General features: G+C 40.7%; 1 protein-coding gene across 3 annotated transcripts; it reads right to left on the bottom strand.

The window, feature by feature from the left end:
- Nucleotides 1-918: 918 nt before the first annotated feature.
- On the bottom strand, nt 919-91,785 carry RAI14 (retinoic acid induced 14). 3 transcript variants are annotated; one of them, XM_059833605.1, is made up of 18 exons: nt 91,711-91,785; nt 81,208-81,299; nt 37,181-37,311; nt 20,599-20,687; nt 18,790-18,854; nt 16,089-16,146; nt 15,500-15,570; nt 13,964-14,070; nt 11,485-11,663; nt 10,776-10,804; nt 9,722-9,808; nt 9,005-9,091; nt 8,254-8,311; nt 7,788-7,906; nt 5,774-7,300; nt 4,819-4,968; nt 3,180-3,245; nt 919-2,921 (listed from the first exon to the last, which is right to left on the bottom strand). In XM_059833605.1, the coding sequence occupies exons 2-18, from the start codon at nt 81,241-81,243 to the stop codon at nt 2,844-2,846; spliced, it is 2,937 nt and encodes a 978-aa protein (XP_059689588.1). In that variant the 5' UTR covers nt 81,244-81,299; nt 91,711-91,785; the 3' UTR covers nt 919-2,843. The 3 variants fall into 3 exon arrangements, with proteins under 3 accessions (XP_059689588.1, XP_059689589.1, XP_059689590.1); XM_059833606.1 differs by lacking the exon at nt 9,722-9,808 and having other exon boundaries at nt 8,254-8,314; XM_059833607.1 differs by lacking the exon at nt 9,722-9,808.
- Nucleotides 91,786-105,736: the final 13,951 nt, after the last annotated feature.

Below are 105,736 nucleotides of genomic sequence, written 5' to 3'. Positions count from 1 at the left end.
AAAAAAATCTGTTACGCAACAGAGCTGGCATCCAACCATCCACAAGGAAAACAAACGGCAATTCAGATGGGAGATATTAGGCAGCAGTCCCATTGCTTGTGACGGCACAAAGCAGATGTGATCTTCCCTGACAGGTGACCTCACCATGAACACATTCTGCACACCAGTTTGTCAGCAGCCTTCTTCAAAGGAAACCCGGTATTGAGTAGCTTACAGAAATTTTCTACAAGAGGCTAAAGACCTACTTGACCCCCAGGATGTAAGCAAGAGAGGTGCAATTCCTGCCATCTGTGTGTTCCACCCTCAGATAGGAAGATATTTTTAGCAAAAAAGTTACCAAAAAACTAGTTTCTCAAGTAAAACTCAGGAGAGGGAGAGATGACTATAACTACTGGTAAGTTTAAAGAGAAGTATACATATCCATGTATCTATATGCATATACACATATATATACTTTCACTGTAGTTCTGTATGTGGAGAAGCATTAAGTGATAAGACAACCGCAGTTTTGAAAAACTGTCGGACCTCACCAATCTGTGCCAGTGCTCTAAGGTAGTTTCAAACTTAGTTGGAATGCATCCGGTGGCGAATGGGAAACCTGCATTACCTCTAGCAGGAAGCCCACGTGAAAAACTTAGCAATCAGATAGAAGGCATAATCTGCAAAACGATTTGCATGGGGTTTGGAGTGCATTCTATTCTACCTGACAGATCAAGGAAGCTAATAATCAAGTTGCAATTTCACGAAGGAAAACCCAGTATATCTGAAAGCTATCTAAACATGAGATACAGAACATATTTGCACTACGTTAAAACAGCATAGTAAGATTTCCCTCAATACAAAGAGTAAATGAAGGCACAAAAAGAACAAAGATGAAAAAATTGGAAATAGTTTATTTGCTGCATAAGGAAACTTCTTGTAAATTACATATAAAGAAACTTGCTATGCTGTAGTATATAATTTTCAATATTCCACAAAGATAATTGTAATAAATATAAAAACCAAAACAAAGTAGAAGACTAAATCCATCAGGCAACCTACAAAATGGTTCATCAAGTTTTATATTTTGTGGCATTAGCACGCTTAAAATCTTGTTGTTCATCCTGAAGTGCTGCAGCAAAATTCTTTTCACATTTCTTTGGAGCATTTTCAAAACCATCTAACCATAAAATACTGTTCAAAATGAGCAGGCATTAGTTAAACCACCCAAGAAAAGTAACACCAAGGTCTAACTGATGCAAAAGTGTGATTTTTCTTTTTGCTTTTAAAAATCCATTTTAGTTTTACCAGGGTTAGGAATTATCTGATATAAGTGCACTATGAGTCCAGTCAGCCTGAGGCACTGCTGACTCTTGTCATATTATGACTCTATATAAACTTCATAGATTATATAGCTCTGGAAGATTTCTCTATTAGAGACATATCCACTAACAGGAATAAAACAAATACCATAGTGAAGCTGCAAGCTACTTAGAATGGTTGTACCCTCAAGTGCAGTGTGTGCTTAGAAAATTTTTTCCATAGTTTCATACTATACCACATCAGGCATTTTTATTTGACTTTAAATTTAAAAGTGCTGATAAAGGCTTCACTGATGCCCCTAGCCTCTAGAAACAACATGTAGAAATTTTTGACACCTTTTGCTGTTCTCTACCCATCGTTTGTATGTTTTTTGAAACAGCAGGCTGAATTGCATTTTACACTTCACTGCTCTGGACCACGCTGACTGACAGGTCTATTATTCGTACAGATCTTTTACAAACTGAAAACACTTCACTATGCTTCATTATTACTGAATACTTGGGGGTATAAAAAGAAACTCTCTAAAACACGATTACCTAAAAATATTTGTTAATAAGCTTAATGCAAACATTATGTAGAAAAAATGGTTTAGTTACAAAAAAATTCATTAGAGGGCCAATAAAAATATACTGAAGAGACGATCTTTACAAAAGTGAGGTTAGGAAGTATGAGGCATTGACATTCACTGTAAACATCCTGTGTTCACTAGAATCCCTTGTCTAAAGTGTATGTTCTGGTTTTGTTCCTGAGCTTCATGGCCGACACTTGCATAGATAGCTAAACCTATCATAAAGGGTTGTTTATACAGACGTTTTCTGTACTGCTTTGTACAGAACTTCAATAAACTAATGATTTTACCTCTTGAAATAGTTTCATTCCACTACCAGGCAGTTCAAGGAAACTATGAAGCATGGTATGATTTTTGTGTACTCAGTGCATTGGATGGATTGGGACAGCTACCTTATGGTGCGTTAATCTTAAATAAAATTACACTAAGAAGTGTAGCTGTTTGATGTTCTGGCTTAGCATAAATATCTACTTCTGCTCAGTGCTGCAAGGCTCACTTCTGCTCTGCCAAAGACTGCATATGGCAAAATGTCAGGAATCTGAGTGCTACAACATCAAGCAACTAAGTTACGCCCCGGTAACAAGAAAGATGCAGCTTATAAACAGTACAGAAGACCTTATGGAGAATTTCACTTTTACCCAGGCAACATGAATGCTTTCCTCTAGATTAACCTCCCTCTATTGGAGGAAGCTAGAAAGCACTTTCAGGGTAAACATGACATGGAATAGCCTAAGTAAAAAGTCTGAAGAACATACTTGCATTTTGGATATGAAAAGTAGGCATGTGTTTTAAGTTACTGCACATGCAAATGCACATGGGAAGTGGTAGAGACAGACAAACAAATCCACCTCACAAACAGCACAATAACACAAAAGCAGCAAATTGCCAATTTTAAATCTTATGTTAAGGCAAATCTAGATAAACACCCACAACAGGATTAACAAAAATGGGGAGTTTTCCTTGGCTTTTTTGTTTACTTTTTCTGTGATTGGCTTTTACACATCGATAAAATTTGTTTAAGTACTTTCTGGACATCTTCATCCATTTGACCCTAGACAAGGAGAGAAAGAAGAAAAGATGAATGAATTCAAGCACCTCTCTACTCTTTAAGAAGATTTACAAACTATTTTTGAGGTATAGTAATTAGATCAATTTCCCAAAAGGAAGCAGTGTTAAATTTGCACTTAAACAGTCGTACATTTTGGGTAGGCTGTCTTAAATAAAACGTGCAAAGTTCTTACTAGATCTGCAGAAGAAACATCTTCCATTAAAATACCAACACTGCGTAACTGACAATATGCAACCATACCTGCACAGCATAGAGAAGATGCATCCTGTAAACTGAGACAATTTCCTGATGTTGTTTCTTTGTTTCCTAGAAAATAGTTAAGCAGAAAGTCACAGAGCATTCAGAACTGTTGAATTCAGAACTCCCCAACTAGATTTAGAGAGCTCTGGGGAATTACAAACCATAGTCTTATGCATGCATGGAAAACCAGCTCAGACAGTACTGTGCCACTATCCATCCAAAACATAACTTGCTCAGAAGCATGGTCTGCAGAAATGCTGTAATTCTACCCATCCCAGTAAAAAAGCTGGTGAGATGACACCAGTTGTAAGAAGTGCTGACCTGCAAAGATGTGGAATGAGCACATACTCTACTTCTGAGCTTATCAGCAACCAGAAGTGAGGAAAACCAACAATATTCTGACAAATCAACCCTCAACTGCAACTAAGCTCTTCCCTGAAGTCAGTGACCCATCTGTCAGCTAATGCCTTCCCAGGGAAGAGGAGGTGCTTAGAAAGGTCTTAACCCATGAAATCTTCAGTTAATTACTATACAAACAAGGAAAGCCAACCTCCTTTTTCATGAACACACACTGCCATATCCCAAAAGCCATCTTTCCAAATAAATGTGAAGCTATTAGGAAAGCTAGGCTACAAGAAGGAAAAAATGCTTCTGTCCTCTTTTAAGTCCTACCCACTTTCCTAACGTGTTGCGTATCTTTGCACCTTACAATACTTTGCTGGTCCTTAAGCAGTGGGAGATGAAAGGTCCTTTCAGACTTGGTGGAATGGGAGAAGAAACAGTCTGGGCCTGACAGGATGCAGTGTTTAACTGTCTGACTACTTATTTCTCCCCACTGCAAGGGAATTTTTCTGCCCCATATGCATATTGACTCTTCCTTCTGTCTGCTGGGGAAGGTAGGAAAGCGGACACCAGGTAAGCCATTTAGCATGTCAGGCTGGGAATTCTTTCAGAGTCACTCCAGGCTCTCAACAAAGGCCTCTGGTGGGCAGTACCTTCTTTTCGCCCTCAGCAGTGAATTAAAGTGTTCCTTTGGACAGGTAAGCTCTTGGAAATAGCAATTATGACTCAACCCAGCTTAGAAGACTGAACCTTTCATGCACAAATACCATAAAAAAAAAATCTTTAAGCAGTTCAGCAATTTCAGAGAATAAACTGTGCTCCCTATAAACAGATGGATTTGTTTGATTTGAAACTTCAGGCCTTCAGTGACTACTTTCTTCCAGGAACTCAAACTTATTTTAGCTTAAAAAACCCAAAAGACTTCAGCTGATGAAATGTTCTTGAGAAAACACAGATCCACTGCACACTGGCCATATTTTTCACAAATCAGGGTCTCAGCAGCAGGTCTAGTCACTACATTCCACTACAAGTACAGAAACTTTGCTCCACATTGATCTGACAAAATATATTGGGGAAAACAGCTTTCTTTAGTTAGACCGTTTCTAAAGAGCAATTCATGACTTGCAGATTCCTAAATGTTTCAGAGAAACAGAGAAATTATACAATTTCTGGATGAAAATTACTTTCCTTGTACTCATTGACTGTGCTCCATTTTAAATAAGGCAGAGTGAAGAACAGCATGCATTATCTTCAGAGAACTGGGAATAATGGTGGGTTTAAAAATTGTCACACTTACACTCAGTTGGTTTTGCAACTGCTTCACTTGTTGTTGTAATGCTTCCAGCTGCTGGCTTTGTCTTTTGGGGGCACTGGTCGAGTAGGAAAGCTGAGAAAGGCTGTTCAACGCTTCTTTTAATTTGCTAACTTCCTTGGACATGTCATTGATCTAGGGAGGCAAAGAATAGGTTTTCATGAAAAGCTGCAAGGCATACTGTATTCTTGTGGGTCTCGTCTTGGGGTTATTTGTGATTTAAATTTAAGAAGTGGGGAAAAACAAGATGTAAATAAACCCAATGGACAAACAGAGACATCATGTAAGCAAAGGGTTAGAATGCTTCTCTATCCCCCCTCCTAGCCCAGTCCCTTCAAAATGCATTCCTTGTTTTGAAAGCCAGCAATATTTACAAACAAGGATTGCATTTACCAGCTTTACAAATACTGCTGCTGAACACAAGACAGAAACATACCAAACATAAGCCAGCTATTCACAGCCAGCAAAATACATAGCTTTTTATAAAGAAATTTGTAGTGACAGATATGGTAGCTGCAGAGGAAAACTAGTCAAGTCATGCTAAGGTTGAGATCATATAGTAAAATCAGAATACTGAATTTTTTCTCCTTTCTGATCTTTTGTTTTCTTGTCTGCTCTGGAATCTCTTCCTGCTGTAAATCCCACTTCTTTGACTTCAGTTGCCTGAATAGCGTGAACCCAATCTAAGCAGAACTTAAAAGAGGTAAGTTGAAAGATCGTGCATATCTCCACAGGGAAGGGAAACCAACTGTAAAGTTAAACATACTGAAAACTTCTTTGACTTTGGTATTTGAATTTTCAGATGAGCAAATGCACTCAAAAAGTTACTCCACTCTGTAACACTTGACACAACATTGTCTGTTAGGTCACCCATGCACCAACCAACATGTTCTGCAGTCTGAACTCATGTACTACCCCTCCAGTGTAGTGATTCACTAACCTTTTTATCTTTATCCTCTTCCAGTTTTGATGAGCTTTCAGAATATCTTTTCATTTCAAGAAGATCTTCTTGAGCTTGATGGTACTTTTGGTGAAGACCAGTCACCTCCCGTTCCTTTGCTTCAAGCAGATTATGCATACCTTCTTTCTCTTCTTTCAAGTGCAAAACTTCGTTTCTCAGTTGCATAGCATCTAAGGACATATTTTCCTTCTCTTGGATTACATCCTTCAGTTTGGATGACAAAACACTAACTTCACCCTCTAGTGAAGACTGGAGCTTTTCATATGTAGCCTTGGGTACCATTGCTTCATTAATTGCAGCTTTTTCTTCGAGTAATTCCTTTTGTAAGTTTCTTACTTCGCCTTCCTTGTTGGTAAGCAGTCTTTTGAGCTCATTTATTTCTTCCTCCATTTCCTTTACAGTATTTCTGAGTGCATTCATCACCTGATGGTGTTCAGCAATTGGCAAAGAGTTTTGTTTCTGAGCGTCTAAAAGTTGCTTTAGTTCTTCTGCTTCATCTAATACTTTTGTGTACTGGGATTTCATTTCCGATAACTCATTCTCTGCTTTGTATTTCAAAGAATTTGTCACCTGCATCAGTTTCTCATGTTCATCTCTAGGAATGTAGTCCAAAGCTATATCATCTAGAGTTTTTCTCTTCCTATAGTCTTCAAGCTCTGTTTGTGCTTCTTTGTACAACTGAGACAATTCACTAAGTTGTCTGTTGAGCTCATCTATCATTCTATGCATTGCATCTTTCATTTCTCCAGCTTCAGCACTTGATTCCAACTGTGTCTGATTTGTCAGCTTGTCCTGTAGCCTTTTAATTTCCTCTTGCCCTTCTTTGTACCTCTCAATCAACAGTGCTTTCTCTTGATTAATGTTATCAATAACTGAACAATACGAATTCTTCATTTCCTCACACTCTTCCACAGACAATTTGCTTGCCACATTCTGCTCTCTTTCTTCAAACTTCTTCTGTAGCTCTCTCACTTTTTCTTTTTGTGTTTCACTTTCCTCCAACGCTCTTTTCAATTCTTGCTTAAGCATTTCAACTTCTCCACATGTAACCTTCAACCTACTCAGATCAGAACTGGTTTCTTCACCTTCAGAGGAAACAAGACCCAGCTTCATTTGCCTTTGTACATTCAAAACCTCTTTCACAGCTTCCTCATACTTGTTTTGAGTTTCTTGGAACTTCAGATTAAGATTAGAACCATTTTCTGAAATGTCTGTGCTATTTAAATGATCTTTTTCTGGGGCTCTAGACTGGACTTGAGCTTCTGTGTGCTTTCTTTTGGCTTCAGAATTCTCTAATTTCCTCTGCACATCCTTTAAGTCCTCCTGGAGATACTTAATTTTTACTTCAGTGGGACTTGTCAACTTTTCTTGAATTTGGGTGGCATTTAATGTAGACTTCAGCTCCTGAGCTGAGAACTCACTTTGTCTATCTGCTGTTTGCTCAAACTCTGTTTGGGTTGAATGATAGGATTCTACAGCTGAATCCACTTCTTTAGGTGTTCTTTCCTGTGCAAAAAGAAACCCAAACAATTGCAAAATAAAAATAAGTACATTGTTATATTTTTTAGAGTAGAATAAGCAAGGAAATCTTGCCACGTCCTATAGGCAGATAATTAAAGCACCATGGAAGAAAGTTTTAGAAAAATTCAAAACGCAGCTGCTCCCATTTAGTCATCTAGAGCAAGAGAAGGCAGTAAGTGCCAACTCCTCTGAAAGTCTGGGCTGATCTCCATAAGCTAATAATCAAAGCTATGCATATTAAAATTCTGCTAACACAACTGTTAACATCTTTTAGAATGTGTTTATCATAATAAACAAAGTTATTCAGTAATTTATGGGAAAAGCGAGAAGATCAAAACACTGATTTAATCCTTTGGGGCAGAGTGTTTCCATGATCTAACCACCAACAAGCTCGTTAAATTATCTTCACAGTACATCTCTTCAAAACAGTAAGCAGCTCTTTGTTCTGCTAACAGATTAAGGGAGCACCCACCTGTAATTTGTCCTGCAGCTCCTTATTGTGCAATGTCAAAGAAGCAATTTTTGCTTGCATCAGCAGAAGTAGATCTTGCTGGTCAGCTTCAGAACTCACATCCAATAAACTATCAGCACCTTTGGAAAACAAAAAGATTCAAAAGCTTTCAAAAAGCTGAAATGCTAGCTAGTTAATTATTCTAACTTTTCAAATTAAACAGTTTGTTCCTGTGACCACTAAGTGTAGTGAGCAAGCAAACTGTTCCTAGGAACTCTTTCCCCCAAAATGTATTCAATGACCCCGTAGAAGCCGGAGGAGCTGGTGGGGAGCTGCTAGTGAAATTACAAAACATTACTCCTAATACTTATTGTGTCTCATGTTCTAAGCAGAAAGGCACAGAGGATTTCTGACCAGATTTCAACATTTCACACCACCTAAAACACCTAACCAAATATGAAAATAAGAATTAAGTGTTATTACATACCTGTTGTGCTGTCACTCAGTCTGTCTTTATTATCTTGATGCAAGGAGCTGAATTCTTCCTGCTGAGACACCAAAAGAAAATGCCTTCACAGAAAGCAGATGTAAGGTTGGACATTTCACCAAAGAGAAGCATAGACAGTATAGATCTTGCTGGAGAAAGCCTGGCAAAGTGGGTTTCTCTTATTTCTGGCGTCTTGTTTAATAGTAGCATGTGGCCAGTATTTCAAAATCTGCTACAGCCATTCAAGTTCCATTGCCCAATTCTCATTAAATATTAATGAAATACAGGCAACTATCTCATAGATAGTTTGGAAGGCTCCAGCCCCTGTGATAAATAATAGCAATATATTGTCATGTATTTAAAAATAAATAATATTCAGTACCATAAGGTAAAGATCAGACAGAACACACTCAACCATTTCCCTGATGCCTTTTGGTGAAAGGGTCTCTACTTCTTGCATTGCGCAATGCCATGCACTTTGCTGGTACTAGGTAATGAGTTCTCACAGTGTTAATACTTTCATAACCATATTCCTAAATTCTAATTTATGACTATTCAATAAACATTAAAGCAAGCTACACTTGCTTTATAAATTACATTGAAATAGATTTGGATTCCTTTTTATTCCTAAAACTCAGCTAATTAATTCAGAGGAGACTCTGCAGTCAGCAAAATAGATTATTAAGCAAAATAGATTATTAAGATACTTTATTTTCCTTCCTTAAGCTTCATGAGAACAGAAAACTGATACCTTGCACACTTGCTCAGCAAAGAAAGCCTGCCCTTTTCCAGTCATGGGAGTTGAAGTTGATGAGTGTGGAGAGGACAAATCACTAAGCTGCAAAAGATTTTATATAAATAGGTATGTGTATACATATGTGTACATATAACTACCTCTCTAACACGTGTACATATAACTACCTCTCTAACACGTGCCCATATATATATATATACACACACACACATTAGAGAGTACTTTTCCCTGCACTAACATAAGTCACAACTCTAGGTTAGTTTCAAAGATCAGATCTATTTATTCAGTGCAGTGTACCTGTTATAGAGGTAACAGTCCAGTTTAACATTAAACCTAACTGTTAAACTGCATTTTGATACTATGTAAATCTATTTTTTCACTTTCATATGTATATATGCATATAATAATGTGTATATATATGTATAATTAAAATATATATAATTATTTGCTTACGGAGTCGGCAAAACCAGGAGACCTTCAACTTTAGATGGAAGAAGCAATTGTACAGTAAAATTAGTACAGTTGTATCTTAGGCCACGCTGTTATTTCAAGTAATTTTGCTCAGTTAACGTAACCAACGTATGCTTTCATGTGCACTCATGGTAAGACAGGCATATAAAATAACAGTGACAGAGCAAATCCAGACCACATCATTCATGTAATGTTCAAAACGCTTTTCACCCCCTCAAAGCATCTCAAAATTGGTCTTTTTACCTGGATAGGACTGATAGGAGGAGGTGGGGCTTTGCGTTTTTTTGGAGTTCCACTTCTTTCTGAACTTAATTTAGAGCCTTGATCATGCTGAAAGTTTCACCAGCCAGAAAAGGTAGGTTTGTTAGTTTGGTTAGTAAAGTCCGAGCAAGTTGTTTTATTTAAAAAAAAAAAAAATAATCCCAAATTAATATCAACTTTAGCAGCTCATGCAGTGCCTTATTTTTTTTCTATGTAAAGACATCTCTACTAACACAAAGCTATTAAACATGCCTGACAATAAGAATCTGCCCCCTTGTGATCCATGCTTCAGTGAAAACAAACAAGATATAGTGAAAAAGCAGAAGCCGACAATAGGTTTAGCACTAGTGATCTTAAATACTTCCATTCATACACAGTCCAGTCATGCCATTCTTAACAGCTACCATCTTTCCCCTCCACCAACTTCTGTCTGAGCTCCCTGAAAAACCCACCTCTCCACTCAGAGAAGGAATGAACCAATGCATTGCACCCTCGTCCACTTTCCAGCCACCAGCAGGTCTACAAGGTCTACCTGCACTCCAAGATATCATACTAAATAAAAAAATGTAAGAAACTAATTTAATTGCCTAAATCTGCTGGGATTCTCACTGGTGGGGGTCTCCAGTAAGACGTAACCAGGGATAACCTTCAATTATGTTTGGGAAGCAGGGAACTTTTCTAGATCATCTTCTCTACTGTTTAATGAGATAGGGAGCCCAAAAGTTAAGCTCCTGCATTACACATGAGAAAAGTGGTGTATCTTCCTGGCACACACATGCACATACACACACGCCCTCCCTTCCTTTTCTCACTGAGGGTACTGGCTGCTGTTACAGAGAGAAACTAAGTCTAAAAGCAATGTTCCTGAAACACATTTCTTAAATAAGCAACAAAAAACTTTCACATTACAGAGTAGTTAATGGCAGCACATCTCACAGTGACATTCACTAGTGCTTCTAGACGTGTCAATTACTGTTTTTTCTTATGTTCCAAGTCTATATAGCCCGAGTAGTTTTAAAACCAAAAGGACAAATACCTGCTTTGCTTTTGTTGGTGACTTAGTATCTGTGAAGCAGAAAAGAAGCGGAATTACAAACAACTATCAAAGCAAAAGTTATTCGCCATTCCTAACCCATCTCCCATCTCTACTTCCCACACCATAAATACTTTGTTTGGTTTTTGAATTCCTGTCTGAAATCTGAGAAAGATACTTTAATTTCCAAATTCCATTTAACCATATCCTTTCTCTGCTGCTTTTAGGGTTTCATATTGAGACAAAATTTGCAGGATTGTGACAATTCTTATTCTACTACAGTCTTGCACCACTGTTGCACATTAGCTTCCTACTTTAGAAATCCGTGTTAGTTTGACGGTAAAACCCTTTGTATTAGTTCCTTCTCCAACCCCTCTGCTGAGGATTTATATGTTACATTTACTCTTTCACATAATAAAAAAGGATCTATTACAAATTGTATGCAAGACTTTACAATGCTGCTACCTCAGCTTACCTCTTCTTTCTCCAAAACACCTCTTTTTGCCCTGCTCAGTGCTTTATCCCATGCTAAATATTACTATCTATGGCAAAGACCACATTTTCCTGCTCTTGGGAAACCTCAGCCAGACCATCTTGAAGATGGTTTTTGAAGCTTTTCAGGCTACCTTACGAAGTAAATTTGTTCATTGCTAAACCTACATGTAGTCAATTCAAGAAGTTGACAAACTGCAGATCGGCATCTCTTACTTACCCACATCCTGAGATAACTTTGATGATAGGAGATTCTGGATCCCTGTATTCTCAGAGAGCTTGGAGTAATGCAGGACATTCTGTCCAAAGACATCTACTAAACTGACATCTGCACCTTTCATAAGGAAGGCTTCCACCATGTTAAGGCTACCAGCTTCACAAGCCATCATCAAAGCAGTTCTGGACAAAACAAACAAAACACACAGAGAGTAAGTGTCAAGAGTGTACTCTTCAAGCAGCAGCTCATTTTTCAGGAAAAAAGTGTGACAGTTACTGTGCTATAAAGTCCAAGATTTTATCAACATGTGTATTGACACATACATGTAACTTGTTGTTTCTCCTTACAAACACCTGCCCGCCCCTCCTCCTCTTCCCAATACTCCCCAGCTGGACCTTCTGCAAAGACCTGGCATGCTTCCACAGGTCTCCAAACACTTCTAAAAATGGGTTCCTGGGGCTAAGAGGAGAGTCATGGATAGAAATGGCTGCAGGATAAAGTCAGACTATCAAATCTCACTGCCACACTCCAATTACAGCTCTGCAAGTGGTAGTACAACATGAAAGCATTTATTTCATTGCTGCTCTCTGTCACATGTTGCTTTTAAGACAAAATAGACAAACAGATTTCAACCAAAAAGCCAAACAAATCTCAAAGCTCTTCAGTGAGACTGGGAGATAGGTTTGTCCTCAAATCCTGATCCACTCTTGGTTTAAAAAAAAAAAGTCCATTAGAGCACAAATCAATTCCCTCTCCAGCACCGGGCAGCTAGACAGTCCCAGATCCTAGTGTAAGGGTAGTATACAGAAGGAATGTTTTCGTAACAGGTTGTATCTGTTTTTCTCAATTACTTGGAGGGGTCGTAAGAGATATACAGAATAATTACAAACACACAGAAAACCCCACCTTTCAAGCATACTCTAATATTGCTTTCCTGCTTGAGGATAATTCTCCCTTCTTAAAATGAAAGCATTCCTAATAGGTTGGCCGAATTCACTGGCAAACACATGTCCTCAGTGCAGATACGAAACTGAAAAGTTACTACTGTGCTAATATTTGCTAGATATTAAGACAATCATTCCACTGATGAATTAAACGTACTCCCTGTAATGGGTGAGCCCTGGAAAGTGATGGCTGTTGCACTGCTGTGCTAAAAAGTACTGCTGAGTGGCAACTTCGATAACATCTCCAGAGTCACAGGGATGGTTTCAGATTACCAAAATAATTCACTTAGTCTGGACAAGATAGGAAATTGGAGATGCCATTTTCAAAGGTTATCCCCTTCCTCTCCCAATAAGGCTTCTCCTTTTTCAGTAAAAACTTAACCACTTTTGTGAACACGAGATTCAAGAGTAGTCACTCTTCTTACCAGAAGGAAAGTAAGAAGTAAAATGGCATATTCTGTGTTACATAATTTCCCTGCTTCTACACACAGTACCTTCTTAAAAAAGATAAAAAAGTACCTTCTTAAAAAATACAAAAATGCAAGTCTGCCCTATTTATGACAGAAATGCCTTTATCCAATTAAACTAGAAACTCTTAACACTGTCTGTTGATTAAACAGTAAGAGAGTGAGGGGAAGGCAGATGTCCCAGAGGTTCAAAGCACCAATGAGGCTATTCAAACCAACCAAGACAACAAAGGGCTTTTCTTTAGACAACTTAAACCAAAGAGTGCACTAATAAGCTTTGGACTGATAAAAAACAAGTTAGAGCCCAGTGCTATCCTCCCAGGTGCTGCCAAAGAACAACATGAGCATTGTATCACATACAATAATCAAGATTGATATCAGCTGTAAGTGCCAAGCCTTCTCAGCATCCTGCTTTACCTTCACAGTTTAACCAACTGTTTATAAAAAGTCCATAATTTTCAAAGACTCTTGGTCTTCATCAGTATCATCAAAACAAGTGCATTTTTCACTACAAGGATGTTGCTTTTTAAAAACAGTTTTCTGACACACGCGTTATCTATTAATGCAGCAAATCTCTAAACGGCACCTTCTAAGATTGCAGCATCTCCATTATATAGCTTTACCATATTTTTCTGCTGCCGCTGTGGCTGTATTACGGTAGAAAAAAGAACCCTCCAGAGAGGTCGCTCCCAAGTAACAGTTTTAGGATTTAAGTTGGAGAAACTAACTCATGCCAAGAAGAGAGCAGCATTTAAAATTGAGACATGTACAAAATGATGTGTGGGTAAGTGCTACCAATCAGATGCTTGCATGAACTATTTAAAAATGGGATTTACCGCTCTGGTAGCCCAAGGGAAATCTTACAGCAACATCTAGTTTTATAGTTATACAGTTTCTGTTTCACCTTTCCCCTTAGGCAGAATTCTGTAAGCCTCATCAACAAGCAGGAGATGCTGTCTAGTACAGAAGGCATTATTTCACCTAACAACAACTATTTTGGGACGGATTTGAGAAGAAAGCTTCATTTGACAGTCAGCCTTGGGGAAGAATTAGCATGTTAACCTGCTGTACCTTCCATTTTTATCCCTGGTGTTGATGTCTGCTCCATGGTCCAGAAGGTATTTGCAGACTTCTGTATGACCATTTTGTACTGCAAGCAGCAGAGGTATGTTCCCATCCTAGGAATGCATTTAAAGAAACTATGAACAATAATCCATCCACTTACAAATATCACTCTGAGATTCAAAGGGCAGCTATGGACTTTACTTCTGTATAGCACAAATGAGGCGCTATCAGTACATTTTTCTCATGTACCGTAAATGTAGCTGGGTTTAATTCATTTCTTGACCACTGGGGATGCAAAGTATTAGGAGTAGGAATGCTTTTTGCTGTTTGTACTCCCCTTTGCTGTTTGCTTAATGCTATAACATGATGATTTTGGAACTACACAATACCTTTAAGTACTTCCACAACAAAAATAATAATTTTAACTAAGTACAAGGCAAAATTACAACATTTCATATAATCACAGAATACCTTAGTTGGAAGACACCTTTAGAGGTCATCTGGGGTTTCTCCCCCTTTGCTCTCAATCCAAAGCTAGGCAAACTTCAAGTCATAGTACATTGCTCAGAGACTTGTCCAGTCAAGTTTTAAGCATCTCCAAAGGCAGAGACACCATGATGTCTCTGGGTGCCATTTCCAGTGTTTGACCACCTTCAAGGTGAGATTATTTTTTTTCCTAGTACCTAACTGGAATTTCCCTATTACGTCCACTGCCCAAATTCTGACCATTGCTTGTCATCATTTTGTCACGCACCTCTGATGTTGGCCTGGCTCCCTCTTCCCTATGATCAGCCATGATGTAGCTGAGAACATTTTTAAGATACTCCTGCAGCCTTCTCTTCTTAAGACTGACCAAACCTTTTCTGCCTTTCAAAGGCACCTACTGAAATTTTAGGTCTAACCTCTGTGACACACTTTTTAATTAGAAAGACCAGATAAGAAGGAGAGAGATCCAAGTCAAAAACAACAAGTTTAAATATTTTTATGTTTGGGGTTTTTTTCTTTTGTGCCTCGTTTCTGTCGGGTCCCCTCCCTCTGTCATCAGAGGGTTTTCTATCAGGCAGTTGCATCATTCCCAAAACCAGACCTGGTTGGTTGTAGACATTTTGTAATAGTGAATGTAGTGTCCCTGAGACTTCAGACTACATGAAGTATATTTCTTCTGCTTAGGCTTACCATACTCTGGTTGGGCTTTGTGAGCATTTCACAGCACTTGGCCACATAATGGGCCTTTCCAAAGCATACTGGAGTCAATGGAAAGACTTTTAATCATGTTTTGAATGTATCAGAATTGATTCTAGCTACTTCTACCAATGCCTCAATTTAATGAGCAGCAAATACTGCCAATACTGTATTAGATTGTGAAGTAGTTCCCCACCTCTGCTGTGGCAAGCTGCAAAAGGAAATTCCTCCACCAGAGAAATCCAAGAAGAAATACAAGTATAGTATTGCTTTTAACTGCTGCACATGAGATTGACTGGAGTGGATGGTGGTAAAAGCTCTTAAGTATCTGAAGTACACAACGGGAGAAGAGGTACGTACCATATCTTTGATGTTAAGTGGACATTTGTGCTCACACAGAAGTTGAACTGCCTGAAGACAACCACATGCAGCTAAACAACAACAACAAAAAAAAAAAGACAAGCATGAAAGTCCATTAAACCCCATTTAAACCCCATTTCAAAATTTGTGTTCCGCGCTTCCACTTGCAATACTGCAGCATTACAATGGGGTCCAAGAAAAACAAATTAAATTGTATTTCTCCGTTTTAAGAAGGAAGGAAAGACTAAAAGCATGAACAGCAAGTTGTATGCAGAAATACAACCAATATTCATGGTCCAAATTAGCATAAGAAGATATAATCTTTAAAGACTGAAATCAAAATCAACCTAATTTTAAGTATTCCAGTGACTCTGCACTTGCAAGTGTGCAAGTTAAGCTTGTTAACCATAACTGACTGAAATTCAATATTCACGGTATTTATCAAAAAAGAAAACCCTGAAATTTGTAAACCATCCGGTAGAGTCACTAGATTTACGTAATTAGAACCTAAAAAGCTCCACCAGGCTGAAGAGCTAGGAATAGCAAGCATGACAAAACAAATAGTACAAGCTTTCAACAAAGTAGTTACCTGCATAATGTAAAGCTGTTTTCCCAGAACTGTCAGTGCTGTCTGCTGGACATTTACTCTGTACAGTTCAACAAGGAGAAGCAAAAAAAAGCAATTAGAGAAACACCAATAAAATAAAACGTATGTTTGATGCTAAGGACAGAGTGCTGAACGTCTCTGAGAAAAGTTTTATAAGCTACTCCAGAAAAGAATACTGAAGAAAGGCACAGCTTTCCTCTGTATCAGTCTGGTCTTTCCTTTCTTGGTACCAGCTTATACTGAAGCCATAGGAAATACTAATGGTGAGAGAGGTATCCCTAAAAAATGTTACAGTTTTAGAACATTTTAAATCAGGAAATAAAAAAGGAAAGAAAGACTCCCCCTTGCCTCAGAAAAGCTTCATATTTGTTTTACATTACAGTAAGAGCTAAAGCAACCACGTCCTAAGGCAATCAGTCTCGCATTATTTCTGAAGGCAATAAGGCTTCATTTGCATTTGTAAAAACTAAAGCATCAACAATCCAGTTATATTTTGTGGTAATTATAAGCCACCAGCTACTATTGATCAATCTAGACCTCAAAGTAATAAATAATAAAAAAAAAATTCACGTTTCAAATCTTTATCAAGGCTTGCTTTGGTACAGAAGATTTTAGTTTTAGTTTACAGCAAAGAATGAGGATCATAGAATCATAGAATCATTTAGGTTGGAAAAGACCTTCAAGATCATCAAGTGTAACCGTTAACCTAACACTGCCAAGTCCACCTCTAAACCATGTCCCTAAGCACCACCTGTCTACCTGTCTTTTAAATACCTCCAGGGATGGTGACTCAACCACTTCCCCGTTCCAATGCCTGACAACATTTCAGTTTCAGTGAAGAATTTTTTCCTGATAACCACTCTAAAGCTCCCCTAGCCCAACTTGAGTCTGTTTCCTCTCGTCCTGTCACTCGTTACTTGGGAGAAGAGACCAGCACCCACCTCGCTACAACCTCCTTTCAGGTAGTTGTAGAGAGTGATAAGGTCTCCCCTCAGCTTCCTTTTCTCCAGACTAAACAACCCCAGCCCAGTTCCCTCAGCCGCTCCTCATAGGACTTGCTCTCTAGACCCTTCACCAGCTTCATTGTTCTTTGGACACAAGAAGATACAACCCTGAAATAATGGGCTTCTAAAAAAACAAACATTAGAGCTTTTGACTTTCAAATGTAGCACTACCTCCAACACTTCTATGATTTTCTAGGAAAACAGGTTCATATAGATTACCACATTCTGTAACAAAAATGGCAAGATTTTGCCTGTGTAAAATAACTATTTAGCCTGGTTTAATTCAACTCCAGCATGTTAAAATTAGACATTCCTCACACGTACAGTTTGTATGTTCAAGCTGGTCCACAGAAGCAAGAAAGCAATCCAAAGAATATGAATTATTGAAGAATATTACCAATGGGTTTGCACTTATGAACATATTTAGAAATCTACATATTGTAATAAAATTAGAAAAATACCAACAAAAGCACTGTGTGATTGTAGCTGGTAAGTGAATGGGCAGCAGATATTTGGTATTAAACACACCTGGTTGCTGAGTTGATCATACTGCTGCATGCGATACCATCAGTGACAGCTTGATGTCACTGTTTATGCTGTAAATGGGTTTGCATTAGAAGCAGTAGACATCAGTAGACATTCGCAGTGAAATCTCGAACAGGGGAGCCTCAGTGGTTAATGATAACCCTTTCCAGGTGTGGACAAACAGGGAGGTCAGCTTGCAATGAGCATGGAGGTGGGAATCAGTGAAATTGAACCCAGTATTGTCAGAGACATTGACAGGGGTCAGTCACAGGACAGTTGGAGAGCCCTGAGGTAATCGGGGAAAAGCAATTTAGAGGTTGGGATATGGGATCCATTCTCTTTCTGTACCACTGCACTCCAGCGGGGTTATTCATTATTTCATCTGTAGTCTGAGCCACAGTCTTACTGGTAAGTCCAAACTCCTGAAAATCTGTGCCATTCCTCTTGATCACCTCCACCAAAACTCACCCAGCTTTCTGAAATGGAGCCGAGATAGACAATGTCTCTCCTTGCTTACTAACAAACACCTTCAGCCTTACCACAAGAATCTTTTTGTCTTCACTTTCGTTTTTCTTATTTTCTTTCCCCATTCCTTCTACTCCCTTTCTAACCCCTCACTGTCCTTTGCCTCATTTAACTGAGAATTCAAGTATTTCCGTATTTTAGCATCTAAACTACTTTGGTTTCTTCTCCCTTTGACTTTAAACTTGACAGACATTTCTATGGTCAACAACAGACAGAAAACATTCCAGTGGAACAATACGAAAATCCACCTAGAAGTGAAAAATCCTTTTCCCCTATACCTCTTAACTCATCTACTTCCAAGCTATCCAACCACACAGGCAAAACACAGGAAGTGAGACAGAAGCTGCAACCTGCTTGAAACCCAACCCTGCTATGTCAGATCAGCTGCACATAGAAAACTGTATTTGTGGACCAATCAGGGAAGATACCACACTGTTTTCTATGATCCATTCACAGTGCCTAAAAGGTCTTTGAACTCAAGCACCTCTCTTGATTGCAAGGAGATGGGACAACAGCACAGGAGTGTGATGCAGATTATTAGCAGGAAATGTGTCAATATCTAGCGGCACCATTCTAGGGGAAGAAAAGGAAAACTTCAAAAATCAAAATTAATTGAATTTTTACTTTACCTGAAGTAACCTCTTAATGCAATCAGGGTGGCTGTTCTTTGCTGCAAGATGTAAAGCGCTGTGCCCTAAATGAATAAAAGCAAAGCAAATTAAGTATTCAATCATGCCAAAGCACAGGAATAAACTCTTCCATGACAAAGGCAAAACTTTGAATTATCCATTTCGTTCCTATCACAAGACATTAAAAGTAAAGATAGAGAAAATACAATAAAAACCTACATCAAGCAGAATGTATTTACGACAGACTGTTGTTCAGGCAGGTAACAGAATAACCTTAACGTCTAGCTTCATATGAAGGAATGACACAAACATTGTCTCAGACTATACCTTGGCAGAAGTAAGTCTAAGATTGTGCAGTTATGTTTTGTTTCTCAAAAAACAATTTTCCTATATTACTCAGCCTCCCTTGCAGAGAGATGTCTGTCAAGTGTCTTAATGATTTCTTCCATTTGGCAATGAAAAAGGAACCCAGAACTAAGAGCAAAACCAGCCAAATTCGCCAGCTACCACTACAACAAATTTGTATCATCCATAGACTGCACATAGAAGAGGACTCAGAACACAGGCCTACTTTGGTTTGTCTCATAGATTCCCTTTTCTGTTAATTTATTTAGCATCTGTGAGCTCATATTTATCTATGCAATACAGTGATTTACTGGCTATGAATTTATGACGAAAGATTGCAGTCTCTCCTCTAGTTTCATCTTACAGAGCATCTGAAAAATTAAAGAGGCCAAGATAGCAAAAGAATAAATTATCCATGTAACTAAGAAAAGAAAGAACCAAGATTTAGTACTCAATGCAGACAGAGCCACTTGTGACAGTAGAATCTCGCTGTAAATAATGTGACCATTACAGACAAGGCTTTCCCTAATGAATACTAGGTCAACAGTCTCAGATGACAGCAGGCAACCTCTTATTATCCAAACAAGCAATAAATCCTGAGGCAAGATGATGTATGAATTCTGAATAACAGTCTGTATCAGGTACATATATTCTCTTATCATATGTATAATCTGAATGCTTCTTCCAGTATCACAGACATTTCCTTATAGAGGCAAATCATTTCCATGTGTGACAGAAATTCCCTCAGGCTGCAATCAGTGGCCAAACATTTACAGATCATTACTGGAGAGACAGAATGCTGACAGCTCATTCAGGTGACTCAGCTAGCCAGAGAAAATGCTGGCCACAGATTCCACAGATATGTCAACTGATATCTACACTAAGAAGAGTTTGCCAGTTTCAAATTCAGCTCCCATCATCCTCCTAGTGGAGTAGTAATTAAGGCATAGGACTTTTGAGGGCTGAAACAGCATACTTAATAGCGCTCAGCTCTGTTTTGGCCTGTATCAGCTCTTTTCACTATGTCATAATCCTGAGGAAATGTCTTACTGCAACTCCTCCTGTACAGTTAATGGGGTTAATAGCTTGAATACATATAAAAGCAACACCGAAGATCTTGATTTAACCTATAAAACAAGTTAACAAAAAGAGTTGGGGAAGGGGGATTTTTTAAAATTAAAAAATAAATAATTAAAAAAAAATCGAGGCACTATTTTGTATCTAGAGTACACTATAAATGCTGACATTTACAGTATTAGGGCAAAAGTTTTTAAAGGCTTTAGAATCTGAATTCTATGTGCAGAAAAGCAAGTATGCCTAAACATGCAAGCTAACAACTGCTTTTCCTACACAGTCTGCGTGGAAAAGCAGTGTTGTTGAATCTGTAGTTGCAGTCTGCACATCAAGAACTATATAGGCAAGTTGAGTGTATTATGCTACATGTGTGGGTTCACAGAGGCATACCTGCACCATCTTGGGCTGTCACATCTGCACCATGGGTCACCATGATCCTGAGGCATTCTGCATGCCCTTTCGTGGCTGCCAGGTGAAAACTGGAAGAGAGCATTTACATGTCACTTTTCTATCATTAAGACCTCCTTTCTCTTTCATTCACAAACCAAGTACTGGCAAGTTCTCCCTTCTTTGCCCTTAGATCTTTTGGCATCCCTCCACTGCCTCCCAAGAAGATAATAGCTCTGAAAGTGAGAAGGCACATCAAAAACTTTTTGTAGTCATACTTTTACAGAGGCTGCTGTCTCATTAACCCATGCCATACACCTTACGCGCATCTAGTCCCACGCAATTTCTAAACTAACTTCCCTAGCATTGTAATATATCCCCACAGAATGCCTGGGCTTGGGAAATTAATGAAGAAAACATTCACAATGACTGACTTTGCTCCAGTCATTCTAGTCAATCCTGATTTCCCCCTTTCAGTGGACAAAATTAGTTCCTATAAAAGGTTATTCAGCCCCTATATTAAGCTAAATCAAGTTGTGCTTCTACACTGTCCTTTACAGAGTTCATCTTCCTTCTGTGTAGAGGGGGAAAAAAACCCCTTAGTGTCTGTGGATATCACCTGAAGAAATCAAAGCTACTGAGTATTTGTGAGACTATGCTAGAGATGTATTTTTTCAATTTTTGGGTTTGCTTTTAACCTCAAGCACCTGCGTGTTTGAACAGTGGGAAACTGCAGAAGTTACCAACCATACCGTGGCAGGACACACTTAACAGCATCAATTACCAAAGATATGATTACAAAACAAACCAAAGGAGTTATATTGAATTCAAGCCTTTCCACAGCTGAAGGTTCATGTTTGGCATCCTTGGCACCTCAAGATTCACAGAAGCAGTCTTATACGCATGCTGCTGACTTAATTTTGCTGGGAAGGAAAAGTGAAGGAAAAGCTTCTGAAAACAGAGAAGTTAACATGGATGACTCTCAATATGTGGGCACAGTACAGGCAGACATACTGATTCCCCGTGGGTCCTACTAATATCAGCTTGATATACAGAGCTGTTTTCCAGTGGGACTAATGTAAAAAACAAATTCAGGACGAAACACTTTCAATTACTATTAAATTGCATGTGAAAAGTTGGGACCTTCAACAACATGCCCCAAACTGAAAAAAACAGTATTCCCAGGATGTTTTCTAATATCTTTTAAAGGAGACGTTCATTTTTAACATCATGCACCCCTGTGTTAAGGGGATTTTCCCTTGGAATCTAAAGCCAATGTCACAAATCATGTAGTTACACCAACTACTGTAGTTAAGAGTTTACATTTTGAACAACCGCTTCCTTCAAATGTTAAAACTAACACTGAAAGTTCAGCCCGCTAACCAGGTAAACAGGGAATAACAGCAGGAACAGAACAGGTATTTCCAGCACGTAGTATGTGAACTGCAACATTGTGTTTCTCTAAGCCATAGACTTCTTTGCAGCCTTCCTGAAAACTCAGCAGAGAAAGACCTACAGACAAGATCTGGCGAAGGGTGGAGAATTAATCAAAACAGGAGAGCTCCTAGAAGAGTCCTCTATCAAGTGCAGCAACTACCTCACTTCCTACAAGGAGTCCTTCCACACTGGCTGCTGCTGATTGCATACAGCAGACACGCAGCGATTAAGCTTTGAACCATTCTCTGCAAATATAAAAATACCATGTGTGCTCATCCGCATGCTTACCACTGCCATAAACAAACTGAAGAATTAACACTTCCAACAGCATAAAAAGCACTGCTGCTAGCTGTTTTCTAGTCATTCAAAATCAAAACTTCATGTACTTGGTGACAAATGCAAAGTTGCATTAACATTCTTCTTTAGAAGAAAAGGTTTCCCAGGCTCTGGGAAAATGGCTGGGGGAGGGACACAAAAGGAGCCTGACAAATTCCAATACCTCTAATTTAGCCGGCACAACATACCATCAAATACCAAAACGCTTTCAGATACATTTGTGTAGCCACACAATACAATCAAAGTAACTTAAATATTAGGAAGGCTGTGAAGCACGCACTTGGCTCACTTACATTTGACGATATTCATAGTAATAATAAATACCTGAATAGCAATAACTAGGCTAAATCTGGGACACTGAGGTTTTATGGACAGACTGTGTAGGATGGTGCCAAATGCAACATGAATACGCAAGTGCAAAAGAAGTTTTATTTAGGTAAAATCAAACTGCAAAGAAAGTATCAAAGAGAGAAGAAAAACTTAACCCCTTTCAGGCTATGGTCCTATGAACACATCAGTCCCACCAATGCAAACAATTCCCACGGCAGTTCTCAACAAGTTGTAACATACACAGATGCTTTGTTTCATGCAGCCAAAAATATTTTCAAGTAAGAAAGGCCTGATTAAAAATACTGCTTCTCCCAAATTGATGGGATGAAAGAAACATCATCTGTAAGTAGTACAGGTGGTGTGAAAGATGAGAGAATACGTATGAAGGATGTAAAGATCAAATGAGAGCAAAAATATAGCAGCTATGTGAAGAGTCCATGAAAAGAGAGGATGATAAGGTTTAACTCTCAGTCATTTACACAGTGACCCAAGCCAAATAACATTGGACTGCTATAGTTCCCTACCAATTGCTTGCTCTGTCCCCACTTTTACTGCTACCATCTCTCACGTAACCCTGTAGTGAGATGTTTTTTCTTAATAATCTAAAAGCAATTGGGAGAGGAATGGGGGACATGGTTAGTTCGCTGCTGGTTTAGTAAACTGAACTGGCTTACTAGGAAATCAGCCCTTCTCAAGATAGGGAGGAGAATGACTCCAGACTGGGATGAACCTATTACAGTCGTATTTAAGTCAGAGTATTTACAGAGCGCTAGGCAGAAAATTCCCCTTGAGGAGTAACTCTAACTGATTTTTAAGTTAATAGCCCCCACTTTTTTTTTTTTGCTTAAAACCAAAACAAAACAACAAAAAACCACCCAAAACCCGAACACTTTAGTGATAGATGCTGAGGTCTCCTGTGTAGCAAGGGAGGATCTTGAAACAAAGAAGCCTGTAGACATTCATTTCAGTACAGAGTAATTTTTTACAAACTACATAAACGTTCCTAAAATATTTGAGGCAAAAGCTGCAGGTTTCCAAACACTGGAGTTCTCACCATCTGGAAGCCTTAAGCAGTGGTACATTTTACTTGCATCTTTCATGAATAAACTTCCCTTCATATGAAAGCAAACAACTTCTCCGCCACTTCCTGGTTGTGCAATGACTGAGACAAACAGAAACAAACATGTAAGGCTTGATTTGGAGCAAGGGCCACACTGAGGGTTAGATCCTCATCAGCTTAAAATCCCATTACAACATAGTTAATTTTCCCTTCACAATAGATAAGCCTGTTACCAACACTTAGAGCCACATCTTGATACCCCAGCCTGAACTGATTTGAAATAGATTTCTTTTACTGATATAAAACATTTCTATTCTTCCTGAGGGGCAGGATGGTCTTTTATTATTGTCCCCAGACCTTTCAGTGCAGCAGAGGAGCAGCTACCCTTCCCAGTGGTGTTCTCACTGGATCCAGAAATGAAGCGAGTCAGCATTCGAGACCCACCTCTGCAGCAGCTGATAAAGATCAGTTGGTTCACACTGCTTTTTCCTACTGGGAACATACAGGTCTCATAAATACTCAGTCCTTAACAAGATAAAGTAAAAAATTATGTTCTTTGGGAGGAACACAAAGCCCAGCTGGAGTAGAGAGGCCTTGACAGTAAGAGTGAACACACAGCAAAATTTCATCAGAGTCAGGGTCAACTGGAGAACAGTGACAACACTATCACCTCAAAGTCCTGTCAGGACCTCAAACTTCCTGATCAGAAATGTTACTCAAATAACATTTTCAAATGCACTGATACAGAGATGCTTTCTATGAATGCTTGGTGACTGAACAGAGTGGACAGCTATGTATGACATCCCTGAACTAATTTAAACAGCAGATTTCTTACAGGTAGGACATGTCAGCTGGTGAAGCACTTACAACTGTCCTAAACAAGCCCATCCCTTATTCAGGGCAAAGGACCTTTGCCACATACTGGTTATAAAGTGAAGCTAGCAAGGTAATGAAGACTTGTTCAATCAGTGTCTGACAGAGCACAAGAGTTCAGATAAAGCTGGTCTTTGCTAAAAGGACGAGAATGAGTGTTTCCAGAAATTATTTAAATGCTGGACAGTCTAACTCAAACAGAAAAGGGCATAATTTTTACTACTTAGCTCACATTAAACATTTCTTTACAAATTATTTCACCACAGGTAGAAGAACAGAATTAATTCACATTCAGAGGTTAGACTTGTAAAAATGGAGCTAACTGAGCTTGCTAAGGTGGTGGTAGCAACATAACATGGGTCTGCCATATCCAGGTTCTCTGCTTAACCATTTGCACAGCTACATCCTGCAAAACTGAGCACAATCCTCTTAGTGAATGTTATTTTGACAGCTGGCTTAAAACAACCGGGTGGTCCATGTATCTAGGGAATACGCCACAAAAGTATAGAGTGGAACATGATAAAATAAGAAAAAATAAATATGAAGTCTAATTTTAAGACAGTAACCTTCTAACTAGGAAATTTTCATCTGTGAAAAGAAAGACAGGAAAAAAAAAGAGCAGAAAAATTACACCCAATCAGGGGGCTCCACCTCTGTTTGCCAAGGTCATGCTCCAGAGTTTTTTCTGGGGCAGAATTAGCATTCTCTGTAACACGGATTTTCTCCAGGGCCTGAAAGTAGTCTGACACATTACTTACCAAGATCCAAAGCAAATAAAGAACATGGTTGAATTATGGATGCTGAGTGAATATTGTATTTGCTATTTTCTATTATGACAAACATGGAACAAAGTCAAACTTATATGCAAGTGTATAATACTATTGTTCTCTACCATTTTAATCTGAGTGCTCTGAAAATATTTTAAGTGCAAGATTGTTTGAAATACACTATGAACTCACATACACTCATTGTCAAGGTTTATTTTGAGTAAAAACATCCCTGCCCAAGGCAGATCATTCTTCTTCATTTTCTAATGTACGTCAACTCTTTGTTGACTTTTAAAAAGTCTGACTTGTCTGCCAACAGTTTGATGATTTATAGTTTCCCAACCGACCGATACCTTCACACAAACAAACAAGATTGATAAAATAAAGATACAGAGCTGCTTGGAATCTTTGTAATGCTGACTAAAAAAAATACAGAAATGGAAGATACTCAAGCTTTACTGCTACCAGATCAGACAGGCAAGCAATTCACCAGCTCTCTTAGTCAGAAAGAGACCTACTGATAACCTGGCTGATTTTCTGCTCTGACTTGAGCTTTTACAGATTTTACAGGCAGCACCTAGCTTACAGTGTCTATTATCCCTCAAAGCCTCAATTCCCACTTAAATAACAACAGCAAAAATAAATACATTAGATGATATCTGGCTTTTGATTGTTCTCCACCACAGGCTGCGTGGCAGAAGTGCTAGAGTGCCTGAGACCTGACCTGGAGGGGAAAGGGCTGTGCATACTACTAGAGCAGCATATTCTGAGCGTGAATGAAGTGCCTGCTGTCACTCAGGAGGAAGTCCAGTGTGGTTTCCTCTCGCATGTAGCACGATGACCAGAAATTAGAGAAGAATACAGTTTACTTTTCTGTGAATGGTTTGAGATTTTATCAGAATAAAAACAATGATGAAAGTAAGCCTTTTAAACAAAACAAATTTTTGACACATCCTGAACCTAATTCATAGAAAAATTATCATCTTCAGATTTAAATATTGGCAAAGTCCCAGAATGGTCCTGAAACTGGAGGTGCTTTCTGCCTCCTTCTACCAACCCAGACTGGGCTCTCAGCAAAATAGCAACTGTCTGTTCCCTCAAGGATTATGCTTCTATGAGCAGCGCCTGCCCAGTTCTGCTTCTTCCTTGCACCAGCATATGGGCATAGGTACCTATGTGGCTGGTGAGCTGATACAAGGAACAAAACCAGCTGAAAACCAAAGCTGCCTTCCACTATTTCGTCACACAGTCACAGGTGCGTGCAGACTGTCAGTGCAAAGGAAGGAACGGGATGTAGAATTTCACCTTAAACCTAAAAACTAAGATTAAACCATTAATGTTTCCTCATGAAAGGCATGGAACCTTTATCTTTCCCTGACTGCATTATCAAGAGACAGTCACTCATTTGAGAAGACATGTGTCTTAGGAACAGCCAGTCATTTAATTATGGAGGAATCACCGAAATGTTTGACAAATCAGACTGCCTTAAAGGAAAGTCAGACATCTACAGGTACTACTATCAATACTTACTAGTTCTTTAGGTTTTTATGGTTGTTTTTAACAAATAAAAGCCATAGCTTCACACTGCACCTATTTCATGTCCTCCTAAGAATAAATGTAATAAATGTGGCTTTTCATTAAAGGCTGGCAGTCCGTTTCATGATCCTGTCACACACATGTATGCAGCCACAAGAGTACAAAAATCAGCTTAGGAAAAACAGTTTCAGGAAATACATTTTGTTTTCAAGCCAGAGTTGGCACCATTATAAACTGAGAAAATTAAGTATTCTGAGTTTTAAGACATTTAATCAATGAGTTGCTACTAACATCTTCTGGAGGGCAGGCAGGTTAAGGTTTTAAGACGATGACACAGGCAGGTATGGATTTACTAAGAGCTGCAGGAGATTTTTCCCTTCTCTCCCCCTTAGCACCAGCCACTGCAAAGTGGAGCGATGCACACAGCCTGTGTTCTCCTGTTTTCTATTTAAACATGAGATGGTATCTGCCCTCCCCCAATATACACAAAACCCTCTAGCAAAAACCCTACACGCCACCTCTGCGTTAGCACGTATTTTGGTACAGCTCTCAAAAAAAAACCAACCCCAAACCCCTCAAAAAACAAACAAAAAACCCCCACCAAACGCAGTTTTCATGTAAAGTTTCTAGCTTTGCCTCATAACATAAAAGGTCTTGTTTCAATCATACACACCTCAAGGTATAGGACATTAATAAAAGGCAAGCCTGCTGAACGGCTGTTTTCTTAATAGGAAAGAAGCAATTGCATCATGCAACACAGGAGCTGGCAAGCTACAGACTCCTGATTTTAGCCTTCAAACTCAGCAAAAATATCCACCCAGCTGCTCTTCAGAGAGATTTCTGGGATCCCCAGAAGCTTTATATTTTTCATTCTCAGGTTGTGTTCCAGCAGTTCCATTTTCATACACAGTTTTCTTTGGCAAACTCTGTTACCACATTGCCACAAACTCCCACTTCAAGTCTGAAATGTATAGACTTTTCTTCCATGTACCATTAACTGTACACATAAGTGCTCACAATTTAGATTTATCATATGAAGTTTCCTGCAGTGTCCATTTTTAAAGTCTCTCAATAACTAACGTCAGCAAATTGCAACAGAAATTCTGCCAAGGCCGAGCTTCAGGGCACTCCTAGGTGTTGACAGGAAGTCTGAAGTTTTGAAACGCTACTTTTATTTTTGGTGTTGTAGGGTAGGAAAATGGACGAAGTACAACAAACAGTGAAGTCTCGAAAAGCTTCAAGAGCCTAGAAATGAGAGCAGTGTCGCCTGTGCCTCTAAAGCCAAGTTCAGAGGGATGAAGGAAGGCAGAGGAGGAGTAGGGAAGATTTCTTCTGATAGTTTCTTTAAAAACACATCCCACCTCTAAAGCCCAAAGGTGTGCACAGTTAGCGTCTCTATGTATATGGCTTCCGGCAAAACGTCTTTTTAGCACAGGGTGAGATCCCTGAGGATGCCATGGATGTGCCCAGATCAACATAACTTCCTTCCTGAGTTAGGTAAAACCAGCTAGCCATCCGCTGCGCTTTCTTGCAAGGCCAGAATAGAGTTCAAAGTTAAAATTAAGCCCAACAATGACAGCAATGACTAGTGTCTCCCTTGACCTTCATCCTCCAACACAACTCATTTGGTATTGCTGCCTATGGGCCAGCAAATGCTAATAACCACCTTCGTACATGAGAAGTCATGAAATTAGAGCAAGGAAATCCCAAACCATGTTAGCATAACAAGAGGCCAGGGAAAGGCTGAGAACAGCTGAGTAAAAGTTAATCTAAAAAAAATATTTTTGTTGCATGAAAATCAAGCAAGGCTTAAGAACTGCATATAGTACTCCAAGAACCAAAGAGCATGGATATCCTTATACGACATGAGGGACGTTGACAAAGGATAGCTCAGGGTTATGTGCTGCGTTTGAAGTTTCTGTGCCTTTTACACTTACAATACTTCAGACCTCTTCCAATTTGAAACAACGGAACTATTCGGATTTTTTTTTTTAAATTAAACTGTATAAAGTAAACTCTTACTTCATAGGGGAATTACAAACCAAGTGTAATAATATGTACTTTTAGTAATTAATCTACTAGTAACACATTCTTCAGAGACCACTGGTTAAGATGACCTCTTAACATTTGTTTTTATAAATGCTTTAAATGATTATGGCAATATATTTTTATTTTGCATTTCAGAATAACTACACTACTAAGGCCTTTAAGATTCCACATTTCTGAAGAGAAGTAGGGACTGGAACACAGACATGCGCAGGAAAAGGCAACTTCAGAGCTTTCCTACATTTGCCAGTTAGTACTTTCCTAACACAGAATGCACCTGTAAAGCAGGTAGCAGAAAATGCAGTGTGATACATAAGCCCGATAAATAAGCAGCTACCAGCATAGTCTCTTGCCTGAGACCTCATTTTGAAGCTAAGAAAGTGAAATAACTCCAACACTTGCACATTGCTCTGTTTTGACTGTCTGTTCCCTTTCCCTTCCTAGATTAGACTACATTTTCAAGCCAGTAGGAGCCAGTTGGTGTAATTAAAATCTACATACACAGCTCATTTGGTTGCATAAGTCTTTGAAAAACATGTAAAACAACTGCAGCCCATTACGTAGATAGAAATCTGAAAAACAACTGCAGCCTTAGCCCTGTGGCCTCCAGCCTTAGAGAGCCTGGTTCTGGGTGACCCATGAGAGGCACGCTTCCCTTGTGCTCCCCTGCCAGCTCAGATAAGACAAGTGCAAGGAGTAGCCACAGCGTTCCTCATGCAGAAGTGGAGCACTGGGTTCTGCCTCCATGTGAGCCAAGCTGCAGCTGTTTCAAGCCAGGCACACAAAAACTTCCAACCATCTAGGCTATACTCTGATCCAAGCAACTGACAAACTTACTGAAATCTGGCCAGGTCTGGTAAAATCTGGGTATTTGGCAACTCTGCGAATGGAGCTGCTTTACAGGGAATTCCAGCAGCTGCCTGACGCTGGATTACAGGTTTGGCTGATACTACCCGTGTGCAGGAGTGGAACGGGTGGCTAACAGGCTATCCACACAGGGGCCCTTCAGAAGATGACTTGCTTTCTTCTGAGATGATGGCCCTACTAAAAGATAGTGAAATGCAATAGTTTATTATGAAAAGCCATCCTATCAGTCTGTGTGAAAAAGCAAGTATAAAACAGAAGACGCAAGGTGGCCCCTAGAAGAAATTACAGACTGATTGTTTCCCCTTTTAATTCTAGCTATCATCTGCTGGAAGTCCTCTGCAGGTAAAATGCAAAACCCGTTAGGATGTTTCTCAATGCTCAAAGAACTTTATATGAAATAGGGAGTTTGTTCTTTAAATAAGTGGAATTTTTTTTTTTTTTTTTTTTTTTAAATCTAGGAAATAACTAAAGAGAGAAAGCAAAAAGCTTCAGTTTTTCGTAAGAGAAGTTTGGGATCTTTGTAATTGAAATCAAACTAAAGAGCATTAATTTCTATCTCTTCAGAAGATGGCCTCTTCACCTTTTTTTTTAATAACAACATGAAGGTATAAAAATACTAAAATGTCTTGTAAAAAAATTGCTTCAAAAATGCGTATGACAGAACCAGAATACTGTTGATTTCAAGTCCTGTCAAAAGTATAGCTAAAGATCTAAAAATTGGATCATAACATCCCCAAGCCTAAGTGAGGGGTCATGTACTCAAAACCATCAGAAACCGTTTACACAGTTTCAATCAAGAGCCAGGAACAAACCACTAAGATGAATTCTACTCCATGGGTCTCATTTAAAAGCCTGCATGATTGTCAATAAAGTAATGGCTGTATGAAATGTGGATTTTGTAATGTATTGACAAACTATAAAATCAAAGTTAAGTATTGCTCCTCTGTTATGGTGAAAAAAGCATTTCCTCTCACTCTACATTAACAATTGGCTCATACTGAATGCAATGGAAAGTTAATTAGCCCAATTTAGTATCCTGGCAGAGGACAGCTTCGCCCAACCATGCCCAGATGTTTCATTAACATTTCTAAGTATTAGTCTAAAGTAGAAAGCAATTTTTCAGGAAACTTAATATCAACATCTTATTTGAATTATATTCATAACAATGCTGCAAGGGAGAGGGGGAACAAAAAGGAACAATCAGGATTTGAACCTGAAAAGAATGTCAGGAAAGTTTTGGAGAGACAAAAGCTTTTACACCCAAATCTCCCACAGAAATAAACTTTACAAGAAATTTTGGAATAAGAACCAGATTTCAGCTGCGTGTTGGCTAGAGATAAAACAGAGGTGGAGATCACTGTGGTCTTCCTTATTTTGTGCATGCTCTGAAACCTAGACATTATTGTGACCATCTGGATCATCGTAAATTAAGTATCATGATAAAAGAAAATTAAAAAATATTTTCTGTCAGGGATCCTATGAGGTCACTGGAACACCAATGAATTCCATTCCTGGAGTGATGACAATCCTCAGGCACTAGACCTTACTTGCAGCTCTTACCCCTGTACAATTTTCAAAAGACAGTATGCTAGTATGCTTTTCTACATAAGTGTTTAGGCAATTTTAAGAAATGGCACAGAGTCTGTACAAAAGAAACATCTTCTAGAGTGTGGTGTTAGACTGAGGACCCCCAACACGTGCACAAGAAAATAATGTAGAGACTGCCTGAATTTCAATGGTCTCCTAGAGGATTTATAGCAATTTGTAATCAAGAAAGGGAGGATAATACAATTATTCTTCCATTTCACAGGTATTGGGCTCACGTGACTTCCACAATTTTGAGTATCAGCTGTCTATACCATTTTCTATGGTTTGCTTTCTCAACTAGAACAGTATAACAACTGTAGTAAGTCTGTATTCTTCCAATAGCTTCCTTTAAGATAAATATTATTATGTACAAGGAAAGACTCCCTCTCAAAGGTAATTAAAACCTCATTTACTTTTCGAACAGTGATGTCCTTCATGCCACTCGCCCCATCCCCTTATACAATAAGATCCGAAACAAAGAAAAGAAAAAGGAATACTATGTACACGAGAAATATAAAGGACTTGGAGTTGGAATATGCTCCAAAATTTATTTCTGTTTCAGTCTCCAAGGCATGAATATTCTGGTTCAAATGAAAGTGTATCATTTCTACTAACTGCTACAGACAACAGTTTTGTGAAGAGTCACAGAATCACAGTATCATTAAGGTTGGAAAAGACCTGTAAGGTCATCAAGTCCAACCATCAACTAACACCACCATGTCCGGTAAACCATGTCCCACAATGCCTTGTCCACACGTTCCTTGAACACCTCCAGTGATGGTGACTCCACCACTTCCCTGGGCAGTTTATTCCAGTGTCTCACCACTCTCTCAGTAAAGAAATTTTTCCTAATATCCAGTCTCAACCTCCCCTGGCGCAACTTGAGACCATTTCCTCTAGTCCTGTCACTCATCACTTGGGAGCAGAGGCCAACACCCACCTCTCTGCAACCTCCTTTCAGGTAATTGTAGAGAGCGATGAGGTCTCCCCTCAGCCTCCTCTTCTCCAGACTGAACAACCCCCCAGTTCCCTCAGCTGCTCCTCATAAGACTTGTGCTCCAGACCCCTCACCAGCTTCGTCGCCCTTCTCTGGACACGCTCCAGCACCTCAATGTCCTTCTTGTAGTGAGGGGCCCAAAACTGAACACAGCATTCGAGGTGCAGCCTCACCAGAGCCGAGTACAGGGGCACGATCACCTCCCTACTCCTGCTGGCCACACTATTTCTGATACAGGCCAGGATGCCGTTGGCCTTCTTGGCCACCTGGGCACACTGCTGGCTCATATTCAGCCGGCTGTCGACCAACACCCCCAGGTCCTTTTCTGCGGGGGAGCTTTCCAGCCACTCATTCCCCAAGCCTGTAGCGTTGCATGGGGTTGTTGTGACCCAAGTGCAGGACCCAGTTGTTGACTGACCCCAGTTCACTTGTTGAACGTCATACAATTGGCCTTGGCCCATCGATCCAGCCTGTCCAGATCCCTCTGCAGAGCCTTCCTACCCTCGAGCAGATCAACACTCCCGCCCAACTTGGTGCCATCTGCAAACTTGCTGAGGGAGCACTCAATCCCCTCATCCAGATCATCGATAAAGATACTAAACAAGACTGGCCCCAAAACTGAGCCCTGGGGGACACCGCTTGTGACTGGCCGCCAGCTGGATTTCGCTCCATTCACCACAACTCTCTGGGCTCAGCCATCCAGCCAGTTTTTTTACACAGCAAAGAGGACACCTGTCTAAGCCACGAGCCGCCAGCTTCTCCAGGAGAATACTGTGGGAGACAGTGTAAAAGGCTTTGCTGAAGTCCAGGTGGACAACATCCACAGCCTTTCCCTCATCCACTAGATGGGTCACCTGGTCATAGAAGGAGATGAGGTTGGTCAAGCAGGACCTGCCTTTCCTGAACCCGTGCTGGCTGGGCCTGATCCCTTGGTTATCCTGCACATGCCTTGTAAGCGCCCTCAAGATGAACCACTCCATAATCTTCCCCGGTACCAAGGTCAGTCTGACAGGCCTATAGTTCCCTGGAGTCCTTAAAGAGTGCATTTGTGGAGATTTCTGAAGCTTTTTTGTCCCATTGTCAGACTCGTATTATTGAACAACAGCTAATTAAACTGCAGTTAAAAAAATTTGCAGAGACCTATTGTTTCATTTAATAGCCATAAGCATTGAATTCTAGTTCAGTACCTCGCAGAAACATGCAAACGGCAGTGATGGACTGGCACACAGAGAAAATAACTTTAGGACAAGGAAGTGCTGCCATTTATACATTGTGAATCCTTTCCAAAATTCTCCCCTCTCCACACTGCCCTTCAATAATAGCAGCAGCTTCTTTAAATAACAGCCCATTTGAACACTTGCTCTTGTGGAAAGTGCAGTACATGAATGAATCCTATCCCCTCCTGAAAAGGGTCTCCTTGAAAACCCTTTTTTGTTAGTTTAAGTGGGATTTAAATGATCAAATTCCAAACTGTAAAGCACTGTTCTGTTGTTTAAGGAAGCTGGTCAAAAAAAACCTATCTGGCAGAACAAGACTACAATGGCAGAGCCAGATTTCCAGATAGGTTCTATTACAAGTGTGCTTGGCAATAGCCTGTGCTGTGTAAGTGGGAGCAACAATGGGACTGTGTCAACTTCTGCCAAAGGTGGATTTGCTCCATGGCCTTAAAACTGATTTATTGTTTTTAGAAAGGACTGAATCAGAGGCAGGGTGGTGGTGTGGAAAGTCAGGCAAGTCTTAAAAAACTAATTTCATTACTCTGACGATATTTTTTTAATACTTTAAAGAGGTACTGCTGGAGAGTTAAACCTCCTGATGAAAATCTCCAAATACTACCTCTTAAGAATTTTACTGGTACCTAGACCTCATTAATTTAAGCATCTCTATTTTACTGCATGTAGGCAAGCCACAAAGAAACAGACCTATAGGACAGAAGCAAAAGAGGTCACAGGTGAAATCTAGGTGGTTATGTCCAAAACTGAGCAAGAGCTGGAGCACATCATAGTAGGACCCAGTGGAATGATGCACACAGTACTCAACAAGATAAGTAGAGAAAATCCTGGGTTCTGGTCTCTGTTCCTCTCAGTTTAAGGATTTTATATTAAGCCATTTGATTTTAAAACAAAAATTTAGAAGTACCTCTTTAAGCCTGAAAAATTAGAGTCCTCTCCACCTTCTGTTTAAAATAATGTACTGTATTACTATATTTCAAACAAAGATCTAGGCAGTATCAAGGATTTTGTTTGTAGGGTTATTAACAAAAAGAATGAAAAAGAAAAGAGCTTAAATGAAACGTGCCACACATTAAAGGAACAGATAATGACAGACCTAACAAACCTGTACTGCAACATGTAATTGTTTCTCCCTTTTTGCTTTCAAGCACATTTCAAAGTCTTTAATCACATTATGCATGTTGTTATATAATTTAATCCATCTTGTTCTTCTGGCTAGTCACCTTCAGCCTAATTATGTAAACAAATGCATCAATATATACTCACAGGGATCAACAGACCACTCATCCAAAGAGCTCCCTTCCCACATGGCACTGCAGACCCCTTTCTAAAATGTAACCAGCGACATCTGAGCATGATGGTGGCCAGTTGTCCCAAAAAGACCTCTCCAGATTGTGTTTTCCCAGCATGAGAGTCTCCCATGTTATAGATGAGGTAGGTGACAAACTATTACCATGCTTCTGCTGGACACTAACAGACCTCAGTGCTGGGCTGCAGCAGGGTCTATGCCTCTAAGCAGAGTTTCTGAGATAGGGCAAAACAGCTATGTTAGGCACCCAGAATCACTGTGCAGGAGTGAAGTCCTGGTGTCACACTGCAAACATTGGAGAGACAAGGCTACTTATAGAAAAATGATGGCTGTACTTCATTTTGCATACACTAAAAAAAGACTTTGAAGAAGAAAAAGTGCAATCAAAACACTGCCCATTATTAATAAGCAATGCTGGACCACATTTCTGGGTCATGATACTCGTTGGTAGCTATGTCGCTCCAGATCAGTGTCATTGTTTCTACATCTGTCAGTCTCTATCTTTCAAAACTGAGACAGAAATAACCTGAGCAGGTCTGCTAAGTTTCCCAAAGCCCTGGAAACAGAATGAGAGTTGACACACTGTATTTCTGTATCACACCAATACTATTTTTCTTCATTCTCTCTCAAGCTTTCTTTTAAACTACTACATAGAAATAACTAAAAAAGTGAATGACAATTAAATAAGCAGATGGAACAAGCACAAGCAGAGATTTCATAGCATTAATTCACATTTGTTCCAAGCAATTAAAAGAAGTACTTGTATCTGCATTATTAGTAACAACACCAGTAATACAAATATACAGTCAACAACTTCTTCGTAGATGCAAATAAAGAGGAAAGAAGGGGAATTTTGTAGTGTATCCCTGTAAAGCTGAAAATCATTGCACCAGATCCCCAGTTACAACAATCCTATTTCTTAGAGTTAAGAGGCCTGTAGGTACTCATTGATAATTTCTGTCTTGGTTAGTTCCCTAGAAAAACTCATAGTATCAAATTATATATGAAACTTGCAAACTAGGTGTTACACTGGATACAGTGCAGCTTAAGAATCTAGCTCTGAAGTTATGTTAACTGTAAGAACATGACATGCTAAACATAGCTGTAATTCAGAAGATTCAATGGAAGTCATGCTTTGATTATGTTCAAAACACATGTATGCAACTTTTTAAAATTAAAAACAAAGTGTGGAGAAAGCCCACTTGAAGGAATTAAGAGGACTTGGACTTCTGCAGGAAGAAGTTGCAGGTCATTATGAGTCACTGCCATCATTCAGTTTCCTCAGATGCAGAAGAGAAATAGAGCAGATGTAGGAAACTGAAACAGACCAAGCAAGAAGCAGAGCGTGACTCAATAAATGTAACCCAGAGGTAATTCATTAGAACTTACTATGTGGTATAAACTGCCTTGTGCAGCCTCTCCCAAGACTAGAAACTGTCTTCCTTTCTCCCCATCTATCCAGAATTTTATGAAGGCTTCGGTTCTGTCACGGGATGCCTATTTCTCATTTATCCATTTAATCATCTTTCTATGCCCTAAGAAAGAAAGTTTAAGGATAGCAATCTCTTAGCTGTAATTTTCTTACTGGAATCTTTTATATTCCAGAATTCAGAATGTTCACAGGACAACATGAGGAAGAACAGAAGAAGAAAATGCTTTGTATGAAATATATTGAGACTGCAAAAGGAATCTCATTCACACAAAACTTTCATTGCCAAGCTTCAATCAAAACAAGGAACAGTTGCACAAATTATTAGCATCTGCAAGATTTTACAACTCAGTCACCATAGTTTCAGTTCAAACTAACCCATTAGAAAGAAAATTCATCTTAATTTCTATGTCATTAAACTAATGTCCATGGGAAAAAACAGCCCCAAAGATCAGCGCCTTTTGGAGTGTGCAATCTGCAGTGTGCCATGAAATTCCTGAGTCCCAAAACACCCTGTCCTAAAATGGCCCCAATCTACCCAGCAATCCAGCTTCAAGTTACCTCAATGGGTTCGTGATTCTGAAGTGGCATTTGAAATGTAGAATTACAAATATAGACTACCAGAAAGGAGCTTTCCAGAATGTACTGTGTTTCAGATGAAAAAGAAAACTTCATTTCTAAGATGATCACTGGTTCTTAATTCATGTAAGTGGTATACTTATCCAAGGCTGTTTTTTCCCCTCCCTTGTGCTTAAATCCCAAGTTTAAGTTGGACTTACGCAGTTTTGCCCTCGCTGTCTTGTTTGGTGGCACTGGCTCCCTTTTTACCCAGCAATGAAGCCACTTTCTCAGCATCGCCATTCTCCACTGCCTGCAGCAGCCGATCATCATTCTTATTCCACTCATTGGTCTGGAGTAAAAGAAAAAGAAGGGAGAAATATTATTAGTACCAGCACTGTGTCCAGGCTCTCCTGAATGATCCTGCACACATATATCACCATTGAAAGCTGAAACAAAGGCCCAACCCAAAGAAATGGCACAGAGAAAGCCGCATAAATGTAATTTGCAAGCTGTGCAGCACAGGTTCCCAAGGACTTAATGGCTCAAGCCAGAGCCTAAGCAATCACTTGAGATGACCTCTAACATGAAAACTCTGTAGAATAGTAGTGCAGGAGAAAAATCCATTTGTTCTTACTGTATTTAAAAAAGTTCTCCTTCATTTGTCTAGTCCTGGTTTCTATTTTGGAGCTGCACTGGCCCCATCAGACCTTCATCACATACATCATGTGGATAAGCAATGAGGTACCTGAGCTGATTCACACCCCACCCTAACAACACAGGCCAGCCAAAACTTCCCATATTTAAGGTTTTTCCCAGCTTACACTTTGTAGAGAGTAACAAGTTAAGAGACTGCCCTTTGCAGACTGTAACTAGCTTTACTGAGCTTTTATCCTCCATGTTTGTCTTTAAAACAAGCAAATCAACCACACAGATAGATGGCATATCCTTAGTGCTGCTGAAAGAAAGGATGACCACCCTGTATTTAAATCTTTCCAAACTTAATCCACTAAGTCTTTTTGATCTTTCTTATCAGCTGAATCAGGGAAAGGGCACTACTTCCTAAGGTGATGACTCTCCCATCCCCTCTGAACTCTCAGGACATGGCCTGTTTCCTTACCAGACCTCCAAGCTGGATCTAGCAAGATACTAAGAAAACAGATGACATTTAACCTTCTGTATCCCATGTGATCACAGCAAAACAAGAGCTGGAAAAGGAGTGAAAGTTGCATCCATGCCTTCTAGTCTGGACCGACAACAGGGTTCAGTCTCCAGAAAGAGCACTCTGGTGCAATTAAAAACTGGATTTGAATTAGTGTTAGCACCCTGCTACACTCAGGAGAGTTATCTTCAACAGATTATGGCTTTCTCTTTGACATCAGTCAGCTCACCTCCAGCATGACATGATTAGCACGTGACTTCTAAACAACTTTTGGAATCATTAAATTCTTACTAATACACTCCTTGAGAAATACTCAACTTAAAAAAACCCACTTTGTCCTGATGCTCTATACAGACGTTTTTGCCCCCAGCTGAACAAAAAATTCGATGCTTCTCTGTCTGGACTTTTGAAGAAAAGTGTACGAGGTGCACACTGATATGATGAACTAACTCCACAGGCTGTGCACACAACCTGAAAACCAGAATAGGAGGAAAGTGTTCCAGGTTACTATTTATTTAAAAAACAAATCAAAAGAACATTAGGGATAGTGCAGTCTGAGCAGGAGAGCAGACAGGAGTTGAAAGAACAGCACCTGGAACCAAGAGTATGAATGGCAGCTCTGTCAAAGGAAGTGGCATGCAGAAGAAAAAGAGCAACTGCAGCCTGTTATGGCAGTGGTATGACTGGTGGGTAAATGCATATCAAGCAGGTTATATTCTTTATTCTTATAGCACCGGAATAAACCTCTGTAGACTCTAGTGCATTAATTACATCCGGAAAAAAAAGTTTCCCCTAGCAATATTTAGACTGCATGACAATGAGTGGCCAGCCAAGCAGCAGGCTCCACCCAAAATGAAACTCGTTGCATAGTCCTCATTTGAGGAATTTCATGCTTTAAAGAGAGCCTATTATCAAAAGCAGATGTTAAAAAAAAGTATTTTACTTGTAAATAAAGTCCTTTAAAGTTAACACTGTCTGACAGCATATTATGCCTTTTGTTTTGGAGTTTGTGCTGTTTATGTGTTTTTTATTATTCAGTCATATAAGATATTTAAATGTAGGATATTTGATGAATCACCCTTACCCACAAATCACCAAGATGACTGTAAAGCATTGGTAGCACCTAACTCGTGCACGTTTTGGGTTTTTTTTCCTGTTTTAAATTTTGGAAAAGAAACAAGGAGATGGCAGGTAACGTAGTAACTACACACCCCTCACACACACCCACACATCTAACCCAATATTAACGCATACTTTGAAAAAGAAATACAACACCTAATTTAGATTTTCTCATGACCTGAAATAAACAGTTTACTTCTGAAACATGAAACAGAATAAGCTACAAGAAAATGTTAAGATTAAGGCCTGCTGAAAATCCTTGGCAGAACAGCTTTCAGAAGAGCATTCAGCTTTTTAGTACAAAAATGGCCACATCTTCAAGAAGCAGTTTCATGAATATTCAATATTCAGCCATTAAATTGAAACATTATTGACATATAATCCAATATCCAGTGTTTTGGTATAAGCAAAGAAGCACACTAATCCCAAATTTAAGAAAGAACTGAGATCAAGAATCAATTTGCCTTTGAGAAGCTACTGTGATAACTCTATTCCCCTCTATAATTAAACTATCATTAATCAAGATTACCCAGACCCCAGAGAAACTAACACAGCGGGGTCCCAAATTACCCCTCAGTATTTACCTAGTGTGGAAGCTGCATTTAGGAGATATACAGGAATTGAATGGGGAAGCCTGGAGTGTTCTGAAAGTGATTCTGATGTTGCAGAATGATGCCATGTTCATGCTAATAGTAAACCATTTTACGACACATGGTCTTAGTCTCTTACAAGAACAGAGACTTGAATTCATCTTTACTATACTTTTCAACCACACCCTTTTTGATAACAGAAAATACACACACACACACAATTAAAGAAAGGTTCAACAATGCCTCATTTAAAAATTGTTTCCTACTTACCTGTACAGCTAAACAGATTCCCTCATATTTAGCAGCTTAACAGAACCAAACTTGGACAAACTGTTAAGTAACGAAGTCTCTCACAGGGACCCTGAAAACACTCAGTTCTATCAGATCCACCTCAGTGTCAAGGAAAGGCTATCAGTGTACATTTCCTTATTTTTTCACACAAAGCTGGTAATTCTTTTTCCTGCTTAGAGGAAAGTGGTAGGGCCTGAAGGCTAGGATAGGTAGATCTATATCTGGCAGTCATTTTAGACCCCTGTTTTCAGTTCTATAGCTAATTAGCGTCTCTTCTTCTAAGCACTGTGACTCAGAGTTGTCAAAGGAATGAATAATTTTAGAGACTGACATAAACCTAATCTGCTTATTAGTTCTTTCAATTGCATGTTTTCAGATTTCCTTACTGATGCTATAACATCTTTAACACTACTGTACCAACAATTTTGTTTTGCTTCTGGAAAACAAAAGAATACATGTAGTTTCCCTTCATCATTGTGCAGCAGAGTTATGCTCATTTATAAACTACAATAGCTGTGTTCTATGCAAGATGCTTAAAAGCCATCATGCTGTATTGCCCATATAAAAGTTACGCATCTTTTCACTAAAGCAATGAAGATTTCATTCTAGGGCATCAATAAACATGTCATTATTGTAGATGAAATGTCAATTTTATATTCAAGCTCTCTCAAAATTATACACATTTAACTACAATGCAAGTTATATAAATCTATTTACAGACCTAATTTTATTATCAAAATGAAATTAGGGATAAATCTGTCCACACAGAAGAAACAACTATGCAGGAATCAACTGTTGCTCGACTATTCCTCTGACAACATTGAACTGTTTTTTTCTTCCCCACTGTCCTCAAAACAGCAGCATTGTACAATGCATTCCAGAAGCTAAAAGGTACAGCTAATAAAATAAATGGCATGCAATGGACTCCATTCCAATACGGAATTGTAGCCCTACTACCTGTCCTCTTCAGGAAAAAAAAATCTGGAAGGAAAGAGAATACACATGACACCCAGAAGGACACTGTACCCAGAACCTGGCAACCAAGTAGGAGGCATTTAAGTCAGCAGGGCTCTCACAGTGCCTCATGTAATCAAAAATTCCACAGCCACTGCTGCCCAGAGCAGATCAGAAAAAACAGATCTCTGAACAGAGGCAGTGACTGTTGCATTACATACCATTTCTCAATCTCTTGAAGTATTAGCCTGTTTTTGACCCCAAAAGTCACACTTATCATCAAGTATCCACCAAAGATTTGTGAGGTAACTTCTGCTGGGACGATGCAAAACATGGGTACTCCCAGCTATGGTTAATATCATTCAGTGTAAAAGCCATGCACCCGCTGCATCAAGCTTCCTCCACCCCATTCACAGAATCACAGTACAACAGGGATTGGAAGGGACCTCTGGAGATCATCTAGTCCAACGCCCTCGCCAGGTTCACCTAGAGCAGATTGCACAGGAGTATCTCCAGAGAAGGAGACTTCACAACCTCTCTGGGCAGCTTGTTCCAGTGCTCTACCACCCTCAAAGCAAAGAAGTTCCTCCTCATGTTTAGATGGAACTTCCTATGACCAAGTTTGTGCCCGTTACCTCTTCTCCTGTCACTGGGCACCACTGAAAAAAGACTGGCCCCATCCTCCTGGCACCCGCCCCTTCAGTATTTATAAGCATTTATAAGATCCCTCCCTCAGTCTTCTCTTCTCCAGACTAAAAAGACCCAAGTCCCTCAGCCTTTCCTCACAAGAAAGATGTTCCAGTCCCCTAATCAGCTTTGTAGCCCTTTGCTGTACCCTCTCCAGCAGTTCCCTGTCCTTCATGAAGCGAGGAGCCCAGAAATGGACACAGTACTCCAGATGCGGCCTCACCACGGCAGAGGAGAGGGGGAGGATAACCTCCCTCGACCTGCTAGCCACACTCTTCTTGATGCACCCCAGGATGCCACTGGCCTTCTTGCCCACATGGGCACATTGCTGGCTCATGGTCATCCTGTTGTCCACCAGAACCCCAAGGTTGCTTTCCACAGAGCTGCTTTCCAGCAGGTCAGCCCCGAACCTGTACTGATGCATGGGGTTACTCCTCCCCAGGTGCAGTACCCTACATTTGCCTTTGTTGAATTTCATAAGGTTCCTCTCTGCCCAACTCTCCAGCCTGTCCAGGTCACGCTGAATGGCAGCGCAGCCTTCCAATGTGTCTGCCACTCCTCCCAGTTTTCTGCCATCAGCAAAGTTGCTGAGGGCACACTCTATCCCTTCACCCAGGTCATTGATGAATATATTGAACAGGACTGGACCCAGTACTGTCCCTTGGGGAACACCACTTGTTACAGACCTCCAGCTCGACTCTGTGCCACTAATCACAACCCTCTGAGCTCTATGTATCAGCCAGTTTTCAATCCAATTCCACCTATCCAGGCAGCCCAAACATTTCTGTAATGCCCCTTCTTCAGCTGCCGCAGTGCCACATCCTGCCCCCCTCTATCACAAGGCTCCTCAGCACTCACCCGTTGCTTTTATCTACACCCACTGACTAAACTTCCACATTTCATCCAAGTAGCACGGCACCATCCACCAAATAGCCTTTGGGAAGTTTCAGTCCTGTTACTACCACTCTTTCAGGTAGTATAAATGAATGTTTCCTCTTATGTCAGAGATGCCTAGACATGCACCATTCTGAGCAAACCCATGTAGGGCACATCAAACTGAAGGTTAACACAGAGTAGCAGTAGGGTCTTCAGGAAAATCTCTTTGGTATAGCACCAGAGCAACAAAACCATCAGACCTGAGCAGCTAAGCAGGTACTTTTCATTTTGGTTTTTTGCTTCTTGTGTTGCGTGTTGCAAATATGCTGAGTAGTACAGCATGACACATGGTGCTATACATGTAGCATGCAAATAAAAAAACCTGAGCAGCTCAGTGTAAAGGTAAACACACGTGTGTAATGAACTTGGAAGAATCTGATCCTGGGAAAGACTGCAGATGTGGGGCTTCTTTATCTCCATCCCCCTCCTTCTGTAGGCCACATGCCAAACAGTTATCAACAGCCTTCCTTCAAACAATTAACATTCTGCAATAACAATGGTTTCTGAACACATGCAAAACTCAGCTGATGAAACCTGTATTTCAGCTTCACATAACAGAATCAGTACTCCACTCAGTACTTCTTCAGGTTTGGGGTGATTTTTTTTTAGCAGGGGGAAGGGTTGGTTTGCTGCTTTTTTAAAAAAATATTTATATATACTGTTCAGTTTAGGTAGCGATAATGGGCATTACGTATGAAGAGACAAAGTAAAACTAATCAAAGCTCAAGAAGTGCAGGTTTTTGGATAAAATAAGAAATTTCCAGTCATGCTTAAAAAATAGTCAATCTCTTCCTATCAACAGTAGTGTAATTATGCAGAAGATCAGACAATTCATCATCCCTAATAAACCCTAACTGCAACAATCACCTGCCATGCTGAAGCAAAGAAACTAAAAACAACAGTGACAGCTGAAGGGATGGTAAGCCAAAATCCAAACATCAGGTGGCTTAGCAGAGCTGGGTTGAAATTTCTGACTGAAATGTAACATCCCTCTCAAGCATGCTCTTTAGTCTTAATTTTCATTTTTCAGATAGGAAACTGTGCTGTATGGCCTCATTCAGATGCAACTTTCTCGTAACAAGTGCTTTCCATATTTAAACATTTAGGGACCTGAGAAAGAAATTGGCAGGGAAGAGCTACCCATGCTGAGGCTAGAAAGCCACTCCTGCCCTATGCACCGTCTGGTCAAGGTTAATGGAGTAGGGCAGAGGGCAGGAGAGAACCGATTGACTTGATTTACACCATCAGTTTATTATTAGTGATTAAAAAGGGCACGATACTCAAGCCAAATGCAGAGTGCTCACAACACCTTCAATGAGCACCCTCAAGATAGGTTGAACTCCCAAAACTGCAGCTCCATCAGCCACACACTTCGGCAGCAGTTACTGACAGTAATTGTACTGACAGTTGTTGACTGTATGTCTCCTCTAAGCTTCCTCTATGCAGAGGTTATTTCCTTTGGAAACCTAGAGATAATTCTATGGTTGCACGATACTAATAAAGTAGTCACCATACTCTTGGGGCTGAAACTGCCCAGTAAAAATCCTTCATCACAGGGATCACACACAGTGTGCTGACGAGTTGACAGATAGTTTTGAGTCCAAAGAGAAAGCCTCATATCAAACCCTATTTTTTACAATTAAAGCTTGCACTACCTATTTTACACATCGTTTTCTCTGTCACAAAATGAACATTTTCCTTTCCAGAAGAAAAGCTCAAGAATTAAAAAACATGTTTAAAAAAGGTAGCCATTCTTTTTTCATCACGACCACATCAGGATATTAAGCCTCAGCTGTCTTTGAGATTACCTGTAAATGTCATGCAAGAAATAACAACATATAACAAGAGGTGATAGTTCTACTTAGCACTTGCACACAGTGTTTTTCATGTGCAAAGACCTGAGCAAACATTAACTGGACAACAGCTTTGTTCCTTTATCTTTGGCATGTAGCCTACAGGAGATGATTTAAGTGACCTTGCATTGTTGTAAACCTACTGGAGACAGAGTTATGTTATCTCCACTGAAATCAGAACTACAGGGAAGCTGAATAGCAAATTGAAATTCCTGATAATTTCAAACTCAGCAACTCACTGTCTGAAAAGGAAAGGAATACTTAAAGGCTGGCGTCAATACTTAAAGGCTGGCGTCACAAACAATCGCATGGCAAAGACATTGAACACCACTGCATCACAAGGTCATCCACGGAAGTCCGCATGTGATGGACTTCCCAAGAGAGTCTTAAAAACAAGAACAATCCTATTGTAGGTAATGGCTTTTCTCAAAAGAATGGCTTATCTGAAAACATTATAACCCAGGAGTGAGTGGTATGTGGGTAAGTAGCCTACACCTCTCCCTGCCCTCCATCCCCAATTTAGAGATCGTATTTGCCAGTGGCAAACTTCTGTGGTGGGAGTGGAAACCTCCCTTGCAGAGGGTTGGGATTGTTGTTGAGCTCATCAGCAACAGCTTATCCACATCTGTGGCAGCAGCTCCCAGGACATTCAGAGCTTAGCAGATGCCAGAAGCTGCTGCCTCCCATGCTCCTTTCAATTGCTGTGGCTCCAGCTCTTTTCCGTACCTTTCAAAGTCTGCCCATGGAGCATATATAGCACCAGCAGCATTGCAAGCTGACCTCTGTTGCACCACACGCCACTTAGGCAGCACCCTGAAGGCCATGCCAAAAGATGCTATGTTCATTAACTTCACCACAAGTAAGGTATTGACCTCTAATTAGTCAAAAAAGCAAAGCATGACAATGGCTTTGAAAGTAATTCATAGTGATATTATCTAAATGTCACAATTGCTACAACAGAAATAGTCTTTTCCAGATTCACTTGCCCATCCATGTTCCCTATTCTAGGGGGTTGACAGCTAATAATATTAATTATATTTGCATAAGGAGACAAAACATTTGCAGCTCACAGAGCTTACACATATTTTTTCAAAGGTGGAAACAACAGCAGCAATGTGAACACTTTACAACCAGAAGTACTAAGCCATTGTCCTCCTCTTGCTTCTTGAGCTACTGTGCCTAGTTGGGGTAACTGTCCATGCAAAGTGCATAAGGTCTGTTTGACACTGGCGACTGTATTTGTGTCAGACCATGAATTCCATTTGAACTGGAGATAAAAAACACCATGGGGAGGCAGGAAGCAGTTGGGGTGAATGAACAAGGAATGGCAACAAAAGACTAAGGGTAGATTGTCAGTAAACTTTATTACCCATTCATTGGGTAGGTTCTGTAGATAAAGAAGTGATTATTATCCAAGCAAGCCATTTTTCATGCTGAACCCCAGAATAATGCAACCGAACAGCAAGTCACTCAGCAGGGCACTTCTATCAGCCAGTGAGGCTGCCCAGAAACTTTCTTAGCAAAAGGGGACTACAAGCTGTAAAATGAAAGGGTCTTTCACCAGCAGAGAAGAGGAAAGATGACCTGACTGAAATGGTCATCTGAGACTGTCGGGGGCGGGGGGCGCGGGGGGAAGAGTTGTAGGCGGGGGGGGGGGGGGGGGGGGAGTGGGGGGGTGGGGGTGGCGGGAAGAGCTGCAGAGAAAAGTAGGGTCTTTGCTTAAATTATGACTGGAATTTGCATCAGGCTATGAGCTGTGCTCCAAGAACACTCGAGGGAAATGAAAATGGAAAGAAATTCATTTAAGAGTTTGCTGGTTTGCTAAGATACTTGTGTTTCTTGTTAGTAAGTTTCCTTTTTTTTTTTTTAACAAACCTGTGTTTGATTTCACAATTTCAGTCAGGCTTTAAATGTAGAGTACCCATAAGGTCAGCACAGAGAATCAGCATAGAGAATCTGCACAGTTAATAAAGCACAGATAAGCAGCCTCTTCATAACTCAACTGCAAGATTTAGTTTCTGTAAGAGTAAGAAAGTGAAGAAGCTGAGCCCAGAAGTCTGCAAGGGAAGCCAAGAGAGCGTGACACAGTCCACCCAGACCAAGGAATACAGTTGGCCCACATCTAGTTAGCTTAGAGGCACATGGTGCAGTTCTGTGTGGGTTGGGAGGCACACACACCTCCCACAGGCTGCTCATTTCACTTCCTAGTAAAGGCTGCGATGTATTTTTCCTTCAGATACTACTTTTAAGCCCTTTAACAAGATAAAAGAAATCAACCTTTGCATTTGAGGAACAGTGAGATTTCCTGTTAACATCACATCTAGGTGCATCAGTGCTTCTATTTTCTTTTAAGCAATTACTGATGTTTTCACATAACCAATTTCATTCCAGTGGAAATAAATGAAAAGTGATGAGCTCACAGCATGCGAGGCATTGGAACAAAATAAGAAAAACTACATCTAAATCATTAGTAACATATAGCCACAGCATTGGCAGTAAGTCCAGCTACTGCCCATAGTTTATCAGGGAGGATCTGGGAAACTACAGGCCTGTCAGCCTGACCTCAGTACTGGGGAAGATTATGGAGAGGTTCATCTTGAGGGCGCTCACAGAGCACATGCAGGACAACCAAGGAATCAGGCCCAGCCAGCACAGGTTCAGGAAAGGTAGGTCCTCCTTGATCAACCTGATCTCCTATGACCAGGTGACCCGCCTGGTGGATGAGGGAAAGGCTGTGGATGTTGTCCACCTGGACTTCAGCAAAGCCTTTGACACTGTCTCCCACAGTATTCTCCTGGAGAAGCTGGCGGCTCGTGGCTTAGACAGGTGTCCTCTTTGCTATGTAAAAAACTGGCTGGATGGCCGAGCCCAGAGAGTTGTGGTGAATGGAGTGAAATCCAGCTGGCGGCCGGTCACAAGCGGTGTCCCCCAGGGCTCAGTTTTGGGGCCGGTCTTGTTTAATATCTTTATCGATGATCTGGATGAGGGGATTGAGTGCTCCCTCAGCAAGTTTGCAGACAACACCAAGCTGGGCGGAAGTGTTGATCTGCTCGAGGGTAGGAAGGCTCTGCAGAGGGATCTGGACAGGCTGGATGGATGGGCCAAGGCCAATTGTATGACGTTCAATAAGGCCAAGTGCCGGGTCCTGCACTTGGGTCACAACAACCCCAGGAAATGCTACAGGCTTGGGGAATGAGTGGCTGGAAAGCTCCCCCGCAGAAAAGGACCTGGGGGTGTTGGTCGACAGCCGGCTGAATATGAGCCAGCAGTGTGCCCAGGTGGCCAAGAGGGCCAACGGCATCCTGGCCTGTATCAGAAATAGTGTGGCAGCAGGAGTAGGGAGGTGATCGTGCCCCTGTACTCGGTGCTGGTGAGGCCGCACCTCAAATCCTGTGTTCAGTTTTGGGCCCCTCACTACAAGAAGGACATTGAGGTGCTGGAGCGTGTCCAGAGAAGGGCGACGAAGCTGGTGAGGGGTCTGGAGCACAAGTCTGATGAGGAGCGGCTGAGGGAACTGGGGTTGTTCAGTCGAGAAGAGGAGGCTGAGGGGAGACCTCATCGCTCTCTACAACTACCTGAAAGGAGGTTGCAGAGAGGTGGGTGTTGGCCTCTGCTCCCAAGTGGCAAGTGAGAGGACAAGAGGAAATGGCCTCAAGTTGCGCCAGGGGAGGTTGAGACTGGATATTAGGAAAAATTTCTTTACTGAGAGAGTGGTGAGACACTGGAATAAACTGCCCAGGGAAGTGGTGGAGTCACCATCACTGGAGGTGTTCAAGGAACATGTGGACAAGGCATTGTGGGACATGGTTTACCGGACATGGTGGTGTTAGTTGATGGTTGGACTTGATGACCTTACAGGTCTTTTCCAACCTTAGTGATTCTGTGACTGTTCTTCTGATCTTGAAATTACTCAGTAAATGTTACTAAATCTAAAATACATCTAAGGGACTACTGTTTACTGCTGGACAATGGCAGCTCTTTCTTTCAAAAAAATCCACAGGGTGTCAAAACACAGACTTAAAAAAACCATCACACTTCTCAAATGGTTATCCAAGGACCATTGAGAATGCTCAGGTTTTCCTTACACTTAAAAATATATAAACAAGAAACTGATCATCAGCATGAGATGCATGGAAAAGATTGGTTTCTAACAACATTTTAAGACTGAATAACTACTGAATCAACAGATTTTAGCTATGTCTCAAGGTCAAATAGCAACTCACATAATGCCTTTCAAGTTTTCAGGATTTCTCCTGCACAACTGCTTCACAGTCAATTGGGGAAAAGAAATCATAAGACTTAAAGTGAAATTGGCTGGACAATCCAATCTCACCTTCTATCTAACAAGTATATTTCAGTGGTAAGCAGGCTATAAGATATGGGGACAATGCCAACTATGCAAGCAAAGTTTATTTATTTGGCCATTGTGTTGACTATCTCGCATTCTTGAATACTGTGTTAGACACAATGCTCTGTGAAGATCAGAGTGTGCCTAATGACCAGGGCATACATCTGAACTCTCTGGTTAGAGACAGTGACAGGAACAGCCTGTTAGCTTTCAACATTCAATGCCATACACATACCACTTCCTTAGTGGATTGTTTTTAAATTCAGCACCACTTATTTCTTGGTATGAGTATCTGAACTGACTACATCTACCTAGATTTTTTGTAACACCCTCCAGTTTCTGTTGACTAGTAAATTTAGTCAGAGAACAGAAGTACTTGATGGATCGTCTTGCTTCCAGATGGGCAGTTGGATATCCATCATGCTGGAACCCACTCAACTGCAACATTACCTCACTTACTAGGACTGGCACTTTAGACCCATGGCTCCATCTTTCCTCCTGTCTACTGCTAAACCTCTCAAAACATTGCCTATCCTGCCACTTCTACATAGTAAGCTGGTCTTCATTAAGTTTAGAGCTGCTGCCCTTTTTTCCTCCCCATTATTCTGCAAAGGGGAACAGAGACACACAAACTAATTATTAAGTCTGCAGACAAGAAAAAAAATTCAACACCAAGCAGAATTGCACACAGTTACATTAATTGATCAGTATTACTATTGCTGTAAGATGTACTTTTAAGTACCAGACACCATGGCACCTTATTTTTCTATTACAAACGTGTACATTACAAACAGCTCACAATGAAAGCTGTTTCCTTCTTTTTTCCTCTACTAGCAAGACTAAAGTAGATTATTTGACAAAGCTCCACCATCTCAATATTCTCCACAAGTGCTAGAAAAAAATCTTAGATGGTCGTTTTTAAAACCACTTCAAATTTTTTATACCTACTAGAATGTCATTGTAGGAAGCAATACAATTTCAAAATTTGTAACAAAATATGTATTAAAATCTCAAAACTATTCAGAGTAGAAAAACAGTCTATTTATAGCTGAATTTGTCATTCTTGTAAAGGACACTGTTACAGGGTTATAGCCTTCTATTCTGAAACCCATGACAAAGCCAAACAAAACACAGTGCATACATAGAGACAAATCCCTATTCCAAGAGATTATTTTGTTTGGAGTCTTCAAGGGCTCAACTCAATCTCCAAAAGTACTTCATGACTACAAAAGAAGGCAAAAAAGTTTCACTATCTGTCTGATCTTCATGAGGCCAGTGATAGATGTTTGTGCCATGGATTGACTTCTAGATCTAGTGTTTGTCAGTATCCAAAATCAAATATTAAAGCAGCAAGCTAAGCTTAGCTGCTTTTATTTCCATGGGTGCAATGAAGGATAATCCCAGAGTCATACGAAAGTTATACCTAAGATACATTCCCAGCTGGACTTAAGAAATTGGGAAAGCAAGCAATTGTTTTGCATGAAAATAAAATCCACCTTGGCAGCCAGAGAAGAGCATGTGAGATTTTACATCACCACATCTTCCCACGTTGTTTATCCTCCACATCACATGCACTGAGAATCAGACAAGTCTTTTATGCGTCAAATTCTATACAAGGAACATCAACTGCCCACACATGGCAGGCCTTAAGTAAAAGGAGAGAAAGAGCAAGCAGGCAATCACCCTGGTTCCTTCCCTTAGGCCTCGCCTGCAGAAAGAGGTCTGTTTCTCTACGGGGATGAATAATAGCATACACAGCCCTTATGCAGATTTTCTGTTCAGCAGGCATGGATGGCCTCACCTTTCATCTGATCAGGGCCACAGTGGCACACCATCCTCCAGGCAGCCTGTGGAAACTCACTTTTGGCTGCCCCAAGCTAGTGCAGGGGTTTAACTCTTGCCTGTTTGAACAGTGACTGAGCTATCAGCTGCCTGGTGCAACCACCCCAGCTCAGTAGTAATGGACCAGTATACACATAAGTAACCCTCCCATTCTCATCTGAATATTCTTATCCATGTTTGATTTAATAGAGCTCAAAGTGCTATCACTACAGTGCTCTTGCTAATCTGGACACCCTGCATCTCACCAAATGTGCTAGAATTAGTCACACAAGATGACTGAAGTCTCAAACAGACTTTTTTTTTTTAAATTAAAGATTCACTTGGCTCCTATTAGTTATATCGAGGCTGGATTGTATTTGCATGCCACAGTCACCAAGTTAACTCTTATCAGGGATAAGTGCTGCTAATGGTTTGCCTGTTGTAGTCTTGATCCCCCTCGGTGAGGAATACTGTTGCTGCTACATTGAGAAACCCTACTTCGGGTTGCCTGGCTTATATTCTGATTTCTTCACAAGATCCACGAACATTTTCTATAATAAGAGAGGTCAGCAGCTCAACAACCTAGAGATTTTTATCTTCCCAGTACAAAGCCACTGTGAATTAAACATCTACAATTAAAAGATACACAAAGCATAAAATCCTGAAGGGCAGTACAGTGCCCAGAGTTTCTCTGGAGACGAAGCACACAATCCCTTGTAAAGTAAGTGGGCCTGCTGTGTTACCAGCCCCTTTCCCATCATCAAAAACATTCCTGTTACAGCCATAACCTCTTTGTCAGGGTCCATGGAGGGGCTGACATGAGAGAGAAATGCCTAGTAATAATATCAATCTTACAAAACATTTCCCTAAAGTCACCCTCCCCATTTGGTGCTTCCAAGTAGAGTGACCTGACAAATATCCCTAGTCACACTCCCCGTCACGTTCTGTTTACTCTACATACGTTTCAAAGATTGAGACTGCACACCAAGGCTACGCTGGATTCTGTGGAGTGCATCTAATGCAACAACTATGAATGAATAACTGCTGAATTCAGACTGCTCCCAGGAGCAAATGGCCAGTCAGCAGCGAGGTAATTGTCATCCTTTTCAAAACATGCTTTTCAATAATTTATGTGAAAGGGTGGAGTGAGAGAGGGAGAGCAAGGATTTGTAACAGGTTTTAAGTCTTCCAGGAAGAAGAGATAACACCTAAGAGCTTTGTGAGTCATGACAAAAAGGCAAAGAATGTGTGTTTGTTGTTTTTTTGGTTTCTTTTAGGAATCCACATCACGTACCTTTGGGGTTCCCTTCCATCTCATGAGATAGGAAACCCAAAATAACATACAAGCATCTTTTTTGCATCTTCTAACAGCACGTTTAACAGATTCAGTTAATAACTGCAAAGGTTTATACAAATAAGCTGAAAATGGGGTAGTTTTCATTGCCAGAAACAGGTTTCCAAATTTTATGGGTTAAAAAAGCCAATAAATTTAACAGTCTTTTGAAGATGCTGGTATAATCCTTCCAAAACTGAAGAGAACAGATGACTCAACCATATGGCCAAGTTCCACTAAAATTCTGTCTTGTAATCATAAAATATGATGTAATGTAGTTGGGTCCCAGAAGGAAAGGCGTTAGACATATGTGACATGCACAAGCATTCCCCAGATCCATTTGGCTAGCTATTTTAAAAAGGTATTACACAAATAAGCAGGGTTTTTTAGAAGTCTCCAATATAAATATTCTTAAGCCTTCTCTTGGAAAAGAAATGGGTACTGCTCTTAAAATCTATTTTAATGCATCAATCATTGTTACAAACACTGCTCAGCTAAATAGGTATAATGAACTACTTACTTGTTACACCTTTCTGCAGCAAGGCAGCTTTAAAGAAGTTTGCCTTTATAAACTTTGAAAGCAATCTGTGGTTTATTACTACTTCACACTTAATAAACATTAAAATGCTAGAAAAAAAGCGTTTAAAGGACTATTTGCAAATCAAAAAAGCTTCTCTTAAAAATATCTAGGAAAAGAAAAGAATACACATGCACTAAGTGGCAAAGAATATTATTTTCTGCATTATATAAAGGTTGAATGAAAAAAACTGCTGAGAAGGAAATCAGAGCCATCAACTGTAAACAGGCAAAATACTCTTCAATTCATCAATTACCCAAATACGCACAACAGAAGTCATCAATACCTCCATTATTCAAATGTTTCACATAATCACTTGGAATTAATGGTAATCATTCAGTACATTTTTATCACTCTAGTCCTTATTATATTCAGGGCGCCATTTAAGAAGGTATGCACAGATGCCTTAACTAAGCATGTAATGTCTTAACAGTTCTATAAAAAAACCTCTACTTTTTACTGTAGGTAGTTTACATGCACCTACAACTTAAGTCAGGCTACCAGAAAAATATACTGATTCCACCAATAAATGAAAGGAAAAATGACAAGCAGTAATAGTTTAATTTCTCATAGTGACAAAACTGGCAAGGGAAAATTACTGGGGACTGAGATGTAACTACTCCAAAGCCTTTCTAAAAACATCATGTTACAATTCCCCTCCATATAATAATACCTTGCACTGAAACAGAGACAGGGCCCTGGCAGCCACTAAAAGAGCATACACTGAGTATCCTTTTCCATAAAAGCGTGCAACTTAACCACATCAACATAAAAGTTTAGAGAAGCAGCAGAAACCAAGAAGCCAAGTCACTACACAAGTGAGCCAGGAAAAGCACCCATGTTTCCTGACTCCCAGTCCAGCCCCTATGAAATCAAAGTGTTAGGAATCATCAGGTAAAGCACAAAGAAGAAAACAGAATAACTATGGACTGTACAGCAACTGTACATTCAAGCTGTTCACCAATATGCCACATTGGTCTCTTTGTCTAAAATGGCATTAGAGCTGGAAAAGTCTCAGGATTGCAAAGATGATCCAAAACAGCATCTGTATGAAGAACGAATAGGTTGCCTCAGCCTCAAAAGAGAGGCAAGTTAAGGTAGATACAAAGTCGATAAAAATCAGTAATACGGGGAAGGTGGCTGGGGATCAACTGTTCAGTGTCTTTTCCAGCACACTGGGGGACCATCACATGAAACTGCAACCAGGTCAAAACCAAACAATAGAAAGTCTACAGCAGACTTGGGGAACTCCTTTCAAAGGATGTTGCAGATGCAGTAAGTCTATTTGGGTTCAAGGAGGGACTGATCATATGTTATGTAGAAAGATTCACTACAGATTTGGAAGAGAGATTCATTCAAACCACTAGGAATGAGTTTCCATGTTCAGGAAATTGCTTGAGCTGAAAATAATCAGCAGCTAGTAAAGTATTATGTAGAAGTGTCATACATACTTGTTCAGTGCTTGCTCTTCCCTAGATGTGCACTGGCAGGCACTCCTGAGAGCAAAAGACTAGGAACCCTCAATCTGAACCAGTAATCGCTCTTCTGTTCTTAACAGAAATCTGGTCAGATTTCAGAAGGAACAGAAATCCGTTCCTTTTTACGCCACAGCTCCTATTCCCTCTCCTGCTCTGCAGAACAAAAATCAATGACATACTGGTGTCCACACAGCCTGATGGGCACCAGGACTCGGTCACGCTAGAAACGCTGCCCTAAAGAAGCAGCTAACCACACATGATGACACTGCTTTTCTGCAGTAATGAGATGGAAAGTAGAAACAAAAAAACAGCATTGCTACCCCTCATCTGTGCTTCACCTCACCAACAAGCATAATCCTAAGAAAGGAACCCCTGTGCTCAAGCAATCTGTATGCTATCTCTTAGTGATTTCTTAGCTCCTCAGGTATCCAAAGATAATTAAGAAAAGCAAGGCAGTAATGTTGAATTCAGCAGGCCAGCTCTATATCACCAGCCCAACATTTTTTAGATGACTGCAGAACAAAAATGGTTTAAAGACACCAGATTTGGCTATGCTGCCTTAACCACTCAGGCAGAAAGCTGGAATGCTTTTGATTGTATAGTCTTCTCATACCCAAGCACCGATTCCTATAATCTTCTGGCAAGAGCTTTTAATGATAACTAAGCCAAGGACAGGCTACAGCCACACTTTAATTCAGGGTTTGAATAAAAACCTAAGGATGAATAAAACAGTCATTCTGACTGACGCTGAGGACACATCTTTACTATGAAAAAACACAACTTGAGTGGACTACCATCTCTTACATTAAGTATATTTTATGTCATGCACATCCCACTATAGAAATATTGAACTATTTGTCGAACCAGCCATTTTGAAAGTTAAATATCTTATGTACCTAAATATGGATTTGAAAAGGAAGCTCTCAAGAACTTGGCCTGCATGTCAGCAAAAAAAATATTTTTTTAAAAAATGCTGAAGTATCAATTACCACATATCAGTTTTATCCTTCTAAAAAACTTCACTGCATTAAAAAGACACATCTAGGACTTCTATTTGCAAAACTCCACATAGTATTTCACAACAGCCCTGCAATTACTTCTGGGAAATCAAATTTTAAAGATTTTGGCTATGTATGCTGTTTGAATGTGAAGAGACTGACAAAGCTGAGACAATGAAATCAACCTTCTGTTACTTTTGCAAAAAAGGCTACAGTGAAGATACTGCTATTAGCAAAATATGGGAGTAATATTACTGTAGTGACTACAGAAATTACAGTGAAGTGTGAACAGACAAGTTCTCCATAATCTCACCACAGAACATCGCTATCTGCTTGAGAAAAAAAACCCAAAGTGCTCCTCAGTATCTCCAAAGAACTCTACAAGGCTGAATGATTATGCAGTGGAAAGTGTTTCCTTAGGAGTGAGGAAAGTTCTGGCACACACTCTGCAACGTCACTATAAATTAAACCCCCGTGCTGCAGCTGTCCAAGGCTTTGTATTCAGTCCCTGACACAACACGTTGCCTCAGGCTGCTTGCTGAATGCCTGCCCAGCCACTGAACTGGTTTTACTGTGCTCCCCTTTGTAAAACTGGGCTGTTATGCTCACTACAGGTTGGCCACCTCCAATGCCACTTTCTTTTAGTGTAAATGCTGTCGGTGGCACAAGACAGCAAATACTGGGCCAAGGCTTCACTGCTGCTGGAAGGCTACCTGCAGTAGATAGAAAGAATCAACACCAGGTACAAATGAGGGGAAGGAGAATTCTACCATTCCAGTTCAGTTTTGTTTTAGGGTTTTGTCTTGGTGTGTTTGGTGGTTTGGTCTTTTTTAATAAAGGCAACAAACATTTTGGCAAATGAAAAAAAAAATGTAGACTATTACATTATTTGGAAATAAATTACAAGTTTTAGATTAATATTGAGCTTCACGGGTAGCTAGCCACTTCCTTAGCTTTGTTTTATTTTAGAATGCGTCATTCTTTTATTTCTATGCCTATGCAAAAAGTTTTCCAAACATTTAATGTCAAACAGGAAAACTTAAGTGGAAAGTGGATGACAGCCAGTCTAACTGAGCTTTATCAACACACTCCATACATCCTGACACACTATACATGCTCTGAGTTAACACAAGCACTATAACCAGTCATGCCACTGATATTTTAAGAGACGTCATATTTGGCAAACAGAAACAACAGAATTTCAATGTAAAGTCCAAAATAACATACTGTGTTGTTTATGATCCATATGTTGTTTGCATGAGATGGCAACACACAATAAAAGGGCAATAAAAAAAAAAATCCATGCATGTCAGCAGACCTAGAAAAATCAGGTGTTGTAGTGTAACATTTTGGTTATTTTTAAGACATCAAAAATGATTATGTTTAAGAAGTATTTATTTAGTCTGACAAAAAAAAAAAACCACTTCAGTTTTCATTATATATTTCACTGGCTGCATATGCACCTCCCACCAGAGCAAGTCAATACTGTTTTTGAGTTGGCTGAAGAAGAAATCACTGGGGAGACGACCACAAAAAGATTTATTCTCAACCCCAGAAGTTGAGCATGCTTCAACACGTGGTCTCTTCCGACCCTGGGAGCTTGGGACTGAAGTCTGAACCCTTTCAGGAAAATGACAGAGCTTGTCTCACATGGATGATTTCTACATAAAACACCGGTCCATAAGCAGAGAGCTAATTACTTGTATCTAATAAAAAATTATGCGTTTCTTGCTATTGCACCAAGGCAGTCACTACCAGCACTTATTTTAGACAGAGCTATTGAGTTATGCCAGGAAAAGCCTGGTTACCTTGGAGACCACTCACAGACAGCTCTGGCAGAATTCACAAGATACATTTTACCAAAATATATCTCTCTGTTGGATACAGCCAGTCAATTTCTATGTGCTTGAGCAGAACACAAGGACACAAACGAAAACAACCATCAAAGTAGCTAGTACTTAAACTACCCTCCCAGCATAGCTAGAATTTCAACATCAAGGAGAAAATAATTGTGTTCAGATCCTAGTATATATAGGAGTATTACCACTACAGTGCAATAGGAGCCTGCTACACATAAAGGCTTTGTTTGTTTGCTTTTGTTAGGGATTGTACAGATAACAAGTACATATCATACTGAAAACATTCATCTAACTAGGCTTCCCCCCCACCAAATATAGAAAATATACCAACTATTTCATTGGTTAATACAATCTCTGGGACAAAGACAGAGCTGGTATTTACAGACACATGCTGGAACGAATACTCATGTTTATTTTTCAAAGAGTAGTACAGCAGACTCATCTTGAAATTGCTCCTTCTAAACCGAGCCTGAAATAATTTCTGTCTGAGAAATACACTGTGGAGCTCTGCAATAAACACAGTCACATGAAAACTGGAAAGACTTATGAAAAAGGAGCTCAACACATCTATGATGATGCACAGTATTCAAGAATACTTTTGTTCTGTTTCTGAAGACAGCACAAAAGGGGATTTCTTGCTCCAACAGCTGGAAAAAGGGCAAAGGATCCATTCAAAGAGTACAATAATATCTGATTTGCATGGTTAAAGCATTCCAGTTTTCTTAACTGTTTATGTGGGAGGATGGAGCATGTTATCATGGTGACCTGTTCCACAATCAGCTAGACTTAGCTGTATCATCTGTATTTACCTGTATTCCATACAGCTGGGTCAGCCAGCCACAAGTAGTCTTCAAAAAGGTAAAAAGATTAACTATTTTCAAAACATTCACTTCACAGTCACTCTATGAATACAAATAGGAGAAAGGGAAAATTTATAACCACTCAATTAAAAAGAAAAAGCACACACTTCCACATATGTATTTTGAAACTGCCACAGGGAGACTGAAAACAAATTTCACCCAGTATTAAGGTATGTGCATCCCTATACATTCCAGGGATCATCAATAAGCCAGAGTAACAGAGTAACAATGTCAACAGAAGCTACAGGCTAGTAAGGACAAGAAAAGCATAATTTGTTTAGAACTCATTGAACTGATTTTACAATTTCCTCCTATTTCTGTGTCTGCTTAACAGACACAAACACTGATCCAAATTTAGGTTTCTTCCTTTTCTTGCTGCATCTGTGCAGCTCACCTACTCACAAATCAAAACATATGAGATACCCGCATTTTTTTTTTTTTAAAGCAAAGGAATCTTTACCACCAAATTCTGTCAGAAGTGAATTCCTGCATAAATCAGGCTCTAGCAAAACAGACAGCTCCACTGCCTCACTTTAATTCTGTACACAGCGTTGTCAAACAGGACTTCTAGATCCTTTCAACAGAGATGTGTTCCCTGTTATGTTAGTGTACCTAACCCCCTCCTTCTTCGTAAGACTGCCTTGAGGATGTACAAGTAGTGATACATGCCATTTCTACTGCCCTAATGACACATAGCAATATTCCGGCAACATGTATATCAAGGTGGATATGCTTTTGCAAAAAATGGATGCTCCTCTTCCTTGGGGAAGTCAAGTAGAGGTTTCTAGCACTCTACGTGAGTCAATCCATCACCACAATTTCAGCTCTTTAGTTACTTGAACCCGACCTCCCTCCCTTAAGTTTTTTCAGAAGTACAGCACAATTTGTACTTTTATTACTATAGCAGCTACCTCTTAGCCTGCTCAGTCCCTGAGCTACAGAAAGCTGCAACCAGAAGGCACCAGCAAGAACTCCATATCCCATTAGGCAAAAGGCTCAGCGTCTGCTTGGAATGGAGCCAGAGGAGTAGTGAACAACAGATAGAGCAGGAACCGAAATTAACCAGCTCAACAACATGCACACAACTTGCAGACAACATGCTTTACAAGGCCTGAAGACTTTTAGTGTTTTCAATGGAAAGCACTGATTGCAGAAGGCTCCCGTTCTGCTAAACCGAAATGCCAAAGCTAAGCAAGACAATCAGTTATCTTTGCCCATTATACATAATTACAGACCTATTTCTAGCCTTCAGACAACGGTGTATTTTTCCCCCCACCATCTAAATACTGTGAAGTTGTACACAAACATAATTCATTACTTACATTCCAAAACCTCAAACAGGCATCAAGTTCTTCTCAAGATAAAAATAATTTTAAAATTCTTTCTGGTTTTAATTTCTTCTAGTGAGAATGCTCTAAAGAACAGAGGGTTGGGAAAGCAGCATATTTCTGTTCATATTTTCTGAGCTAGCCTCCCCCCTCCCCCCGAACTTTCACCCCTTGCAGAAGTACATGCCTGTTGAAAATTGAAATGTCTGCATTGCAGGATGGGCCATTATAATTCAACACATGCTGCTTTGGTGGAGAAAAAGCATGTTTTTGGAATAGCTCTGTTATGGGTCAGGAATGTAAAGCAGAGTTCATATTTCAGATGAAAATGGGAAACAGGGCTTTTTCTTGCAAACCCAACTCAGCTTTCCAGTAATGAAGGAAAAAGAAGTCTGTGCAGTAAGCTCTTTGTAGTTTCCTGCATCAGTCGTTTAAGCATACTAATGAAGAGGTCGCTGACTGCTTATGTTTTACAAATGGCAGCTTTGCAAAGTCTTGTTTTTACCACTGAATGTAAGTTTTCAATATTTGCTTTAGAACATACTTTCCTGCTCCAGCCTTTGCACTGCCACAGATGACTCAATGGGCAATCACGTGCTCTATTTCATTCCAGAGAGCATCCCAGGCTCAGAAAACAACTGCACTATTGAAAACACCACAAGTAGAAACAGTACAGCTCAAATGAGATGGTATCACAACTACGCATTCTATCCTTCAAAGCTACGCAGACTGTGGTTTGATGCATTTTGCTACAAGTCCCAACACCTCCCCGTAGAAGAGTGCAAAATCTCTGCACCTAGTCCCACAACTGTTCCGGATTGTCTACTCTAAACAATCCTTTTTCGCACTTCAATTCATATGCATGCTTAAGAGAAAGATTACGAAAGTCACTACATCTGTACAATGCTTAAGAGAAAGATTACGAAAGTCACTACATCTGTACAATATCAATACTCTGTAGCAGAGCATCTTGCTTGCTGGTCTTTCTCAGATGATGTATGGGAAGCCAAGGGAAGGGACACAAGACCAATAAGAGTTCATTCTCACAGAAAGAGCATCTCCCAAGCTATCCAACAGAATTTATGTTGCAGAATTTGTCCATCCCTCGCTTGTATTTATCCAAGATGCAGGAATCAGACTGATAGACTTGCTAATAGAGTAGCACATCTTGACTGTTCACTAGATTACAGCATCTTGTTGATGTAACAGGCTCATGGGAAAAGCTCCTGAAGAACCCAGCAATAATGCTATACATATCTCCCATGCAGAACATCCACGTTTTGCATGTAAGCTATTTAATTACTGCCTGTTTTCAGACAAAGTTTCCTGAGACAAGGCACCTCAATACATTTTTCCCCTAAAACCTCTCCTGCTCTAACAGGTTTGAAGAAGCAGCAACCTGGACAGGGGAGACACCAGGCAGCCAGCGTTCCTGAAAGCTGCCCAGACTGATGCATATGTGAGACACTTACGTCTTCAGATCTAAGAGTCAATAATCTCCATCTCTGAAGGGTGAAGCAGGAAAATTTACATCATACAATGAAGCAGGATTATGATAATGACAAAATACCCTATTCTAATTCTTTCATTTCTTGTCTGCATCAACAGTGTAAATGTAGCAAGAAAGAGGATGCAGTAACAGAGACAGAATATGACTATACCTTTTGGGCAGAGGTTACGCCCATCAACACAACATGCACTACGTCAGGTAGGAAAAAAATACTGTAATGCAGCAAAAGGTTAAAATCTATTTATTTTACAAGAAATTGCGCAGTTAGACTCATGTCTCTTTTCCCAAGTAACAAGCAATAGGATGAGAGGAAACAGCCTCAAGTTGTACCAGGGGAGGTTTAGAATGGATGTTACAAAAAATGTCTTCACCGAAAGGGTTAGTCAAGCATTGGAACAGGCTGCCCAGCAAAGCAGTTGTCACCATACCTGGAAGTATTTAAAAGACATGTAGATGTGGTGCTTAGGGATTTGGATTAGTGGGACTTGGCAGTGTTAGGTTTGCAGTTGGACTTGATGGTCTTAAAGGTCTTTTCCAACCTAAGTGATTTTATGATTCTGTGTCAGAGTCCAAGTTATCCTCACATTTCAGGGCCCCAGTTATGGTTGAAAGTGCCATTGCACAAAGCACTAGAGAAAACAATCAACCCTTGATGATTCTCAAATCGCAAGTGTAGCCAGACGCTTGCGGACATAAAGACAGTCTCCAGAACAGCCATGTTAAGTAGCTTTATTAAACAAGTTCAATGCAACAGTACTTGTAGAGTTCCATCTATTTTACAGAGTGGAATCAGATCTCCTAACAAGTTTATTTAGAATAGGCAGAAACCACATCCCTATTCTTGAACATAAATTGTCCACTTTAAAAACTGGTCCCAGCTGGTAGCTTTCTGTTAGCACTGCTGTCATTCAGTGCCAAGTGTCAGAGAAACCTACAGCCTTTGGTAAGGCTAGTTTTAGCAAACTCAGCAATACAGGTTTGAGAGTCCTGTTCTTGTTCCAGAACTATTTCTTTTGAAATAGCTTTTAATTTGGTGTCAGTTCCTCTCCCCGCTCCCCACCAAGAGTTTTATGCAATCATTCTATACCAGTACCACCTACTCTAAGATTACTGAAAGCTAGGAAGCAGTCTCCAAGACAAAAAAAGCTCAGGCAAGTTTCATGAACAACATCAATTATGTCGACAAGAATAATACAGTGCTTCCACCAAAGGCTGCAGCACAAGTTTCACCGTTTCATTTGATCTGTCAAATGCCAAACAGCTAAGTGCACTACCTGCTTTAGCAATTTGGAACAGCCCCAGCAGACTGTGCCTGATGCTTGGCAGGCATATGGGTGACAGGGGACAGAGCTGCCTCTATACCTGTGTCAGAGAAAGAGCAGAAAAGGCAGACATGGAAGACCAGACTAGGAAAACTACAGGTACTGTGGTGAGGTGGAGAAGGAATACAAAGCAATCATGCAGGGAGGCCAGGATTCACTAGTTCTGCTGCTCACAAAGGATCTTGTGAAGTCTAAGAAATCTAAGACTGAGTCTGCCCAATCTCAAGAAACATTGCAAAATTTTTTTTATGATGTTTCTGAAAAGGGTCACTTTATTTTCTTACAACTTTTACAGAGTATGTAGTCATATTTAGAACATAAATCAGGTAGAGTTTTTACTAGGAAAGGAGGTTTAAATTTGGGGATCAAGGAGGAAGGTAAGGGAGATCTCAAAAGGAATGTGTTTGGGACCTTTAATACCAAAATCGGCAACTCCACCCCATCATCCTGCATACAAAAAAAAATCAGTTGATTCACTCCCTTAAAAACACTCTCTCTATTGAGTCACTGAAAACGGAGAGCTGCATGAACACTACAGAGTTAATCACACTGCTTTCCAGTACTGGAAATAAGATTCTCTCCCTGTCATTCTCATCAGCAGAAATTATGTTCTCCCCAGCAACTGCAGTACATGGCTGGTCTGGCAAGCTTACATACTAGAAGACTGAGACAGTTAAGCATTAAGCAACAGAATGCAAATTAACATCAACTGCTCATTTTCCTCACCACTAGGCTTTCCTGTAACAAAGACCAAGAACATTGTAATTAACTTTGCTCATGAAATGCTATGTTCTGAAGTTGGGCCTAATTAGGTACAATATAATTCTTGCCAGAAACAGATAATGTGTGTCTTTCATCAACTTGGGTGATTGGCATTTATTAATATTCGGCAAGTCTGCATAGCACAGATTACCATTTACCCGCTGCTCCACAAACAAGCACGGCCTCTCTTTTAGGTATGACCAACTGTATTTTGTATTTTATGAGAGAGAAATGTGGCTTTCATTTTAGAATGAAACTTTGTAAGAGAACCCCTCAAACTGCAAGGGCTGCTACTAGCTTTTGGTGGTACAGATACGCAATAAGCTTGCAGGGAACAGCAAAGGGATATGGAAAGAGGGAAGAAGGCACGGCTTAGCAATGATGCTTTTCATTATAGCAGTAACAACAATTAAGATCTATTGCTAAGCATAATGCCTCAAGGGCAGTGTGAAAAAGCCACATGAAGAAATGCCAAAAACATCCTCAAAGCTGCAGTAGGACAATGGAGGCCCAGGCTGATGGTAACTCTCTCCCAAGTTAGCGCCTTCTGAAGTTAGTTTAGCTTGAAATACTTCAGAACTCCACCCACTACCAGCTCAAGAGAAAACAAGGAACAGAACATGGATGATGATTCTTGTCAGTGAAAGCTCCTATTTTTCTATTTCAAATAAAACTCAGGATTCATGTCAATATACATATTTTCTTTTCCTTTGTTTTTCTGTTTGTTTTGCTTCCAACCAAAAACTTTTCTCCAGGGTTCAGCAGTGGTAGACTATCTCAAATGTCCCAACCCTTTTCCGACAAAGAGAGTCTGAAGTGACCTCGCCGCCTCTGCCAAAGGCAAGCAGTGTTAAAGATCCAGCTAAGGTCTCAAGCAGACTTTGCCAGAGTAGTCCTGAAGAAAGAAAAAGGGTAGGCTGTCTGTCTCTTAATGTCTTCCCCCACCAAAACAGCCCAGGAACAAACAGAAAACCTGAACAGAAATGCAGAGGGAGGGAGGGATGTAACACCACAAGTTCTATAATTTTGAGTCTCCCCATACAATCCAAAGCTGCAACACATCACACATTTGATAAGGATTAATTGCATGGAAAACCAATTAAGTCCAGAATTACGAGTGTCACAAAGACTGGAGAAGACCCCCTAATTTCATTATAAGGTCCTGCCCACATGCCTAATGAGTTACAGTATTCAACAACCAAGGGTTTGATGTCATATAGTAGGCACTCAGTCCTAATTGTAGATTCTTAGCATATTACATGCCTTCCACCCAACCATTCAGTGTTAATTACTGTTATAGGTGTTGGATTTCATAACCAGAGCTCCTAGTCCTCTTTAATAATTACTGTTGTGCAAGTATTTCTGATTTCTGTAAACACTGTTATAAGAGATCATCTAAGCCAGGCAGTCAGCAAAGCTGCTGAACTCTGGAAAGCCAAATCATTGTGTTTGAAAGCTACAGCAGAAGTTGTAACTGTGTCTTCTGAGTAAGACAGGAGCCAAACATTAGTAAGTTTAAACTCCTGAATGTGTACCAATACTACTAGTCAGCTTATCTGGTTCTGTCATACTTTAGACATCTTGGGTTGATATCCAAGTTTGAAAGAGCACAGGATAATGTCTAATGTGACTATTTAAGGATATTTTAAGATAAGCAGTAGGTTAGTTTTGGAACTTACACTTATGTGTATGTGTTTGAACTGACTCATGAAGAGACAAGACTAAAAAAATTCACATCACACACTCTGTGAAGGAATTTAGTGCACTTCTGGTTTAGCCCTGCATGTTCAGTGTGGCAGCATTCTGGCAAACGTAGCGAATATTTGCAAGATTTGCACTATTAACCAGCTGATAGGTACAACCGTCATTTATACCACTAGTAACTGTCACATTGAGCATGAAAATATTTATGAGCTTTTAGACTATAAGTCAGGTGTTAAGATGGTGTTCATTACATCTGTTCAAAGCCTCAGAAAGAAGTGACTTGCTCTAACAAGAAACCTTCGCCATAAAGGAAGGGACTTGCCTCACATATGAATACCAGGAAGTCCAAGATCATGCTGTGTACAGGTCACTGCACCTTCAGAAAGCAAGCTATTCCCACTGCAGCTCTTTGGAGTATCTACTTTCAATTTCGCTTTTCTACAGGGAGATGTACCTTTGTGTTTCTTAACTGGATATTCAAGGTGGCAAGAAAAAAACAATAAGGAGATATAAACACAGTCTTAAATATTTCCGTGAGTGTACTGTACAGAAACACTTCAAAGAAATCTGGGTTTGCTTTTTGGTTCATTTTTGTTTTCAGTAGTTTGTAAGACAATGGATTTGGCAATATTTAATAATAATTTAATAATAATATTTAATAATTTGAAATTTTAATTTTAATTTTTTCCCAATTTTCCAGACTTAACTTCCTTTGTAGCAGTAGAGTTGAAGGAAAAAAGGCTGCTTTGAAGAAAAACGTAGCTAGAAACAGAAAAATAAGAATTAATGGAATAAAGTGAGTAAATGGGGATTGTACTGAATAAATTCAAATTGCAAATTCCTGAGAACAGTGGTAATGATTGGAAATTGCGATGAATATTATTGTCACATTAAACTATCACCATTTCTAGTGTTAATAAGGTAGTACTCCCACCACTTCTAACAGATCAGAGATGCATATAGCAAAATCTCAGTTTCCCCACATCTGGTCTGTTTATAGTTGTACTTAAATTTCAGTCAGTTTTCTTCTTTAAATTGCAGGCAAAAAGGAACCTGGATGATGTAACTTAAAAATACACTGAAACCTTCCCCTGTTCTCAACCCAGAAACACTCACAGCAGCTGAAGCATGCAATTTGACACAAAGCTGGTTAAAAGAAGACAAGAGAATTGGTTAGGGAATAGGGGCTTCTTGGCATTCCTTTAAACCATTTCCTGTTCACCCTTGTGGAGTGTAACAGAGCCCTAAGAAAATACATCTGACCTCACTCTTTTCAGCTGCATTAAAAAAGTTCTAAAAGCAATTTAAATATCAGATTGCACATTCATAAACTAAAAAAAGGTTATATATATTATTGCCTTCGTCTTTCACTAAGACAAGCTGGTTTTTTTTTTTTTAATTTAATGAGAGCTTTGATTTTCCCTGGGAGACGAGGTCAACAGACTAGGGCACTTCCTGTCTGCAGCAATGCCGTGTGCTTATGCAGACATGAGTCTTCTGACAAACAACTGATTTATTTCAAAGAGGGGGTCATTATAATCATGGCATATAGCAAGATCACATTCTTTCCTACTTGTTTTGCTTAATCACTATGGATTACTCAAACATACTTGAAAAGAAGATGCATTTCAGCTGTGTGTGAAAACTGACAATTCATCCAAAATCCCACACACACACCCCGAAAACAGAGGAGAAGGCAGCATATTTTAGGTCAGACTGTGATCATGCATTGACAAAAATGGAGTAATCCTGCTGAAAACAACTGAATATTAAAATGTAAAAGATCTGGTCCTACAAGGTCCTGGGCACCCTGTCACCAGGAACATAGGCCTCTACTTTTCTGAAAAGATCATTAAAGGAGACTATCATCAGGGCTATTTATGGCTTCCATATTTAAAATCACCCCTCTGCATCTTACTGATAGAAGTGTCCATGAAAACCTCATGCTGTCCTATTACACATATTTGGGACAAACTCAAGTGCCCTGCAAGGAAGGTCACATCTCCAGCAGTGTGTAACAGTAGCACCTCAGCAAACTACCCCGATTTTAAACAGCAGGAAACTCAACAGGCAGAAGTTTACAACAACAGCCAGCAGACATATCAAGGTCTGAGGATTCTCAAGCTATGTAGAGCTGAGAAAGAAGTAAAGCTGGGCATGGTAGAAGCTGGCTATCTCTCCTTAAAAGAATTTACACAGCACCCATGTATCCACAGTATTTGAGCACTGCAGAATTACTTTTCCATCCACCAAAATTACCCCATATAAATACTCTTACACTCCTCCCCCCTATTTTAAAGATGTGAAAGTGGGATAACAAGCCCCTGCACAAGATTATAGAAACTTGCATTCAAAGATGAGGGTTGAGACCTTCTTCCAATCTTCTAACCTCTCCTTCCTTTATCCACCAGCTTGGTAGTTCTCATGCTGTTCAACTAGGTGCTTAAGTCCATTCTGGTGGTGAGATTTACAATATCTGCTCCTCTCCCTCTAAATGAGACTGTACTAAGTTTGTTTACAGCCACCTTCAGTGCATGTACAAGTACTTAAAAATAGTTAACTTGTTTTTCTTATGTCAAAGAATGTAATTTCATAATTGTTTGCTGTAAGCACAGAGAGCTGAAACAATGCTACATTCATAAAACTGAAGCTACTAAGCACTATATAGGTAATTTACAGACCACTGAAAAAACAGAGAAACTATTAGTATTAAAACCAGAAACATAAATCTAAGAAAATTGAAGTGCTGCCGTGAATGCAGTCATTAATCCTATGAGAGTTATCCAACAGACGGGAAAGGGGAATGAGTGTAAGAATTGCTATTGCAGAAGAGCAGGAAGAAATCTGTCATTAAGTAATATTTATGTATCATTTCTAGATAGCAGGCTTTCTTCTGTTAGCTTACAGACAGACACAACCCGAGTCACCATTGCAGGAAACAGGCAACTTAGCATTTCAAGAATAAATTATGAAGTGACTTGATCTTAATCTAAAAGTATCAGGATACATTGGGGAAAAAAAGCAGATTATAAATCTAAATTCCAGGCATGGAAACTCCCTTATAGGGATTGGGAAAAGTACACCACGGCAGAACAATTACATTCTTACACTACCAGAATAAAAACACTAAAAACATCAAGTACATTTCAGCTACATGTTAACTTACTAACCTCACCTTCCTCCTCCCTGAAGAACACTTACCCAATGTTCTTCCATTTCATATCAGAAAATCTCAGATTGGATGTGCTGCCTTCCCTTCAACAACACTGCACAGCTACACAAAGTAGATACTATGTATTTTACAGGCTGAAACAGCAGCCATAGTTGCTCATAGCCCAAAAGTGTGTAATGAGTTAGTGAATGAGAAGAGCCTGGAAACAAGCTTCTATAGCCACAGGATAGTCCCATGTTCCCTCAGCTAGCCTAAATTAAAAGAAGAAATAATAAAGCAAGTTTGGTGGTTACCACCTAATGTATAATGACTGAGCAAGCATCCACATTTAAAAATGAGAAAAAAACCATACCCTACATTATCCCAAAGTCCTAGTCAATGTAACAGAAACTGATGGTCACCCTTCACCAGACTTGAAGAAACTTCCCTGTAGCCATTTTCCCCACACGCTGCTCACATTTGCCACATCCCATTCACTGTATCACAGTCTAGCAAGCAATATATAAATGACTTTCTACCTCAAATGATCCTCTAAGGAAAGCAACATTACTGGCAAACAAAAAAATCCAGCCTTCATCTGACCTCATGTATCTTACCATCATCTGAGTAAACGGAGATAGCTGAAGTGCACCACAACAGGAAACTTTCAAGAATTTTTTGCTGTGACATTAATCTGAGCTGATGGTCCTCACAAACACATGGATAATGCAACCTTCCTCTTCACAGCACAACATGCTAAATAACCAGGACAGTAATCCAGCTGAAGCAAGACCTGGCTTGCAAACAAGGAACCTACACTAAGAACAACAAAGCCAAAACACCCTGAGCAACTTCAAGTTTACAAGCAAACAACATATGCATTAAGAAGTGGTATTCACTACTGGAAAAAAAATTGCTGCCCAACACCAAGCCTAGGGCAGCTTCTTGCCATACAGCGCTTCACATGCATAGCCCTGTTTGCAACACCTATTCCAACGTAACTGCAAGGATGCACGCTCGCTGCTTGTTGTACATCACAGTTTGACACATGATGGGAGACCGTTGTGAGACAAATCCACCAAGAGCAGAGAGCAACAAGCTATTTGTACCAAGAAATGTGGGACAGGAGCATAACTGGGTAGGCAAAAAGAAATCCACGAAAGTCCCACCCTCAAGTATGCTATTACACTGCCAGTAAATGCAGTTAACACAGACAGGTGGAACTTGCAGTCCTTCTTGAACAACTATGTAAGGCATAAGCACATGACATGCTGTTCAGGTTCCCTTAGCCACAGTCAGAAGAATAAAAGTGTCCAACTTTCTCCTTTCTTCCCTGATAAACACATAAAAATAACATGGTCAACACATGGTCCCCTACAATGTCCTTCTCTCTAAATTGGAGAGATATGGATCTGATGGATGGATATGTGGTGGATAAGGAATTGGCTAGATGGTCAGATCCAGAGAGGAGAGGTCAACGGCTCAATGTCCAGATGGAGATCAGTGACGAGTGGTGTCCCTCAGGGGTCCCTATTGGGACCAGTACTGTTCAGTATCTTCATCAATGACATAGTGGGATCAAGTGCACCCTCAGCAAGTTTGCAGATGACAACAAGCTGAGGGGTGCGGCTGACACATCTGAGGGACAGGATGCCATCCAGACGGACCTAGACAAGCTCAATAAGTGGGCCCATGTGAACCTCATGAGGTTCAACAAGATCAAGTGCAAGATTCTGCACCTGGGTCAGGGCAATCCCCCCTGGTATCAATACAGGCTGGGGGATGAAGGGATTGAGAGCAGCCCTGCGGAGAAGGACTTGGGGGTACTAGTGGATGAAAAGCTGGATGTGAGCTGACAATGTGCACTCGCAGCCCAGAAAGCCAGCCGTATCCTGGGCTGCATCAAAAGAAGGGTGGCCAGCAGGTCGAGGGAGGTGATTCTGCCCCTCTATTCCAGGTGGGGTCTCACCAGAGTGGAGTACTGCATCCAGCTCTGGAGTCCTCAGCACAGGAGAGACATGAACCTGCTGGAGCGGGTCCAGAGGAGGGCCACAAAAACGATCAGAGGGCTGGAGCACCTCTCCTATGAGGACAGGCTGAGAGAGTTGGGGTTGTGCAGCCTGGAGAAGAGAAGGCTCTGGGGAGACCTTATTGTGGTCTTTCAACACTTAAAGGGGGCTTACAAGAAAGATGAGGACAGACTTTTTAGCAGGGCCTGTAGCAATAAGACAAAGCGTAATGGTTTTAAACCAAAGGAGAGTAGATTCAGACTAGATACAAGGAAGAAATTTTTTACTATGAGGGTGGTGAAACACCAGAACAGGTTGTCCGGAGAGATGGTAGATGCCCCATCCCTGGAAACATTCAAAGTCAGGTTGGATGGGGCTCTGAGCAATCTGATGTAGTTGAATATGTCCCTGCTTATTGCAGAGGGGTTAGACTAGATGACTTTTAAAGGTCCCTTACAACCCAAACCATTCCATGTTTCTACGATTCTATGACATTACAAAGGCCTTTAAGAATCAACCTCCAAATCAAGTACACGTTTATAGATTGAACAGCTTCTCTACCTGTATTCACAAATCACTGTCTTCAACCAAATCCCCTCATCTCCCATTAAAAGGGTTGTATACAGATTTATAATTTCAAATCTGACTGCATTACTACGCAATGTCTTTCCCCATTTTGTGCATGTTGACAAGAAGCAACGAAGGCAAAACAACTGAAGACATGAATCTGACAGTGCACTAGCTTCTCCTCACTGACCTACCACATAGCTTTTCTTAATGATGAATCAAGACACTCGTGCATGATACAGCTTCCTCTGCTTTGAAAATGCAGCAATCTGTCTGCAACTGGAGTCTGCAATAAAATTGCTCACAAGCAGTGCATTGACTGATGTTCCAAAAGCTCATGCTATTGCTTACTTCCTGGAAGATCCCTGAGTTCACCTATATCTCAAGTGGTGCATTTCACTTAGATTTCCTATGCATCTATAAATTATACATCTGAAATACACACCAGAAAGGCAAGGTCGCTGAGGGGTTGCCATTGTTCCTATCGAACAGAATCACGTCACATCATAAGCAATCATTTCCCAAAATAAAAAAAGGGGGGGGGGGGGGGGGGGAAATCACAGCAAAAACACAACGCTCTAGACCCCCAAAAGAAGCCACTGTTTGATAACCTGCCAATCTGAGCATCCTCGATAGCCACGTGTATTTCTGTGCTAGATTCAGGGGAAATCCATGCCTCACTGAAGCCTTGCCATATGCTTCCATGGAGCCAGCATTGTGGTTTTGGTTCTTGATTCAAAGCTCAGTTAGGCAGACTGAAGTCTTTCTTCTGACTTCAAAGGGCACTGTTTCAGTCTCTGGATAAACGCACAGGTTACCCAAGTTTACAAGATTCCTAAGAGGTTTCACCACACACAGCAAAAGAAGCAAAGATGAAAGAAAAGAAGTATGCACCTGTGAACAGAGCAGAATAGGTATGTCAGACACATACATATGCATCGGTAACCACATTATTTGCAAAGTTATTGAAACACCTTTGCTTCTATCATCATCAAGTCAATGCAAGTGTTCTAGACAGTTAACTGTATATTTCACCTGAGATATGCACATGCAGCATATCTGGGGAATAAGACTCCTCAGACAGCTGTAGAGCATTAAATTTAGCTTGAGTTTCAGATTATGTTTTGCTAGTTGCATTATGTCACCTCTCAAAATCCAAATAGTATCAAGTAGCACTAGTGTTAGGTGTTACACCAGAACAGCACTGGAAGAGGTTCCTACTTCAAAATACTTCAAGGTAAATAAAGTACAAAGTCTATGCAACAAGTACAATACAGGAAGAGAAGAGTACCTGTAGTAAGAATACATGTGAATACAAGCTGTGAGCTTAAGAGATGAAGACATCCTGCAGCTGTAGTTAAAAGATATTCAACCACGACAGCTTTTGCCCCCACAAAGTCAACAGTATTTTTAAAAGCTTAAGGTTGTAGCTACTTATAGATAGTTTAGGTCTAGAAGTAGGAAAAATAGTTCATTAAATAGCTTTTCACATGTCAGAGTAACTACGCAAGTCCAGGCAGCTATACTACTAACATATGGGCAAGGACACCATAGCTTTTCCTGGGGCTAAGCCTCAGAGTTTTTCAGGCAGTTGAGAGCCTAGAATAAGATACCTCTAATTTTTTAAGAGTGCTTTGTATCTTTCAACATGATTGCAAGCTTCCTATATGATGTGTTTCAAGATATTAATCTTTATACAGAATCACAGAATGGTCCAGTTTGGAAGATAGCCTAATCCATCTCCCCTGCTCAAAGGAATGTCAACTATAGCGGGTTGCTCAGAACCTTGCCCAGTCAGGTTTTGACTATTTATATAACTAAATTACAGTCAAGTATGCGTCGATTCCCAATAAAGTGATAAATTTCAAAAATATTACTTTTAAATATTTCAAAAGTTCATTAGAGTAGGATCATCTGTTCACAAAACTTGAGCAGTTGTTCACAAAACACTTGTACCACTGAGCTATAGCATACGTACAAACTGTCCTAACAGTAAGACAGACACTGTGGTATTATAGCTTTTTCTCATTAGCAAAAAACTTTTTTAGCTTTCAGCCTTCTATTCATCCCATCTTTGTGTTTTCCTCTCCACACATCTGCAGTTTTTAAACACTCCCTTAATCACTGTAGCTAATTGATGTAGCGGTCAAGCACAAACATCACCCATCAACCTCACCTTGCCCAACAAACCTGCCTTTAGCCAACAGAAAGCATTTGCTCACAGCAGTGTTGAAAAGAACAGAGCAACTCTCTTATACAACTACAATAGAGGAAAGCCTCTTCATCCTCATTCCTTCTACCTGCCTGCCCCGTGCAGTGCTTCAGCACCTAGACCTTTGAACAAGAAAAGGCACCTTCAACAAAGTGCTGAAAGTTCAACTGTCACAACTCTCCCTGAACACATGGTATTCCCTGGGAAGAATGGCCACTGACACCCTCATTCTCCTCTCTGCTTAAGTTTCACAGATCTTCAAAACATGCATGGCATGAACCTCAAGGGTATGCAAGTGTGGCAAGCAAGGAGCAGAAAAGGGCTTCACATGCCCCTAATGCTGGGCACTTGCCTGATGTCGTGGTTTAATGCCAGTCGGCAACTAAGCACCACACAGCTGCTCAATCGCTCTGCCCATGGCAGGATAGGGGCGAGAATTGGAAGAATAAAAGTGAGAAAACTTGTAGGTTGAGATAAAGACAGTTTAACAGGTAAAGCAAAAGCCACACACGCAAGCAAAGCAAAACAAGGAATTAATTCACTACTTCCCATCAGCAGGCAGGTGTTCAGCCATCTCCAGGAAAGCAGGGCTCCATCACACTTAACAGTTACTTGGGAAGATAAAACGCTGTAACACTGAATGTCCCACCCCTTCCTTCTTCTTCCCCCAGCTTTATATGCTGGGCATGATGTCACATGGTATGGAATATCCCTTTGGTCAGTTGGGGTCAGCTGTCCCAGACGTGTCCCCTCCCAGCTTCTTGTGCACCCCCAGCCCACTCACTGGTGGGGCGAGAAGCAGAAAAGGCCTTGACTCTGTGTAAGTCCCTGTATTATCAACGCTGTTTTCAGCAAAAATCCAAAACACAGCCCCATACTAACTACTATCAAGAAAATTAACTCTATCCCAGCCAAAACTGGCATGCTAGACTATACACAATCAGAACAGCTTCTTTAAAAAGAGAACTAGAAAATATTGCTGGAATAAGGCAAATAACGCGTCTAAATAGCGCATCTATTTCAGCTTGATTAACTCCTTAATGTTTGTTGTCTGCTCTTATCATTCATAGGCTCCCAAAATATAAGCATAGGATGAAAAGGCTTAAATCTCCAATAAAATAACATGTATGGGTATTTTATTCTCTAGATAATACTACAATACCTATTCACAGCAAATTGTCTTTTGTTCTTAGTAAAGACAAGACAACAGTCTTCAAACACAAAGACTGGACCATTCATTAAATCCTCTCCTTTACATGAGTTTTAACTGACAACTTTGACAGCTGGACAGAATTTTTAAATTTTTTTTAAAATCAGATTAGGCACGAGTAGTGCCAAAAAGGAAGAGATGATATAGTGTACCACAGTAAGACTAAACAGACTGATCATTTATCATATTTTAAATTTATTTTACTTTACATTTAAATCTTAAAGATAAATAAATAAATGAAAAAACATGATTGGTCTTTTCCAACTCAGGCCTTTGAACTTTTGTGCTCTGTTTAAAGGGACACAAAGACATGTTTCTACACAAAGATTCCTTTCTTGTTACCAGCATGTTTAAAAAGACTAACTTTTTCCAGTTTGCATATGCCAATTTGCCTTTCTTCTTCCTACCCAGCCCCACTTCATGCTGCTTAATTTCAGTATTTGATTTAGTAATGAACTGTCAACATACTGGCTAGCTTCACATTGTGGTTCTTTTGCACTTATTTACTAGACTTTTGTATATTGCTGCCCATAACACTACAGGGTTTAATTCCATTTAAAACAATTTTGTAATGGGAGGGTTCCTCTTCCATCTTTGCAAATGTTTTGCATATATTCCTTTTAAGGAGGGATCACATGAGGATGGCCAAACCAGCCATCCTGGCATGATCAGAACACAGGTGCAAAGTGTTCAACTTGCCAGGTACCGCTTGCGCTGGCAGGGCAGACCAGTGTTTGTGGCCAACCAGTGAGTAATCGATGTTTCCTTTCACACAGTCTCCAACCCTTCCTCCAGCTCTAGATGGGTGAGCAAGCAAGAACTCTGGGGTAACAAAGTTGACAAGCCTGGGCAGGCGGCACCTGGGAAAAGGAGACACCTTTCCCTTTCCCCACCCTGTATTTACAGAAGAATCATTAGCCCCGTGTCATTGTATGTCAGTAAGAATATGACTCTAAGGCCAATAATAATGGCAGATACTATTCCTCACTTAATTTGGGGCACAAGCATGGGTAGAAGTGGAAGTCAAACTGAAAACAGTGCAGGAGCTGCACGTAATTTCCTTAGGGCAGTGCTTCTGCAACAAACACAGGTGTGGAAAGCAGAGCCCAGATGAGCGGAATGTGCTACCGACAGGACAGAGAAACTGTAAGGGGTGAGTGAGCTCAGCTCTGCAGGATTGACCTGACACTCATTCATCCCCAAAGCTTCTTCTGACCTCAAACACAGGGTTTAATAGTGTTGCACTTGCTATGCAACTACACCATAAAGCTGGCTGATGAGGACTCCAGCTGTCCATGATCAACCCAATCTGTGATGAACACTGCACACTTAACAGACATGGGACTAGCACCAGACAAAGGAATCATGAATTTTTAACTGACAATGACATTTTATTACAGACTGACAAAGACTGTCTGGGAACCCACCTAAGATGTTCCCTGCAATACCCCAGACTATAATCCTGTTTTAGGAAATAACTACGTGTTTATTCAAAGCAAGCCAACTCCAGCCCAGGTTCTTCTCCTGCAATTCCAAACACCACAGCACAGTTCTCATTTAACCTATTTCCTTTCCTTTCTGCCCCAACCATTTAGAGATGCTGTAGGTTGTTCCTAGAATATATGCAAGTTATCTAGCCTCAAACACTCTGCCAAAGCTACATACTTTCCTGTTCAGAGATAGATGATCAGCAGGCATCCCACAAGAGCCCAGTAATTCCTTCTCATAGAACAGTTACCAAAATAGTAACTCTGACCCTACAGCTTCAACTGTCTCTCTCCTCTCCCCTCCCTTTCAGACCTTTTCTTTTTCCCTTCTGTTTTCCCCTACCCTTAACTATCAGTCTTTACTTGCCTCTTCCATCACGTTTTCCTTCCACCATTAAAAGAGATTCTACATAACTTATGGGCTGATGTTGGGCCCCTCACAGAGGGCTCAAGTGCACCAGAATTACAGTTCACCTGAACAAGGTAATTTTAGAATTATGCTGAGCACGTTCCTACTGTCAATAATGAAGAAAAGACATTACTTGATGGCAAGAGGTACTCATTGAACTGACTGCAACAGGCAGCAGGTCTTACTCTGTAGGACTCAGAACATGTTTAACTTCTTTCCTGCACAAAGCATTGAAGCTTTGGCTGGGACAGCAAGCTGACTAGAGCAGAGCCTTATGCTGTCCAGAACTGGAGGCATGAAGTCTAACAGTTCCAGAGCAGAAAATGAGGTGGAAGGTAGGACCTTTAATTCCTGGCAGATGGAGGGAAAAGCAGGAGCCATAGCACGTGTTTCAAGATGGATAGAACGGTAAATCCTCCCCTCCCAAGAAGAGGTGGTTGAGGACAATCTATATATTCTAGAGATCAAGTCTTCCCCTACATGCTGTATAGTGGAATCAAAAATTATTGCTGAAGAACACAGTAAACTGAGGGAAAGCTATGATCATGGTGATGTGTTTCAGGCTTATTTAATGCAACACCCAATAAAAGACAGACACGTAAATAAAAAAAATAAAAGTTCAGTAGTTCATTTTCTAAGTGATTTGGTAAAGCAGTCAGACAACATTGCAATTTCACTTTTTAGCCAGAGTGATCTCTGTGTACCTTTTTTTTTTAGTCATAATTACCCTGAAAGAAAGCAGTACATGTATACAGAGTGGAGAGTGCAATTTTCAAAAATCCCATGCTCCGTTTTAGGTTAATTGTAGCTTTCAGTGGATAAAAGAATCTAAGGGCTGTTTAAAGGAGATCCTGCTTTATTATTTTTAAAGTTGCCCCACCCAAGTTTTGTTCTCCCACACAGTCAGTCCAGAGCACACAGGAACACAGTGATTTCAATGGAATGTATCCCAGCAATCTTTCTGTTCCAGACCCCCACATAGCACTTTATACTTCAAAAAACTGTTAAATGGGAGCCTGCTGCTTAGAACATCGGGCATTAAAAAGAAGTGCCAAGTCTTACTTAGCATAGCGTCTAGATTAAGCTGAGATTTTATACTACAACATGCCTAACTGCCTCATCATTTTGAGATTTATGGAACAATGACTACACCACAGGCCAAAAAGCAGAAATTTTCGTAAGAACAGCAAACTTTTCAACCCCCACATGGTAGTACAACAAATACGCATTTCCAGAAATACCAGAAATTAGAGCTGGCAATTAGCATTGGGAAATCCCTGCCTGTCTTGGCTTTGCTTCTGACAATAGCTACTTTTTCTGCTGAACTGCAGAGTCAATTTTCAATTTTAAAGGACACTCTACTATTTTAATTATTCAGTATTGAAGATACTTGGAAACAAATCCCAAGTCTAGTCTTCCTCTTGTCCAGTCAACAATCTAGCAATTAGAAGAAAATTGGTTGTTGCCAAATTGCAAGACATGTTTTTCAGCTGATCTTCAATACTCACAGAAAACGGTCCTGAAATTTTTCAGTCATTTGCCCACAGACATAAGTCAGAGAGTAAAATCAATCCAACCCATCACAGCCTTCACACAGTATGCCTCTTCTAGAGTAATCACAGTTAAAAACAAAACCTACCTAAACAGATCACCCAGGTTACTACAACATCTTAGCATCAAAGAGCTAGATATTTAAGTCTATGTAGATGCCTAAAAATGTTGATGAGCATCTTGTCATATTTAAGAAGCAGACAAAACATGTTTAGACAGGCTTAATATCTTTGCACATTTGAAAATCCACTCTGCCCTCATCTGCCTGTTTAAGATTCTAGATGCTTCTGAAGTCAGACCACAAACTGACTAGTTACTACAGAAAACAGTCCAATCTCAAATATTAATGAGACGCCTAATAAGACAACAGTAGCACTGGTTTTGTTTTAATTGGATTATTTCAAACTCTGCTTTTCCAAGCAGAAACAGTGAAAACTTCTGTCCTACTGGCTAGAGATGTTCATTCTCTCTTGTGTGAATAACCTCCAGTCTATAAACAAATTCAAGCTCTGAAGTGATATGATAGTTCCCAATATTACCACACCTTTCAAGTGTTACGTAGAACAGCCTCTCGAAACAATTAAAATGGTTATCTTTTTAGGTTGTCAGCTTTTAGGTGTTTCTAATAGTAGGTTTTGAGTTTGATGAAGAGGAAGAGGTGAGGAAGGAGTGAAAAAATACAGCTTCTCAGGCAGAAGAGACTAGTTGTTATTGTTAATACGCAAGTACAATTTCTGTTGTTTTGTCTACAGACTCTTGAAATGTGCACATCCACTACTTTGCTTCCCGTCTCAGAATTTGCTCCCATCTAGGCATCCTGTTCACAGATTTCTAGACTACAAATCATCCTCCTGTAACTACACATCACACTTTGACAGTACTAATTTGTGACAGGGCGATAAATCTCATTCCTCCACTCCAAATACACATGTTCACATGGCAACAGCCACCCCCAGGAAGGATTTCACAGCGATTAAGTGACTCAAGGAAAAAAGATTCTCCAGTTCATGGAGCTGCCTGCGCACACAGAGAGTGAATCAGGTGAGGTACAGGGGATCTGAGCAGCAAAATCATGAAGTGAGGAGTCACTCTCCCCTCTAAGAAGAGTCATGCTCCCATCTGTCAGCTGTGGACTATATCAATTCTGCTAAATACCAGAATTAGCAGCCTTATTTACTTGTGCGTTCCTACAACTCCTTTGCAGGCATGCCCACCCCTGTGATTTTTACACCAATAACTTCAGGGTGTGATTTGACAATGCAGCTAAGCCAAGCAATAGCTGCAGAAAAGGATGTCCTGTTGTTCCTCCTACTTTCACCATTCCTCTCAGGGCTGACCCTACAGTAAGACAGAGCATGGAATTAACCAGCTAAAACTCATCCCACAAAGTAGTTTTCTATCACTTTATGTCCGTGAGCTGACTCACTGCAGGGTCAGATACCCTCAAAACCAGAAGGGCAGAGATGAAAGAAGAGGGAGCAGGGACATCTCTTGGAAGCTGCAAGACTGGTGTAGGTACAGCACCAAAGCAAAGCCCCGCAGGAGGGACACAGAGACATATGCATGAAATATCAGCAGTTGTGCTCACTTTCAATTCAGCCACTCCGGAACAGCCTAGAGAGCTTTAATAAATCAGTGAAGTTTCCTATGCAGTCTTCATTCCAGCATACAGTTTTATGTTATCAGTCTTACTGCTGGAAAACTGTTTGTGGAATTCCTGTTTCTCACACACACCTTGAAAACATATTCCTACTCCTCCTCCCCTTCCTATTTTTTCATGCTAACAGTGAGGCTAAAGAGAAGGGTACCATTCCTTCCCCCAAGACACCTTCAATTCTACAAAATAAGAGATTAAAGATTTCCTCCAGAAAGGAACACAGGGAGGTTGGGATGAGGAAAAGAGTCTCTCCATCCCTCCTAACTTTACCCGTATCCCCAGTCCAAAACCAGTTACCACATCTTATAAACTGAGATACAAATAAGATTAATTCCAATTAAAACCACCTCCTCTTCCTCCTCCTCACAAATTATAGCTAAGGGCAGCTTCTGGAAACTAAAGAGAAGGATAATTTTCCTTGCTTATCTTGAACAAAATATAGAACAGCTCCTGTTGGCCGTTTTGAGTTATGCCCTTAAGGTTTGGCTTCAAAACAGAGGAAACCAGACTGTCACGGATTTAGACTGCTGTGCTCTTAGAGCTGCATATCTAAATTTTAGGTATCCGAAAAATCCTTTGTGGTCAACTTTGTCTCCAGCCAGTAGACAGCAGTAATATCAAAACAGCAATTACTTTCAGACTCCACTTGGTTTTGGGGAGAAGCATGAGCAAGTTATCAAGGATAGATAAGTAAGGAATAAGTGAACCAGTGCAATTTAGAACAGTGGGTGGACTAGCTACAGCAAGATCTAGTTACATCATGCATGTCACTTAGCCTTTGCTCTAGAGCAGCACCCCAGCCAACTAGCATAGAAGTGTGAATGAAGTCATCCTAACACACAGGCACACCTAACTTCCATAATACCAAGTGTGTTCATATATTAGTCAAGGGACCGTTCTCGTTACTCAAGTAGATGCCAGTAAAAAGTTTTACTGGTGTAGATGAACTCAAAATAGCAACTGCTGCTACTCGTTGCAACAGGAGCAACTATGTCTGACCACAAAATTCTAGCAGTTCTAAACTGAATGGCATATTCAGTTAGATGAGACACCAGAGACTTGTGACATTACTTTTATTTGTTGTGAAGTGGCACAAGACACTGTGCCACTGGCTGATTCAGTTTGGTGACCAGCAAAAGCCAAACGTTGCTTAAGTAATTAAAAGTATTTCCCTCTGCTCCCAAAGGTTGGTTGACATATTTAGCTGGTTTATAGAGGTAGTCTGTTTAGAAAGAGTTCTTGCTAAACTGAAAGAGTGCAGCATCCACCAGTGCTGCTGCTAGGAAGCCAATATGGCAGCTGCACCAAATGCTAACCTGTAGTTCAAAAGACTTTTTAAGCAGTAACCAGCACATCTGCAGATTACACCACAACAGCATCTCTACCTTCTTCCCAGCTACTGAAGAAGTGCATGACAAGCCAGCTAAAGACACAACTCCAATGGTGTGCCATGAGACTATCTTTACACAGCCTGTACTACTCCTGAGTGCAGTGTGTAATTTTATTCCTGAATATCAAAACTTCTGAAGAAGCTCCACTTTCAAACCTAATGCATCTTCAAACATGGCTGCTCTAGGACCCTGTGGTAACCTGGCCATGACAAACAACAATACATCATTTCTTTCAAAGCAGCACACAAGTTTAGGATGAAGGATGGAACTTTACATTCTTCACAGATCATGGTGATCTGTTACAAATTTCACACAAAATGTGTTTAATTGTCTTTCTGGAAAGCCATCTATTTCACCGACTGCTCACTGCACTATCAAATAATTATTAATATTAATGCACAAAAAGCTGGAATGAGTAGCAGTAGGAAAAGACAAGAACAGGACTAGACTACAGCAGTTCCGCTGCTCCAAGGGAAGTATGCTTACTGTACAAGTTCAAGCTTAGGTCTCCACTGATACTACTATTACAAGCGAGAGGCGATATATGATGTGCAGCCTAATGTCTCTCTAAATGCAGTTCCAAAGAGCCTCCTATAGGACCTACACATTATGTCTATCATCCTTGCTGATCAAGCCTCATATCCACCTCTCTTGTCACACTAGAACTGATAAGCCACAGCTGCCCTAATTGCACAGCTGGTTCCTGTATTCTTGCTGACCTTTCATTAAGTGCTCAAACACCACACTGATAAGAATGGTATTATGCTTAGACAGAAATACGATTGGATAGTAAAGTCCTTACTAGGTTTAATCCTATACCTTCAACAAAGTTTCAATCTGGGCACCAGCACAATCTAGCTGAAGTTCTGCAGACCCCACACATGCACATGACTCAGTTATAGGGAGCAAGGTAGTGAAATACTATTAATTTGCATAACAGAATTGCACTCCAAATAGAAACAGCCTACTCCATACCATACCCACCTGTTGCCTTTGTGCTTGGAAAATGTTTTTCTTCTCTGTAATTCATTAACCTACAACCTTATCAAGGTGGGAGTGATGAATTTATTTCCAGCATGGAAACAGCAGTCAAACTGAGCAGAAATACTTACGTCACTCTTCCTGAACTTTGCTTTTAAGCTCTTCATACTGATCACATTCAACCTTCCAGACCTTTGAGGAGCTTTTTATCCTTCGTCAATATCTAAACAAAAAAAGAAAGAAAAATAAGATTCCAATTTGATACCATTCAGTTCACTGGCAGCCAAGTCTGAATTGAATTTGCATACTTCTATCACACTTTGAGGATTTAGCCCTCAAGCTCTAAAAAAAGATTAACAGCCAGCTAAGGGAAACTTTCTGTTTCTCCAAACCTAAAAGCAAGCCTAAGTCTGACCACAGAAGAATAGCACAAATCTTTATCACAAACTCAAGTGTGTATCATGTTATGCTAGCTACCTCTCAACATAAGCAGATCACTGACATGTTCATACATGTAGCAGCTTTCTCTGCCCATTGCCTTTTTTAACATTATCATCAGGGCAGCCATTTGTAAAGTGGGAAAAGCAGAAATAAGTATGCAAAGTCATTTATTAAAACTTCACTATCCTACAACCGTGGATCTGCACTGGGTAGCAGAAGTACCACCACTATCGTATGTACAAGTCTAATCACTAACCAATGTGCATGACACATATTAGAACAGCTCAACACAACATAACAAATAGAACTATCCAAGCAAAAACAGAAGTTATCACTGGAAGAATTGTTTTATATTCTTCTCCAACATGCATGCTTGGAGTCATAGCTGGGTTTTATTTGACAGTGCACTATCACAAACAGCCATGTTCCCCCCTTCCTCCCTTTCAAGTGAAGAAAAGCAGCAGTTGCACAAACATACACAACTACCGTTACAGAGAAGCTGCAAGCTTGAACAGGGGAACAGTGGACCAGTACCTAGGGCAAAGTTTCCTACAGAAAGCTTCAATATACCACATATTACCAATCCAAGACAAACGTAATGGTGAACAGCATGTTAAAGTAGCATGGCCACATGTTTCTTCCTAGAGCACAGCAGAAAAACTTAATGAAAGAGCAACATACATCTGGACTTGGCAAAGCCATCTATGCAAAAATGTTCCAAATTTCTAGTTTTACAGTACTCTTACTGGCATAGCCAGCCCCTCTCATCTACAAGTTTTAGCTGCTACACAAATTCCTTCTGAAGGAACAGTTTAAAGTAAAGGATGTTCAGCTGTATAAACTTCCTCCCTCCACCCTAGAAAAAAAAGGAGAAAAAATATTACAAGTCTAGCCAGATAAATAAATAACTGAAATGAGGACTGGAGCATAAATTCAAATAGGTCATGCAGGGTCACTAATGTTTCACATCACTCTTCAGAAACAGTAGATTACAGTTAGATAAGCAAAGTGAGATTCAATTGTTTCATAAAAGAAAGTCTCTTAATATTATGAAGCAAGTTGCTATGTTCTACATGATCACTCTACTATGGGTTTTAAAATCCAGCTACACATTATACTTATGGCAGAATATATATGAATGCTTCCACAAAATACAATGCTAAGCACCATTCAGGAATAGCGATTAGTGCTAAGTAAACATGTCATTTAGTTCAACCCCCATATTTATCTGACAGCCATTTAAGACAGACAAGTACATTTCTTCAAAAAAACCCAAACAAACAAAAAATCCAGTACACTACATACACACAAATACATTCTCCACAGAACACACACCTCCAGTACGTAATCTGGATAGGGTAATTCTGTAGGCTGTTAAAATATCATTAAATCTAATTAAATGACTCTAAGTCTAATTAAACAGTCATTCTGAAGTCATATCAGATTCCTGACTGCTCTCAGGTATATGAACGAGGGGTTTCATTCGAAGTTCTTCCTTTTCGTCTCAAGGAGAATGGGCTTGTGGCATTTTGTTTAATTCTTCTGCATGCAAAAGGAAAAGAAAAAAAAAATTGCAGAAGCTTTTCATTCCCTGGCTTAAGTGACAATTTCTTAGCTTCTTCCTGGGCTGAACGGAGTATTTGTAAAATTGTAACAAAAAATAAAAAAAAAGGCAAGTTTTGAGCAATCAAAAAGAAGGAATTATTTCAGGTTGCTCTGAGAGAAGCATACTACTTTATTTCTGCTACACCTACCCAAACTTTGGAGAAAGTGTTTAAATTGCACAACAGCTGTCATAACCTGCACTGGAAAGGAGCCTGAACCTCAGCAAGAGCCCAATAGCCTCCTAAATCATTCTCTAGCAACACCAAGGATGATGAACATTGCAAAGACCAGAAATGCCATGGTCAGACAAGACAAATGCCATTACACTTATCTGGCCTTCTTTACATATCACATCAGCAAATAAAGAAGAAAAAAAAAAAAGAAAGAAAATGGAGGACAAAAACCCAAACTGTTTTTAAAACTTTTGGGAAAAACAAAACAAACCCACAATTTAAAGGAACTTTAAAAGCTGATACACCATACAATATCCCACAGAATACAAAACTTAACAGGACTTTTTATTTTAAAAGTTAAACATGCTTGACTAAAACGGTAAACAGTTTAATTAGACCAGTTAATAAAATATAAAGAAATCCTGTACATGGGGAATTGAAAACAAGAAATCTTTCTTCACATACAGACTGCCAAAGAATTGTCTACTATAGGCTGTCTTTTCCCTTCCCACCCCCTCAGCATTTTTGGCTCCCATGAACGAAATATTTGTTACAGCTCCCATGAAAGATAAAATACTCAACTACAGGGCTATAGGGGAGATGACAACTCCTTGTAGGTATATGCACAGAACAGCTGCAAAGCTGGATTCTCTTCTGTGAGGAACCTGTAATACACACTAATTGACAACCTTTGCAAGCACTCCTAGTATGCTAGTTTTCCCCCTTTTGAGGAAGGAAGAAGGGAGGTAAGCTGTGTTTCTATTAGAAGCCAACTTATTTTTCCCACAGGATGCTTCACCTCTTGCGTAACTGAATTTTATACATTGAATATGAAACTCAAGTTCTCAGCATAATTAAAAAAGCATGCACAAGCACACAAAAACGGCATTCCCAAGTTTAGTGTGCATCACATCTGTATTTTTTCCGTAAGAGATAGTTAAACACAAACATTAAGATTATAGCTTGTGCATCATAATGCCCATAATCCTTCAGCCACAGAGATAAAAACCCATGAGGCAGTGAGGGCTGCCTTTTCTTGGCATGGTTTAAAGGAGGAAGTCACCTCTCAAAGGGTGTAATTATTGGAATTGATGCAAAAAGAGGTCAGCATCCTGATTCAGCAGAGCTTTATGACAACTATTCATTTGCAGGAGGGCAGGATAAAGGAAGCACCATTAATACACTCCTGTTTTACAAGATAGGAAATGACTACTAGAAATTCACTAGGGAGCATCAAGACACTTCAAAACAGTATTTCTGCAATGAATCACAGGTATTAACAAGAAGCACTATCTACTAATAGTGGCATTTCTCCACTTTCAGAACAAATGTGATAATAAATACTGAGCACTGCCATTTTGTAGCTGCAGCAAGTTAGCAGCAGAGAAGTGCTTAACTGCAGGGATTCTCAACAGTTAATGCTAATCACATGCTTTTAACCATTAGCTCCAAAATTAAATATCTAGTCCTCTAGCTCATCTTCCTTCAGCTTCATGTTAAGAAATAGCTTTCAGGAACACAAGCCACAGAAAACACCTTCAGGGTGGTGGTTAACTTATCTAGTTAAAACAGGAGGCACTGAAGTGGTGGTAATCTTCAGCCTCAGTAATTTCATTGAAACTGTTTTAACACACAATAAAATCTTTACGTTTAAACATAGGAAAGAAATTAGGATAATCTTCCCCACTGATTTACAGTGAGATTCGTGCAAACATGACAACAATACCGTCATATTTTTTTCCTTTCATTAAATTGCATTAAAATCAGGGCATTGCCTTTCAAACAATGTTACAATTAACTCCCTGGCCAAAGATCCAGTGAGGCAACAGTAAAACAGACTTAGTTTTGCTTACATGTAAAACCATACACTATGCACACTGTTCATACCAATGGAAGTTACCCTTTACTGATAAGTGCTGAATTCAATTAATTTCGGTGTCAAAAATCTTGCATCTCTTTCAGAACTCCCTGAGAAGCCTCGATCTCAGACAGTGCTCTTCTGCAGCAAAGCATGATTCATGTCATCAACTACTTTCCCCTTCCCCTCCCAAAAAACACTTCAAAATTTTTCTTCACCTTGTCAGGTTACACAAAAAAACTAGAGGCTCCATGCAAGATTTAGCAACATAAAGAGACAGAAAAAAAAAGGAAAAAAGGGTCTGGAAGAATAACATTGCTGCCATACACTTACATCTTTTTTGTGTATGTACACTTATGCTCAGAGGGGAAAATAAGAGGCTCCAGAAGTGTCTTCTCCCAAAGCACAACATCACCATGTGATGATCACTTTCTAAATCACAAGCCCTGCTCTGACCCCAAATCACAAGTCTTTGTGGCAGCCAGCACTGCAGAGCAGCCAAAGGCACCCACACTAGTAGCATCTCTTCTGCTGCCCACCTTCAGTACTCAACTTCTCAAATCCTTCACATGCCTGAGCTCTCTTGACCTACTATCCAATACCAATAACATGCCCAAACCCAAGCTTCTCCTTAGCATTGCCAAAGTCACAGGACTACCTGGAGGCATTAGCCATTGCCCAGCCTCTTTGGTTGTTCGCACATACAGCAAGCCCACGCTGTCCTAAAAAAAAAATCCACCCAACACTTCATCTCTGACTACCTTCTCATTTCCATCCAGTTGATCATACTCTTCTCTCTGTTTCTCAGGCCAAAGCAGAGAAGCATGTATGATGTGACCAAAAGCAATGGGAACATTTCCCCACTCTTTATCAGCACAGCTCAGTTTTTCCATCTTGGGAAACCCATCCTCCTATCATAGGACAAGTCAAATGGAACAGAATTTTTTTTAAACTTAATGTCACCTATAAAGACAAATAATTCTTGGCTTGGTTAATCTACTATTACTTACTAATGAAAACACACTGAAAAATGCACTGAGAAGCCCAAGTACTACACAAGAGTGGGAGTGATTTATATACAGTTAATCCCACTCTAAACAGAATCAGACAGAGATAGCAAGGGCCTTGAGTAACTTAGTACAATCCCTCTATCTGTTCACAAATCACTGGCAAGGATGTGCTGAACTGTACAAATTTAAGCATTTGAGCCGCAAAGTTAGAGCTCCATAGATATTGCATCACTAACAAATCTACAGCTACCACTCCTCCCTCCAGAGCGCTTTGCATCAACTCTCTACTCTCACATTTCCTTCTGATATTCAGAACTTGCAAATGTTAAACTTCATTTTTAATGGATTCAGCTGAAGCACTATCAGCCTCTGTGGATGCTATACAACCAACACAAACCCAGGCAAGACTGTCGATGTGGGGATATGTGCAGTTTGATAAACAGTGTTTTCAAAATCAGTTCTAGACTGCTAGGAGAAAGCTTGCATTAACAAGGCCTTAGACACAGTGAATTACAGGAGAAGATTAGGGAAAAATCAAAATGTGGCATCGCTCTAATTTGTTTACTTGGCATATTAGACAGCACTCCAGGCAAAGTCCTAGCTCAAGCTAAGTCCAGCCAAATTTGTCATTCACTCATTACATACAACTTTACTCTGTTCTTACTCCAGTTCTTCCGTCTGGAAGTGTCTGTCAACACACATCCAGCTCACTGAAGAGCACAGTAAAAGAGATGAGACTTGCTGCATGAAGTGGGACATGCTGCTGTTTTCCTCTGCTTTCAATTTCCCCATCTCTAAAATAAAAAGGACCCTCCCTTGAGTGCCCCTCAATTTTGAGACTGTATTTTCTGGTTTGATCATACATAAAGATACATTGCAGTGCTGAAGACTTTCATGTTCAATGCTTAGTCCAACAGGGCTAGACTGGATTTGAAGCATCGAGCTACAACTAGAAATAGAGAAAAATGATGCAGAGTCCCACTTGTGAAATGCCAGTTCTTAAACGAGACACCCACATGGGTAACAACAGCTAGTACTTGTGTATACTTACTCCCTTCCTAATATTCTGTATCAATCATTCAACTAGATGCTCTTCAGAATGAGCAGACATGGCAATCTGTACAGATGCAACGTTAAATCTACGAAGAGACATATCCATGACTTTATGGATGAATATTCTGAAATAGGTTAAGGCAGATCAGTCACCTATTGGGGCAGGGGTTAGGAAGATGGGAACATCAATTTAATTTACCTAAGACACTTGCTAAGCTCTACTCCCATAAACTCTGCTCATCTATTTTTGAAAGGTCTTGGAAGGGTATCCTACCAAAAACTCCTGTAGTCTAGAAATACCTTCAGAGACCGTGCTTTAGATAACACAACTCCCCTATTCAGCTTCCAAGTTCTTGGGAGGAGAGAATGTTTTAGCTGATGAAAATGCACCACCTTTTTAAACATTATCCAAAATTGGGAAGAGAGTTGGGTTTGCTTCCATCCTTTAAAAAAATTACTAGGAATTCAGATATTTTCTATCCTGGAAGACTATCAATGCTATAAACCACTACAGTTATCAGCAAGATCAACACCTACATCTTAGTGATAACCAATTGATTTTTATCTGATTCTGTTCAGGTTGTTGAAACTTACAATTCAGTAGTAGTAGCAGCACTAGGTACCATGCAAATACTGGAGAAGATGATCTAGTGTTTAAGATACTTCTCCCAGCCTTCGGAGTCCTGCGAACCTCTAGATCTCCCTTAGTTATCATGTTGGTGTCTCAGGCAAGTCCTTGTAAACAAGATCCTCAGAAAGCACTCAAGTGTCAAACACCCCAGAGATGTTTCAGGGTGTCCCAGTACCTTTTACCTTTGCGAATCCAGACATCTGCAATAACCAACAGTAGCTCCCTGCCTCTCAGCAGTTATGAGGAAACAAGTAGAACATCCTCAGCTACTGAAGTTACAGAGTCACAGACAGCTGAGGGTATAAATTTTTTTTCCATTGTAATGATTGAACAAACTTGGCTCTGTGGTTCTCCACTTTACCCATCCCCCCCTACGGATTCAGGTGAAAAAACCCCACACATCTTGTTTTACAGTATTTTGAATACCAGTAATGGCTTCTAGGCACAAAACTAAAAGGAAACTATGGCAGCTTTAGAAAATATACTTACATTTCTACAGCATTTGCCTAAAATGCAAGATCTGCCTGCAGAAGAAGGACCTCAGTCAAGATCTAACACTTCCCAGGCAAATGCACTAACCATTATGCCAGCAGCTCTCTCCTCCAGAGGTGGTCTCAAGTTCAGCACACCGACTACCACCATCACCTCCAGGCCATCCTGTTCTGGATCTCACAGAATCATTAAGGTTGGAAAGGACCTGTAAGATCGTCGAGTCCAACCATTAACCCAACCACCATGCCCACTAAACCATGTCCCGCAATGCCTCGTCCACACGTTCCTTGAACACCTCCAGTGATGGTGACTCCACCACTTCCCTGAGCAGTTTATTCCAGTGTCTCACCACTCTCTCAGTAAAGAATTTTTTCCTAATATACAGTCTGAACCTCCCCTGGCGCAACTTGAGGCCATTTCCTCTAGTCCTGTCACTCGTCACTTGGGAGCAGAGGCCAACACCCACCTCTCTGCAACCTCCTTTCAGGTAGTTGTAGAGAGCGATAAGGTCTCCCCTCAGCCTCCTCTTCTCCAGACTGAACAACCCCAGTTCCCTCAGCTGCTCCTCATAAGACTTATGCTCCAGACTTCTCACCAGCTTCGTCGCCCTTCTCTGGACATGCTCCAGCACCTCAATGTCCTTCTTGTAGTGAGGGGCCCAAAACTGAACACAGGATTTGAGGTGCTGATACAGGCCAGGATCTCAACACAAGGGAAGCATGCTTTCTTTCACTGCTGTGCACTTTCACTCCAGAAGTCCTTGGCAGGTACCTAGACTGGTAACTAGTCCTAAGTGCCGGTGGAGATCTTCAGTTGCTTCCAACATTTTACCAGACTTGCATTTGTCTCTGGCAGTATGACGGTGATTAAGCTCTGCTTGAATGTATTACCTGAATTACAGCCCTTTGCACTACTTCCTCTATGCCCTAAAAGTGCATTATTAGATGTCCCTCAAAATGTAAGGAGTAGTAAGGACTGACAACTCTGAAAACAAGCCCCAAGATACCTCAAATGCAGAGCTATCACCTGTGTGCATTCACAAGCACCTAGACAGCAACTCCAAGGAATGCAAGAGTACAGGCTTCTCAGACATGCAGGAAATATCCACATAGCAGGAGAGCCAGTTACTCAAATCTATAACGCCAAAAGACCTTATGGACTGCTATGGTCCCACCTCAAGATTTTCAGTAGTCTACTATCTCTGCACTAAGCAAGGCTCTAAAGCTTTGAATTGATTTGTTCTAGGTTTTTTTTTTTTTGTTTTCTCTCTGTAGTTATTTCAGGCATTATCCCTGTGCACAAAGAACTAACCCACAATCAGCTCTAAAAGGAATGTGATTAGGGTATTGTTGCAGTAGGATTTAGAAACTGCCAACATCTCACACAAGAACTTAGCTTTCATGTTTCTCCAGGCACTGCTTCTCCCTCAAAAGAGGCACAAACTCCTTACCAGGGAGAGGGAGAAGAAAAGTAACATAGTGGGGAACATACAAAAAGAAAAAAAGAGAAAGAGATGAGGCAAGTGAACGAACCCTCTTCCGAAATGCTTACATCGCCTCATGAAACCAGCAGCCTCCCACCTAGTCTCTTCTCCACACTTGATGTTATCGATCTCTTGGTTCAGGGAAGGAGAGGGGAGGAGGTAGCATTTTATTGCTTTGCTAGCAGATGCACTCTTGGAAGAGAGAATAGCACAGAGCCAATATTTTTAGCGATTGCAAGGACAGACATCTGCTACTGCATAGTGACTTATTGGCACTGAGCTTGGCTTCAACTCAAAAGAATCCTGAGCTCATATCAAGCCTCGTTCTACTCAAATGCTCTTTCACTCTGGTTCATATGGCTGTTATACAATTCTTCTATTAGTAAATAAAATCCCATTGACAGCTTTCCATGAGCATCCCAACACAAGAGCCAAGCAGGTCACGGACAGGTATTTACTAAATTCATTTACTCCTAGTTAATCCAGGACATCAGAAGGCCTTTCTGAAATGATGTATGTGTAGTTTTTGGCATTTGATTATGTTTTTTTAAGTAACATACACTAATCCACAACCCACTAGGATAAAGAAAAAAGAAAAAAAAAGAAGAGACTACAGCTTCTACCAAAGTAGCACTTGCTCCACTAGACTGCAAGCGTTTTGTATCAGTTCTGTAACAAGCATGCTCACACTCACTATAGAAACAACAAGAGAATTTTTTAAGATCCTGCAATGCTGATAAAGCAGAATTTAACTAGTCTTTTCACAAGGAGAAACTTAAAAACGTCACAAGTGGCAACGGCAGACTGTAGAAGGCTTGTGCTGCCAAACGCTGTGCAAGGGAAAGCAAAATCTTTCGCGTGCTCTGTTGGAAGTTAGAAGCACAGGTTCCTGCTTAAACTTGATCCAATTCCTAAAGCAGCCTATTTAATTTTTTAACAGCTAGTTAAAATCTTCATCTTTTCAGGCCCCGCTGCCAGAGGGTCTAGCCGCCGTGCCCGCCCGCGGGGCGGGAGGAGACACGGCCAGCAGCGGTGCGGGGGGACTCGGTGGAGCCCGGCCCAACCGCCGCCCCCCGGGGGAGCCCGGTAGCCAGCCCTCCCTCCCCCGAGCTCCCACTAAACCCCCGGAGAGAAACGGCCCCACACGAGCACCGAGACAACGCCGTCCCCGGGGCCACCTTTTTTACCGGAGCGAGGCAATCTGAGGGTCTCCCCCGGGTGCGGGTTTAACTCCTCTCAGGGCCCCCCGGGAGAAGGGGTGAGGCGGCGGCGGCACTGCTGCCCCCGGGGCTCACCCGGACCCGCGCTCTCAGGGACCAGGCGACCCCCTCCATGAGGCGGCGAGGGCGGGCCCCGCGGCTCCGCTCGGGGCTGAGGGACCCGCGGAGAACCCCCGCCGGGCGGGTAGGGGTGTCGGGGGGGGGGGGGGGGGGGAGGCTGAACCGGCGCCGGCCTGACTGCACCGAAGTGCTACCGCCCACCCCCGCAGGTAGCTGTCACCCGCCGGCACGCACCGAGGGGAGAGGAAAAAAAAAACAAAACGTAAAACTATAAATAAAGTAAATACACAGACAAGCGGCAACGACTCACGGGCTGCGCCCCGCCGGTGCTCTCCACTCCCCCACACCGGGGAAACAGGGCTCCCCGGCAGCGCCGGTGGAAGAGAAGGGAGAAGTTTCCTCCTGTTGCGCCGCGCAGGGGGTTTCTCCCCTCAGGCTCCGCCGAGGACGCACCGGCCGGCAACAGCCCCCCGCGGTCGGCGGCGGAGGCGGGGGCAGGTGGGCGCCGCACACAAAGCCCCTATTCACAACGCCCGCCGCCGTGCCGGCGTGCACGCAACCTCGCCCCCCCCGTCCCCGCCCGCCGCCTCACGCCGAGCCCCGCTCACCTCATGGAAGAACCGCTTCCCGCTACGATCGTCTCCGCCGCCGGGAACCGCGCACCGAGCTGCGCTGCCGCTGAAGGGCGGAACGGCGCCGCCGCGCGCCCCGGGACACTCGGCCGCTCCGCGCGGATAGGGCGGGAGGGAGAGGGGGCGTGACATCACTCCGCGGCCACGTGATCGCGGGGCTCCGGAGCCCCGCGCTCGCGGACGAGGGTCACGTGGCGGCGGGTGGAGCCACCCGTCCGTTGCGCGGGGCTCCCGCCCTGAGGGACGGGTTGCTGAGGGGAGGGGGTGGCAGGAGGGGTTTGTCACCCGGGAGGGTGTTGGTGGGTGGGAGACCCTTCAAGGAGCCCACCCCGCTCGCCCAGGGCCGGGTGTGTGTGGGAAGGGTGTGTGGGGAGGTGGGTGTCAAGCCTCTTCTGCCTCTGGAGGCCTTCTGGTCACCTCAGGAGGAAGCTGAGGGGGGCAAAAAATGTATCAAGTTCTTCAGGGAGCGCAAGTGCTTCAGCGTATGAGAGAAGTCCTGAGCTTCGGTTCTCTTCAAAGCTTCCCCATGCTTCAAATTCCCCTTTCTCAGATCTCTAGGTAGGGAGGACTGCTTCAGAAGAAAGAGAAGTGGGGCACTTCTTGTCCAGTATCTGAATTAATGACCAGTGTAGTGTTTGGTTACACAGGAATTTAGAGGTTAGAAAATCACAAGTGGGCTTCATAGCTGTGCTGAGGGACTGCTTCACTGGATGTGCTCCAGAAGTCTCTTTTCTGTGTAGGCCAAACTCGAAGTTGAACCTCCAGAGCACCGTTTCGCCAGTCTTCTGGCAAGCTGATGGGAAACCACCTCAATATCTCACCAAAAAGAGCACAGTTGCCTTCACCTGTGCAAGGAACCCTGGACACTTTGTCTATGAAAATTGTCCTGTTCAATGAGTTGGTGAGCCTCTGCCTACTGTCCCACCACCAGAGTCCTGCCAGAGTTGTTAGCCATGTTCCCATTGTGTCATGATCATCTACTAGTCCCACTCACCACAACCACATTCCCTGCCTGAGAAGGTGTCCTTTAATCTCTGTGATCGCTCTTATCTTCTCTGTTCTCAACCATATCCACACCTTCTAAAGTGGCAAACAGTACAGAGAGGAAATGAGCACTTCAGGACTTTAGGTCATTATTGTAATAGTGGCAAGTATTGTTATTAAACAAATAGACTTGATTATCACCAGAAGCATACTTTCCTCTGCTAATCTGCAGTCCTTACCTTGGCCACTTTGTTTTGCATGTGCTTTACCTTTGAGAACAGCCATAATCATGCCAGCACTGTTTCCTCTCTTCTTATAAAATCCACATACACCAATGTTAATCTAATATAGTTAATGCTGACAATTTAATTTGCACAAAAACAATAAAAATAGGAAAATTAAGCTGCCCCAACAATGCTAGCAGCTACGAAACATGTTGCAGTTATTATGCAATTATTTTTAATTCCAGCTGTTTTTAAAAGCCGGATACATGTGTACAATATGGTCAAAAAGTCTCCTGCCTGTTTCTTCCAACACCAACAAAATTCCATGTAATCATGTGTGACTAACAGGAAAATTATTTAATACACAAGCACAGTCTCTTACAGTTTGAATAGTTTGACCATGTTGAATTTTCATTTCCATTCTCAATGCCAGCATATCATAAAGATGGGGTTTGAGTATGTTTGCATGGGATGGTTGCATATAATGACTCATGAATAATAAATAGTACATTTTGGCTCTGGTATTATAGAATATTCAGTTCTTGAGAACTGGGAAATACAGTATTTACTAGTTCCCGGAGAAGTATTGTTCATCGTCTCATAAACCGTGGCCCAGGATAAAGGCTTTGGGCTTTGTAGTGGCAGCTAGCTTAAATGCATTAAACCAAACTGATCTGACAGAACCTGACTGCCCTCTAGGTTAGCCTCCTTGCGTGGAGAGCACATGAAGACTGCTTTCACCTCTTCTTTTCTGAGCCCCCTTTTTGGTCCCTCTCCAAAGGCAGGGCATTGCCTCTCATTCAAAACATTCCAACGTAATTTTGTGGCTGAAGCCTCTGCGGGCAGAGCACAAGATTGGGAGTCAGGAGATCTCAGTGCTATTCCTAATTTTGCCCTCAGTGTGCTGTAGGACTCTGCGATAGTCATGTTTTTCCACCTGTGCTTCTACTGTCTATCTACAGGGTGAGAACAACTCTTTGAGAGTTTTATTAAATGCTCAGCATGAGCTAACAGAAGTTGTTAGTAAGACGGAGAGAATCTAATCTGCAAGAGGCAGAAGCTGGAGTACATCCTACACAAGCAGCTTCTCTCAAAATCTAACTATTAGCATGGTGGCAGTGTGACGCCCTTCCCATGCCCCTCCGTTCCTTTGTACAACAGGCATGAGGAGAGGATGGGAGGGGAAGAGAATATCCTCTTCTGCTCAGTCTCCTGGAAAAGCTGGGGGTATTGCAGCCACTTTTGACTTCGAGCAGCTGCCCACATGATGAAACCACCCATGCATTCCTAGCTACTTCTCCAGAAGGGAGAGGCCTGGAAGTGGCTTAGAGACTTTAATCACACCTTATCACTCTCTTACACTGTCTTGATAGCATCTACTAATTAGCTTACTTGGCATTGTTAATTTTTTTTCTGCTGCTTCTAGCTAGTTGTTAAATTTTTTTTGCTGCTTCTGGCTACTGCCTTCCACAGAACACAAAGCGCTGGTCACATGTCCGCTTGGAAATTATTTGCAAAGGAAATCACACTCCTGAGCGGGTTGATCACTTCTCTGCTATCCTTCAAGCAGCTTAAACCTGTTCTATCAGCTGAGTGCCACATGTTCTTTTCCCTTGCTGGACTTGTTCTGGTCTGATTATTTCCAATCTGAATATATTTTGTTTTGCTAATCCTGCCTGTTATTTTTTGCTGAAGGACAATTTAAAGGAAGTTTTGGTTTAGATTTCGAGAAATGATTGTGTTCCTGGGCTGTTCTTTGCTTACATTAAAGTATTTTTTTTCACTTTGTGACAGATGTCCCCCACAAATGCAGGAATCTCCGTGGTAACAAGTAAGACAGCTAAAACGTGGTTTTATCTGCTCCCACAAGAGCGCTTTCTTTTTTTACTAACTTGTTAGCACAGAAGGGAGGTACTTGATGCCTCTTCACAATATGGTGTGTTTCAGGAAACTTGGTTGGGAATTTTTCTCTTACTTTTTCTGTGCTGTTTGTGTAGCACCAACAATGTATTGACCCTGATGGGGTCAACACAGGAAAATAGTAAAGAATGGAGAAAGTCACAACTGGAGCTGCTCAGACAGGGCCCTTAACTGAGACAAAATCTTGAGAGAGAGGAAAGCCTACCAAGGGAGTTCTTTGCCTTTGAAGTGATCTTTCAAAGGCTGAAGGAAAAATCCAGAAATAGTTGCAGGGAATTGTCTAGAATATTTAAACTTGCACTTGCTGGACGGGTATTGCCTCTGCTTTCACCAAACTTCCTTGTTCTTCATGGTTTTTACATCTACACTCTCCTCTTTGCACCTTTCTGTATGGAGTCCCAGTCTATGAATTGTTTGAACTCTTCACGGTCCCAGGTGATGTTTCTAGGAAAGCTCCAGAGAAACTCAGTTGTTTTGCCCTTGTGATTCTTCCTGCGCCACAGGGCCCTGCTTTGCCGTGGCCGCAATCGGCACCACGAGGCTGGGCTGCCCTCCGCTGGGCCCCATAAATCTGAATATTCCTCCTCTGCCATAGGAGCAGAAATCAGGAGCAGAAGAAGGAGGCCAGGCTGTCTGTGTCACTGTTGCTAAATCCTTCAGGGGTTTCACAGGAGAGATCAGCTGGACCTTGGGGAGCCTGCCTTAAACAGCAGCTTTACATGGGTGGGACTGAATGGATCAGTTCCAGTTAGGAAAGAAAACAGTCCTGCAGAAATGTAGCTTACTCTTCTTTCCCTGCGAGAGGAAGGACATTATCTTCCTCTGGATATAATTTTCATTTTAGTTGTAACCACTGGGATAAAAAAAGGAATTAATACAATCCTTCTTAACTACAATGAGTAAAAATCCTCTTCTTTTTTTCCTTTCACTTTCTCACGTGATTATGGAAATCTGTGCTTCCATGTTAGTGTCTTTGCAATGAGTGTGCTTTCTGTACGTTTAATTAGGAGAAAAATAATTTCTTGGCCTTTTCACTAACATCAAGTTAAAATAAGTTTATCTTGTACATCTTCCCTGTGGGAAACACAGCTTAGAACTGCAAGGAAGTGGACTTGATCTAATGCAGTTTTCCCTCTGAGACTCATCCTCAGAATTATTCCATAACATATTTCATTCTTAAATTATTTTAAAAGCACAAGTCCATGTAAACAACAAAAGAGGATTATACACTCCTTACACAAACAGATTGTGCCTGAAATGGCAGTGCATCTATGTGTATAATTTAAAAAGGAAGAAGTGCTTAATTTCTTCTTGCAGAAAAGCTCAGCAAGGAGAAAAGCAACTGTCCAAATCAGCAACAAGACTTTTGGAGGTGAAGAACAAAACTTTGTTAAAAGCCTATCCCAGAACCAACATGGCATATTTCAGGTCTCTATACCATGGATGAACTGGTTTTGTGTAGCATCCTCTGCTTTGTTTCTTCTAAGAAGAGTGCTTCATTCTCACCTGTACAGCCGCTCCTGTACGGGGCCATGGGAATTCTGTGCATTTCAGCTTGCTCAACTTTTCTCCATTCTTCCACAAGCGAGAGGAAGATTTTCTCTCTGCTTGGTGCCACAGATACAGCTGAGGACCAAGGTCATTCATGAGAAAGTCCCTTGCTTCCTAGTCCCTGCACAACCTAGAGGCTTCCCTGCAAGCTTGAGGGTTGAGACTTCTCGAAAGCCTGATGGAAATGTCTGTGTGAAGCCACCAGACTACCAGAGGCCAGGCAGAGCGCACCTTGCAGAGAGCTGGCTTCCACCCTTCCGCAAATATGAAGGGCTCTTTGAAGGCACACCACTGAAAGTCCTGAAAGGCCAGTTGCCCAAGAACAACGAAGAAGAAGATTATACTAATCTGAGGATCACTGAAGAGTAAAATCCCTAGTATTCAATTACACCGAAGAGCACCTTGATTATGTTGTAATAGCAGAAAAGTGAAAGCAGTTCCCACAAGAAGGGGCAGTTACATGCCGTATTTGCTCCACACCATGCAGGGAGTTTCTTTGTCTCTACTCTTGCTCTAAGGTTTCTATTCCATTCAGAATTTGTAAATCAATTTCCTCTTCCCATTCAAACAGAAGAAATCCACATTCCTGCATATTTTATATGACTATTTGCATTACAGAGAAACCAAGCACCTTGCAAATGGCATTTCAAACTGCTTGTTTTTTTGTCTTTGCTCCTTACAAGATTTCTTAATGTACTTGGCATCTGCAAGCTGAAACTTCAGTTCTGTCCCACGCTGTATTCCCATGACACAATTTCTGCTGCTGATTTTGTTGTGGAGGTGCAAAATCCGATATGCATTCTATCTTTGTTGTCACTCTTCCAGCTTTTGGAAAAGAAGTTTCCTTACATCTCCAGAAGAGTCAAATCTCACTGTGTCAGTCATCTGTTTTGGTTTTTAAAATGCTACTTCTGATACAGAGACTTTCAGACCATATTTTTTCTTCTATGACTCTTCATCTGTTTTGAGGCTTTAGGATATTTCTTTTGTATGTATAAATCAAAACTTGTTAAAAAAAAAAGAAAGGAAAATCCAAGATTTCTTTACCCTGTATTACTATAACCAAACTAACAATTTGTTTGAATGTGATTCATATTTGCATGCAAAGCCCCCTGCCTGTGCCAGGGTTGGTGTAAATGAGTGTCAGACCTTCCTTTTTTCTTGTCAGAGACGGCTATAGCATTTATCCTGGATCACAAGAAAGAATATCAAAGGGTTGGAAAGTGGGATGAGATCCAAGGTTAAGACTCTGCGATTTATTGTGGAGACCTTGGAGATTTCTGCACTTTGCACAAGGACAGATACGAGTCTTATGTAATCGTGCTCCAGCAGAGAGGCTTTGCATAAGGACTCCTGCAAATGAAGCACCTAATTACCACCAAATATGTAGCAAACAAAGGAGCAAGAGTAAGTCTTTGATAAGTCCCAATTCTTAGAGATCAGGACAAACCAAAGCATCCCAGAGGAATGCAGTTGCATATAGAAGATTATAAATATGGACCCAAGGGCAGAGTTTCATGAAGTGACGAGATCTGGGTTTGGCATTATCAAGGTTAAAAAAAGCCAAAGCCACATCCTCCAGAGGGGTGAACGAGTATAAATCCATTCCACTTCATACCTACTGTCTAGTAGGATTTTTCCACATGGAATATTGTGTATCTGTACAATGCCATGGCTGAAATGTCTTCCATTCTCACAGTTTTACACTGTGCTCTTTTGCTTGAATGTTCCGTCTGAGACATTTTGGTGCCTACCGCTGAAGTAGCCTCAATCCATCTGTTTAGCAAGTTCCTCTGGCCTGGAGGGAAGAAATAATTTTGCTGCCATGGAACGACTCACAGGATCACATCATCCTGTGTGAGGGTTGTGTCAAAAGGTCAGTGGTACGAGTGATCGCCCCTTCTCCTTCCCACACACGCATCCTTCCTTCATGACCAGTTGGGGATTCATGTGTCCATGACTAAGTCTAGGCCAAATGTCACCCTTCTCTCCTGGTCAGAGGAACACATGCAACAGAAGTCCCAACATGCTCTCACCACAAACCCATCTGCTGCTTTCCAATTACACCGAGCATATCACGAGCCCTTAGTTTCTAGGAACCACTAGGACTCACTCCTCTGCCTCTCCTCTCCTTCCAGGTGGAGAGCTGGGGCAGACAGATAGGTCTGGCTGTCACCAGCACTGTCCCACCAAATAGGCTCTGTCTGATAAGGAGGAGAGGAGGGTTTTGTCTCCCAGTACTTGGTATGTGAACCACTTTTATTCTCCTACTTAGAGAGCTGGCACCTGGGAGTGAAGATGCTCAAGCAGTAACCCTTTTCTTCACAGTTCGTGAGAATTTGGGAGCTGAAAGAATGTGAAAGGCCTCAACAAAATGAATGGTCATTACTGTGGGAGGGGGCCAGCAACCCATTACAGGCTTGGAGCCTTTCCAGAGTGCACTAGCCAGCTAAGTGGATAGTAGAATACAAGGGATATCCAGCAATGCACTCTGTGCGCACATCAGTGTAAACAGAGTGTGGCGGCTGTGCTGATCTGATGCCAAGTTAAGTGTGCTCGGATTTAAGGCAGATCACATTTGTGCTGAGAGGTGCCTAGCGGTGCACAAATCCACTAATAATTACCTTGGAACCATGAGCTGCCGTAACTCAGGGTATGCAGAGTTCCTGGAAGCAAGACTCTTATCTCCAACTTCTGTTTGGGATCAGCAACATCTTGGAGTGTCTTACTGTTGTCTTTCAATAAACAGAAAGTACAGATTTCAATTCGCTCATACCAGTTCTTTCAGTTTCAAACTTTTCCTGAGTTCGAACCGCTGTCCAAGAAATGAGAATAGAGCACCTTTTTTGCAAGAGTGCCAACTTATGCAGAAGGGTCTGATCTTACAAAGGCATCTGGTGGTAGCTACCTCTGAGGAAATATGGAGCCTGACTGGAGCCTGCTAGCTTTTGCCCTGGGCATGGGAGTCTGTTCTTGCAGGCCATGACAGTGAGAGCCCAGCTGACAGTCTGGTGCTGCTTCCATTTCCTTTAGCTTTCAGGTTTAGTAAAGATCATTATCTATAAAAAATGAACATTTGTTTCTAGACAGTTGCTAGTTATTTCCTTGTGTTGCCCTGGAAGGAAGATTACAACTACTGAGAGATATGGATACACTTTATTAATCAACTTTTAAGGGCGTTTAAAAAGAAAAGCCAAGAAACTGTGGCCTCAGGTTGAAATTATTACTGGAAAGAATGGAACCATTTACAATAAAATGTAATAATAAAGCACAGAAAGTAATTAAGATAGGATTGTTTACTTGGGTACTCGCTTGCCATTTTATTTTACTTCGCAATTTTAAAACACAAATTTGTTTTGCAAATAAACAGCACGTACATATTAGCAGTAAGGACGTTGTCAATTCCATTTTAAGTAGCTGAATAACAGAAGTATAGCTGCAATTGGATACTGAAGAGTGGAGACAGATGGATACTCCAAACATTTTTTCTATGCATATTAGATAGTTGATGCTTGTTGGAATGAAGTAAATACCAAGTACCTTAAAATAATTTTATTGCCTTTTCTCAGCATTTGTTTCTGCAACCATTTATGAAACCAAGAGCGTTTTGTTTAGAAAATTCAAAGAAAGGAAGAGTGTTGAGAACATTTGTGCATATGAAGGCTCACAGAATGGCTTGTAAACCATAATTTTCTGTCGTTTTATCAAAAAGGACTAGGTCACCTTCCCCTTTTTATCAAATGAGCCAAATTTTGCCTTCCAAACTCTCCAACAGCATAATTTTCTCTATGGAGATATTCCTGAGGATAGCCCCATAATTGAACCAGATTGCTAAATGGTATATTAAAGTTATTAATTGTAAATATTTTAAATGGATGCTAAAACCTTTGCATTTGAATATCTTTGTATTTTCTGTCATTAGTTGGGCCCATATCTGTTCTCTCTCCAGAATTTAATTCCTGCTGGGCAAATGTCTTAGCCTCTGCCATTCTGACTTTTGGAACAAGTTTCATATATTTTGTTTTGTCTCATTAAATCTTCAACAGGTTTCAATTCAGCTCAAAGCACATCACTTACAATTTCATTAAATCACTCTTAAATTCAGCCTTGGTATTTATTCCAGAATCCTGCATATGTTTTGCTCTGCTCTTCTGGATGTTCTAAGTCCAGTTTGTCTATGAAGTAGTATACAGAATGAAATTGCAAACACATTCACAATGATTGTATCTGGAGAATGTATTCTTCAAAGGTTGCAATGAGATGGTAGCTGGTTGCAATGAGATGCTGACTGGTGAAGAAGACAGCCTCTGGTACCGACTTCATCCTTTGACATGTTCTCGGCTTTGAGAGGTTTGTTTGCAGAACTGCATTTTCTGAAGAAAGCAAATTGGTCCATTTGCTTTGACGGTCTTAATTAATGTAATTCATGGAATGAGAAATTCCCTTGGGAGTAGCAGTCTTGCCTTTGAATTTAATTTTCATTTTTATTTCTGACAGAGCTTTGATGCAGCATCATTCCTTCTCAAGACTCTGCTGTCAGTTCCAGGAACCTGACCGTCCCACCTGCCATCCTTCAGAATATATCAAATCAGACCTTTTTTCCTCAATGAGGAATGACTATTTTACAAGTGAATAGAAGGGCTCAGTGAGAGACATCTTCCAAGCCAGGATGATAATGGCTTATGCCTGCTTTAGCAAGCCATTTGGAGCTTAGGCCCCCATATTTGCACTATACGCAGTTGGAAGATTTTCCTTCAGACAACGTTCAGTCTTGTCCCCTGAGCAAATTGTCCCCAACACAGGTGGTTCAAAGACATCCAAAGTGCAAATTTAGACCCATATACCCCCCCAACTCCCAAGGAGTTAGACCATGTTTAATGGGTGTCTGGGATGGAGCTTCTACTGAATCTAATTTGTATGCACAAAAGTTGCTCTGCAAGTCAATCCAATGTAATGGGAGATCCATTCTCAAGCCACATCAAACCAAAATATTAATGTAGACACAGTCAATGCTTTCTGACTTATTTTAAATTTGTTTACTTTAACTTGATTTAGGAACCAGAACCAGGACAGTCCCTTTTATCTTGCTACACAATAGTAAATGCTTGTCCAAATCCCCTCTCTGCCTGTGAGGAGGTAGGATTGTATGATATGTATCAGTGTATGAAAGCTGTATCAAACTGAATTGAATCTATGCCATGCCAATAGGCCTTTAAGTCTCAGTTCAATTCATGATGGAGTGAGATTGCCATTGGTATTTAGCTGAGTTTAATCAACAAAGTAGCATGTATTGCCTTATACAACTGGTATCTAAAGAAGCATTTGTCCATTAGGAATGGCTTCATGCTTCACTAGTACAGAAGGTTAGCAAAGAATGTGATGTTCCTCTTAAAAGGCTTAATTGAGCTAATAAGAGCGTTTGATTAAAAAAATCCTTAACTATCTTGCAATTAATACCTGAAATCAGTAAGAAAAAATGGTACCACTTATGACTCTTTATGCTTTTTGGGTTTGGTTTTTTTTTTCACTTTTTCCTCTCCTGCAATGGTTAGAGGACAGTCTCTTCCCTTCAGCTGATTGTCAGTTTGTGCTCAGTGTCAGGGTAAGAACATTAGCACAGAGTTCTGCTTTGCAGGCTTCATACTGTACCTGGGAATTGCATTTATTAACAGCAACTTTTTTATTTCATGAGGATATTTATTAGTCGAGAACTTCGTGAAAAATTACAAACCTTAATTTTGTTCCAATTTAATCTAATATAATAGATCATCTTATCTTTTACATTTGTAAGGCAGATTTATGTTGTTTATTGCGTGTAAAGTTCCTTTAAAGTGGATCAAATTACATTTTAACTGTTTTACTTGCCTTAGCATAAATAAGAACGTATCCATATGCTCTATTTTTTCCTTCAGCTAATAGTAAGTAGGTATCTGGTCCTAGAGCCAGATCTTCTTCCATCTACATGGTTACAGCTCCCAGTAACATTAAACCAGTATAGATAGGATCCTTAGGTATTATCTCATTATTAAAGCTAATTATGGGAGCATTAACAAAAGCTGAGTAAGTGCTGAATCATAAGATCATGACTGTATCCTTTACCAGCATTCCAGCCATACCAGTACAGATGGCAGATTGGACTGCTTCTTTTCATTGGTTGTGGGTTTTTAATTCTCCTTACTTACCAACTACAAAATACAGGCTTGGAATTTACAGTCTTTAAAACAAAGTAAAATTAAATGGAAACTCTATTAATCCAAAATCAGGATGTACCATTAACACAGAACTACTTATCTGATTATGTACTTGCTCGTTGGGTTAGGTTGCATTACAAAAGACCACCTCAAAACTGGTTAAGCACACAGCTAAGCCAGCCACATCTTTGCACAGAAATATTATAATACTTGTTAGCAAATGGGAATTATGCTTATAAATTGTACTGTCAAAAAGAACTCTTTTTAATGCACATTCCATGAACTAATAATTGTTGGAGTATTCAGTCTGGAGCTGCAGAAGAGGTTTATTGCTACTTCCTGGTCCTTGAAATTCTCAGTGGGCAAGGATTCATTTACTGAATTAAAATGAAAAAACACATATGGCCAGTGTTGATAACCACTAAAAGCAGTTAGTGGCCAATCCTGGAAACATTTACTTACTCAGATAGCTTCTTCTTACGCATATAGTTCTATTAAAATAAAACAGATTACAGATATAAGAAAGGGATGAAATGCATAAATGTCTGAAAAATAGCTAAAACCTGTAGCAGTATGTGTATTATTATGTTTAGCTGAAAACATTCCAACACATAGTCGTATTCTTCAATCTTTTTATTTCATGAAGATATATCAAACTAAGCTTTTCCTTTCCCTGCTACAAAAGTGATCTGAAGATGTGCAGAAGAGAGCGAGTGCTTCTCATAAAATCTCCAGATAGTGGCAGGTTGAGATTGTACAGATCAGCTAATCAGTAAGATCAATTTATATTTAATTTAAATTTTAATCAGTAGGAACATATCCTAAGATTTTATTGCTCTGAGATGAGATGAAATCCATAAAAAAAGAATATATGAAGAATGTGAAATGCTTTTATTGAATACTGGTGCTGAGTCTACTAAACTGGAAATTCAGTGTATGAGATTCTTTAATAGACTGTCTCCTTGGGGCTGTAAATCAAGTGTGCAGGAAATCCTTTCTAGTGTCAAGACCAGCCATTAAACATCATTTGTACTGACAGTTCCCTTCACTGATCAGAGGACAATTTGCGTTTCATAGCTATGCATGTAAAGAAATGCCCAGCATTCAAAACCTTCCCATGGTACATGTGTAAATTTCTGAGAGGACTCTGCATCCATCAGGTTTTTTAAAACGTTTCCATTAGTAATGACAATAATTAATGAAAGAGGTTCCTCTAGTTCCTTTTCTCCCTTTGCCCTCCCCCACACCTTTTGTCTTTCAGTCTCCAGCCATTTGCTCTCTCTTGGTCTGGATTTTTGCCTTTACACCTCCTCTTCATCCCTTTGCCCTCTTCCACGACCTGTGTTTTCTTTCCCCTGTGTGGTTCACTCTCCTCTGTTTGCCTCCATTTCTCCCACTCTTGTTTTAACATTCTGTCTCTCTCCTCCCCCATTCTCTCTCCCTCCACCCATCCTTTCTTCCCAGGTACTGTGTCAGGGAGGGCAGCCTTAGTGATGAGATTCAGTTTTTCTAAGGCTGCTGATCATGGATTGATGGATTGATCTTTTTAAAGAACATGTTTAATTAATATATCTAGATTTATACCCAAGCCTGAGTACCTCTACAATGACAATTGTTATATTGTAGAGCAGGTAATCAAAAAAAGTAAGTTTCTGTCTATCAGTTAATCTGACTAATTATCCAGGCTACCACTGCTCAAAACGTATTACCTTCCCAGAGCATACTACCTTCCCAGAGCCCAGATCTCCTCGCTTCCCCCCATTAATTACTTAGGAAAGCAGAAGGGCACTTGAGCATGTCCTGAAGGTCAAATGAATATGAACAAAATCCTAAACCTGATGATAAATTCCGACTATCTATCAGGCCAAAGTGGGCATGATTTCCAGAGCTGAACAGAACACAGTCTGCCGCTGGTCTTCCCCACTAGCTCATCAGGTAGATATAGCTGACCTCATGTATGCTTGCAATTTTAGTTATTTATGCATTTGGAACTTTGTTGCATTCATATTAAATCTCCCTTACATTGCTCTGCCAATGAAAGGGGACCTCTGTGTAGCTGTAAATTACATCAGCATCTCAGACTGATGTGATGGGACATTAGAGCGAAGTGGTTGCTGACCCCTGGAATTCAGCGCAAATTCAGGATGGAATTTTCAAGAGCGGATAGATGCCTTTCCAGGAGATGAGCTTTAGCTGTTGCAAGTTACTGGACTGAGTAAAAGATTAACTGAGTGAAATTCTGTGCTGCAGGCTACACCTGTGATGAGATTGAATGCTGACGGTGATCACTTATAACCATAAAAATCCACCTATCTTTCATTTTTTTTTGGTAGATCTTTATCTGTTTGTTTGTTTGCAAACAACTCTAAAAGATAGAGCATTTTTGCAACAGTAGGAGAATAAAGGTACAGTAATGTTCTTTGCACAGCTTGCTTGTTACCTTTGGACAGGATTCATATGGAAAATCATGAATTAGCTTTTTAATAGGAGGAAAAATTGTGTGAGGGACTGTCAAGCTGAGCGTGATAGCCTTGTTTTGTATTTATAAACTCTGATATTTCCAAAGCAGATTTTGAACAGAAACTTCATGTTCATGCCCAGGTCACTGATAAAAATCATTGCTATTCAGGTACTCTGATTAACTTGGTTCTGTGAGGTACAACTCCTTGTCCTTTCCATTCAGCTGAGATCTGCCTCTGTACCTCCACCCCCACTTCCTCTGTCTCTGAGGAGTAACGATCTGGGAGATAGGAATACTTGATAACTGTGTGATTATGGTCTGAACGCTCTATAAATGTTTTTAAAAGCAATAATAAAAATGCACGAGTAAGAACAGATATCACTGGAAATCCTCTCTTACTGCTATAAAGGCATCGCTCAAATACGATTTCTTTTTCTGTCAACAAAAAGAAGTTCCTTAGGAACTTAGGTTTAGACTGGGATTTCCTAAAGTTTTCATCCCACATAGATAAACAGAAAGGGTACAATATTAGCTAGGGGCTGCATCAGAAAATTCTCCTGCACAGCCTCAAATAAAAGATCCCTCTGTGGCTGTTACAAGGTTTTGCAGACTGCTAGTGGCCTGGGAGGAGGAGAAGGGGTTGGGAGAGCATGTTTGGAAACCCTCAAGCT

This window comes from Gavia stellata, chromosome Z (genome assembly GCF_030936135.1).
Source record: "Gavia stellata isolate bGavSte3 chromosome Z, bGavSte3.hap2, whole genome shotgun sequence".
NCBI classification, from domain to species: Eukaryota; Metazoa; Chordata; class Aves; order Gaviiformes; family Gaviidae; genus Gavia; species Gavia stellata.
This window is presented reverse-complemented; position numbering and strand designations above follow the sequence as displayed.

What these genes read in the sequence shown, in the direction of transcription:
- RAI14 (XM_059833605.1), bottom strand. Translation starts at nt 81,243, where the DNA reads ATGAAGAGCTTAAAAGCAAAGTTCAGGAAGAGTGAC. An exon ending in CAAAGTTCAGGAAGAGTGAC is followed by an intron (nt 37,312 to 81,207) that starts GTAAGTATTTCT and finishes CTTTTACTCCAG; the next exon opens with ACCAATGAGTGGAATAAGAA. An exon ending in ACCAGGGATAAAAATGGAAG is followed by an intron (nt 11,664 to 13,963) that starts GTACAGCAGGTT and finishes TGTTTTGTCCAG; the next exon opens with AACTGCTTTGATGATGGCTT.